The sequence below is a fragment of the Eutrigla gurnardus genome (genome assembly GCF_963514095.1).
Source record: "Eutrigla gurnardus genome assembly, chromosome: 14".
In the NCBI taxonomy this organism is placed as follows: domain Eukaryota; kingdom Metazoa; phylum Chordata; class Actinopteri; order Perciformes; family Triglidae; genus Eutrigla; species Eutrigla gurnardus.
This window is the reverse complement of record NC_139937.1, coordinates 26038386-26174290: the sequence shown is the minus strand read 5'-3', so window position 1 is coordinate 26174290 and position 135905 is coordinate 26038386. Positions and strand designations below refer to the sequence as shown.

The 135905-nt window shown below is 44.7% G+C and overlaps 8 protein-coding genes and 2 long non-coding RNA genes across 20 annotated transcripts; 5 read left to right on the top strand and 5 right to left on the bottom strand.

The window, feature by feature from the left end:
- Window positions 1-29: 29 nt before the first annotated feature.
- On the top strand, window positions 30-4909 carry LOC311024490 (tyrosine-protein phosphatase non-receptor type substrate 1-like). Of its 2 annotated transcripts, none has more exons than XM_084026913.1 (6): window positions 30-110; window positions 739-1053; window positions 2516-2935; window positions 3941-4027; window positions 4104-4142; window positions 4286-4909. In XM_084026913.1, exons 1-5 carry the CDS (start codon window positions 56-58, stop codon window positions 4130-4132), a joined length of 906 nt encoding a protein of 301 aa, XP_083883039.1. In that variant the 5' UTR covers window positions 30-55; the 3' UTR covers window positions 4133-4142; window positions 4286-4909. The 2 variants fall into 2 exon arrangements, with proteins under 2 accessions (XP_083883039.1, XP_083883038.1); XM_084026912.1 differs by having other exon boundaries at window positions 4101-4142.
- Window positions 4910-5277: 368 nt separating this feature from the next.
- LOC311024061 (free fatty acid receptor 2-like) lies at window positions 5278-7895 on the bottom strand. The gene is made up of 2 exons (XM_084026253.1): window positions 7844-7895; window positions 5278-7336 (listed from the first exon to the last, which is right to left on the bottom strand). The coding sequence occupies exon 2, from the start codon at window positions 7121-7123 to the stop codon at window positions 6125-6127; it is 999 nt and encodes a 332-aa protein (XP_083882379.1). The 5' UTR covers window positions 7124-7336; window positions 7844-7895; the 3' UTR covers window positions 5278-6124.
- Window positions 7896-21612: 13717 nt separating this feature from the next.
- LOC311025205 (uncharacterized protein) lies at window positions 21613-31932 on the bottom strand. 3 transcript variants are annotated; one of them, XM_084027994.1, is made up of 9 exons: window positions 31839-31932; window positions 31630-31688; window positions 28556-28906; window positions 26603-26869; window positions 25421-25708; window positions 24980-25093; window positions 24751-24809; window positions 22827-24590; window positions 21613-22536 (listed from the first exon to the last, which is right to left on the bottom strand). In XM_084027994.1, exons 2-9 carry the CDS (start codon window positions 31667-31669, stop codon window positions 22507-22509), a joined length of 2913 nt encoding a protein of 970 aa, XP_083884120.1. In that variant the 5' UTR covers window positions 31670-31688; window positions 31839-31932; the 3' UTR covers window positions 21613-22506. The 3 variants fall into 3 exon arrangements, with proteins under 3 accessions (XP_083884120.1, XP_083884122.1, XP_083884121.1); XM_084027996.1 differs by having other exon boundaries at window positions 24751-24806; XM_084027995.1 differs by lacking the exon at window positions 31839-31932 and having other exon boundaries at window positions 31630-31822.
- Window positions 31933-33493: 1561 nt separating this feature from the next.
- On the top strand, window positions 33494-38229 carry LOC311024250 (uncharacterized protein). 2 transcript variants are annotated; one of them, XM_084026571.1, is made up of 6 exons: window positions 33494-33750; window positions 34205-34261; window positions 34749-35114; window positions 36342-36581; window positions 37517-37619; window positions 37852-38229. In XM_084026571.1, exons 2-6 carry the CDS (start codon window positions 34210-34212, stop codon window positions 37910-37912), a joined length of 822 nt encoding a protein of 273 aa, XP_083882697.1. In that variant the 5' UTR covers window positions 33494-33750; window positions 34205-34209; the 3' UTR covers window positions 37913-38229. The 2 variants fall into 2 exon arrangements, with proteins under 2 accessions (XP_083882697.1, XP_083882698.1); XM_084026572.1 differs by having other exon boundaries at window positions 34202-34261.
- A 9264-nt stretch (window positions 38230-47493) lies between these two features.
- Window positions 47494-51363, bottom strand: LOC311024398. The gene is made up of 2 exons (XR_014598304.1): window positions 49745-51363; window positions 47494-49641 (listed from the first exon to the last, which is right to left on the bottom strand). It is a non-coding gene; the product is annotated as an uncharacterized lncRNA (long non-coding RNA).
- Window positions 51364-51376: 13 nt separating this feature from the next.
- Window positions 51377-76407, bottom strand: ago3a (argonaute RISC catalytic component 3a). Of its 4 annotated transcripts, none has more exons than XM_084026774.1 (19): window positions 75993-76407; window positions 67357-67528; window positions 66902-67022; window positions 66455-66663; window positions 65511-65647; window positions 62922-63056; window positions 62611-62716; window positions 61464-61611; window positions 61259-61378; window positions 59828-59971; window positions 58866-58999; window positions 58103-58287; window positions 57683-57842; window positions 57310-57400; window positions 57014-57208; window positions 56559-56693; window positions 55882-55983; window positions 54789-54988; window positions 51377-54666 (listed from the first exon to the last, which is right to left on the bottom strand). In XM_084026774.1, the coding sequence occupies exons 1-19, from the start codon at window positions 76009-76011 to the stop codon at window positions 54558-54560; spliced, it is 2622 nt and encodes an 873-aa protein (XP_083882900.1). In that variant the 5' UTR covers window positions 76012-76407; the 3' UTR covers window positions 51377-54557. The 4 variants fall into 4 exon arrangements, with proteins under 4 accessions (XP_083882900.1, XP_083882902.1, XP_083882901.1 ...); XM_084026776.1 differs by having other exon boundaries at window positions 59849-59971; XM_084026775.1 differs by having other exon boundaries at window positions 62611-62698.
- A 7211-nt stretch (window positions 76408-83618) lies between these two features.
- ago1 (argonaute RISC component 1) lies at window positions 83619-101991 on the bottom strand. 2 transcript variants are annotated; one of them, XM_084026778.1, is made up of 19 exons: window positions 101514-101991; window positions 98417-98603; window positions 95315-95435; window positions 93897-94078; window positions 93278-93414; window positions 92806-92952; window positions 92609-92696; window positions 91597-91744; window positions 91338-91457; window positions 91090-91212; window positions 90823-90956; window positions 90410-90594; window positions 90145-90304; window positions 89735-89825; window positions 87707-87901; window positions 87424-87558; window positions 87218-87319; window positions 86926-87125; window positions 83619-86286 (listed from the first exon to the last, which is right to left on the bottom strand). In XM_084026778.1, exons 1-19 carry the CDS (start codon window positions 101536-101538, stop codon window positions 86178-86180), a joined length of 2589 nt encoding a protein of 862 aa, XP_083882904.1. In that variant the 5' UTR covers window positions 101539-101991; the 3' UTR covers window positions 83619-86177. The 2 variants fall into 2 exon arrangements, with proteins under 2 accessions (XP_083882904.1, XP_083882905.1); XM_084026779.1 differs by having other exon boundaries at window positions 92818-92952.
- A 753-nt stretch (window positions 101992-102744) lies between these two features.
- Window positions 102745-108543, top strand: dhdds (dehydrodolichyl diphosphate synthase). Of its 2 annotated transcripts, XM_084026586.1 has the most exons (9): window positions 102745-102769; window positions 102930-103157; window positions 103990-104106; window positions 104196-104338; window positions 105419-105535; window positions 105662-105763; window positions 105871-105985; window positions 106914-107021; window positions 107739-108543. In XM_084026586.1, exons 2-9 carry the CDS (start codon window positions 103095-103097, stop codon window positions 107979-107981), a joined length of 1008 nt encoding a protein of 335 aa, XP_083882712.1. In that variant the 5' UTR covers window positions 102745-102769; window positions 102930-103094; the 3' UTR covers window positions 107982-108543. The 2 variants fall into 2 exon arrangements, with proteins under 2 accessions (XP_083882712.1, XP_083882711.1); XM_084026585.1 differs by having other exon boundaries at window positions 102751-103157.
- A 1078-nt stretch (window positions 108544-109621) lies between these two features.
- LOC311024154 lies at window positions 109622-112849 on the top strand. Its single transcript, XR_014598278.1, has 6 exons — window positions 109622-109799; window positions 110913-110930; window positions 111047-111079; window positions 111390-111437; window positions 111655-111711; window positions 112179-112849. It is a non-coding gene; the product is annotated as an uncharacterized lncRNA (long non-coding RNA).
- An 18608-nt stretch (window positions 112850-131457) lies between these two features.
- On the top strand, window positions 131458-134806 carry LOC311024256 (uncharacterized protein C1orf232). 2 transcript variants are annotated; one of them, XR_014598287.1, is made up of 5 exons: window positions 131458-131817; window positions 132870-132947; window positions 133039-133145; window positions 133439-134576; window positions 134611-134806. XR_014598287.1 is itself a non-coding variant. In XM_084026579.1 (4 exons), exons 1-4 carry the CDS (start codon window positions 131488-131490, stop codon window positions 133779-133781), a joined length of 858 nt encoding a protein of 285 aa, XP_083882705.1. In that variant the 5' UTR covers window positions 131458-131487; the 3' UTR covers window positions 133782-134806. The 2 variants fall into 2 exon arrangements, 1 of the variants encoding a protein (XP_083882705.1); XM_084026579.1 differs by having other exon boundaries at window positions 133439-134806.
- The last annotated feature ends 1099 nt before the right edge of the window (window positions 134807-135905 follow it).

Here is a 135905-nt window from a genome sequence, read left to right as displayed (position 1 = left end):
CAAGAGTCTGAGAAATAAAACATTTCAGCCCTCGAGCGTGGAGAACACCTGCAGCATGGCGACACGACCTCACCTGTGTTTGCTTCTGTTACTGGCCGGCCAGGGACCAGGTCAGTGTGATAGCAGTCCAAATGTGTTGAACTGCAAGTTTCACTCTCTGTTCAGATTGTTGTTTTCTAAATTCTGTATCCATTCTAACAGATTGATGTGACATTTGGCATTAAATGCCATTTATTTGCATGATAAAAAATACTGAATTGTTGTGGAAATGTTGCTTCTGCTCTTCGTTTAATGAATAGAAGTCGCTGTTTTTGTGTTTGCTGCTCTTCTTTGTCATCTGTAGTTCAATTTGTGCATCGGAGTGTTTTGCTTATCTTATCTGCAGTATTTCATCATCACACTTTATAATCACTTCATCACACTTAGCAAGACAAGTGCTCGCCACAATCACAATCACAGATACTCCAAAGAAACGCTTTGTTGTTCAGAGTGTCTGCATTCGAGAAGAAGAAAAAATAGGATTTTGAAGAGTTAAGCATTTGTTGTTTGTGGATTGTATCACGCTGGGAGCTATTCAATAAGTGTTTGCATTATAAAATTGTACTAAATTGACTTCCAGTGTTTGTTCTTTGAGTTTCTGTCTGACTGTCAGCCGTTACCTCGGCAAACACACGTATCTGTACTTGGCTTTTTGAAAGTTCCTTGTATGACACATTGCATTAATGGCTGTGTCTTTAGCCCTGACAGCAGCACCAGAGGGACTGAGGGTTCGACAGCACCCCCCCTCCCTCCGTGTGATGCGGGGTGAAACAGCAACCCTGTCCTGTCATTTCAAAGTGGACTCCCTCAAGTACGGGGTTCAGTGGTTCAGACTGAAGTCGGAGAAGCAGCCCATCCCAAGGTCATGGAGGAGGGCCGTCGTGGAGAAGGATCAAACTTCCTCCATGGTGATCGCCGACGTCGCCCTGGAGGATTCTGGGTGGTATTACTGCGAGGTGAACGTCCTGCAGAAAGAGCCGGAGTGGGGCAACGGCACCGAGCTGCTCGTCTTGGGTGAGGAGGAGCCAGAAATCGCTGGCTTCGTTAATTCATTCGGGTGCACTCGGGCGATGCTGCCACGCTGGTAATCACGTCTCATTTGTAGAAAGCCACGGCATTTAGCGTGAGGCGGCTCGATGCGAGGCGTAGATCGGCCCATGAGTCGCCGGAACAGGATCTCCATCTATAAAAATTCAAGCCATGTGAAATTCTCCCAGAGTTCATCTTTTTGCCTGAGCGGTTTCATGACAGATGTAGAAATAATCACCCCGGCACCATGTGCAGGGCCTCGGATCGATCCCGCCCAGGGAATTAAACTCACCAGAAAACAAGGCAGGGAGGGATGGCCACATTATTATGTGGAAATCATTCATGGAGAAGAAAAGCCTCCTCTTGATTTTCTCTGGATGCCTCGTTACCAAATAACCATCAATAGTGCATGTTTGTATCCAGTTTATTCTTCTTTAATTGGTTATTTTTCACTACATATTTATTCTCAACTATTTTAAATTTTCCCTGAATTCACTTTTTTTTCATTGTAGGCAAAACATTTTGTAATCTTTGCCTCAAAATGATATACAGAGCAAATGGTAATTACAGCTATTTGTCATTTTAAGTGTTTTTTTATTTGTGTAATATATAGCCGACTATTTCACACATTTGTCTTTGACTGAGGAGGCTGCTAACGCCACCTCATTCACGGGTTTCTGCTGCATATTATGATTTGCTGCTGCAAGGACACGATTTAACAGTCTGAATGATATCAACTCCATTTTGATGGATATCAACCCCAAAAATCACAAAACAGACAAATGAGATCGTCAGCACTCACAAAGTAATAAAAACACGTTTAATGATGACGTTTGTGGGCGGGACCTGTTCACAGGAAAGAGTTACCACTGCAGAATATTAAACACGTTTGTCCACGCAGCGTGAAAAAGACAGAAGCAGCCTTTTAGCACCAAACCCACCCTTTAATGTCCTTTTTTAAACGGTGTGTAAAGACACAAACGAACCATTCCCATACACTATTTAACATGCAGGACCAACCATGTCGTCTGCTTGACATGTCCTGGTGGGTTTGGCTATGTGGGCGGGACAAAAAGGGAATTAGGATCCAGAAGACGGGATGAGAGGTGTCTTTAATTCTGCTGCTCGTGGTGCTGGTGGGTGTTGAGGCTGTTAGTCCATTGTTAAGTGGAGAGATAGGGAGAGGCCTATTGGATACACCACTTAGTGTCCTGTGGGCTTAAATGAGGAATTACTGCAGCCTTGTTTTTTATATGAATGCAGATGTTATTAATGCACATTCATGTGCATGCTTGCATTCTGTTAATGTGTCATATTTTGACTCCTTCGCCTTTGATGATGTTGTGTTATGTACTGATATTTACTGGTTGTGCACATGATGAGTTTTCATAGTGTATCCATTGGAATATGACGGGTTCTTATAATTCAGTTTCTTCTCCACTGCTAGCACCACCTTCTCCTCCCAGGATTTACCTCCAGATCCCCCCGGACCCAAACACCGGGCGGTGGGCTCTGGTCTGCCTCACCGGGGGATTCCAGCCCAGCGAGCTCAGCCTCACCTGGACTCTGCAGAGTGCAGCCGATATCGATCACCTGTCAGTCACCAACTGCACCCTCCCTGCGTTGAACCCTCAGGATGACCTGTCTGAAGGGCCGGCAGACGGAGCCCTGCTGTCCTCGGACGCCATGACTGCTGCGAGCTCCCCCAAGTGTTTCCAGGCGACGGACAACCACAGCGGGGAAGTGTACCTGTTCAGTGTGTTTGTCCTCCCACAGAGGGATTCTCTGGAATCAGGGATCACCTTCACCTGTGGGCTGCAGGACCACCCGGCCATGACCACGGCGCTCACTGCCTCCTTCACGTGGGGTAAATTAATAATAGTAATAATAATAATAAGATCATAATAATAAAAATAATCTTACTCATGTCTCCAAGACAAATTTCAAAGTTTGTGGGATTATTTCTTCACCACTTTAAAATGTCCATGATGGAAGTTTCCTTTTCATGATATTCTGAATGTTCTTATATAATACAGGACTGTTTTATTTAACTTTGTCTGAGAGAAATAAAGTTATTTTTTCTTTTTGTTGTGACAGATGAAATATAAAATCACTGCAACCTAGTTTTATCTAACATTATTTAAACTGCTGAATGCTGGATTGGGTCTACACACAGTATAAACTCTAGTCTGCACAACAAAAATACATTTAAAATTCATTTGGAGTCCAATCACTTCTTTAGTTTTAGCTCTGATTTGGTCTCCACCAACTCCTCAGGGGATCATGTGACTGTCTGTTGCTGGTACGATTGGTTTAAACAACAGTGATGAGAGCAATGAACCAAAACAGGGGGTTGGGAGGGAAATTGCTGAATTCTGTGTGGTTTTATCGTGACAGAAGACTACTTTTGCAGTCATTTGATCTATTTTTGTAGAATATTGATAGAGCAGCTTTTGGATTTGATGTGCACATGCTTATTTCTACAACTGCTGTTCATCTGAACCTTGAAGAACATGAACAGGAATGTTCTTTCCACTGTGCTAGTCTACAGGCGGCTTCCTTCCAAATAACAGTGTGTACTGACACGAGTTCAGCCTCCATACCACAAGTCGCTTGTTTCAGTGTTTGCCCTACTTCACTGTTAATGTGGGTCAGACATCGATCTTTCCAAGGCAACAGATTGCCTGCAATACTGCATACTTGAACAAATTAATGATTTTTCCAATCAATGTTTAAACACCTCTCTCCTCCCAGCGAGGAGGCGAATGTCCATCAAGCGAAGCCAGTTCAGCCTCCCTGTTTAATCCTGAATATCAGTCCGTTAGACGAGTCGCTGCTAATCACTGTTGCTCTTTCCTTTTGTTTTTTCCAGACGCCTCCCCGAACAAGCTGATCGGACACCTGAACATCATCAAGCTGTGTTTCCTCTCCGCGGTGACCGCCGTCTTTTTATTGGAAGGTAAACGTGAGAAAACATCTGAGCGAGCAAAAATAAAAACAGTGATATTAAATGAATGTGATGTTCTCAACAGCAGTCAAACATTTCTGCATGCGGGGGAAATGATGTCGGCCATGTGAGTACAATATTGTCCTCTGCCTTTGGCAAACACGTCATGTACACACACACACACACACAGGGCTGTGTTATCCCTGTAACCTATCACACATTGTTAGGAAAATGTCAACACTGACGCAATAACTAATTATTGTCTTCCAGGAAATAGAAAATGAAAAAGAGAAGACTGAAGGGCTGCCGGGTGTTGGGCTCGTCTCAGCAGACCAACCTTTGACAAACAACATCACACACATCAGGTCCGGAGTCAGCGCTGCAAAATGGGAATGAAGTGACTGAACACTTCCTGTATAATCTCTGTCTCTCACATTTGATGTTTGAATTCCCTTTTTAAACCTGCTGCTGTATATTCTATATTCTGCTTGGCTTTCACACACTCTATATCCCCGAAACATTGATGCTGTTTTTTAATTATTTGATTCCTGAGCATCAAAGCTGTTTATCTCAGGAACTCTGTATCGCCGCCGTGTGCTGACTCGCACCTTTTATTGGATCTGCTCAATTGTGCCGCTGGTTGGTTCGCACATCTTAGTCATTCAGTCGGATCTGTGTGTCAGAATGAATACTTCATGCATGATCCAGCTGTCAAACACACACACTGATCAGCTCAAAGCTAATCCTCACCAGGCGGGATTACGCTCCATGCCAGCACTCGCTTGTGTGGTGGCATTGTTTACATGCACGGTGTGTGTGTGTGTGTGTGTGTGTGTGTGTGTGTGTGTGTGTGTGTGTGTGGCTCACGTGTTGGGGAAGTTTGCTTTTTAAAGTAAGGCCTTCACTATGGAATGATGACCTTTTCATTTGAGTCAATAAACTTGCTTGTTCACAATGAATCAGTATCTTTTTATTTGAACCTACTTATATCTATATTTACAGTATATATATATATATATATATATATATATATACACACACACACACACATATATATACAGGGTCGCCCATGAAGTTGGAATCATTTGCAAATGTCGTGTCTTTTAAAGCGCCAAACAAAATGTTCTGCATGAATTACCTTCACCTGGTCATTGGGACACATCATGTATTCATCTGCTCAAAAGTGAAGACTGATGCATTTAAATAGAATAAACGGAGGAGTGTGCCTGAAAACAAATTATTCTAACATCAGAGTATTAAAACATGTTATGCATGGCTGCTCTGGTGATCACATCTTCATTCACGTCCATCATGCATTCCTTCAAAGAACATATAATTGGCATCATTACATGATTTTTTTCAGTGAAATGGTGTCATTTTTTCACTATTTTTCTGCTCACGTACGCTCATACATGCATCACCTGTTATCTGACTACTACATTATGCAAAATACATGTTGACATGACTCGTGCATGAAAACGGCTGCGTTTCTCCTCGTGTAATTACATCTGACATACAATTATTTCCCACCCGTGTGCTTTACGTTGTGATCAAATCCTGTAAGAATGCAAATGATGTGAACTCAAAATCTGCATGAGAATGGCCATATAAAAATAACAACCTGCATATTCATGCGTTGTCTCTGTGAGGCCGTGAAAAATCATCTCCTTCCATGCGACTGGTCGTGAAGACCTCACACAGCAACGCGTGATGTTACAAACAGAAAGCGTTTCCTGTTCGTGGTCGTTATCTCCTCGCCGAGCGGCGGCGGCGGCGGCCCTGTTGCTTAGATATTCATTCTGTTGGTGCAGCGCTCCACAACACCGGCTGCATTGATGTAGATCTTATGAAATCCTGCTGTTACGTAAGAAATGTGTCTCATTTGAATGCTGCGGCTCAAAAGTAGTCTCTGTGGCTTTGCACTGCTTTGCTCAGGCAGGTTTCCTCCATGTTGGGAAGCTCATCAGGGAGTCACACGGTGTATCGTTGACGGCGTGCCAAGTCAGTTCCTCACGTGTGAAAACAAACATGGCATTCATTTCCTGCTTCCAGGGATGAAGAAATAACAAATTAGTGAAGGTAGCAGCTCGCAGCTTTCTTTCAGTCAGCTCAGATAGCATTGATCTCCTCTTGCTTGTGTTCCTTATCTTTGGCAGGCTTGTTAATCCTCCCCCATAAGGCCCAGAGCATGTGACAGCACCTGCACCTGTTCAGGCGACTCTTCACCCCTTCCATCATTCTCCCCACGGTCTTCCTCACCGCCGCCGAGGAGAAGTAGAAGATGAGAGGGTCCAGGCAGGCGTTGAAGGTGCTGCACAGCAGGGCTTTGTCTCTCCAGTCGGGGCTCCTCCATGTGATGTAACCCACGATGTGCGACACGTTGTAGGGCCCGAAGCACAGAGCGAACACCAGCAGCGTTCCCAGCGCCATGCCGATGGCCCGGAGGCGCCGCCGCCGGCCGATGTGCTGCAGTCTGGATAGGATCCTGATGAAGTTGATGTAGCAGAAGCTGCTGATCAGGAAGGGGATGCAGAAGAGCACCACACACAGCTCCAGGCGCACCGGCAGGAGGACCCTCAGCTGGGAATTGGTGAAGTTCTCGTAGCACACCTCCTCCTTGACGTCACCGGCGGCGGCGGTGGCGTTGGCCGTGTGCGCCGGGCTGATGAAGGGCACAATGAACACGATGCTGAGGTTGATGAAGGAGAAGATCCAGAAGAAGATGCTGGCGGCGACGGCGTACACCGGCCGGCGCTTCAGGTTGTGCTGGATGGGGAAGGCCACGCCGAGGTAGCGCTCCACGCTGACGGCGGTGAGGAAGAAGGTGCTGGTGTAGATGGTCATGTAGAAGATGAAGCCGGAGAGCGGGCAGAGCGGGTAGGGCATGTCCCACAGCATGTTGTTCATCACTTCCTGCATCTTGAAGGGCAGGAAGAGGAGGAAGAGCAGGTCGGAGATGGTCAGGTTGAGGAGCAGGATGTCGATCGGCGTGGGCTTCTGCCTGACCTTCTTGCAGAAGGTGTAGAAGGCGAGGAGGTTGGCGGGGAAGCCCAGCACGAAGGTGATGATGTAGACGGACAGACACAGTCCCGTGTGGCACTGCTGCATGGCGGCTCGGTGCACGTCGGTCAGCCTATCAGGGATCGGACGTGTCACATCATGTCCTTGACTCTAGGGAGGGGGTGTCGGGCAGCAGGACCGCAGGAGACGAAGGCTTCTGATTGGGTCAGTGGCCTGGAACAAACCCAGCGAGACGGCGTGGTCTTCCTGTCCCCGCCGATAAACCAACGCTCATCGTTTCCTCGAGGGCTTGGAGCTCCGCTGATAAGAGAGAATGGAAAGAGATTACCACTCTGCACAGTATTTCTACTGTCGACTGTCCAGCTGACACTCGCTTAAAAGACTGCTTTTTACAAGGAGGAATAAAACACTTTGCCTCTTCATTTGTTTCCATATCCCTCCTTCAGAGTTTATTGTGAATTATCTTCTTAATGAGGAGCCTGTTATTGTGGTTTGTATATAAACCATAATGCAGTGTTATTGCTTCCTCGTGTCATAAATACAGTATAACGATGCTTTTATCATTAAGTCCCAGCTCCTGTTTTTTTCACTATATGCACAAATAGTGTCCGTGTTGTGGAAATGATGACCGTCATAAACGTAATGACTTAACTACGCCGGGGGATGAGTGTCTCAACACTTTAGCTGGCCGAGCATCACGACACGCTTTCAATCAGAAACATACCTGCATCTTATTCCTTATTATAGAGGAAACAGAAGAAGGGAACAATAACATTTTAAGGTATGATAGAGAAGCTGGTTTCTTACCCTCCGTGTAATGAGCTGCAGCACATTAAAGTGAACAGTGTGTGACAGAAGCTCAACTCTTATAGTCCAGTAAACCAGAGGGACTTTTTCTTTTTGGATACTCTACAGAGGAATGTGAAGAAACAAAAGAAGTGCCACTTATTTCAGGAACTTGAAGACTTCCTTCTCGTCTGCGGTGGAGGTTTGTCACTTCACACTTATTCTGACAAAAGAAAACCACATCAAAAGGGGAGTAATTGTGGCTTACCTTATTCCGTGTTTTCTGGGCACACCCACGCGCGGTGATTGCTCAACTGTTTGATTTGATCTCCTCTGCTCACCAGCCTCTGGGCTCCTGCCTGCCTGCCGCCGGCTGGCACGTCCCCCTATTTGCATGATAATCTAAACACCCAGTGCAGAGAATGGAACATTATTATTAGGGAGATACTGCCACGATTTATCTCCCACGCTCGCCAAACACGGTTTCTGTGGCAACAAGTGGCCCTTTTCTGCAACATCACTGGTTATTAAATCACATTTAGTTACCCGCGCCCCGCGGCATTACACGGACGCCCTCTTTATGACGAGGAGGAGGGAAAACAGGCGTTTGACACCAAAGCCATGGCCTGCTGACGGCCCCTCCTTACACAACATGTGGCGGGGGCAGCTATATGGTTATCCAAACAGAGGCCGGCTGTTTGAAGAGCCATATAGAGTACACAATAAAAAAATGTCCTGTGGAAGGCTGATGAAACATCCCATCAGGAGATGATGACGCAGCAGGAAGAAACACCCAGTGTTGTCAGAGATCAGCGGCCTTTTTTAATATTTACCGCCTAAAATCACAGCAGGGTCAAGTTTCTATTCAGTCGCCTGAAGCGGGTGAAAGAGCGGATAGTTCACGTTTAATTCCACAAAGTGAGGAAAGCGAGCTTTTGAAGACGCGCACAAAGAGTCCCTTTGATGTCGGTTAATGTATGTAAATCACTCGGAGGCACCTTGAGCCGAAACACGTGTGACTTCTGTTACTTTGTTACGTCCTGATGAGGGATCCGTTTCACCGCCGTCACTTCCTGCTCACCTTCTTATTCAACGTTTATCAGACGTTTGAGTTTCAGGCCATTTCAATTCACCACATTTGTATTCCACACGGGAATGTTCCTAAATCACATTGTATTATGCAAACGGGCTGTTCCACTGTAACGCTGGTTTCTACAGAGTGACATCAGAGGGGTTTTTTCAGAGATGCTGTTTCAAGCTCCAACTTTCCCGTGACTATTTCATCACCGCAGGACAACCTTCTCCAGCCGGAGTCTAGACGGCCTCCTGGCTACAAACACAGCCAGACAGGGTCCCGTTTTAAACTTTCACATTACAGATTTGTGCTTCTTCTAATCTTCTAAAAAATGATACCAGAGGCGGAATATCATTTCCCCACATTTTCAGTCGACTAAAGCTTCGCGGTCAAAGGGAGACACGTGCATGCAGCTGAGAGTGTAATATATAAAGCAAGAGGCCGGATCAGTAAACATTAACTCAATTAGATTTCAACTGAAGCTACCATTTATTATTTATAGCTTCATAATTATTATTGTCGGAGCAAGCAGGAAGAGGTAGATAGAAATAATGAAACTCCAAAAATAGCTTGGAATATAAATAGATTTTTAATTAAGTTACATGTTGTTATGTAAGTTATTTGCTGTAAATGTTTTTAGCCGACATGGCGTTTGAGGAGGGCACGTGCGAGGCACAACAAACATGGCCGGGTCCTTCTTCCTCACGTGTGTGATTATAAACTTAGCAGGTAAACAAAGATGGAGGTTCCCCAGCAGATGCTGCAGGGCCGTAGGTACGGCAGAGCAGGCAGGGCCGTTGTCCTCGACAGGGCAAACTCATCTCTACCATCTTTTTTTAAATTTGTAACAAAATGAATTATAAAAGCTACAAAAATGTCCTCAATAATTTCTTATTTTCTTTGGTATTTTGTATCATATACAAATATACAATGATGATTGCTGATTGATGGTTTTATTCATACACAATATATATAGTAGCTAGTGTCAAGAACCAGACAAAAGATGGGAGAGCACACAGAGAGATCAATTCATTAACAAAATAATAAACTAAGTACAAGTAAATGGAGATGAGTCAGATCAGTGTGAGTGTATGAGTGTGAACATGTGGTGAAGTGTATCAAAGTAACACAACAGAAGCTCTGCTTGCTGGTAGGAAAGAGAGCGAGCGCTGATTAGCAGCCATCTTATATATAGGGAGGAGGAGCCTGAGACAGACTCGACTCAGGTGTGTTCTTCAGACACGCCTCCTCAATCACCTGCAGGAATGACAAGCACAACACACACTGGGCGGGTCGTCCCAGTCGTCCCAGTGTTTGCTGGAGCTGCTCTCTGCTCGTCTTTACTAAACTGAAGTATTACATATGAGGGACGTTCCCAAAGCTGACCCTTGACCCCGAGGTAACGTTTCAGACTTCTGGAAACGCAGTCAGACAAAGCTGATGATATAAATCAGAATGATATAAAAACGGCTCAGACGTGAGAGAAAAGCGTTGACTGAAGCAGCAGGAATAGAATCACACCATAAACACGATTTATCGTATCAGCTCCCAAATATCAGAAACAATCCCTCCACGTCGGAACCATGCATAAAACATTTCTTTTCTTCTGACATTTTTTATTTTACCATAATAGATACACTTTATTGCCCTCACAGTTTTTTCCCTCTTAAGTATCCTAGAGGTTAAATAGAGAGAGTGGGCAATTATGCATAATGGAGCTGCTAGCCATGAATGAATTACATTAGCGAGTATTTTAAAAAGGATTGTTTCAGTGTCCCGTGGAGTCTCTGAATTTTTCATCAATGAGTGCGTTGGAAAACGCTAATTGTTTTTGGTATTAATTAACAAACTGACTCGTAGAAATTGTTCATTGAAAAATAGAAGAATAAAAGTGTCGGCCTTCAGAAAACCTGCTTGGACCTTTTATGTGATTTTGTGATTTTGCTCAGAAAATAAACCGGCACCGCGTCACTTTGCAGCCATGCAACGTGAACTTAAAGCGTGCACGAGAGCGGCTCTGGACGAGGTCTGAAGAGACGAAGCTCGGTCGGAGATCAAGTGTAGAAGCAGAGTACGTGGTCGTGTGCTTCCTCCTCGGTTTACTGGAAACACACTAAATACCAAGAAACATGAAAAAAAGAAAAAGAGGAAGGAAGTTAAAAAACGAAGAAAAGTCTCTGTTGAGGTAACATGCAACTCTATATTAAGAAAACACAGAAGTCCACACCTTTTCATCATCTTCTACTACGTTCTGCTGCTGTTTGAGAAACTAAATCTATGCAACATAGGAGGAAATATATTGCAATATTATTTGCAATTAATAAAAAGATATTTAAGTGTACTGAGTTCTGTTAATGCCTGTTGAATAATATGAAATAATAATTATTCCTAATATACTTTTATTGAACTACCTGAATACAAACGGCATGAATACAAATAAAATGATTGTTACATTTTAAAGTACTTTTCTGCAGATACTGTTTCAACTATCGCAGCCTTTCATGGTGTGTTTGTTAATAAAAAGGATACATATAGGATACAAATAAAAAATACTCTATTAAAACACAAAAATCTGATTTGACTGAAGAACAGAAGTTTTATCAGTCAAATATTCTTCGACAGGATTCATAGCATTAATAAGCAGTTAACACTGATGGAGGTAATTTCATTTGCTTCTCCAGTATCATTTAAAAAGGTGCTCACTGTGACTCATGTTACTGATATATTGTCGTGTATTACATTATTACATCGGGATATTAGTTGGGTACAAGCTCGAGGTCTCTAAAAAGGGACATGATATTAATCTGAGGGATGGTGAGATGATTTATGGGAGAGGAACAATAAAACAAAAACTTCTGCAGCACAAATATGTTGAATATTCACTTTTTTTGGGTGGAGAGTGTAGTTTAGATATTCTCTTTTGGTTCATCCAAAAGGTTGGAAACCATAAGTTTACCCTTTAAAAATGCTTCGTCAATTCTAAGATCATTGGTTTTAGTCAAAAAATAACCTAATAAAATAATATGTTTTTCCCCCACGGCGGGGAAATGTAACGTTTTACAGCTGCAAAGAGGAAAGTGCAACAAAAAGAGATTCAATAATAAATAATAAGTGAGTGAGTGGTTGAGTTCACATTATTGCATGAATGATTGTACGGTGGCCCTGAAGTGCAAAACACAATTTGCTGTTGTGTTGTGTGGTTTGCTCCTCAGGGCCACCGTAATGTTGCACAGAACATCAAAGTGTAATATTCAAGTACTACGTAGGTACTATGTACTTCTATTCAGTAGTAGAACACGTTCGCTCGCCCACTCATACAGCTGATCGTCCCGTTTCCCAGTTTATCTGAGCGGCTTTGACAGCGGCAGCCTCTTATCAGCAGATGTGTTTCGGTCCACATCAGAGTCTCATTGTCTCAGCCGGGCCGCGTGCAGAGCCTCGGCGGGTCAGATGCCACACGCCATCGCCCGCTTTCCACCTCGCCGCTCCGTGACACGTCGGTGCGTTTGGAAATAGATGGCAAACTGCGTTACGCATCAAGCAGATATCTCAACAATGAAGAGATTGTGCTTCATGGACTTGAGCCTCCTTTGCTAATCCCTCAGTTAATACCCAGAGCATGAACCCATAAGCTTCCTTATAGTGGTGGCGGAGGGGGAATACAAAAAATAAAAAAATAACAATGCCTTCCATCCCGACAGAAGAGTTCAGTGGCCGCTAAGCCGCCATATTGCTATTTGGAGGCTTTGCTTCCCGACATTACAGCAGCCTCATTTTATTCTAAGTGATACATTCATCCAATAAAGCTTGCTATGTTAAAACGCTAATCTGGTACATTTGGCTGCCGGCCTTATCTGAGTCCAACGAACAACTTTAGAGGAAAAACAGATGACAATGTGAATAAAAATAGATGTTCAGTTTTATAATGACCCCATCGGTTCCCTTAAGAGAAACACCCAGAAAGGGAACTGTTGTGTTCACACTCATCAGCGTGCAACGCATCACGTGCGACGCCGTGCTTTTGTTGCGAGTCTTGTAAACACGGACAGCCAGATTAGTTTCTCAGCGGAGCTCGTGACCAATGTGCAGGTTTTTTTGCAAACTTCTCCGGGCGACTGGGAAAAGGGCCAAGTCACACACCTGTACAATGAGCCCAGTCGTGGGCGTTTATCGGGTTATCGGCCGTTGCTGGGAACTCAAAGTGGTTGTAAAAGCGGAGCTGATATCGAGGCACACGGATGCTTTGAAAGCAGCCAGAGATCACAGCCGTCGATGTTTGAGGTTCCTAAGCAATCAGGCTCCCGCGTCATCGTTTATGGAGCCTGAACATGATGCATGATCACAACAGGAAGCAGGCTTGTTGGTTGTTTAGAAGGCTTGTTAGGAACTGTGCTCATTTATTACGCAGCTTTTATTTGTCGTTTTTATTTACGACACAATTACATCCGTGAGTACCAAAAATTATTTGGCCTGGCTTTCACACAAAACCTGTCTCAGTTAATCAGCAGCGATCCGGCGACTTGAAAACAAAATGCTTTTACTCGGTTTCCGTCGCACAACCGCGGATAAATACTCTGATGTGATCCCAGAGATCATGTCACTTAGAATGCATGTCATCATCACGGGAGCCAAAAGAGAGTCCAATCAATGGTTTTTGTGAAACGGCGCGTGATTGGGCGGGATAAAAGGAGGCCCTCCGTTTGGCCCGGAGACCCCGAGACGCAGCGTCGCACTCATTCCTGGAGGTTGATGAAACCTGAAAGTCACCACGCTTCTGATTCGAGTGTAATGCTCAATAATAGATGTACAAAATACATCTCTTTAATATCTTAGCGGCGTGATGGGGAAACAGCCGAGCCTCTGTGTTCAGGTGAGATGAATCTTTTAATGATCGCCGTGGGGAACATTTGCTAACATTTGAGAGCATTTAGATGAGAAGTCAGCGGATGATGACTTCACCCCAACACTGTTTAAAAATAAAAAGGATCTCTAATACCAATAATTGCTCTCACTGAATTCCTTCTTACAAGAAATTGCTCGTTGAAATAAAGCTTAATTTGTATCGAAGAATTCTACGTCGGTGTCTCTAATTGAAGAAGCTCCACATTAAAAACCAATCCGATGGGAGAAAACAATCGACATCAGAAAATGTGTTTTTGTTTATTGGAATGTAAATTTAAAGACATAACACTTTCAAAAATACATTTAAAAAAGGTCAAAGCAAGGAGAGAGTAGAGAGAGAGTACTCTCACTGATGATAGCCTCAAACCAATGTTAGCATTAAGCTTGTTGTTCTAATTAAGAATTCATTTTCCTGTAATTAAACTCTGTTCAGTATCTTAAGGTTTAACCATTTAGGATTTACCTCTAAGATGTAATTACTCCTTCAACCTGTCATTATGAAAGAAGGTACTCATTAGACAAAACTACAAACTGTAACACTGGACTACACATGCAGAACATGAAGGCGTTTGGAAAGGGAGGGGTTTATTCAGCGCTACGGTAGACCGGACCAATCAGTGAGTATAAACCAGAGACTGTCATCAGTCCAAACGACGCGATGGATGCCGTCTTTAAGGTTCTTTGAAGTGTCGATGGAGCGGCTACAGTGTTAGCATTTCATACCTCCGAAATTCAGAAAACAGGCATTTTAAAAGTTGTTTTCTTATCGTCCTGTGGACAGTCCTAAAAAAAACTGTAGTAAACCAGCCGATGTGTGGCTTGCTGATCACAGTGAACACAGCTCAGTGAAGTTCACGAGCACCTCTGGGTGATGGAGTCAGACGTCTGATGGACTGATAACCACAACATGTACATTTCACACAGATGACACATTGTTGGAAATAATAATAATAATAATAATAATAATAATAATAATACATCTGAAACAGTTCACTGTGGAGCTCACCGTTCCTAAACTCTGATTGGTGCATGGAATATGTGACTCAGCTCAAAATGGTGAGAAGAGCACCGACATAAATAAATACAGAAATCTCAAAACTGTCCGATGCTCATAGCAAGAATCTGTGTTGAACATTCACAATAAAGATCAGCTTTAAGTAAATGCACTGAAGGCTCCAAATCAAAGTAGCTTTAACTGCCGTTAGGTTTTATATCCCCGCCACTGCAGAATCCAAAGAGTCCTTATAATACAAATATAAGTATTACAGTGTTTCTTTGAAGTGCATTTGCTTACTCAGGCTGATAGAAGCACTTTTTAAGGTCAGCAAAAAATGTCATTTCCTAAAGACCTTCAACATACAAAATGTTGTCCTTATCAAAAGCTGTTCAAAAATATAAGATAGTGAGCAATTTTATACCGGTGAACCGTGCCAAAACATTTTGTAAATGTCACCGTTAACTCCCCCAAAGGCTTAACATGAGGTCACATGACGCTGGCATTTCCAATGGTAGACATATTCCAGGCTCTCTGGGCCACATTTTTGCAACATAAGGTCAAGCAAAAAAATAAATAAAGCAGGAACATGTTGGTTCCCACGAGGACTGCAAGCAATATTTGTTTTCATTATTGATTATAGTTTTGGGATTTATCATGTGGCCTTAGCGATAATCACAAGTTAGCAGAGCCGGGAGCGATGTTCGTAGATGACTTAGTCTGGAGATAAACCAATTAATGGTTTTACAAATTAATAGAAAAAACAAAAGGTTTCGTTCAAGCAATGAATGGATTCTGAAAATGAATGTTGTAATGTAAATGTAATTAAAGGAGAAGTTTAAGGCCAGCCTTTTATCGTTTCCTGTATATCGAGATAATTATAATATTCAGATAGTTTCTCCTGAAAAGTGAAGTCGCGTCCACACGGCTGACCGATGACAGCGAGACGTGTGAATGATCATCAACCGTCAAAGTTTCCGTTTAACAAGCTGCCCTTGTTACGGCCACCAAGTCAAAATGCCACAAAGGCCAATAACATAAGAACAAAACCAGGTTTTATCGTTTCCTAACAGAAAGAACTAAACCTGGACCAGAACAGAAGGGTCAGACGGGCTGGTGAAAATAAGAATAACGGGTGCTCTGGCCAGCCACGCAATGGGCCGTCGGACCGGAGACTCTGAACTACCGAAACGATGAACTAAACTTGAAACAAAGCCACGAAAACAGGAATGCCGGCCCATCCGTCCCAAGCAAAGCAAGATTAAATGAAAACCACATGACCTATGTAACAACCCAAACCACACTAAAACAGCAGTCTGAGAGGGAGAGAGAACCAGACTGGGGGGGCACAGCTCTCTTTATCAGCCGAGGCCTCAGGGCCGGCTCTTGGCATAGGCGATATAGGCGGTCGCCTAGAGCGCCATCTGCTGGAGGGGCGCCGCGAGGCGCCCCTCCAGCAAAAAAAATAAATAAAAAAAAATTTAAAACAATGAAAATAAAAATGAAGTGAAAGACACGCTGGAAAGAGTTACCTGAAAGTTTGTTGTTGTTCAAATGAAACTGTTGTGATTGTTCTTGTGGTTGCTGTAATTCAATACTTGAAAGTTGTGATTTTTTGCTGTTTGCTGTTGTTGTTCAAATTAAACATGTGTGATTGTTCATTTGGCTGGTGTAATTCGTGTGTGTGTGTGTGTGTGTGTGGGGGGGGGGGCCGGCTCTACCTAACAAAATTAGGTAGAGCCGGCCCTGCGAGGCCTCATTAGGCCAACATGGTGCAGCTTGGGCCAGGAGCCTTCAATCAGCCAATCAGGCTTCAGAAGCTCAGCGGCAGCTTCAGGCCTTCCACGTTTATACGTCTTCATCTGGTTCGTTGGCAGAGGAACCAACAACCGCATCGTTACTTATAACTCAAGTAGAAGTAAAGAAGTACTCGGAATCCAAATAGAGTAATGAAGTATCTAGTAAAAAAACTACTCAAGTACCTGCTGAGTAACTTCTGATTCACTGTTTGAATAATCAGAGCATGAACCTAAAATAGACAAAATCTAAAATATCAATGTGCAAATTCAGATATTCACTTTAACTAAAACAATAATAAAAAAATCTTTAAAAATAACATACATTCACTTTCCTTTAATTTCCTTATGTTGCATACAAAAGCAGCATATATTTTTAAACAGACTATAATGCAGATGCAGATGCAGATAAAGGGACATATACGTGTTTATTAATGAAATGTAACTTCAGTAACTTTGAAGCATCTGTCATGTTGAAAAAGAAATGACATGCTGGACTCACATCCCATGACTGTAGTGTTGTAAAAGCCGACATGTCTGTGGATGTAATAAAGGATATATTTGGAGTTTTAGAAAACGTAGTCCGTCTGAGCTTCGTCTGATAGCAGGTTAGTGATCAGTGTGATGGCAGCTGACAGACAGTTTATAGGAGCTGTAAAAACAAAAACCTGCCTTCAGTACACACACACACACACACACACACACACACACACACACACACACACACTCTGGTTGTGATGAGGATTGTTGTGTGAGCTGCTTTACAGTGTCAAGAAAGTAGGCCAGTGGAATAAAGCAGTCAAAGAGTGAGAGAGTTCAGCCTCCGTCCTGCGGGGCAGGAAGAGTTCCACCGACGGCCTCCCGATGAAAGGTTTAGATTTAGTTTAATGGGGCTCCTATGCTGCATACAGCACCATTACCCAGCATGCAGTGGGGCTTCTCATACTGGCCTCTGACCTCTGTCACCTCTGGTTGGTATCTCTTCTCCACCTTTAGGAGTGATGTTGATGATGATGAGTCTGGAAAAGGAGCGTCCTGTGAACGCATCGCAGCAGAACTGGGACAGTTTTGATGGAAGAAAATGACGGCAGTGGAAAAATAATCTATTGCTCAAGTCAGCGGAGCCTAATAGCTATGCTGTAATTGTGCTGGTGCTACACTGTGCTGTAGCATTTGCATTGGCCTGTAAATGTCACTGTGGTGAGGTCACCTTTCACAAAGTCTGACTTTAAATGAGGAGGTTCGACTTGTTTTTGGACGGGAACCCTCCATGTAAATCCTCCAATGATAAGATCATTCAGCTACTTTCTTCACGTGCACACAGACACTCAGAACCAGAGTGCATTCACATGGAACATGAAGAACCCCCCATAAACAGAAAGCCATGAACTTAGTGAATTATCTCGTCTCCCTTCCGCTCTGTTCTTGGCTTCCGTACAGAGTCGTGCATCTGCTCCGTTCTCTGCGCTCATCTTTCTTTCTGTCTTTCTGCTGACTTTGGATTTTCTGCAGCACATGGCTTGATTATGAGAAGAACTATCTGCGCTGCAATTCAAAGAAAGCTGCTGTTCCTTTGAACCTCGTAGCAGAAGCTGTCGGTGCACTGAGCATCCTCTGGCTGCTTCTGTTTCCTTTCAAACCGCGCCGTTCATTCTCATTATAGGTGAGTGTGATGTCTATCCTCGGCTTAATTTACCTTACGTTCACTGCTGTCGTTTCCTTAAACATCTGCTTTATAACAATGGGGAAACATCTGTAAATGTGTATCCACGACAAATTGATTTTTCATTGTTGTATTTAAACTTGCAGAGGCGATAAAAGATCAGTTAGAGGCTTTAAAGAGCTGCATTTCCAACAACAACTCCCCGGGTGTGTTTTACTGAGAACCAGCAGTAAATAAGCCTGGCGTGGTTTAAAAGAGACGCCATGGTGACAACATGAAACACAACATGACACGCTCCACAAAAGATTACGATAAAACACACAGTCTTTGAAGTTCCTGTGTTTGATATGGATCCCTGAAGGCAACGTTCACCTTTAGGCATTTATAACGAGCCAAGTGACAACTGAGGATTTCCTTGTTGCAACACCACTGTAATTTTCTTTTTCCCTTGTGCTGGACTGAAGACAAGAATAACTTTGCCTGTGGCTTGATATTTTTAATGTCAGCACTCAGCATCAGTGTCGAACAGATGGCGGAGGCCTTGAAGAGGGATAAAAAAAATCTAAAAAAAAGGGTAGAAATTGATCAATTGATAACCTGAAAACTCCTTTCACATGGCTCCCCCTTGTGGGACGATGAGGCATGGAGTCCCTGGCTGCAGTTTTTACACTCCCCATCCAGAGGGATTTACAGTCAATGAACTGTTGGGGATTCACTGCCCTGCTCAAGGACACTTGGACCGGATAGATGACTGAGGCACAGACTGAAGCTATAAACTCAGGGTCATGCTGACACAAAATGTGTTTTTTTTTCTCTCCCATTCTGCTGCCCTGGCGTGTAAAGTTTAATCATAAATGTGTTTCATTTCATATTCTTCTGAGACTCATGTGGCGTTTCACTAAAAAGGGGGGTCAGTGCACAGAGTGTCTTGCTCAAGGACACTTTGACAGGGATGGAAACGGTGCTCTCCAAGGACTTGCCAGTTCATTTCAACGATGATGACATGAACTTCTGGAGGACCATTGTGCTCTGCTCCCTGGTGGTGGAGAATACTCACGCCGTGGCTATAAAGCCTGTCTTGGTCTCATGCACTTCCTATGCTGTTTCAAACAATAAAACGCCATCAAATCCCCCAAAAAACATGTTCCTGCTGGGCTGCACTGAATTTAAATTAAAACTGGATTAAGATTATATTGCCATCCTGTTGTATTAAGTTTTCCTGTGCAAATAGTCTCCCGAGTCGAATCAACGCCGGCTCTCTGCACTCGAGGCAGCAGAGCTCTCCGCCGCTGAGGTTTGACACACCAAAACAAGCATTCATCAATACAACAACAAAAAAACGCCCTATTTGCACACCGCGCACTTGAGTTATGTTTGCCTTTAATTTATGCCTCCAAAGGGATGCGTAAACAATTACAATTACTTGCGGCAGTCACAGTAAATCACAGCAAATCAGTATAATAAAACAACACCAGCAGATTTGCATGCAAATTGGTCCTGGGAAGGAGACGCATCAGGTTCACCGTGTAGAGACAGACAGGTAACCAGTCTATCACAGGGAGACATGTAGAGACAGACAGGTAACCAGTCTATCACAGGGAGACATGTAGAGACAGACAGGTAACCAGTCTATCACAGGGAGACATGTAGAGACAGACAGGTAACCAGTCTATCACATGTAGAGACAGACAGGTAACCAGTCTATCACAGGGAGACATGTAGAGACAGACAGGTAACCAGTCTATCACAGGGAGACATGTAGAGACAGACAGGTAACCGGTCTATCACAGGGAGACATGTAGAGACAGACAGGTAACCAGTCTATCACAGGGAGACATGTAGAGACAGACAGGTAACCGGTCTATCACAGGGCTGACATGTAGAGACAGACAGGTAACCGGTCTATCACAGGGAGACATGTAGAGACAGACAGGTAACCAGTCTATCACAGGGCTGACATGTAGAGACAGACAGGTAACCAGTCTATCACAGGGAGACATGTAGAGACAGACAGGTAACCAGTCTATCCCAGGGAGACATGTAGAGACAGACAGGTAACCAGTCTATCCCAGGGAGACATGTAGAGACAGACAGGTAACCAGTCTATCCCAGGGAGACATGTAGAGACAGACAGGTAACCAGTCTATCACAGGGAGACATGTAGAGACAGACAGGTCTTTGGACTGTGGGAGGAACCCGGAGAACCCACGCTCACACAGGGAGAACATGCAACCTCCACACAGAAGGAACCCGACCCGGGAATGGAACCCGGGACCTCTCGCTGGGACCTCTCGCTCCACCAACAACACACTGAAACAGTAAACACTGTTTGGTAAAATGCTCCAGAACGTTCCATAAATCCCAGCGTTCATGTGGAACGTAGGTGACGCCAACCTTTTCCTGCACCGCGGCACTCCAACACACTCCAACACACTCCAACACACTCCAACACACTCCAACACACTCCATCTCCTCTCATTACGGCGCTGCACCGCCGGGAAGTGTCTCTGAAAGGAGCAGCAGGACCGTTCATCAGGGTGGCGTAGAAGTGGGAGCAGGCTGATGGAGCTGTGATCCAAACACCTCCAACAAGTTAGATTCATCTGAGAACCAACGACACCATGCATAATTAGACCTGGAGACACCGAGATGCAGGAATACACTCAGACTGCAAACAAATAGGTGGCATCGTGACTCACTGTCAGTATGTATGAGGAGGCGTTCAGGTTTGGAAGGAGAGGTGAAATAAAGTTGAGTTGTGTTGTGAGAATTTGAAGGTCCTTAACTTAAATTAGATCAGTCGTGGAAAGCTCAAAACGGTTCCTAAGGAGCAAGCATGCTGAACCACAGTGATCGTAGCATCTCGTATGAATATTCAACATCTGCGTTAACTACATACAAGCATGCAGAGCTCTTTTTTTAAAGTCAATCTCGTGCTCCAGATGCTTGGTTGGAGCAGCCAGATGTCCATTTTCAAATTGGGAGGTTGAGTTGATGTCTTTTTACAGGACGAGACGTTCTTATTGTCCAGAAGTCCCCAAAAAGATGAAAAAACGTTTCCGTCTCCAGGTTTTCCCATTTTGTTGCTCCTGAAGTTGTAACTCTTTAAAAAAAAAAAAAGAACAGGTTGCAAATATGTTTGGTTTTTAAAGAAAAAAAAAGTAATTTCCCACAACAGCTGGACACCAACGGCAGTAAATCGTGCATAAATGGGGACTACTTTCAGCGGGGGATTAATACACATTTGGTGCTCCGGTGAGAATTTAAAGCAGTGTGTGTGTGTAATCTACTCCAATCAGATATGTGCTCATGTTTATGGTAATAATGGACCATTATGGCACAGAGGAATGAGACAGTAAACATAGAGAATATCACCTTTAAATTTCATACAAATTGAACATTTATTCAGAAATAAAAGCCTTGATATCAGCACCTAAATGATGAACAACAATAAACACCCGGATTATAACAGCAACGTTGCTCTCCGTGACCCGGCTAGACAGCAACATTCACATTCTGCCTTTTTTCAGCGTGAAAGTCTTTGTATCTCATTCATGCACTGGTGTGATTATTCCCCCCCACACGTCATTTAAAGCATTAATTAATAACCCATTTGTGGGATCCCCTTCATAGCCGAGCATTCCTCTGAACAGAAGGACCACACAAACAGCTCCATGTACGTTAAAGACCACTTTCTTTAATTGTCTAATTGTCCCTATCACCCCGCGGGTCACTTCCCTGTTCTCATTTACCCCATCAGAGATCAGATATTCAAGCAGGCGCCTCAAGTGCATTTTTTTTTTTTTTTTGTCAAGTAGTTAGTTTTGATGATGAATGGATGAGGGGAGGCGAGCCTGGTCAGGAGTTATGGATCACTGGAGCTGTCGACTGTGAGCAGGCTCTGGGCAGAGCTTGATGCATGACCGGTGCTCCAGAAGTCCAAACAGTATAATCCATGTGAGTCTGGGGAGAGGGCTTGTTGATGGGGAGCATTTCATCAAAACATCCTCCCATCATCACCAAGCTTATTTAATTACACTGTAAAAAACGGCCAAATCAAGACCATTCATTTCTGGGAAAGCAACAAAAACACACATTTTTAACATCCCCATGGGAGACATGTTTATTTCTTTCATTAAAATAAAAATATATGGCATGTTATTTGAGAGCAGCAGTCTTGCTCGGTGCTGTCTGTCTGTCAGCTGTGTGTTTGTGTGGCGGGATGGCCGTCGAGTCGTCTGCTGACATCTGTCATCATCTCGGTCTCCCTCTGTGAGCCGGATGCTGGGGAGACACAACAAGCCCTTCATTCAACATGGCATGCAGAAGAAGTGACACAAAAAAACAAAACGCTGCAGTCACAAACACTCAACACTAAATACATTTCATGGCACCGAGGGGAGAGCCAATAGTAAACCCCCCCACCCCAAAAAACACATGCATTTAAAGAAAGAAAGAAGAAGCCGTCACAGGAATGCAGACTAAACACAAACTAGGTAGAGACGGGGCTCTGACTCACACACAGTGATCGATGACATCACATGTCAGCTGTACATGCACATCTATAGTCTCACCTGCTGTGGGTGTGTGAAGTGGGGGTTGTGCCTGTGGCCGTGGGCGTGGCTGTTCCCCTGCAGGTGACCGTTCCCAGGATGCTGCTGGTGATGATGATGGTGATGGTTGGCGGGCCGCTGCTGTACCTGCTGGTGCCGCTGAGCCACCGGCATGTTGACGGGAGGCCTGGGGGGCTGAGGAGCCCTAGCTGGGGATCGGTGCTGGGTGTGCTTCCTGGGGAGGGTCTGGAACTCTGCGAGCGGGATGACGGGGGGAGGAGCCGGCGCCTGCGGACCGCGGGGGTCATGTGGTCCGGGGTGAAGCAGGGCGGCCTGCGTCTGCTGTCTCCGGTTCTGAAACGTCTGAGTCTGCTCGGTGTGGACCGAGAGTGCGTCCTGCGTGAGGTTGCTGGGATGACGCTGGGCAGCAGAGACCGGCACTGGAGCGCTGCCTCCTTGGCGAGCTTGATTGGCAGCGTGGATGACAGGCTGTGTCTGCCCGCCCGGGCCCTGCGGCGGCGTTTGGACCGGCGCCGCTCTGTGTTGCTGAGCCATGTGTGCCTGTGGAAGGTGATTAGGATCAGCCAAAGCTCTCGAGTCGGCTGCCCGCGGTGCAGCCGGTCCCTGTTGTGTCACGGGTCCTTGTGACAGAGCGCCGCGGCTCATGAGAGGCGGCGCCCGGGGGTTATTGTTGTGTGTGGCTTCCTGCCTGGAGGCGTTCTGGCTGCCGGGCGAGCCTCGCTGAGCGCTCCTCCTTTGTGTGTGGCCGCTTCCCTGCGAGCGGCGTTCAGCCTCCAGCTGCGTTACACCGCGAGCAGCCCCGAGATCAGCCGAGCGTGCCCGTCTCTCCTCCGACGCCGCTTCCTGTCTGGGTGGAGCCGCGCTCCGTGAAGTGCTCCGGCTCTGAGGTCTGTGCTGGGATCTGGTTGGCGTCCTGGCCTCCCGGATGGGGGGGTGGGTGGTGTAGCCCGTGGTGTCAGAGTTGACCTCGGGCTCAGGCGAACGCCGGCGTCCCGTGTGAAACGTGCCGCTGGGATACGCCGGCGTCCCTCTGAGGAGATCCCAGGAGTCCCTTTCAGGCCGGCGAGGACGCTCCGGCTCCCGCCGGTACGTCTGCGTGTTGGCGTTCCGCGTCGGCGTGTTGCTGACGTTGTAGTGCGTGTGTCCGGTGGCGACGAGTGCAGGCTGACCTCGGTGACCCCGGGGGTCGCTGTGGTAGGAGTGCTCACTTTGCATCCTGGGATGCGATCGCTGTGTTTCCGTCGTACTTTGCAAAGCGTGATGATTGGGGGTGTTGGGGACAGGAAACGCGTCGTCGTCCGGCGTCTGCTGGTTCGGGTACGAGTTGAGGTTGACGTGAATGGTGGGGAGTTGTGCGTTGTTGTTGCTTTGCTGGGCGGCGTTTGGCAGCGCGTTGAGGCTGACGTGGACCGTCGGCGTCTGGGCGCCGCCCCGGGCAGCGCCGGTCTGGATGACGATGTTGGGATTGTGCTGCTGCTGCGTGGTCGGGGGGGCGTTCTGGGCTTCGGCGTGCGTGAAAGCCCGGTTGTCGACGCCATCGTGAGGGTGTGAGTCGGCGTTCTGAGAGCCGTTGTGAAGCCGTCCATTCGTGTGAGCGTTGTTTTGGCGTGCGTCGGCGCTACGCAAGCCGTTCATAGGCAGCGTCTGCGGGCTTCCATGTGGCGCGGCGTACAGGCGGTCGGGGGGGAGCGTGCGGTTGTGATAGAGGGGGGGATGGGGACCTTGGCCCAAATCCCTTGGACCATTAGGTAGTGGATCTGGAGGCTTAATGGGAGCAGATGAAAAATGAGGGGAGGGAGAAAGGAGACAGCAGAAAGAAAGATGGAACGGGGAGTTAATCTGTGAAAAAGCCCTTTAGCACCATCACATGGACACGATAAAGACGGATCAATGGAGAATCCCACGGAAAGCAGACAACGCTTACCGCGGGGTTCGGGTTGGTCTTCGGCACGAGGGCGGCGTTGTCGCTGCGTCTCTGCTCTGCTGCGATAATAGAAATAAACACAAATATTAAAAAATCTCTTCAGTGCAATAAGAAACACGGCGGAGCTATTATGTTAAGCACCAATGGAAACAGATAATCAAAAGGCCTGTTGCGCAGTGTTGACTCAGCAGAAATGACAATAAAACAGAGGACAAACACGCTGACTCACCCCTCCTCCTTCGGGCGAGAAAGACAATGAGCACGATGAGGAGCACGATGATTATGATCAGCAGCAAACAGCCAATCACGATGCTCACCACTTCTCCAACGTTGAGACAAGTGTCTGAGATGGAAAGAGGGGGTCGAAGGGGAGAATTAATAACCATAATGAGTCTGCAGCTCAGACGGACTAAATATAACGACAGGAGAGGAGGGGACCATCCTAAAAGGAATGAGAGTAATAGCAGCGAGAGGGCGATAAAGAAAAGAAAAGAGGAGGAGAATGTGTGAAAGTCACTGAATGACTTTGACCACATTCTCCCCAGATCAATCTCCCAGGATGCCTTCTGTCCCTCTCCTGTCGCCAAGACAGATACAGGGACGCCGTCCAAACCCAACCGCCATCATTATCGGTCACAAGAAGGGGGTCGGCGTTCCCGCCATTACTCACCCACGACCGCCAGGTCGATGCCCTGGTCCGACGTGCCTCCGGTGACGGCGTTCCTGGCCGTGCAGACGTAGCGGCCGCTCTCGTCGGTGGAGAACGTCTGCAGGCTGAGCACGCCGCTGTCCGGCTGGCCGGCCGCCACCGCCTGCCCGTCGCGCTGCCACGTGAAGAGGGCCGGGGGCAGCGAGTCAGACAGACAGGTGAGACGCACCGTCTGTCCCACCAGCACGTCCCCTCCCCCGACGCACTCTTTGGGGGCGTCGTGGGTCAGAACCGGGGTGTCAGGGCCATCTGGTGGGCGGGTTGATCAGAGGACGCTGTTGTTAGCATCAGAAAAACACACACACACACACACACACACACACACACACACACACACACACACACACACACACACACACACACACACACACACACACACACACACACACACACACACACACACACACACACACACACACACACACACACACACACACACACACACACACACACACACACACCCTGAGGGTTTATCCGATAGTATTTTGGCTTTAAGTGATCTCCGCTGGCTTTAGCATTTTGATGAACTTGATGTGCGTTCTGGTTGGTTGTTGGTCTAACAGCCTAATCGCTGCCACCTCTCAGATAAACATGCAGCTCGACGGGTCACACTGAGAGCAGAACCGGCCTGGCAGGCTTGGACAGTGAGGAGACACTCCTTAGACTGTCTGAAGTCTGAAATATGCATGAAGTGCTTCCAGCTGTATCTGAAGCCTTTGAGGAAATGAAAAACACACTCGACTAAAAAGGGAGGAGTTCCACCTTTTGGAAATGATGCAACGTGTGGGTTTCCAAACAAAGAAATAATGTGATGCATAACGACAGGTGGATTTAGTTGCACCTTTAGCTTCGTGCACAGGAAGTGCATGCAGCAGGTCTAAACAACACCCTGAATGGGTTTTCCCATCTCGGGGAAGACGCCATGTTAGAGGACGATGATGTGGAGCCACTTCAGCGCGTCAGCGGGGTGATTGAGTGTGTTGGTTACTGCGGTCGCATCAAACATTTAAAGATGTGATCCAGACAACGCTGGAAGCACTACCATGAGCTTATGCAAAGAACGCCCCCCCGGCGGTCGATGGAGGGATAAGCCCGGTGTTTGCAGTGGCGACAGCAGCTTAGCTTTGATCAGTGCAAACTCACAGAAGACAGTGAGGCTCCGCGTGGCCGTCTGGGCGCTGACGGGGTTGCTGACGGTGCAGGTGTACTCGCCGGCGTCGGAGCGCCTGGCCGGGTCGGCGACCAGGGAGCCGCCGGAGACGGTGATCCTGCCGTCAGTGGTGACGGCCACGCCTCCTTTGCCCCACTGGACCGTGACGTCCGTCCCGCCGGTCCACGTACACCTCAGGGACACGTTCCTCCCCTCCACCGCCACGCCGGGGACGAACAGGCTGACCCCCGCCACGGCGTCTACACGGGAGTCAAGAAGAAATATGTAGCCAAGCATGGAGCATCAGAGAGCTTTCAAACATACAGGCAGCTTCATGAGTCGGTTCTCCACGCCAGCTGGAAAATCTGTGGTAATCAAAGAAAGTGAGCGATGAGAAGGGACAGGGTTCAGATAGGAGGTACAGATGGCCAGTGAGGGGGGGCAGACGGTGTGACTGTGGAGGAGATGCTTCTTGGCGGGCGGCCGGAGGTAAATAATTGGAGAGGGAGTGGGTGGGGGGGGGGGGGATGGGTTAGGATGGAGGAGGATGTGACTAAGAGATGAGCACGGCAGCAAAACAAAGAAAAACAGACGTTCTGTCTGCCTGTGAGTCAGACAGAGACAGACATTCAGATTCTAGGATGCTGCTCTTTTCAGGACTGAGGAGAGACAGGAGGAGGTGAGAGTGGGAGGAGGTGAGAGTGAGGAGGAGAGAGTGGGAGGAGGTGAGAGTGGAGGAGGAGGTGAGTGAGGGGAGGAGAGAGTGGGAGGAGGTTAGAGTGAGGAGGAGAGAGTGGGAGGAGGTGAGAGTGAGGAGGAGAGAGTGGGAGGAGGTTATAGTGAGGAGGTGAGAGTGAGGAGGAGGTGAGAGTTGGAGGAGTTTAGAGTGGAAAAGGTGAGAGTGAGGAGGAGGTGAGAGTGGAGGAGGTGAGAGTGAGGAGGAGGTGAGAGTGGCAGGAGGTGAGAGAGGAGGAGGAGGTGAGAGTGGAAGGAGGTGAGAGTGGGGAGGAGGTGAGAGTGGAGGAGGTGAGAGAGGAGGAGGAGGTGAGAGTGGAAGGAGGTGAGAGTGGGGAGGAGGTGAGAGTGGAGGAGGTGAGAGTGGCAGGAGGTGAGAGTGAGGAGGAGGTGAGTGAGGGGAGGAGAGAGGGAGGAGGTGAGAGTGGGAGGAGGTGAGAGTGGGAGGAGGTGAGAGTGGAGGAGGTGAGTGGGGAGGAGGTGAGAGTGGGAGGAGGTGAGAGTGGGGAGGAGGTGAGAGTGGCAGGAGGTGAGAGTGGGGAGGAGGTGAGAGTGGGGAGGAGGTGAGAGTGGCAGGAGGTGAGAGTGGGGAGGAGGTGAGAGTGGGAGGAGGTGAGAGTAGGGAGGAGAGAGTGAGGAGTAGGTGAATGAGGAGGAGGTGAGAGTGGGGAGGAGGTGAGAGTGAGGAGGAGGAGGTGAGTTAGGGGAGGAGAGAGTGGGGAGGTGAGAGTGAGGAGGAGGAGGAGGTGAGAATGAGGAGGAGGTGAGAGAGGGGAGGAGTGAGGAGGTGTGAGTGGGAGGAGGTGGAACCCTCCGGTGACGACACTATGCCGGTCAGCCATCATTATTAATATTATGAATTATTATTATTATTGTTATTATTGTTAATACTGCATGTAAATGCATAAACAGTATGAAATGTAACGCTACATATGCAGACGGCTGCTTGTCAAACATCTAAGAGCTGCGTATCAAAGGGATGTTATTAGCATAAAGCCCTGAGCCTCATCGCTCCTCCTCTTTCATTCATTACTCCTCCTACTACGGGTCACTCATTTCATTACACCTCCCAGACTAATTCTCTTACTCCCCAAATCCTCCCTCTTCGCTCTTTACTCCCTTCTGTTCCTCCTTAACATCATCGCTTCCCTCAAAGCCCGTCCACGACCACACACGTCACCCTCCTGCTCCTGCTCCTGCTCCTCTCTTACCAAACACCCTCAGCTGGATGGATCTGGAGTTGGGTGCGAGGCCCGTCGTGCCGTCGGGGGTCACCTCCACCGTGAAGTTCCCGGCATCGCGGAGCTGGGCGCCCCCGATCCGGAGCTGGGTGGCGGCGACGGTGACCCTGCCGGTGAACGGGGTTCCCTGGTTCACGGTCGGGTTTCCTCCGGACCACTGGGCCACGGTGACGCCGCCTTGGTACTTCCATATCATGGAAAACACCTGGGACACCGTCAGCACCGTGAACACGACCTCAGTGCCCGTTTGAATCAGCACCGGGTCCGTCTGGAACTGGATCTCGACCGGGTCCTGAGCCAGCACATCGGCCGAGAGGAGGACTAGAACCAAAAACACAAAACAAAGAAGGGAGAGAACCAGTGCATGTACATTTCTGAGCTACTAGTACTTTATATTTCATGTTACTTGATACCAAATATATATAAAGATGGACACATTCCCAAAAAGTGAAGCCATAGTGATCGCCCCCTGGTGGCTGGCTGCAGTATGAGTCCTGCTGCCTCCATGTTAACAGATTTTGAAAAGATCACATCAAGTTGTACATCAAATACATTTTCCCAAAAGAGTTTGTCATGTGATGAAGTTCCCCTGGAGAACTCGATATTGCAGAAGGAAGAGAAAGTGAAAGCTAATGAAGAGAGGGAAATATTATATGCAAATCAGAAATCAGTGTCTGGTTGGGGAGCAGGTTCACCACCACAAAGAGAGTCCCTCTAAACATATCCGATCATTTCATCCAGATAACTATTTCTGGTCGAAATAAGTCAAAAGATCAAATATTTCTATTCTATAACATTAAAAATCAGTAAAGATGAGAGAAAAGACGCCATTGATCAGATTAGGAACCTTGTTTAGAGGCTCCACATCCAACTAATGTATTGATCCCAGCTCCACACTACTGATGCATCAGTGTTAGTCTAATAACACCACATATAACAGACAACACTCTGCAGAACCAGTAGTCATTTCTGATGTATATTTCCGTACATTGACTGGCAACTTCCATGCGTGGCTTTGGAGAGTATTTTTAATTGATTTAAAGGTTGTTTACTTCAATAACACGAGGATGTGAATTCTTCTTTCACCACTGCAGAGAACAAATCTATAGATCCACAGACTCAGGGGGCAAAAACCCATTAGTAAGGTACACACCTTTTGGTTTTCCCCCGCATGGATTTCACACCATGTTTCTTGGATTGTAAGTGATCCCAGACTAAACATCTATTTTGTGTTTTTGTGAGGCTGACTTAGCATAAGCCCCTTTCCAAATCATATCTGCTGTGTCTCTCCTCAGGAAGCAGCAGTGGATGGCATTTCTTTTACAGGCGTTTAACTATTGGATGCTGTTTGTCTATTAGTAGTCTGCATGCGAGTGAAGATGGGAAGAGAATCTGTATGTTTGCTGCCGGTCTGCCCCTCGTTTGTGTTGATTTCACAGATTCAGGCTGGAAACGGTTTCACTGGCACAGAAGATGCAAGAATGCTCCGGCCAACGAATAGTGAATCTAATCAATAAAGTCCTGATCAGCCTCGCTGGACTGCCTTCACACGGGTCCACTACGAGCCCACAGCGAGATGGATGATGCATTCAGGGGCCACACACACATCAGAAGTGTTTCTCAGTGTGATTAAAATATCACTGACCTTGTTTTTTATCAGCAGACACAGAAAAGTAAAGAGACGGAGTCGGGAGGGAGGAAGTGACGCCTTCAAGTGCTGTTGGACAACTAAAAATCTATGTATTCCATTTTCTTTCTTTAACAAACGTACACGGATGTTTTTATAGCAGGCATTTAGATGGATGGAAGAAGAAAAAAGATAAGCTGTTGTGAATTGTGTAGGTTGACTTTTCACAGACAGACAGCAGCAAAATAAGTATTTAATCATATGTAAAATGTTGGTGATCATTACTTTAATTATTATCTTTCACGCGTGAGTGAACTACCCTTAGTTAATGAACAAATTAAAATATAATTTACATCCCCGGTGCTAATTCTCTCTGCTCATCCAGCAGCACAAATACCTGGAGTAGATCATTTTTATGCCTCCGACAGTGTTATGGCCGGGTAGGGAGGAACCATCTGTAATGTGGGATGGGACATCGACCACACAATACACACAGTTCCCCCATTTGCTTACACACATTATGCAAGATATTCAAACATAAATGCACTTAAAAAAAAAGGGGGAAGTCATTCTGTTCTGGTCAACTAAACACCATTGAAGAGAGCAAAACCAGTTAGTCTCAGACATCTCATCCACCCTGATGGTGAAGCTCCAGGGAATATGATGCATCAGTGGAGGGCTGATTTCATCGGTGGGATAACACACATTTGGCACTTTTGTGTTTTATTTACAGCAGGACGGCGTACGTTGATTCCAAATAAACTGCAAGGGGCTCCATGGTTTGTTGTCTGATTGTTTTTGGACACCGATGAATGTCTGACACACAACGTGGTTTTGGTCGACTTTTAGTGGGATTTGTTATATATATATATATATATATATATATATATATATATATATTGTTTGTGTATCGTGAATAGAATTCCCACCACTAATAGATTATTCTATTATATATTTCTATTATTCTGTAACAAAGGAGTAAAGGTGTGTGTGATTAAAAAGCAGGCTGACCGGTACTGCATGATCATAACACAAGTCATATTTTCATAAACAGCCGAGTATCGATTGATGACGTGTGGTGACGTCACGCATAGTGCAGCAGAGCCCGTCCCACTCGACAGTAATGACTACAGAGACGCTGACCTCCCCGTCACTCTGAATCCCCACACTAACACATGAGCGGCAGCAGCCTGGGAGCGGGCCCTGAAGGCATCACGTCACTCTGCGGGCGGGAATGCGGCGGCGCAGCTTTTAATGCTGGAAACGCAGCCGTGTGATTCTAACGTGCTCGGAATGTGCAGTTCCTCCCCCGGCCTGCAGGGGTTCGCTTGTTTGGTCCACAGAGGAGACAACTTGACCTGTGAACGTTCCTGTCGGAGCAGCAGAAACCAACTCTGTATGAAGTGAAATGTTTTACCTGCCAGCGACAGACTGAGGCTGAGGGAAGGGCGTCTCATTGTCTTCAGTCAGGCCGGTCTGCGGAGGGATCGGATGGTTTAATACCAGGGTTTATTATAACGTCTTCTCCCATGGAGCATGCGCACATGACAACGTCCCATACTGACGTTCAAAGGCTGATTAAATGAAGCGGATTCTCTCTGAGAGGACTCCGTGGATGAAACTCACCGAAGGAGTTCGCCTTCATGTTGGCGGTGAAATAAAGCTCCGTGTCCGTTCGTGTTCGCCAGCTAGTGACTTTCCTTCCTGTTTGTCCACCGTCACCTGTCAACGGCGCACCTGTCCTCTTAAAGGGACCGCAGCACCCGACAGGTGCGCAACGTGCTCAGCTACCCATCTATTGTCTTATTTTCAGACTTTCCAGACTTTATGGTTTAACATAAACACGCAATGATGTTCATTAAACCTGAAAAGTGAAGCCAAATGCACCCCATCAAACTGCCAGCAGGGGGCGACTCCTCTGGTTACAAAGAGAAGGTCATTTTACATAGAAGTCTGACTTCTCACACTGGACATCTCAAACATGAGTTTATGGTCTCGTTGCTGGTTTCAAGTCTTCTTCAATACAGCAGGATGTTCATTTAGTAAAAGTTATTACTTTAAGTTCATTTTGCTGATAATACTTCTGTGCTTTTACATTATTGTATTTGTACGATTTAAGGCCATTACTAACTGTATAAAGTCTTCTTCAGTAAAAGTGTGTCATATTTGAAAAGTTCAATGTTACTAAATTCCACTGATAGGCTAAAGTAAAAGTGCATTTCAGTGCAGTGAATAAATGTGCCTTTATTCTGTTCCGATACTGTATGTAATGACATACAGCCGAAGAAAAAGAGGCCAAAGCGGGGCAAAGCGTATATTTTTCAGCTGATGTATTAGTGCCACCCGCTGGTTAATTCCAGCTAACAGCTCTCCTCTGTAGTCAAAGAACTCAGTGGGAGCCACAGCTGTGACTTCCATATTCATAAAGCCTCACACACAATCCCACACATACAAATGGATTTCTAATCAGTTTGGAATCACTGGTTACATCTGTGCCCGGGGATGTGTTGCATGAAGTGAGAGACTGTGGAGCTCACCCCTGAATAAGTGATGTCGCCATGTTCCACTGCTCTGGTCTCATCTCAAAGTCTGTTTAGTCACTGATCTGGAGCTTTCAATCGTATTCAAATCTCATTCTGCACATTTTCTTGCAACCAGATGAGGTATAAATTCGGAAATCATAAAAAGGCCAGAACATGAATTTCATTTTAATGTGAGTCCAGTAAATCAGCAGCTCATTTACGAAGCAGGTTTTGTATTGAAGTGGTTTTTCCACCTGTTTCAGAGAATATTCCCAGTGAAACGAGAATATAATCATCTGCATTCTCACATTGTGAGCTTGAAAGTGTTCCTCAGTTGCATGCGAGAGACAATTATTGACAAAAACACACCAAAAAAGAGTAGAGTAATTCATGTTTTACTTCCTCTACAGTCCAATGGCGTGGCGACATGTCTGCGGGGTAAACTGGATAAGAAGCCTGCAGTACAAAGCCCGCTCCATAATGAGCTCCAACATTGTCACCGGTTTCCCCTTCACAAGAATACCACTGCATTTATCAGCGCTTACTAACAGTGGTGTGAAAAGTCCACATCCAACACGCTGCATTGTTGTGTGCGAGCATGTGTTTGGATCGGAGGCCAGGTCGGGAACAACGGGGGGATGCTTTCACAATGGAAAGTTCACTTATTATAGGCACAAAAGCAAGAAGGGGAGCCGTTACTGTACAGGAAGGGGGAGGCGGGGGAGGGGGGAGGAAATGGTTGGAAAACAAGGTGAAGCCTACGTGACTCGCTGACTAGACCTGACAGGCAGAGAAGCAGCAGAGCAGAGAGGGAAAGTCACTGAACATTCTGCTGTTTGCCGTTTCAGATGCAGATCTAACTGTCATCTTTAAGCAGCTTGTTTTTATTCTCACAATGCGATGGCAACGGCTTTGAAGATACTGTTTTATTTTGGGCCATAAATCCACACTCGCACCTTAACCTCTGAGGAAGTGAAGTGGAGGACTCGACGCTTGTTTGTCTCAAGTCTGCAGAGGTAGGTGAACTCCGTGAATACAGCAGGAAGGGGAATTCCAGGCTCTGTGTTTTAATGCATGCAGGTTGTGTCGTGTCCCTGCACCGTTATCTCTCTCTCGGTGTTTTGTCGTACAGCAGCTGTGCTTGAGGGGGCTCATTTTAGTTTTGGCAGCGCACCCGGCCCCCGTTTTTGTTCCAAGTTCTGTCTGCAATGCCAATACTTTTATTCTGTGGATATTTCACAAATAAATTAAGAGAACGCCCTAAACATTTGGATGTTTTTCTAACGGAGGGACATGTTGCCTTAATTGCTTTTTGCTCTCACTTTAATTTTTCCATGTTGTCTGGAGGTGCTGTTGTTATTCCCGTTGTGGGTGCACGGCTGCTGCAAGAGTACAGAGGAAGTAGTGTTCCTCTGCCGCCGAGGTCACGGATAAATTCCTCTCTCTCCCTCTCTCTATCTGCATCAGCAGGTGTTATGGATCTACGGTGTTTCCTGAGCTGGAAAGTTGCCCTGCTGCTGGTCTTGTGTAAGGCTTTTGTTTAAAAATCTGCTTAAAACCCACAACAACAGGAAGAAAAGAGTGTTTTTCCACCTAGCATCCTGACTTTAATGCCCACGCTCACATTGTTTACATGTCCTTTGACCTCCTGTGTATCAACTTAAGACGTGTGATTAATTCTCCGTGTGGTGAACGCTCAGAGGCTCGCCCCGGTCCACCGCTGGTTTTGACACAGATATTTAAACGATATTGACACAGTTTGATGGATATCACATTAGCCACGGCCGTAACGCGCTATAAATCATCGTTGTTTGACAGTTAGCAGCCATACATATTCATAAAGCGCATGCCGAGGACTGAGATGGAGTATTATGCCACTGTTTGCTTTATATATTTGCTCAGAAATGCATAGAAAAGGTCAAAATTGAAGCATATGAAATACTCATGTCATCTGCATAGAAACATACAATCTGTATGGAGGCATGTAATAACTTGGTTGCCTGCCTGTCTGCAGTGCCGTGTGGGCTTCACTGCATGTCAGTGCGCATCCTCAATGAGGAGCCGGTGCACGTGATCCCAGACTCCAGTCTGGTTCTGAAAGCTCGGATCGATCACGGACCCCTGGAAGAGGTCTCGGGGGTGACCTGGGAATGGGAGCCTGAAACCGGATTGAGCCTCGGGAAGACCACGCTGGCCACATGCTCCGGCGGGAAGCAGGAGTGTGACGGCACGAAGCCGGGCGTCCACGTGAACGTGGAGGGGCAGGAGACGACGCTGCAGTTCCAACGATACAGCGGAGCGCCAAACGTTGTGTTCACGGTGACCGTGACGGACCGCAAAGGGGCCCAAACCGACGCACAATGCATCGTCAGGCAATATGGTACGGTCCAATGACGCTGTCGCTACATATTACAGATATTTGCTGAAACAATGGATTATGGGGGAATTTAAACAATAATTTAACTTGAATTTGAGCCTGGTCCCACATTGTTGTGTTCATTCTTCCAGTAATTCTGTCCTCCTGACTCCTAAAAAATAACTATGTCCATCCGTCTCCAACAGACATGTTTGTTTAAATTTGTGAAAGCGGTAAATTCAAGCTAAAACTGAGTGTGATGTTGGCCTTTAATTCATCCATCAAATGAAACTCGCCAACATTTGAAGGTTACGGCTTCACCGGGAAGACGATTTGCAGGTTTTCTCATTTTATCAACCTTTGTGAACAAAGCCGTCTCACCTCAAGGTCCATTTAATAGCTTTCAATCATATTGCATTTTATTTATGGAGTTTGCTCTTCTGAGCACTTTAGTGTGGAGGATAAAACTATCTATTGACTCATTTTAGCTTCTTCAGACAATGTAAATAACTCAGGATTCTATTTCATAGCAATCACTGATAGATATGTGAATAATGAACTTCGTTGTTAATTGCGGCCCTTATTGTAGATGAGAGTGTCATCCACAAAGAAGGAGAAGGTCGTATGGATGGGAGGCCAACAAGCCAACAGATTATGTCTTTGTTTATGATTCCAGGAGGTAGTTTAGGTACAAATACGTACAGTGTATTCATCTTAGAGTAAAGACATGAGAGCAGAAATATTTTAAATGCTGATAATGTTTCCAGGCTTTCTGGTGTTACATCCAACAATTACCGACAGTGTAATGAATGTGTTTTAATTTCACGCCAGCAGGGATCGTTTCTTTCTGATTGAGGAGGTCTCATTTAATAATGAAACATTGGAAATGAAAAACTTTGCCTGTAGGCTTCGCTCGCCGGGTCTTCCTTCTTCTTTTTGTGCTCCTAAACGATGTTGCAGCTTTTCTACATTTCCGTCAAAGCGTCCGTGCTTTAACTCTCATCCGTCTGCTTTAACTGTATCCATCCATCAGCTGCACTCGTCTCTACATCTGCTCTCTCAGCTTCCAGGCTTTCCATCATCGCATTCTCCGACACTACGCTTCGCTCTCCGGCCTCATAATTGTCAACGAAACAGAGCGCCGCCTCTAATGATTCTTTGTCTTCGACCCCTCTTTCGACAGCCGTGTGCCATTATTCTTATTTTACAGCCCACGGCTCTGAGTTTTAACCTCCATCCTCATCATTCCAGAGGCGGTGCACCACGTCTCCGTCAGCATCAACGTGTCTCACTCCTCGCTGGTTTGTGGCGAGGCCTGGGGGACGGAGCCCCACTTCAGCTGGTTCCACGAGAGGGTCGCCATCACCACCACCGTGGGAAAGGTCTCCACCGACGGGACGACGCTGTTTGTGGCCAAGACGCCGATCTGTGGCCACTTCACCTGCACGGTCAGCAACAAGCTGGGCCACAGCTCGGCCACCTACACCGCCGGTACGCAGCATACCGTTTCTTTGACCGTGCTTGTGGGTATGTGGAGAGGCTCACAGCTTCATGTTTGTTTGGCAGTCGATAAAGTGGATAAAGAGCCAGATATCTCCCTTTAGGGTTGGTGGAGACCAAAACAGAGCTAAAATGTCAGAGCGGATATCGGATCTACACTTACCAGCTGGCTCCAAAGAAATAATGATGTTCGAATAATAATGATAATCAATGTTGTGTTTTACAGAAAGCTGATAAAATAGATGCAAGTATATTAAAAACAGTAAGTAGTAGGATTTACTCCATTTTGATGAGTGAAAAAATTCTAAATACTGCATACACCTTCACATAGCAGTAATAATGACCCAGGAATTCAAAATATATAATAAAACCCTTTGGAAGGAGCGGCAGTGATGCCTGATTACCGTAGATTAAGTATTTTCCTGATGATACCTTGACTTGTAAAGTCTTTTAAACTGCTGTATTGATACAGTACTTTACCACAGAAGATTATGCGATCATTATAATCTTTAATGCTTATTTGTCTGCTTCTGTTTGCCTAACATCTTATCTGAAGTCAGCTCGCTGCGTCGTGTCCCGGATATTCACTCCTTTTATACCGATGCTGGTGTCTATCTCCAGCCATATCCTCATCGCACAGACTCCGATGTTTCTGTATCGCTGCTGGCGTTTCAGTGATAAAGGATTTTCCAAGGTTCGATCAATAAATCTCCACCGCAACAACAACCGCTGCTACCACTTTCACTAAACAGGCGAGACAAAGTCCTCGTGTCTGCCGACAGGCGTGATGATCCAGGAAGTCGGGGTGTTTCTATTGGTTCCTGTTAGCTTTCGCTGGTCCGGTCACTTCAGAGACTTTTAACACGTCTCTTTTTTTGGCTTTAAGTGCTGCCGTGTCATGTGATTGTCTTTTACCTGACTGACAGCACCTTGTGACTCGGAGGGCAGAGGGACGACAGCAGCTGTCGTGTGTCTCGTCTTCCTGCTGCTGCTGCTGTCTGGAGGAGCGCTGGCACTTCTGCTGTGGAGGTACACACACACACACACACACACACACACACACACACACACGCTCAGAGAACAAACACACTTTAAAAAAGGATTCTAAAAAACCCTAAAATGCTGCACAGCTAGCATCCTAAGTGACACACACGAGGAATGACAGGCCGAGCTGCGTCTGCTGTCAAAACCGTTGTCGTGCTGACACGTGCCAGTTCTTCACGATGTCTGATCTAAAATAGGACACTTGGTGTCTTTTCAGGCGACGCAGGAACAGAAACAGAGGACAGATTCTGCACGAACATTTGGATGACACCATCTAAACACGACGGGAGCCGAGCTGCACGAGAGGAGAACAGGAAATGGACTTGGACGGCGTGGCTGTGTCTTCCTGTCCCGTGAGCAGTATGACCTTACGCCGCGTTGGAACAATGTGACGAGTGAACTGCTTACCGGCAAATTAAAAATGTGTCTAACAATGGATTTTCTAGCTTGGAGTGCCTGCAGCGTCTTTCCACTGACTCCCGCTGGGCCGCACCCGACACTGCTTTTAATAAACCTTATTCATGTCTCTAAGCTGTTATTGGTTGTGCATTGTATTGTAATGTTGCATGTTCATAATAAAAATCCCTTCACAGAATATGAATGTAATGAGTCGTCCGTTATTAGATGCTGACTTAGTTTGGAGCACTTGATGTTGATGTTGGAAGGTTGAAGGTGACCATTGTGAAGCTGTGAAAACAGGCCTGGATAACAAACCAATGAGATCCGAGAGAAAGACCGTATCCTGAACATGATTTGGTAAATTAATCTGGATGGACTTGGATAGACAAGCTGTCACATTGCTCCTCAAAAGCAAAGTATTAAAGGTTAAAGACGTCGTCTTGGTGACGTCACCGACCTACAATTTTGAAGCCTCAAGTTTGGCATTTTGGGAGTCGCCATCTTGGAATTTTTACAACCAGTGACCGTAAGTGACCATATTTGGACTGTGGAGGAGCGATGGGTGGATCTGACGAATATAAGCAGCAGAGCAGCAACCTGGATCTGGATCCATGTGGATTCTGGTGTGAGCTGCTGACAAAGTTAGCTTCATACTTCAAGATCAAGTGTTAAAGTAATCTTAGTAGCTAACTGCATTGCTATCGACCCGTCAATCACAAGGTAGCCCCGCCCTAAAGCATACCATGCTTTATGATCCATTTGACTCTACCATAACTCACTAAATCAAGACTAAACTCGTGTTTACAAATATAGTAAATCAAGTGAGAAGTCGGGTCATTTTTTAGGACCTTTCTTTTTTTTTCAACCAGAGGAGTCGCCCCCTGATGGTCAGTAGGGAGAGTGCAAGTTAAAGGCACTTCAGCTTGGCCTCACTCTTCAGAACCTGAGGTTGCCACTTTATCCAATCTAGTCATACACAAGCCCACAAGAGTAAAGATTGTTTTCTTTTTAAATAGTCTGTTGGTTTCATTTCTCTTCGGATTGAAATATAAAAACAAAATCTGATGACATATTGCAGAACGTTTGTTGGTGTTTGAGTCATTTTCTTTCTACTATAATGATACTTTTGGTGAATCTTTCCATTGATCAGTTGTTGCCTATTTCGTCTCAGAATACAGTTCGACATGTTCTGGTTTCAGCTCAATAAAACTTTAGTTCACTGTGGATTTAAACTTCAGTGATTCATCTTCTGGGATCCCTGTTCATTTCTGCCTCGCTGAGTGTTCATTGTTCAACCTGAAACTGTAAATTACGTGTGAAAGTTAACACGTCGGCTTCCACGGAGCATCCATCGCGCCGCATAGGTAATGAACTCTGTAACCTCCAGCAGTGTTACGGCTGCGCTGCGAGGATCTGCATCGGACCACGTGGAGGAAACGGGACCAGAGGAGCTGGAGGTGAAACGCAGGATGCGTTATAATCGGGCGTGGGAGGAAAATGCAATTGAACATCTGCCATGAAAGTTTAGGTGGGCCTCTGAGAGTTTTAACCGAAGATCGTTTCTGCCTTCTATGACGGTAATTTGAAATATATCAAAGAACAGACACTCCCGTTTGCGGCTACAAAAAATTTCAATATTGCCAGAACACAAGAATAGTAGATACAACTTATAGCTCCCCGAGGCTACATCCCAAGGTGAGAAGAACAATGATGAAACATTATGAAAATGGAATGAAAACTGAGAGTGAGTGGTGTGGAATACAGATCACTCATTACCGAAGGCAGCCTGTTCAAGTCTACACACCTTCATAACGCGTCTATATACGAGACAGATTCATGCGAGGCTGCAAAGGTGCAAATGTAGACATTACATAAAACATAACATGAGCAGAATATCTCTCTCTCAAGAGCACTTTTCAAAGTAGAACGCGTTAAAGAAGGGCAGAACATTTCTCAAATGGCTCCCTCGCCCAGATTTGTGCCAAACTCCCTCGCCGTGAGCCCATTAGCACTGCTTCCATTGTGTTGTTAGTCTACCCTGTGGCCCCCGTGCGTTCCCGAGCCTCCCATCAGACCATAGAGGAGATGGGAGCTGCATCCATCATGTGGAGCTGAACCTGCAAGCCTGCTTTGAATCTCGCACCACCCTGGATGTAGAGGGCCACGGCGAAAACTACGTCACATCGGATGTCATTCTAATCAGTCGGACAGCGTCGAGGGGTCGTATAACCAAATCCTTGGCTGAAAGTAGCCAACAGACAGTGTTAATCATGTTCATCCATCCATCAACACACCCATCCATCCATCATCTGTAAGCGCTTATCCTGTTCAGGATAGCGGGGGGCTGGAGGCGAAGGCAGGGTACAGCCTGGACAGTCGGCCACTCCATCACAGGGCTGACACATGGAGGCAATCCAAGAACACATGCACGGCTACAGGCAATCTAGAGTCATCAATTCACCCGACCCTGCATGCAGGCGCATGCAGAGGATGTGAGAGGGGGCAGGGACATGCGCCCGCTCTTACATGCAGTAGATGAGCTCATGTGATTCCCTTACTGGCAGAAGGAAGCTCAGATAGTTGGCACATTCCGGTTCAATCTGCAGGGCTCTCTGGGCTACGTGCCAAACGGTGTCACGGTCAAGCAATTCTTAAGTAAAGCACATTAATATTAACCAGGAATTAACTGTTTATAGGTTACTGTCTTTGGCCACACAGCTGATGACTGATGTTTGCTAACTGCACTGAATAACTGCGTATGCCTTAAATGTTGCATGCGTGCAACCATGCGTCCTTAAAACCCATGCAGAAAAGGAGTACTTTATCTCCTTTTGGTCTTTTCATGGGATCTGTCAACATTAACAACAGAAACCAAGGAATTCATTTAAAAAACAAAAGGAAAAGTCTACAATTGGACCATCTTTCTCACTAAAGTTGTGTCAGTAGGTCCCCAAAAAGATCTGAGTTATCAATACTCCTTGCCAAGACTGTCTGCAGAGAAAAGGTAAAAGAAATGATCAGAACAGGACTTTTACTCCACTATGGCTGCACTAAGAGTGGTGCTTTCAGGTCAATACAACAACAACTGACTTCCTGACGTTTCTTCACCATTTTAGTCTAGCATGTAAGCACACTAACATTTTAAAAGACGAATGAGGATGTCATCAGTTTGGCAGGTGCTTGGTCGTAAACCAAAAGCATCGGACGAGCTGAAAATGAGCAAACGATGGCGGGAGATAAAGAGTCAGGGGAGCACCAGAAATGATTAGATTCATCCTCTGGGCATCGTGGCAAACCGTCTAATTAGTCCGGTCTGGAGCAATAAGACGGGCCAGCGCTGCAATAATGTGGCATTAGCCAACTGTGAGAGAGAAAGGCTGGAGTGGGTGCTTTATTACAGTTTTTTGTTTTTTACATAGTTTCTCCATCAAAACGATCCATACATAATCTATTTCACCGTGGACACACTGCTGGACTCCGAGGCCCGACGATAACTGAAACCGTCATAATTCACACAGTCCATAAAACAGAAGACTGTCTGATGATCCCTGACAGCTCAATAATATCTTATCACCAATGCTCTCAGTCACACACACACACACACACACACACACACACACACACACACACACTAACACACACACACCAGCCCATCCATTGATTCGGAGCCTTGTTTGTGCGCTGCATTGTTCCCCGGAGCTGTATAACTGATTCACAACACATCCATGAGAAACGTCGGCGACCACTCTTCCCTCTGCTGACCCCCAATTATTCAACGTCTGTGCGTTCCTGCCATGCTGCTCTTATCATGACTGGGTTTCCTCCTCAGAACTATACATATTCATGTTGGTAGAGATAGGAAACAGTGAAGGGGCTAACAAAAGGAGAATGGGTGGTCTGGTGTGATTACAGACGTGACCGGCTGTTCATAAAGTCAGAGACTCTTAGCTCTGTAATCAATAGTGTGACATTTTGGGAAACTTGCATTCTTGTTCAGAGTTAAACACAAGTATGTATTTGTGAAGCTGAAATGGTTAGCTTAGCCTAGCGTAAAGGCTGCAAACATGGTTAACAGCTAACTTCATTTGCACATAAACTCCTGTAAAACCGCAACTTTGTGACGCTAACAAAGTTAGCTTCATAATTCAAGGTAAACTTCACAGCTAAGTGTTAAAGTCATCTTCAAAGCTCATTTCATTGGTAGCTACAGGTGGTAGCAACCCGTTATCACAAGGTAGCCCCGCCCCCTAAACCATAACCTGAGATTTATGGTCTGTTTGACTCTGAATGGACCATCATTTACAAAATTAACATCATGCTGTATTAAGGAAGACTTGAAACTAGTGATCGAGATGATAAAGTCACGTTTACAATCAGCTATCATTTTCTCATAGACGCCCGGGCAATCAGAGAAGGCGCCCCCTGATGGCAAGCAGAAATAATGCAAGTTTAAGGCACTTCTACTTTGGCTTCACTTCTCAGAATTGGAGGTGGCGGCCTGCTTCATGTTAACCTAAGCCAGCTAGCTGTAATGCATCAATGGTTGACTATGATGTCCCTTTAAATGTTGAAGCACACGGCTATGAAAACAAGCAGAGAGAAGGTCCGACTACAACACACACAGAGGGACAGGCACTTCATTCTCAGGTAGACATCACGACAATATCTTTACAGCAAATAGTAGTTTGCTGCTATATTAATGTTATGAATATCAAATTTAGCACCTTCAACAAAAAAAACCTTCAATCTCTGCCATTCGTTGCTGACAGTCAGTTATCAGCCGGTGCAGGCGGGCAGATTTATTGGAATGCAGCCCAAGTTTTTGTTGGCGGAAACAACCTTGATTGTACGAAGAGCATCGAGCTACAAATCAAAGCAAGACACTCCATTTTATTTTTTTTGTAAAAGACGGTGCCCTATTGGGCATAAATCTGCAACACGGCCATCTGTTTGCTGTTGACATATATTTTACTGGACAGACAGTAGTGGGTATAAATCTCACATCCATTTCTCAGCAAGAAAGCCAAAAAGCAAATATCCTGAAGTTTCTAAATGGCAGCAGTGATCGTCATTTTGGCTCAAATTTTAAGAAAAGTTCAGGTTTAAATGCATCAAAACAGATACCAGTTCCTTCACTTTACAGAAAGCTTTAAAAAGACAAAGTAGTGACTCAGCAGACAGTCAATCGCAAAATATGCTGACATCCACAAAGAGTGTGGCATCAGTAATTCAACGCGTGTTGCTGAGTGGACGTAGTGAACTTGGGCCCTGCTGCATGGCCTTCTGGGTGTTTTCCAGTCTGACATCTGTGATAATTCCCCGTGCTGCCGAGTCATTTGTCACGATGGGACCGAGGGATCGGGGTTGTGTTGCTTCCCCTCTGTACATCATCACCCACCCTTCTGACTAAAGCAACAGTGGAGGTTAGAGGTAAAACAAAACACACAAAAATGTCACGTACTCAAGATCCGCCTCTGAAATAAAGACTTCAACATCCTGTGATGTTTTGAGAATCGTGCCAAAGCATTTCCATAAGTTTTCTTACGAGCAAAAAACAGACACACCCTTTACATCCTATTGCACTATCACCGTGAACCCCTCATCTGAGGACACCTTCCTGAGCAGAACTATTTTCTCTTGGTGGAGTGCTCCCACTCCTGGCGAGAGGCAGAACTGCAGGGGATGTTCTTAATCCAGACCACAACTAGACATCATCTTTGATGAACTATCCTCATTTTAAAAGTGAGGCATCAAGACTCAGCTTTGCAAGATCCTCATATCATCTCTGAAGCAGTAAGAAGCTGCGAGGAATCTGCTAAACAGCAACAGTCATCCCTCCGAGACACTTTTTACTAGAACTTATATTTGCAATTAAAAACACCGTGTGTGATGTTTTTCTTTTACCAACTCATAAACCAATTTGTTCAAGCCTTTTCTTCCGAGACTAATCCCGATGTCAGACTTTCTGCGTAACACTAACTGTGTTTACGAGGCCCCTCGGGGCCACACTCTTCATGAAGCCTCTTCGCTGAATTCTGAACCCCTGATTTGATTGCGAAGCCACAGAAATGTCCCTCACAGTAGAGATGTGGGAGGCGGCAGCATGTTTGTGAATATAGAACGGCGCTGCAGTTTATCTGAGATCAACCAGTTTAGCACACGGCTGCATGTCGTGGTCAGGTTCCTAAACCTCAGCTCAGACGTTCAGATGTTAAGTGATGGAGTGGTGGCCTCTATCAGCTTCTCATTTCACACAAACATAACAGGTATTTTGTGCACAACACCACCAGCTGAGAGCGCTGCAGCACTGAACAGGGAGCATACACTCCTTTCACCCCAAATGCTTCCTTTTATAGCTGCAGGTCAAGGTGTTTCAGACCAGCTCATCATCGTTAGCTAATCCAGGAAACCTGCGGAGAAACGACGTGCAGGAGCAGGAAAGCAAAGACAAAGGGCATGAAACAGCGTCGGATTCAGTTTTCAGTTCAAAGAAGAAAAAGAAAAGAAAAGTGAATCTACAGCTGTCACCTAATCAGCTGCAGTTCATCAGCCCTGTTTGCACAACCGGTTGCCTTGTTAACTAATTCCTAAAAATAGTGATTCAGAGCCGAATTAAAGCCGACACATATTTTCAGTTGGTATTCATTTTAATTAGACCCATTTATGGTAATTATGATGAAACGTTGGCTGCCTGAATCACTGGTGCATCAATATTTGCCAAATGAATGTTGTGAGGGAGAATAAACATGACGGGAGCCCCTTCCTGATCTGGCTAACTCTTCAACACCTAACCTAACCTTCCGTCTCATCAGTGACTGACTGAACATGTCTGTCAGTCTGAGAACAACTCCAGGCCCAACTCAGCAGCGGGGTTTAGATTGTATTCTCCTCGTCCCCTGATGGCGGCGCTTGATAAACTCCAGCCTTGTGCTGTTTCACAAGAAAACTGTTTGATTAAGTTGTCAAAAGAATCTGCCGAGGTGCCGTGAGCGCTGACAAACTCATACTACTGGCATCTCACTTCATTTATAAAATCCCTAATGCTTAACAGGGATTTTCAGACTTTGTTTATAGGGGGGGGGGGTGACAATGTGAAAGGCTCGTAGTGACAAATCATAATGCAACCCCTCATCTTTGAGCTCATTGTTTTTGTTTTACCAACAAACTTAATGGTTTTGGTTCACTGCTCTCACAGCCGCGTTTTCAGCAAAGAAACCTGAAAAAACTAAACTAAAAAACACACACGTACAATATTTACCATGATGTGCAATAAGTAACGTATTTGTATGAGAATTTTGCACTTTGTACGATGAGTAATGCCAGAAGTACCAAAATGTACGATAATTAGCGTATGTGTATGAGAATTTTGCACTTCGTACGATCAGGAATGACAAAAGTACCAAAATGTACGATAATTGGACCATTTTGTGACGCACAGTTTGTTTGTTTTAGTCTTCGCCTTATGTCCAGATAGCAACACTTGGATGGTACATCTGTGTTCACTAAATCTATGATCATTTTCGGCCTCTTTTACGAAAGCAGTACGCGACCCATCCAGCACAAACCAGAACCATTGAAGAACATTTTTAATTTCCCGAATCACAGAATCAGCTCACGTTAACAAAACTAAAAGGAGAGAGTATTGACTTTAATTTGGCAGGTCGGCAGAAACACAAAGCCAAATGAATGCTGCAGGATGTGTATAGGCTAACGTTTGGCTAACCTGTTAGCCTTATCACATTTCTCAAACGTCTCTCTTCTAGGTTGTTGCTCTAGATTCAGGGCTGGAGCTGAACTCTAACCCTTCCATCAGAGGCCTTGATTGCGTTTTTAATTGGAGTTGAGAAACCTGATTTCACGTGTTTACGTGTTGATTTAACGGCGGCGTTGGCGGCGGCGTCGTACTGTACCGCCATCACGGCGACAGCTGCATTAAAGCTCCCCAGAGGGACGGCCGTTTGTCTAAACAGTGGCTCTGTCTTATTTAAATGATGTACAGAAATTACCGCCATAATTCTGCCAGACGGAGGTAGCCGAGTGGAGGGGGGGGGGGGCACCGCTGTTCCCGACAGTCAGGAAGTGAAGTAATCAGCGTTGAGCAGCAGCCTGCAGAGCATCTGCTGCTCACAGAGCATCCATCTCGCCGTGTTTTAATGATTAGGAAGTGTTGCTGCTCAGCGATGATCGTTGCTGTGGCTTATTATTCTCTCATTACGCTGCAGCTTCATGCTTCTTTGTTTCTTGCAAATTTTCCCTAAATTGTTACACACAAAACAATAAAGTAGATTAATCCTGATAAAAGATGACGGCTGGGAATTCTGCGGTTCAAGTCCAAACTTCAATAAAACAATGCAATTTACACTTTTTGACAGAGCATCCGTTTTAGAATAAAACAGGTTTAGAAAATAAATAAATAAATGTTAAACATCTACAAAATACAGGTATGACCCTCTCACTATGAATTTTAGAATCAGCATGGAACTCTTCCACCTTGATGGGAAACTGTGAAATGAGGGAAAAGACCTGTTTTATTTGTATCATTTGAAAAAATACATATTTTTAAAAATTATCAAATTCAAATAATAAAAACCTGTGCACATGTTTAATTATTAAAACATGACTACCATCGTTTCCTTTCAAGGCCCAACAGAAGGTGTTTTCACTTATTGGCTGATTAAATGAGACATAATGTGGAGCTATGTTGGGAATTATATGAAATTCATGTGCTAACAAGATTAGTTTTAATATATAAAATAACAGCAGCGTCAAGGTGTCTAATCAGCACAATGAGAGGAAACACCTGAGCCGGCCCAAACACACCTGTGAACATCCTCGTTAGGATGAAGCTCGAGTGTCGTCTGAGGTGAAACTTCCACGAACATAAAGACTGTTGCTGTAAAAAAAAATGCCTTTTTAACACTTTTGGATCATATTTAATGATATATGGCAAAATGTCTTCTTTTTCTTTTCTATTACTCTATTAGCAGCCAGTTTGCAGGATTGTTAGAAATATAATGAATAAAGTAGACACACTACTTTACACACTCCATCCATGTTGCCACAATAAATGTTTGTTCGTCTTCTGCTCAGTTATTCAAGGTTTTATAGACAAATGCCAAACAAAAACAGTGTTGTTCATATTTTGATCACATTACTCTTCATGTTGCCACGATTTAAGAAGGTACAAGTTAATTTAGGCATTTCATTGATGTGAATCCGATCAGATCCAAGTCACCATGACGACGTCCCCCTTTTATACACAATCTGCAAATTGAACATAAACTCAAATAAACAGGAAACCCAAGAGACAGCTGTGATTGTGACAGGCCTTCATGTCTGCTGCTGCTGAGTGTATTCCCCAAATATTTAGGTTCACTTATTTCTCATAACTTGAAACATTTCATGCAATTTCACTTTACAGCTGCGAAACAAACCATTTGCAGTCACCAAGACAACCAAGGGAAAGCAAAGCATTTTATTGCAAGTATTAGTCAAAGATACACTTCAAACTGAAGCAAAGCAACACTAAAAGGACAACAACCTATAAGAGTTACAAAGGAAAGAGACACTGAAAAACTGAGAGAATAGAGCTGTTGGTACAACAGAGCCTTTGCAACATACGGAGGGTCTGAGACATAGATCACATGGTGGTGAAGGCTCACCGTTGGTACGTCCGTTTGCTGGTGCGTCACTCAGAGAGTCCAACATCGGTAGTTTGAAATCAGACTGACACAAAGAGTGATGCTACGTTGAGAAAAACAACCAAGAAATCGGAACAATGAGCGTCTTCGTTGGCCAGCGTCAGATATCCGTCTTTAAAACCACGAGGTGTACGAGGGCAAACGGCACCCGGAGCTGAATCTCTTGTGCAATATTTGGTTGGAAGTCGTTATTGGAATGGTGATGGTTGAAAACCGTTAACCGTGTGATCGCCGCGGAGTTAAACGTTACAGGAAACACGCATCAAACCGAGGTGACTGGCTTCTAAGGACCGAGTTATTGACAGCACTCAAACGCTCCATGTCTCTGATCCTCCAATGGGGTGAGGGGGGGGGGGGCAAAAAATATAGAGAAAAAAAAGCAATTAATCACAACGGTTCGTTATACAGGCACAGGTCTCTGTAATCCAGCAGTCTGGGAACCCTCCTGGTTCCCGTCAGGCCCGGGTCAAACTGGATCTGAAAACATGGTTCGATGGAGAATAACTAATGAAAAGGGTAGTGTATGAATGTATAAATGTGTTCATGTGTTCATAAAACTAATGTTTCCAAACGGCGTTTGACCCGGACCTCCGTCTCTGACATCATACGGAGCCCATCTTAGAAGCTCCACATCAGTTCAGTGTTCGGTAAAGTTCTGCTTAGTGGTTTTACATGAGGAATGAGAAGAGATGAGGAACGCTGGTCGGAGGGGAATCGGGGGCCGACCGAGTACAAAGGCTTGTTTTCTCGGTGGGCCCCGCCCCCAACGCAGACATCGCAAAGTCACACGCAAATCTGACCATGACGTAAGAATGCACTTCGGCCTGAGCGGCTGAGGCATGTCTTTCTGGAACAAGACCGGTTCCTGCTGGGAAATGTTCTGGCACGAGAAAAAAAGAAAAAAAAGAAGTGACGCTAAGGCCTTTCAAACATCGTTCCTTCCTTTGCTGCTTTTTTCTATCTTACGCTTTCCCGCCCTTTTTTTACCGGCTCTGGGAAGTCACATGGCTAACGTACCAATTAGCAGCTTGGGATGAAAATGAAATAAAAATAATAATAAGAGTCAGCTCAGGTCAGTGTGATTCAGAAATGGCTCCCTTCGTCAGAGATTTGCTGCACCATGTGGGCCGTTGTGGCCTTCTAAGAGTGGGGGAATATTAGAATAGGACATAATAGGACATAATGGGAGAGTTGACTTGTAGATGTCACCGGTTCAAATCCCCTCCCCCCACCTCGCCCCCTCCTCCCCCCCTCCATATTGTTGTGCTTGCGTGTCTCGGAGAATAAGGCGTCAACATGGAGGGGGAGGGCCTAAAGGCCTCATCCTCCTGGCTCCGCCCCCACCATGCTGCAATATGATGCGGAGACTCCAGCCGCTTGAATGCACTCTCAATAAATACACCATAAAATATTCCGCATATATAATATTTCATATATAAATTTAAAGAACGACACATTTAAATAGGACAACAAAATAAAAGTCGGCTCAAGAACAATTTCTCAAAAATTGGATAAGTGTTAAGACAAAAAACAGAGAATAATTTTCTTTTCAACAGTTATACTTATCGACTCTAAAATAGTTACCGTATAAGAATATCGCAATCAGGCATTACTCAAGCATTATACGTCATATTAAAAGCAATTTGCAGTTTTTCTTTCATGTAGTATAACATATGCAGCATACCAAGGTAAGTGAGGTGCAGTGTTTTTTTGAGATCTCTTGTAATAGAAACATTTCACTCCCTGGACTGAAGCGGTACCCACAAACCGCGGACCGCCCTTGGTTTTTAGTCAACAAACGCCCCTACCGGCTCAAGACTGGGCACCGTTCCCTCCATCAGGGCACCCGCAGGGCACCGTTCCCTCCATCAGGGCACCCGCAGGGCACTGTTCCCTCCATCAGGGCACTGTTCCCTCCATCAGGACACCCGCAGGGCACTGTTCCCTCCATCAGGGCACTGTTCCCTCCATCAGGACACCCGCAGGGCACTGTTCCCTCCATCAGGGCACTGTTCCCTCCATCAGGACACCCGCAGGGCACCGTTCCCTCCATCAGGGCACCCGCAGGGCACTGTTCCCTCCATCAGGACACCCGCAGGGCACTGTTCCCTCCATCAGGGCACTGTTCCCTCCATCAGGGCACCCGTTCCCTCCATGAGGGACAGGACACACAGCAGGGCATCGCACTACGATGATGGAACGCCACGAGGCTGCTTCAGGGCTGGGCATCGCCAGAAAGGTCTCAATACTGACACTGGTTCTGTTCATTTCAGTGAAATGACACGAGAATGCAAGCATACTTCACTATGCAATGACTATTTTCAGTCATGCTTTTTCTTTTTACTCTCACCTATGTTGCTTTTCTATGTAAGAATGCCCTTCAAGAAGAAAACCTTGATTTCTCAGTGCAAGAATCGACAAAAAACAAACAAAAAACCCTCTGGATTTGCTTTCTTTTCACGTTTTGAGACGTTTCAAACTAATGTGGATGCCAGAATGCAGGCGGTGCCGATCACCCGTTTGGACGCCCAGCCCGAGCTGTAGCTGTAGCAACAGAGGGAGGGAACAAACCAGAGCAGGCCGGCCCGACTCCACCGAGCCGGCAAACCAAAGTCACGAGAGGATGAGGCACACTTTTACAAACCAGCGACTGCTTTGTTTGGTAACACACATCCCTTGGAAGTCCTCGTTCACACTGAGGTCTGGAATCTCTTCCTCCTCGGGGGGGGAGGAGGAGGAGGAGGAGGGGTAGAGATTGAATTGGCTATGTGTCCGAGTGAGAGCGGCAGTCTCTAAAGTGCTGTGCTGTTTGTCATACGTGGGCTGGCTGTGTCACCCCCCCCCCCCCCCCCCCACTGTACCAACGACACCATTGGTCCGAGACACTGAATGCACGAGGAAGCGAAAGCTCAACCACAACCATATACTTGGCATATCTTCTATTTCTACGAAGGCGTCTAAAGACGTCAAACACCAGTTTGCATTGCCATCTCTAAAAACATCAACCAACGTGTGTGTGTGTGTGTGTGTGTGTGTGTTCTTGAAAAGGAGATTCTACTTCTTTGATTTTACACTTTATCTCTCAGTTGACAGCACCATCAAGAGGAAAGGCACTTTCTGTGGACTTTTTCTCTCACTGCGTTGCTTCCTTCCAGCAAACAGAGCAGCCAATCGTCCGGGGTATTGATCGATTACTCCAGATGGAACACACCTTCACTTCTGTTTTAAAAAAAGGGAGGCGATGACCTTTATGGGAGCTAATTTAGCTATTTCTCTTCATGGGACAGGTGTCCCCTTGTGTGAGTGTTCCTCCATGAAAGGCTTTCTCTATTGTTGGCGAGCTGTGTTCATTTCAATCACGTCTTAACAAGTCATTTTAATAGAAGGCGAGGACAGGCGAGTCTATTACCCCCGCTGTGTAACACAGATGTCGTTGAGGGCAAATTGACCAACTAAATAGTGTCTTCCCTCCGAGTTCACGTTCAAACCCAAACGGTCTCTCTCGTGTCACTCCTCCACCGGCTGATATTTGCAAAGCGGAGCTGATGACATTTCAGTTGTGAGCGAGGCAAACACATCTGCTATGTAAACATGTGTTCAACTGCCCCCGAGAGCTGATTTACACACACCCACCCCCACAGCCACCCCACCCCCACCCACCCGGCCGGCCGACAGCAGAGATAAGAAAGTTATAAATGGATTCTCATTCACGCAATTAACCTCCGAGACGTTTTCAACTTCCAACATAACCTTCGTTTCCCGTCCAGATCTCACACACACACACACACACTATTAACACTATGTCTCACTGACCAGACCCCACCACGGTCCTCCAGGTCTAGTCTAGACCTCCCGGGGGATCTGATGGGATTGTACAGCTGTGGAATGTCGTCCTCTGGCACAGGGGAGTAAATGTTCGGCAGCAAAGCAGCAACAATAAGATTACAGGCTTTGTCACGCCGCAGATTCACCGGGAGGCGACTCTTTGTGTTTGTGAAGCGGCTCGGAGAAGGAGACCCCCCCCCCCCCCCCCAGGCTTCAATGCTATGTAATGGAGGACAACTATCCCCCCTTCTTTACGACATTCTACCATCACACGCCCCGACATGGACCAACGCTTTCTAAAACCACTTGCCCAGATTCTTTCAGGCATCAGCACCAGTTGAAGAAAAACAACAAAAGAACATTCATTACATCATGGTTCTTCTATTCTACCATCTGTCGTCACCATGGCGATGCCACGTCTTCATACGACATGCTGAGATTCTCTCCTCGACAACAAACCTCGCTGTACGGGCGTTTCACAACAAAGATTAAAAAAGGAGAGAGATAAGCATTGGCCTCGAGGCGCTTTGAGTCCACATCCCTATGAATAACAGTATGACAGTCCAAACACATGTCACTAGTTTCAACAAACCACCACTGTTCACACACAACGACGCGTCGTACGGCGACACAGGAACAAGTCAACAGTCTATTGCAATAAGAAAACTTTGTTATTATACCTTTAACAGTTACTTATCATGATACACCCATTACTAAGATTAATAATTACTACTTTTTTTCTGTTAGCAAAAATAAGTGGTGTGCATTACATAATTTAAATGTACAAATATACTTTTGATCTGGCTTTTTAAAAAGGCTTTTCAGACACTAGTGAAATCGTGAAGGCTCAAACCCACCGGCCCCTGAAAGCAGGAGCCCACGTTAGAACCTCTCCATTGTACCGTTTACAGGTTCTCCTTCAGGATCTCCTTCAGACCAGAGCAGTGGGACCTTCACCTGTCCTTAAGTGGCTGAGGTTAAGTTTTTTTCTTCTACTTCCCTCCCCACCTGCTCACCCAGAGTCTCACATAGAGGTTCAGCTTCTAATCCAGACAGAGTAGCACCACGCCTGTGTTCAGTCCCCAAACTGAGCTTCTTTTAGTGCAGATAACTTTAAAAACGCCCCTTCAGCTGCACAGAGGAGCCGTTGTCATGACGACGATCAAGTCAGCTGTACTTCTGATGCAAACATCCATCACCAACCAACTTAACTCCTCTGCAAGTCACAACGTTTGAGCCGGTTACACGGACCGGAATCAAACCCAGTCCTGGACTTGTTGGCCTCGGCCGTTTAGGTGCAAACTCAATGTAACCGGATCACGTCTGGTGAAGATGAAGCAAAGAGACGACTGCTCCGAAGCAAAGCCGGCAGTACAGACAAACACAATCAACATATTGATCTTGGGATGATTTGAATGAGAGGTCTAGAAAAGTCAGGAGGATAAGAGGCATCGGTGAAAGTTTCTAGCTTTGAACCATCTCATGCTGTCCTTTCTGTTGGAATATGCTTTTTTGATTATTTAACCCACGGAAATAGGATCCCACTAACGAGTTCTGCAGCTTTTGACCATTTAACACTTGTAACTTCCACCAGGCACTTAAATACAACTCCTTTTTGGCCTTTACGCTCCACTTTGCTGCCTTTGTTTCTTAGGAATGAAGAAAATCAGCCTCATGAGCAAACTACCACGATTTCTGATGCCAGTTGATGGTAAAGTATTTTCAAACCACAGAGGCTCACGAAATCCTTCAATTCAAGTAATAACATGAAAACCACCAAAGCTGCAGTTGCACCATTTTTGCCCAACATCAAGGGGCAAATTCATAAAACATGCCGATCAATGATCTCAGAGGAGCAATACGTGAAAGTGCCGGACGAGCGGCACTTTGCTTCTCCTCTGGAGGAAACTCACTTTGAAAAGAAATGTGTAACCCTAACTTCTGAATCATTTAAGTCCCCCTAAAATCAGATTCCCTTCGTTCAACTGATTATTGCACTCGAGGAAAGCATCGACGTGATCTCCGTTTACCACCGTCTCGTACTCAGGAGAGGGAAATGAGATAAAGCACTGAGGGAAATGAATGCATGACGACTACTAAGATTAAAAACATAAGCTCACATGATTCAAATGATTAAAAAAATGTCACATAATGTAGAAGAAAAATAACAACCAGAATGAAATAACAGTGTAATACTTTAAATAAAATCCATAGATGGCTGCAGTGATATATCAGCCAAACAAACTGCCCGTTTAAATGTGACAGCTGAAAGATAAAACTGATCTGAAACCTTAGAAGACAACAACTTGTTGTTGTGACTTTAAAGGGGCATTTATACCTCGTCGCCAACAGGTGGCAGTGTGCTCAAAAGAACATGTTGCTCCATACAAGGAGCTTGTGATTCCACACTAGTGAAGAGACAGAAAGGAGGAAACAAGAGGGGAAAGGGTAAAAACGGAGAGGACCTCCCAACATTAAAAATCAAACACCAGCAGATGCTCCCGAGTCGGACCGTTCTTCGTCTGAAACGCTGGGGCAAGTCAACAGAACGGAAAAGTGCTGCTGCTCAAAGTGACTTGAGGTACTGCAGATAGCAAGGGAGCAGATTAGTGGACTGTGCCGAGGGAAAGGAAAGGTAAAGACAGCCACTGGGCTCCAGTAAAATGACAGATAGGAGATGGAAAACACGGGGGCTGATAGGGGTGGAAATAAACGAGTTGGCTGGTAATATTGCATAATAGTGCGAGTTTCTCTCTTGTTTGTTTTTAAAGCAGCGTTTGCATCCTCAGTCCAGTGTGGGGTTGCCTCCCCCCCTCCCCTCCCCCCTCCTCCAGGCTTTCCTCTGCACAGTGTCAGGTCCCGATTGACTAGGCGTGTGCAGGGGTGGGGGGGCGGGACTTGCCCATGTGAGGACTCCTTGACTGGCAAGCCGGGTGTGCATGGTTGTGTGTTCATGTGTGTGTGAAGGTCGGCGATGGTTGGGGAGGGTCGGTGGAGCTCAGGCGAAGTACATGGTCCTCAGGGTGTCGTGGTGGATCTGAACAGCTTTGGCCAGCGCCTGGGGGTCCCGGCCGTTACTCTGACCGGACACATGGCTGCCCTCAGCGCTGCCGAGGAGGAGGAGGAGACGGTTAATAATAATACAGCAAGTAATATGAGACAGCCGCTATCTAAACACTTCTCACAGTTCAGAGTAAAACCAAGCAGAAGATCCTCTCTCCGTTCTCACCTGTCATGCTCTTTATCCACCAGGTGGTAGCGGGCTCGGAAGGCCACCAGGTGGGCGTAGTAGGCTGGCGCCGGGATGGAGACGGAGCGGGTGCAGCGCACGTAGGTGTGGCACAACTGGTAGGTTAGAAGCTGGAACTCGTCAGCCGTGAAACAGTTGTCGTCCCACAGTACGTGGTAGTGGGAGGGCCGGCTGGTACCCTGAAGAGAGGAGACGCACATTTAACATACAATATGACATTTACATTCACGGAATATTAAAATGAAGATGAATACCAATATTCCAGTTAACATTCAGCCGTGCAAACTCTGGTTTATGTAAAAGGCCCATGTATGGCCCATTAAATAACTTTAATTTCATGTCACGATCATCCGGACCAAAATAACATTCAGGATATTTCCAGATAATAACCAAAATTAACACGTAAAACTCTTAAAATACCGTGTAAACAGACTGGTACCACTTCATATTTTGTTGAGAAACTTATGTTTTTATTGCATCACAGATGGGACTATATTTCTTTAAATCAGGTGCATATTTTCACTTCTCTATCACGACGAGAGCGAGCGAGACAGCTTTTTCAAGTCACTAATGATTAAGTACTAATGATATCCTGATCATGGAAATTGGAAAATGTGAGCGTGTACATGTCCAAAGAATGCTCCTAAAAACCAAATGGTAGCACCATGTCCCACTGAATAGGCCTCATTTGGAATATCTGAACAAATATGTAATTCAAACGAAGAATATCACGAGCACAATGGTGATTTGTGTGGAGTAAAAGACAGGAGCAGAACCTCATTCTAATAATCTTCAGTCTTTTAATAAAAGGGAGGAAGTTAAAAAAAGAACAAGCTGGAAGTAAGACTTTGGATTCACCACTTTGTGGTAATAAGTTAGATCATCAGGAACTGACAAATTATTACAGGAAAGAAAGAAAAAAAGATGAGGGGTATTTCCTCTTTTTGCTATTTTATTCCTGAATCCTGTTGACTGTTTGCCAGAATGCGTAGCTCTGCAAAAAGCATGCGGTGATGGAGATGATGAAATAGTGCTGAAAAGGGCTGGAACGGAGACAGGAGGCTGGTCTGACCTGTATTCCAGCGTGACTGCAGAGGTAAAAGTCAAACTCGTAGGGATGCGTGATGTCCGTGTCCACAGTCGTACCAGCGGGAATGTTTCCACTACGTCCAACCTGGAGAGCAACAATAAGGTCAGTTTGACCCAACTAATGCATTTCATTTTTTATTCCATGTTTCACCATGAAAACAAAAACACCTCCACCAGAAAATGGAAGATGACATAAAAAGAGGAACAGAGAAAGCTTTTAAAGCACTGATGTGAGGAAGTGAATATTCTTTATCATTGGAATAAAAAGAACTAGTTGATGGATCGAGCCGGGCAAAGATTTACCAAATGTTTCCCGATCAACCAATTAAAAGCCTCGTTCCCTAGAGAGCCTAATGCTCTGCACTGTAAATACGGCTGTTACCAGCCCGGTCTTACTCTGGGGCCTTGAGTGCCACTCCAGAGCTCTCCGGCTGCACTGGGCCCTAATGCTTTAATCGAATGTAATTACACAGGTTAGGAGGGTGAACAGACCAATTGACAACAAAAGGTAATTAAGCAGACCCATTTCCAGTACTTAACGTGCTCGTACAGAGCATAAAAACACATAACACTGTGCTGACTTCCATGGGTAACATCACTGTCGTCCTGAAAGAGAGTGTGAGTGTGCGACTGTGTTGTGTGTGAGTGTGGAGGACGCACTCTCTCGTTGCGGTCGGCACAGAAGAGGCGTGTGTGGTGGCGTTTCTGCACAACGATGTAGGTGATGCCGGGCTGGTAGTCCTTCTCCAGGCTGATACAGGCCTCACGGATGGCCAGCAGCTCGTAATACAGCACCTGGGGGAAGGAGAAGAACTACGGTATACTAATATGTCTTATTGATGTGTATCATTTTAGTTTCATGGGGTCTTCCATGGATCATTAGCTGTGTTTTTCTACAGGCCTACTGTGAAACCAATCATAAAATTAACTTTATAGTTTAAATGAAGGGCCCTTTGAAAGCATCCATTGTAATACTGTTGCTCATTAAATCATGTGTGATTAAAGAAGAATATTTGGAATATGCTTGTAAATTTTAAGTGAACTACCAAGACCGAGCCATGGGGGTCTAAGTTAAATCCTGTTAAACGGATCAAAACTCGTTGGTGGAAGCTGACCTGTCTGAACTGGCCTTCTGAAACTCCATCCCTGTAGAAAATGATCCTGGTGGGTTTGTAGCGGGTTGACTTGTAGAACTGGATGAGCAACTCCCGCACCATGGAGGCCAGGTCCTGGATGACCTCCTGCCTGGGCCTCTGGACCCGCACAGTGGCACAGTACCTGCTGGGGTGGGCGTCCATGCTGCCGACCACCTGCAAGAGAGAAGGAGGGATGGGTGAATGTTAGAAACCGGGCAAACAATCATGAGTTCATACATTTAACTAATAGACCAATAAGTAAAGCTACAACTCACTGCTGCAATGGAAGGCTTCTTCCCATCTCCAGCAGGTGGGTGTGTAACATCTGCTCCCAAGAAGATAACTGGCTGCTGAAACACTGATGGGCTATTGATTGGGAGAACACAGTAAAGTCATTAATTAGACTGAGTTAACAAGACCATATATAGACCGTTTCCTCACATGGTGCCATGTTTGTCTGTACGAATGTCAAACAAACTCATTTGTTATGGGATTATTGCAGAAGCCACTTCCATAAATCCTGCATAAATATAAAATAACCTTTTCCCGTATGGTTAAACAGTGATGTATCTATGGAAACATTGCAGTCCCAGGTCTCGTCTGGACAGCAGAGACGTCTGGCAGAAGTCTAATCTCACAAAAGCTCACCGTTGGTGAGGCACCAGGATGTTGTTGATGCCTCCCAGCTTCACGTTGATCTTGAGGCAGAGGTTGGAGAGGGTCTGAGGCGACGTCTTCACCACGTTCTTCACCTGGACGCACTGCGTGGCCATGCCCAACAGGGTGTCGCCCACGCGCTTTACCTCGGCTATGGGCGGGGACAGAAATGAGCATCAGAAAAAGTCAATCTTATTAGATACATTTTTTTTCATTATGATCCGTTTATAAAAAGATATAAGACAACGTAGGAGCCTGAGAAAAATATCCCAAGATTGAAAATACACTGTTTTTAAAGAGTGTGGTTTCTTTCAATTATTTGAGAATATTGCACAAGCAGCCGGTCCCAGAATAGCACAAAGCACACACATGGGGCTCCAATATGGTATTCATTTGAAGAAGTTTTCTAACCGTAGACGGGAGTCTTTCCCGGCAGGATGACGATGATGAGCTGCAGTCCGGAGTAGGTGTTCTTCAGGTGTCTGAACATGGGCTCCACGCTGTCCGCTCCCTGGGCGTATTTACAGAAACATGGCTGACCCTGGATGGGCATCCCAGCATCCTTGGAGATCTTACGCAGCTGGTCAGTGAAACCCCTACACACGGACGGAGCGGGAGGTCAGGGTGGAGATTCAAAAGAATGGGGACGTCAACTACGATCAAAGCTGCAAGCTTGTGCCCGTTTGCTTGGGGAAAATAAATAACAAGTAGAAACACTTGTTGGAAATGATAAAGCAATGAGGTTTGACATTGCTCGGTTGTCTTAAGTAGAAATGTTGGCACTTTGTATGTTTGAACATCTGGTCAGGGACTAAATGGCCTTTATACAGCAGGGTTCAAACCGGTGACCTTCTGATTGGAGGTCAACTCGCACTACCCATGTGCCACAGTAACCCTACTACATGTCTCAGTCTCTGTGAGAACTGTATTTGTGATTTTTATGTATTATTTATACAGATTAATGAGAAAGGGATACCAGATAAGTCTTTATAATGTTCATCAGTATACTTAAGTGAGCATCAGCACTGCACACTCACTGAAAGAAAGGGACTTGTGAAATCTGTACAGGTTCTTACATTTAGGACATTTAGCAGACGCTTTTATCCAAAGCGACTTAGAATAACTAACTTTGTTGGAAGTATATCGCCATAAGTACAGTGACAAATGCGCCTACTTGAGTATTTCTTCGCGACACTGCCTCTGTGTGGCGAAGCAGGCGATGGCCCACATCTTGATCTCCACGCCGGTGTGGAACTGCTTCCCCCTCATGTCCCACACGCCGTGGCTGGGCGTGGCCACCGTGCGGTTCTGAAACAACATGGCAGTCTCACCACATGTACTCGTGATTATGAGGGCAAACACTCACATTCATACAGTCCATACAGACTTACACTGGAACAGGCAGGAAGACAAGCGTCCACTCACTGGCACACGGAAAAAACCCACGCAACACACACACACACACACACACACACTTTTCATCCATACCAAAATGTATTAACACTCATTTTCATGTGGAAATGCACAAAAACAGAACATGTCAGGAGCATGCACGAGCAAAACAAGATGAGTCGAAACGTTTAACTTTCAAATGAAATAAATGTCAAGTTGAATTTCATTGCAAAGCCAGTGTGATATTAGCAGTGTGTGCTATTTAGTGTACAACGTTGTGTCATAGTCCTCACTAATACACACATCCACATGTATTACAGTACTGTAAATGTGTCCTCAGAGACAGATGTTAATGAACACTGTGGCTCAGTCTCCGTACGTTGCTTCTTTATTCATTCACTTCCTTGAACTTCCCAAGGAAAATGTACTTATTAGGCTATGCTGTTTGCTTTAGAAGCTACCCAATCAGGATTAGCATATATATATAAAAACATTCCTATCCTGTTTGTCCCTCTCCAAAAATGCATCAAATTCATAAGGGATTGCCTTTTCTTTTTAAGGTCGACTCAAACGTTGCACTACTGAGACTCAGCCACAAGAAGAAAGAAATCCCAAAAGACCAGCCACCATGAAGAACAGACAGAAGCCGGTGAGTTAGTTCCCCTGAGAGACAGTGGGATGAAGCAGGGAGGGGGAGCGTGTCAGACAAACGGAGAGAATGGGCGTGATTTAAAGGAAGGGTACCATAAAGTGCTCTGTGCTCACCCTGCCGCCGTATTGCAGCATGGGGGCGGGTAGCACTCGCCCCGTCACGTGGGCCATCTCGTCGCGCACCTTGAACTGGAATTCCTGCACGAAAGGGTCCGCCTCGTAGTTGGCACTGCGCACCTGCATGGAGGGGGAGCAGAACGTGGGTCAGCGGATGACAGTTAAAGACCTGCGGTACTGGAAGGTTATACATCATAACCATGTGTGTGAGAAGGAGAACCGAATATTCACCTAACATTATTAGATTAGGTTGAACTTCTCAGCAAAACACTCGGCCAGAAGGCAAATAAGAGAAATCCCAAAAGGCGACCTATTCCCCTACATTTAGAACAGGCTTGTTATGAATTGCCAGTGTAGACAATTATTGCTTGTATGTTGCACAACAGGACACAAATAGCTTATTGTGACACAGTTCTGATTCCTCTGATAAACAAATCCAAAGTGGGGCAATCGTTCAGTACTTCACAAGATGTGATGTCTCCAAAGCATCTTCTGTGCCAAGTGCTTGTGACGGTATTGTTGAGCCTATGCTCATAACTCTAATGAGGCTTTTCTGATTCTGCCGTTAGCATTTTTATTATTTTCATAATTGTATTAGATGTTGGTGGAGAGGAAAAAGGAAACGGTAAATTGGTGACTTGCCACAAAATGTCCGGTGGCACATGATCAGCCATCCAAATGTATTATCGAATTCATTATGTAACTCTGACAGCGCCCAACCAGGTTCAAGCTCCTGTGCATCTAAATGAAAACACCACCACAGTGCTGTCTGCAATGATTTCCTGGAAGCAAACCCAGTCATGCTGTTCCCCAGAGAAGAGATAGGGAGACGCGGTTTAATAAGGTAACAGCAGATACTAAATGTGCGTTGCTAATCTGATGGAGGCCAGAGGCAGCGTCCAGCCCGTTAATCTTTCCATAAACAACACGCTGCAGACGCTGCAACAGCCTCGTGCACATTAAAGCCATTACCACTCCGGTATTTTGTTGACCGTAGGTAGCTCGGCCTTGTAATTGCCAAATGCAACTGGCAAGCATGCAGTCGTGCCTCCGTTAACGTGATAAAATGAGAATCTGGGACAGGTGATTACAAAACAAGCAATTTGATATCAAAATGAGAAGCATGGCAACCAAGCCTTGACGAGCTTAGCAACGTGGCAGCCAGCCAGGCAGCGATCTGTCGTTGGCTGTGTCCACACCGTCCTCCTTCAAGGTGGAGCCCAAGAATGGTTTTAACTTCAACCATGCATGGTGTAACCCCAAACCTAACCACTGGGAGGACGGTTCATTGTACTACATCCCTACAACACAACATCCTGCCTGCTAGACACAGTCCAGTGGGAAAATGATTTACACGTGATTTATTTATGCCAGGTCTCTGGAGTGAGAGAGGAGATCCGGACTCACCAGCCTGCTGATCTCCTCCTGCCTGTCGGGTGCAGAGCGGGCGGTGGCTTTGATCATAGTGGAGGTCTGATTATCTGTCAGCTTCTTGATGCACCGTTGACCAGCTACAATGTTACACACCTGGAAGGAAGTGAATACACACGTTGAAGCGTTTTAGTTATGATTTAGCCACGCTGCTCTGCCTCTCGTCCATACACTCCCTCACCTCCAGAGGCAGGTAGGTGTGCTTCTGCTCCTGCCCCACTTGTAGGCAGGGCAGGTGTGGGTACTTCAGCTGCAGGTTGTACTTCTCCCTGAAGTACTGGGCTACTGTGCGCTCTACAGTCTGACCGTTCTCCAGCTGTAGAGGGAACCTGCAGAGAAAAGAGCATCTAGTGTCATATCTAGACCTACTGAGGGCGACTGAAGGGCATTGATTTTACAGTAGCATTAGGATGTCCATATCTGATGAAGCGATATTTTAATACCACGTTAGGAAAGCAGTGATGGCCATTGTTTTGCTATAAATCCAAGAAAGGTATTAAATTGTCCAGCTAGATATGTTTTACGAGCTTTAATGTACTTTTAAGTGTTGGCTGTGTGGCAGAGACATCGTGGAGTCAGATTGGGGACAAAACCACTATGATTGGAACAAGAGAATATGATTTGTAGCTCATGGCGTAGGAACATATTTCAGCCAGCTACCATATTTATATCAGTGACAGCAGAGCAGAAACGGACTATCCCATAATCATGGGGGGAAGGACAATACAGGGAGGAATTCTTTGTACACAACAGCCCCTTTTTAGACGGCAGACAACCGACAACAAACGTATTAACACCTGAAGTTGCCAGTTTGTTAAAACTAATGCACCCTGTAATAAAACCTGCCTTCACAAAGGTTATAGTGTTAGATTATTGTTGAACTAAACTAAACCTAATAACCTTCTTTAGGCTAGGCTTCATTGCTACTGTTGTATTATACTGCATTTGTTTTAACTGGATGTGCCTATTAAACCTAGCAACTGAATATAGGTTGACTACCATTCATAATATAGCTATAGCACAAACTAACAACAATATTAAAGTCTATAACTATATACTGTTAAACCTTACCGTGACTATTTAAATGTCATTCAGTATAATTTACATAGGCGATGTATGTAGTTGATGTATCATAGAAAAGTAGTAAAAACCACATGATGGGCCGATGACTATACTTTACTATGGCGTATCCACCGTTGAATGACTAATATTGCCCACATGGTTGTAAGATGAGTCAGTTATTATCTGGTTTGCCTTGTGGTGAATTGGTGATCACAGCCCCCCCCATCACTTCCACGCCGCCCCGCCCAGGATGGAGTCTGACTCACGTTTGATGGCTGGCAGGCCGCCGGGTCACATTGCAGACGCGGTACTTCCTCCGCATGGTTCCACAGTGTGTCACCTCCACCTTCAAACCTGGGGAAGAACAGAAACCTGTTGGAAGAACGTGTCTGTGACGGGGGTTTGCCATGTTCAAACTGCTTCCCTCCTCCCACACACGCTCACACACACACGCTCTCACACACGCTCTCACACACGCTCTCACACACGCTCTCACACACACACACACACACACACACACACACACACACGGGATTTCAGTCTTTCTCACACACTTCTTGCATCCCCATGTCCTCACCTTTGATTTCTTTGGTGAATTTGACCCGGTGTGAGTCCGTGAGCGGGCGAGGCTGCTCGTCTATGTTGTGGATGTCCAGCACTTCACACATGAACTGGATGACTGGCTGAGCCTTGTAGAAGGCGGTGGCAGACACTGCAAGAAGAAGCCAGGACAAGAGTCATTGAAGGCTAACATATAATGTGATAATACAACACTGAATGACTACAACTTGATCATAAACACATCCGTGTGAACTCATTGGCTGCAGTGGCATCACAGTTTAAATCAGATGATATACATGTTTTGTGTCTGAACAGAAATGTAAAACTTAACGGGCACTTTGTTTGGAATTGTGCAAGATTCAGATTGTGAGGGGAAATTAAAAGCTCTCCTAACAAATGCAGTAACAGTTTAGAACTCCTTCGAGACCCAAAAATTCAAATCCGTATCTGCATTGAAATGTTCACAAACAAACTGACACACAGCTTCAAGTAACAAAGGCCATGCATGAATACCAAGTTCAATGTAACACAGGGATTTGAAGGGATTTGAGCTCTTATGGAGGCTTATCTCATAATGTTTGTGCATTCAGCCCACCGTGCTAAAGAAAAGTAGCAGGAACACTCATTGAACACGAGAAGAGCACGTCATGCAAGTCTGTGTGGAGAACTTCTGATACAGTACTTTCTCTTAATAGATGCAAAGAGGCACTGAGAAATGTAAATATAGACGACGGCAGAGCAAGACATGCAACATCATGGTGAAAATGTAAAACTAGGGGAGAAAACATCACGCAAGATGAAAAGAATTCTGTCAAATGAGAGCTGAAGTGGGTGTGGTGTTGAGGAAGCTGGCTCTGTATTTCGTGATGTAAGAAATATCTCTCTGACAGCGTAGTTGGATGAAAGCGTTGCGAAGGCATTTCCGTGAGGCGGACGACTGCATCGTCTCTCTTACACCTCTGGTTTTGCATCCTTTCACCACCAACACAAAGTGACATCACCCTGTATTGCCCTCTCCACGCAGTGTCATTTCATTCCCATGTGTTTGGAAGTGTTTGAGTCATACTTGCAAATGTGAAATTGAAAGGTCTCATTTCTTTGTAATTACAATCATTGCTGCTTTTGATCAGCCATGATAGCAAGCGTGGGAAGCAGTGTTTGTTCATGCAAAATGTATTCAAATGGGCTTAATAGTTCGCCTCGCTATACAGAAGATAACAAATGCTTTGCAAACACTTGAACTAGTTTGTTGCTGGAGAGCAGACAAGAGACTGGAGCCGGCCAATCATTTCGAAGGATGAGAGGGCGGGAAAACGGGACAAAGAGATAATCAGAGGGCAGAGAGGGAAAGATTTAAATAGAGACAGAGGTTTCAAAGACTTGGAGCACAACAAAAGCTGTCTCAAGGAAATGCTACAGACAGCGACCCTCCTGACCCAGGCAACACCCACCACACGCACGCACACGCACACGCACACACACTAACACACGCACACGCACGCGCACGCGCACGCGCACGCGCACGTGCACGCGCACGCACACGCGCACGCACACGCGCGCACACACACACACACACACACACACACACACACACACACACACACACACACACACACACACACACACACACACACACACACGCGCACGCACGCACGCACGCACGCACGCACGCACGCACATGCCGCCCTCCATCTCCACAGCAACCGACCAGTCAGTTCCCATCCAACCACCAAGTCCGTCTCACACGTTCTCTCTCGACTAGCAGGCTTGGTCTCCAACGACCTCCTGCAGTCTGTATATGGCAAAGCATGTTCTCCTTCACCCGTTCTGCACTTATTTTCCACAAATAAAATGACAAATTGAAATTGTAGCGAGGCCGTCAAACTGATTCTTTTCTTCTGAAAATAGGCCAGTGCTAGAGGCAATTACCAAACTACATCTTGGACTTTTCTGTTAATTTCCCCGAGACCGTCTCTCAGCCAGCAGGACTGGCTCTGTTCTGACAAATCAGTCAAAAAAACAAAATGATGTGTGATGTCCGGGAAGGAGCAATGCTATCACCATCTAAAGCTGAAGCTGAGGAGAATCTCCCAAAGTGATGGAAAAATAAATATGAAAAGGAGTCGTTTGCATCCAGGATAAAACCATGGGTTCCCACTTCTGTCTCCAGGCCTTTGAATAGCTTTCTAACGAGTGTGATATTTTCACATTCAATTTATGTTAAATACAGCAATTCAATTCCTCCATCGATGCTGTACAAATCTCTAAAAATAGCCTGCATCATAGAGGCTCCACGTCGGTTAAATCTATCCGTTTAATTATTAAAATCTCATTTCCACAGCTGTGGAAGGGGGGCAGAAAAACCATGTGTGAGACTGTACAAGAGAAGACATCTTTTTTTTAACAAGGATTCCATTACAAAGAGATATTGTGAATCTTATGTCCGTATTTCACCATTTTTAATGTGAACAGCTACATTAGAACACACAGTTCTTACTGTGTCTGAGGCAGTAGGCAATAAAAGCAGCTTTCTAGTTAGTATTTTGTAGCATTTCTGTGTGCGATGTTGAAGCCCTGAATAAAGCAAAATGAATGTGGTTCTCACCATCAATGTTCAGCATCATCTTCCACATGGCAGGACGCACGGACTGATGGAAACCAAACCAAACTTCCCTCCCGCCTCCCAGGGGATGGTCGTAGCCCTCAGGAGCCGAGAAGAAGGATCGACCCACCGGAGTGTACCTGGATGGAGAGGAAGAGGTTATGAGGAGGTTAAGACAATCAAAGGTTGTGAAAAACATGACAAGATGAAAATGAGGAGAACATGGGGCAAGTAGGAGAGGGCGGATGAAAGGACACAGGAAATGTAACATTAATTCAAACACCCTCAGTTGTGAATGGAGGTCAATATTTGTTTAAACGGTGTCACGTCAGCTGCTCTTCAATAAGGCCTGAAGCTCCATCCGTGAAATGAGAGGTGGTGACACCGACCTGGACCACCTCTTCCATCACTCTGCCCAGGAGACACATTCATACTTGTACATGGGGGTGACATTTTTCTTGGTGAATCCTGGACTGACAACGTGTCACAATGTCATCGCAGTGCAATAATGGGACCCTCGTGGGTTAAATAAAAAGGTGTGGATATATGACCACTTTTTAATAATGCTTTGAAAGAGATTTTCATTAAAGAGCACGAGTGATATTGTGGTGGACTGAGCTCTTGCCGAGGCTGAGGAAAGTGATATCGAGTGGTACGAGGTCAAGTACGGCGCATCGTGAAAGCCGTGTTTGATTTCCGTTGGGATCAGAGCGCTGATATCAGTGCCATTATGACAAAGCAAATATGGAGTAGTAAATATGAGTGGTGGGCTCATCTTTCACATTTATGTGTTCTCTTTCTTTTTACTTAAAAATGAAGGAGGGAATCAAGGAAGAGGCTTTTCAAGATCCTTTAACATTGTCTCCCAATTATATAAGAATAGCAATAAATGAAGGCCTCTAGCGGTCATTGAAATAGTGAAGTAGTATACATCAGCAGCAGCTCACTTCATGGAGGGCAGGTGTCGCAGCACCACGTCCACCGCGTGCACAGGGTTGGTGCTGATGGGCTTGTCCAGCTCCAGGGGCTCGGGCATGCTGCGGCCCGTTAGCACCTCGTGGAGCATGTGCCAGCTCACCAGAGACACGAACTTGATGGACACTTTGAAGGGGCGATCTTTCCCTCCCTCACCCGGGAGAGTGACATCCAGGTCCACCTGAGAGGCGGGGAGGAAGAAACAGGACCAGACTTCAGATCAAGGCGGAGTGCATTTAGTGAGCGTGTGTTTCGTGGTCTTATGTGTATTTGGGTTTTGTGTTGTGTGATATACAGGTGTGTTCTGGTTCAGATAATGGTGTGTCTGTACACCGGACATCACACGTGGTTTACATTCAGCTGGTGCTGCAGAGACGTGTTCGTGTGCTGTTATGTCTGAGTCTGTTTTCCCAGCTCACCCCTGCGGGTGCCACAGGCAGGGGGTTGGCGGTGTACAGGCTCCTCTTTCCATCGTAGACCGGCCTGCGATCCCCAAAGATCGTCACCTTAAAGTGCTGCACCATTGAGTCAACCACCTCCCTGCAACACACACACACACACACACACACGTTATACTCTGTCTGGGTCATAGGATGCTGACATGACAAGACTTCATAAAGAGTGCTTAAATTGTGAAATCATCAACTATCAAATAAATCACTAGTGAGACCACCTCTGGGTCAAAGGTCACAGATTCACCACAAACAATATCAAGTGTCAACAGGCATTTTTCTTTTGGCAAAAACCCGTTTATTCACTCACTACATCATGCACTATATCGGAGATCAGTTAAATGCAGTTGTTTATGAATGTAAACACATCTGTGGAGGTGGAGGAGAAGCTTCACAGATACTAATCAGAGGGATCAGCCTACCTGTTGACGCGCCGGGGGCACTTGTCAGGCTTGATGTCCACCTCGTAGAGGTAGACATCCATCTTGGGGATCTCCACCTGGAAGCAGTTGGCCAGCAGCTTGATGGGCTTCCCCATCGTGCCATAGCCAGGCCGCCGAGGCATGGCGAACAGGGACTGGGCCCCAACGGCTCCTGAGAGGACAGCAAAGGAAAAGTACACTTAGTGTTGGTCTGACTCGGTCATAAAGGTCAACTGCAGCCATCATTATGAATGATAATGGCAGATTAAAAAAAAACAAAAAACAAGGGCTGAATAATGTGACTTCAGACGTCAAAAGGATTCCCACTGAAAGTATGTGATTTCACTGTGGTGGCAGTAAAACAGTGGCCCTCTAAAATGACACAGTCCAGATGCTGTAAGCGCTAATATTGTGTTTTTACCACTTGAGGAGCTGCAGTCAGAATGAATGCAGAAGAAGAGCGCTACAATAGAGCATATTAATGACTACAAACAGTGCTACTCACAACAGAAATCTGTTTGATAATCCACTCGCTGGGTTTCTCAGCTCTCACATTTGTGCAAGTAAAAGTGTATTACTGTGCATGCACACACATACACTCAAGTTCACAAGATGTCTTACACATGAGTCACTTTGATGCAGAGACAGTAAGTTCTGTTCAACTTCATCTATTTTTGGGTCTGCTGAGGCTTGCTTTCCACATCACGCATAACAAAATGGTTTGCCGACGTGCCAAAACAATGATATCCTAAGTTTTGCCATGGTTATGCAATCGCCATCTTAACACAAAAACCCAGATGTGACTCATCCATTTGCCTGACAAAAGTTACTTTATATGTGACCCCTTCCAACTCTCACAGCCTTCCCCCCCACAGTTTTACTCAACCATCTCCTTCCGACTAAAAACCTGCCCCAAATGTGTCAACGATAAATGAGAGTCATGGCTGAGTGTGATTCATCACCGCTTTGAGTCATAGGCTCACATGTGTGGGTGATGTTGGGGTTGTGGGCCCGGCTGAGGGGGAAGTTCATAGAAACGTCTCCACAACTGAACAGAAACCCTCTGTTTGTTTACAGTCAGACTCTGGAAGCGTGGACTTTCTGCCCAGCTCTCTTTTTTCCCTCCGTTCTCTCCTCTGGTGGGCTCGCGACTTGGAGGCTAACGGGGTTGACGGAGGGTGAAGGCCTCATGTTTGAAATCGCCTGCTGGGATTAAACGGGGAAAAGAGAGGAAAGTCTGGAATTCCTGCCACGGCTGTCCCTCTCACACTAAACTAAGTGCACACAAACTTTTGTAATGCTAATTCCAATGGGGCCCTCAGTGGAACTTTGTGAGGTCGGCCTCATTGCACACACACACACACACACACACACACGCACACTCTAAATAATAAACTTGTCTACCACAGACTGTGTGCTGCCCATTTTCTGTCCCCCTGAGCTCAGACTTCAAGGGTCCTCCGTTAGTGAGAGCATGTTTTTGGTGGTCGTGGTGAAGTTGGCAGTAGGAGGAGGGTAGCAGGGAGTGGCAGGACGAGAGAGAGGGCAGGGTTGGTGTTTTCCAGCTTCCATCTGCCTCTCAGAACGAGCTTCCGTTCAGCATGAGTCACAGAGCCACCGCGGGCGGAGAAGTCGGAGCATCCTTGAGTCTACATTCTGGTTTCTGGATGTACTACGGTAGCAAAAAACGTATCAAACTTACAAAAAGTAAACAAAAAACCCACCACTCACATTTAAGGTTTGGTATTCCACACACACAAATGCACGCAGCCAGTTGGTTTGGTTTCAGAATGAAAACACAGAGGATTACAGATTTGTTTTAGCTTCACTATTGCAGACACACTGATTGAATTATAGAACAGAATGAAAAATATAATAGAATTATATTTCCCGGACATATTTCAGCAGGCCAACCCTGAAATAAAGCATCGCACTGTCTCCCCCGTCAAAAAAATAATTTTAGAATATTGCAGAAAATAAATTCTGTGGCAAACAGAAGTTTATTTTGTTGAGCAAGATTATTTCCAATCAGTTTTTTTTGTGATTTTTGAAGTGTGAATGCAATCGTTAAAAATGTTAACATTGGGCTGTATACAAACAACACCAACGTCCCATGAGTGAGAACATGCGCAAAAAGATTGTAAAGGCAGACTACGCAACGTTTTATAGTCTCATTTAGCCACTTGTTAGCAGTAAATATCATAGCACACAGCGTTTAAATCTCGTGTGCTTAGGATAACCACAGACTCACGGTGCAGCAGAGGTGACGGCTCGCGGCGAGCGACCTCAGGTGACACTCACCTGCCAGGCTGGTCACACAGACGTGTTCTGGTCCTGGTCATGCAGCAAGTCAACACATGGGTTACCCCCCTCTTATCTGCCCTTCTGGGAAAGTCTCTGTCTCCCTTTACAAACAGACGTAATAGACATGCTTGTCCACAGGCAGGAGGGACGAGAGCAGAGCTTCCACAGATTTAAGGAGGCCCGACAGTTACCTACCGCCACCAGCAATCTAAGGGATTCAAAGGCAACTCGTGTAGTAATTATGTTTTTATGTTTATTATGTTATGTTGAGCGTATAATCAATGCTTTTTGTCCTCGACGGTCCAAACGGGCATTCTCTGGGCTTGTTCAGTGCGTTGGAGGCCCTGACACAAAATAAAGATAATTACACAAGTTACCGGGCACATCCGAATTCTGCAAGACTAAACACAGAATACACGAGCAGACCTCAGGGGATACGATGACCTCAGGTGCTCAGATGGTGACGTGTTACAGGTGTGGATGAGAAAACTCAACCACAGATCTGCACAGACACACCAAAGGCTTATTGACTCTTTGCACAGTGAGTCGAGTTGAAAAATGCCACACCGTGTGTGCGTACACTTTCAGATAATTACAGGAAGGACATCATTTAACAAACAGACAGGGAGAGGATTAAATCTACTCTCTTCTATCAGCATATTTATCATTTCCTGAGCCTCTACATGCAGAGGGCCAGAGATGAGAAAGGAGGGCAAACCCTTATTCTCCATGAATAGAACTTAGACCATGAGTGTATTGCAGTAAAATTGCATAAAATCATGGTGTGGATGGAAACTGCCTCTCCAGCCTTGGGCCTACTGCTGAAAGAGTAGCATGAGTGTCCTTCCTTGGTGCCCTTTATTGTGCAGTCAGCCATTCATTCTATAACCTGGCTGGCATGCTGTTGTTTAATGGAGGTATGCAATAGCATCCTGGGATATATACTGTATATACAAATTATACTTCTTTCAAGTAAAGAAGATATTTAGTAGTGCCAATAATCTTAAATTAACAGAGATATGCCAACTAATATCATGTATTAATATGCTTAACCCCTGTGTGCTTGAAAGATGGCTGTTATCTGCTGGTAGTTTCCTCTTTCAGAGAACAGCTTGAATTTATATCACATACACTGTACTCCAATAGTAACATGGTTACATGGCAGACAATATCAAAACATCCATAGAAACAGCTCAACCCACTCCTACGAGTCCTGCAGATAACCCACCTCCCCGCTGGCCGACAGCATGCCCAATATGCTCCCATTTTTGCCAATTTTTGTTGTTGTTGCTGAAAACACAGCTTGACTTCATGCTTGTCAAGCTGTGACAGACGAGGTGCACAGTTTAAACCACTAAAACATACTAATTAAGGTTAGACATGTTCTTTCTGTGCCGTTGTCTGGCAGATTATTAATGTTTAGTATAAGATTAATTATTATTATTAATTCTGAATTAATCAAATGAATCAAAGTACATCTCTGGTATGATGGTTTATTTAACAGTAACTATGCCTGGTTGTCTTCTCCATTATCCATTCGTCATATCAGGCACAAATGCATCAAAATTCACTTGATAATATAAGGTATGCAGAGACGACATTAAATAGATTGTGTTAGTGGTTTCTTTGTATTTGGCAAGCACAAGAGTTGTGAACAAAGCTGAACTCTACCATTCAGTAAGTGAGGCATGGAATAAAGAAATCAAATACATATTATGTAAACACCCCAATTACTGCGATGCCTTTCTTAGCATATGAATATTTGGCAGAAACATCTCAGCAATGTGAACTCTTTCCACTCTGCAGCTTTGCAACACAACACACTGCACACAGCGGGCCGAGAGCCAGACAAACTGCATAGTGAGAAGCTCGGCTGCCGTCCAGAGCCTGCGACCCCGTCAGCCACCCCCCCTCCAGTACACAAACGTCCACGCTGCTAACGAGTGCTCAGGCCCCCCCACACACACACACAATACAGCTGTTGTGTAGGAACAGGGCGAGTGCTCAGCGGCACAATGGCGTCTAGTCACAGCGAGCAGGACGTAGAAACGCACACTCGGACGTCGAAGAAGGACGGATAGCTGGCGAGGAAAGCGTGACGCACGTCACACACAGACTCCTCCCTACTGGTTCTCCTCATCAACGTCAAAGAGTGTTTCATCTGGCGGTCCATGCCACTCTCAGGTAAACACAGGTAATCACAGGCAAGCAGCCACATGTTGACGGGCTGACGAGGGCCTGGTCAATCACAACAACATGCAGGAAATGTTCAAAATCCCCCCGAAGCTGAGTGATAGAGCGCATGTGTGTGAGCAGGAAGCCAGCGAAGGAGAGTACATGACAGAGAGGTGAATGGATAGATGGATGGATGTGCATATATATATATATACATATATATATACACACACAGACAAAGATCTACTCAGGCAGGTTAAATAGAGCCTTCTGTCCTCACAGTGTGGCATGAGTGGAACAGAGTACGACCGGCCCACGGGTTGTTGGGGATGACTGCTCTGTCACTCTGGGAGTTGATATGCAGTCTAATGGATTCATTAAAACTAACACGAGGAAATACTCACATTATTGCAACTGTCATGTCAACAATTAGCTAGAACTGGAAATTAGCGGCGAGGATCTGCTCCTGGCACTGCAGTCACCACCCTGATATATAGTGGAGGCGTTAAATGTTAAATTTGTCAAACTCATAACACTGAAAATGAGCATCGGCACGTCTTTCCAGGCACAATGCCCCTTATTTTCCATTTTTCCCCAGGACATTGGCACAAAAATGGTTCATTTCGATGGTCCGGTTGATATTTCAAAGCTTCTATCTACTGTTTATAAAATGAACATACAAAAGGGTCTACAATCTGATTGGAGGAGTCACAAACAGGACTTCTCCATCTTATAATGTGGTGGTAATGATAAAATCAAGTATCCCGCTCATTACACTTGTTTTGGCAGACTGATGAAAAGCAGACAATCACAAGCTTCTCAAAGGTTTCCCTGTGGATGTGGTTCTCCCAAACACCGGAGTAAAAACAGGGCTGAATGTCTAATTACAAACAGTCAGAAGCATTTCAGTCCAAGTGTTTGGAATAATGAGATATTTGGAATCTTTCTCTCCACCAGGGACAAACAGACAGACTTCTGTCTGCCCCACAAGAAAACACACTTCCCCTTCAAAGTCCCTCTCTTCCTGTCCATAACCTCCCCCTAAAAAGAGCCCCTTCTTGCCGTTCCCCCCAAAAACAGGAGGAGGAGGTGGAAAAGGAGCGTGGTGTGGCTGTTCTGGCTTCTAATCTCGATGACACATAAAACAACATCCAGCCATCCACTCCTCTGCATCCCCCTCACCTCCCACTAACTCACCCATCCCTGGGCTTTTCCCTTCGTGGACCAAGCCCACTTGTACTAGTTGTGCCACCGTCTGAGCCAGAGTAGCCCCAACACATGTTTTAGTGTGTAGTTATGTCTGCTGTGTAGTTTTAACATGGGTGTCCCTTGAGATTGACTTGCTTTTGGAGCCATCCTGTTCCGTGTGGGCTTCGTCCTTCAGCCACGGAGGCTGCTGCTTGCTCATTAAGTACAAAAAGCCAGAATGATGATGCATCAGTGGACGTTCAATGTCAAGCAGCACATGCCCAAGTTAAGTTCTGGTGCTGGCATTATGTTGGATCACAAAATGTAAATTAAAAATCGATGCTTGATTATCTAAACTATATGTATTTACTGTCAAGTCATTTTTTGCAGAAAGTAAAAGTGGTCAACCTGTTACTTTACCAGCCCAAGAAACAGTCCGGAAACACTAATAATAATAAATATTTCAGTATCAATGACAGCTAACACATTCATTTAAAAAGAAGTCTAAGACAGGTTAAAAGATAGCGTATTTCATTTTCTTCAGTACAATTAAGGCGACGGGTAAATTGCTCTTTAGAACAACGAGCCTTAAGAGCAACAGCAAACTGAATTCTCCATAGAAACCTACAACAATTATGCCAGCGGTTATGCTAAGCCTCGGGTTGAGGACGGGGGGGTTTCTATTGTCAGCGGGCTGCTTGAATGAAGTGAGTAATATGGGGACAGACTGCAAATCAAGTGCCAAGCCCTCCCCTCAAAGTCCACCCCACTGTCTGCACAAAACCCACAGAGAACCAGCCTACAAGGAGCATGACAGGGAGTTCCCACCCAGGCACAAGAAAGGGAGATAGAGGCAGTAACCAAGGGTGGGGGGGCAACTCTGTGAATCAAAAAAAGAGCGGGAATCATGGTAGTGTGAGAAAGAAGGAGGTGGGGGGGTGAACAACCATGCCTATATGCAAGAAAATACTGATCTGTCTTTTTATGGTTATGTTTCACTATGAAGCCTCCAGTGACAGTCTGTCTGACCAGTTCTGATGTTGGAATATGAATGTGTAACAACACATTCATATCAAGTGGGCATACCGTGGGGTTAGCACATGAAAATGGATCTGATTTGCTGAAGGCTGGAAAGCCTTGCACTCGTTATATCCCCTGCTAATCTCTCCAGAGCCTTCGATGCCACACGGCTGCTGCTGGGAGAACTACCGGGGAGAAGACTGGGAGTTCCTGAGTTTCTCACGCTAATGACTGATTGATGGAGGGTCCCCTTTAATCATTCACCAAGGCATTTGACTCACTGGTTGGCCTGTGGTGGGTTAGTGAGATGCGATTGTGAACCGACATCAACGCACACAATATCAAGGCACTGAGGGCACACGTGGACAAGCCGCAAAATTATACAGTAAACATGCCTGTGTCCGACTGCATTAATGCACTAATGTCTTCTAAAGTAAAAGCATCAACCACCACACTCCGTAATACATTTAACGTAAGACTGGCTAATAGCTTATAGTATAATTGCATTCAATGTGCTTTCAGCCTGCTGTGGAATACACCCACAGACTCACGGACAGTCCCAAGGTCTGGTCTTACGCCGATTAAGAAACTTGAAAGGTAACTCAAGTTATCATGGCAATAACCATCAAACTAGAATCCTCTAGCTACAGGAGTATAATGAAAATATTTGATTAAACTCATGTTATACTATAATATGTTATAACACAACATAGCATTTGTTGAGGACATCCTTTTCCACACTTGGAAGAGTGACATCAAACATGGTTCGTGTCATTTCATGTCATTTTGCCTGTGAAAGTACACACCAGTTCAGATTATAGTATAAGCTTACTTCACACTACTCCCCCCCCAAAATAATAACTGACACATAACTGTTATGGTCCGTTTGGCTTCACTGCAGGTGCTTGGTTACGGAGAAAAACACCTTTTGTTCCCGACATTGGGACGCGTCCCGACTGAGAGGAGAGACGTTAATGAGACAGTCGGCAGCAGAGAGGGATCTCCTCTTGATGAAGAGGAGGAGGAGGAGGGTTAAGAACCAACTTCTGTATCACATGTCACTGGCCGATCGAGAGTACCTGGCATTCACTCTGGGGTCACTTAAGTGGAAAGCTTCCGTTACAGCCGAGACAAAGCCAGGCGGTTTGAACTGTTTAACTGCCACTGTGACCGAGACAGAAGAGAGTTTACTGGCCTAGGTTGACATTTGATTTATTTCTTTTAATCCCCTGAACTCGACATGAAAAGGTTTACGAGGTCTGTGCTGTAGATGAACATCTTCGAATAACAGGATTTTGTAGCTTTATACTCAGGCTGGTGTGTATAAGCTAAACTCACAGCTTAAATGTACATCTTATTTGTTCCAAAACAGTCAAGGATCATCAATGTTGGATGGAAAACACCGCCCCGGCGAGCTAAATGCATAGGGAGGTAGGAAGCAGGTGAAACCTCAGGTCTGTGTGTGCTGTGGGAGAAATGATAGACTAATATGTTGAGGTGAGCCGGGGGTCAGTGGGTGACCAAGCATCCAGGGGGGTTGGAGTATCCAACAAAAATGTCAAAATGTCTAGACACCTTCATTCTGCACAATCATGACTAAAACCATGAAATGACCCAGTAGAGTGGGAGTCTTGCTGGTAATGCTGGGGGGATACCGGGCTTAACATCAGCACCCACAGGGACTCACAGTCGCTTCGGGGATGATTCAGACATTTTACTTTTCAGTTTAATTGAGTTTAATTACGCGTTATTCACTGATTTCAACGTTGTCAAAAAAACACCTTGAAGCTTCAGGGATGTCAAGCACCGCGGAAACAGCCTCCATCAGCCCGGCGTTTCATCCCGCTAGCTAACGCCATCCCCGGTAAAAAAATAAATAAAAACTCCCCCTGGTTCCTCTAAAAATACTCAGCAACACCGTAGTAAAGAGACGTTACGGAATCATTTACCTGTAGTTCCGATTTCCATTCATGAGGTCTCTGTCCGGATCACTCCCCGGATCGCCGTAGTAAAAACGTCCGGGACTATTCCTCCGTTCGACCCGGTGCCTCCTTCGGCAGCGCACCGCCTCCGCCGCGCTGAACGGCCGACTGTTAGCTCCTCTTCTCCCGCAGACCGGACCGGGGGTCTTCGGTCCGGTAGCCGGGGGTCTTCGGCGTCCCCCCCGGGGGGGCACACAAGCGGGTCACACACGGGTCACCGTGGGGGTTTCACTGCCACGGCGAAAGCTACCGGTTGCTCAACGCGACGCCGTGAAAAGTGAAAACCCTGCTAGTTAGCCAAGTTAGCTCGCTAGCCAGCCGCTGGGAAGTGGCAGTAACGGACCGGGGAGGGGGGGGGGCTGTCAGGATAGCATCGTACCGGTGTTCGAGATTAACTGGTGGCTGAATTAACTGGTGATATTCTTTATACTAGGCAGATGTTTGGGAGGCGTGTCCTTCTGAGGACCCCTTGTTGACTATCCAGGAAATAAACATTTGATCGCTTCTTGTCTTTATCACGTTCATGTGTCGGTGTGTTTGGAAACATTACGGTCCGCTGTAACATTATAACCGTTCGCCAGCCCGTCGGTGAGCTGCCGCTGTCAGGACTCTCCTAGCAGGACTAGCGAATGAGACAGTAGGTGACTGTCCCGATGCCTGTTCAATACACTGCTAACGTTAATAAATCTGTTGAAATGTGTTCTTGTCGTCAGTCTCATATGTTTAATCACACATGGTTAGTAAACTGCTGTCCAGACGGCCCGATAGCTGGTTCTGCTTTAACCCACCCTGCAGGAGAAGCAGTTTCCAGCCCGCTCAGAGCGGTGAGGAGACTGTGGTCAACTGTGGTCTGCTCAGATTAACCTGTGATACAACATCTGCTACCTACCTGAGCGCTCTGCTCAGCTTTCTGCTCAGCTTTCTGCTCGGTCTAGACAGAACCGCTTGGTACCATCAGACATCTGGGCTGTGGAAATATGTTGTGTGGCGACAGAAAAGAAACAAAGACATGTTTGGCGGAGTTCAACGCGGCACATGTGAACACGACTTGGCTGTCAAGTAGCGTCAAGACCCGCAGATACCAGCGCACTGACCTGTGTGGACCTGCTCTGTCATATAAACACTTCCAAATAAAACATGATGCAGCTAAATGTGAGTTTACACACTGTAGTCATGCAGCACACTGCCAGAACTACAATCAGTCATTACTGTAGCAGAAGGAGACACAATGGATCAGTAACAATTCAGAATCACTTTTATTGTCCAAGTATATGTAGACATACACTAAAAATACAAGGCAGTAGCATGTCCTTAATGTACAGAAATGTGACAGACATATCTCATCTGCCAGTTGAGGTGTGTTCCTGTCCTGTTTGAATCCAAACCAGACTGAATTAGTCTGTATGTGGAGTCTGTTCTAATGTTCTTCCAGCGGTTCCAGTGCCCTCCAAAAGTGCAGAGACATGCAAGTTAAGTGAATTAAACTAGACATTTTCAATATCTGTTCAATTGTGACTGTTCACCCGGTGATGTTGAGGTGACCCATCCAAAGTGCATCCCAGTCTTCCAATCAAACTCTGGGCAGGAGTTAATCAGGAGTTACAGTTAATCAGTGTTATTAAATTAACCTGTGGGTGGTTGGGAGCAGGTTTCATTGGTACATGGTACAGACTATATAAACCCAACTGACATGCCCCAACTTTGTGGGTTTGTGAGGAGACGGAGATAGTGAGAGATAGAGAGAGATAAAACATATAAGTCAGACATAGTTAGGTGATTGGTTAGTAGCTGAGTGAGTGAGTAGTCGATAGTTGAGTGGTTGCTGTGAGTAGTAGAGTGTGGCTGTGTGTGTTTGAGAGGTTTATTTGTCTTTATTGTGGTTGTCCTGTTTGTATCTTGTTGTGTATCTGTTTGTGTGTGAAGGGGTGAGTAGGTAGGTTGGAGCAGGTGAGACAGGTGGAGGTAGGAGCTAGGGACAGATAGGGGTGATGGATCCCAAAATTGTGCAGGAGGTGCTCAATTTCAAGCTCCACAACCAGTATCCTGAGGGGTTAACGGCCAAACAAAAATATGTTATCAAAAGGAGAGCGGACACCTCCCGGATTAAAGGTAAGAATGCTTGCCATCTGAAGTTCAGAACACAGTGATCATCTGCCATGGTAAAACTAACAAATGTAGCATTATGTTATTTAAACACCAGATGGAGATCTGCACTACATCTGCAGGCGCAGAAAAAATAAAGCTGAGCACCTTGCTAAGGTTGTATTAAGTGCAGAGGAAGCAAATGATATATTTGAAGAATTCCACTGCAGCCATTTTGGAGGACACTGTGGCGTGGAAAAAACCCACAGTGCCATCATCAGCCGGTATTACTGGCCTGGCATGGAGGAGGACATTCGCAAGTGGGTAAGTTTGTATCTTTAAAATGAGGTGGAACACTCATTCAGCTTGTACAGTAGAGTGTGATGTGTTTGTTCATATACTGCTAGTATGTTTTATTAGTTTTCAATATAATGTATCATGAAATCATTTGTGTGAACACATTCATCATGCTGTTGGAACTCATGTTATGTTTAGATTGCTCAGTGTCCACAGTGCCAGGCCAAGAGAGCGAACGTGAAAGAGAAGAGGGAATACAACCCGATAGAGGTAAGGGAATCAATGGCACATTTTGTCAGCTTTCAATCACAACACTGAAATAGAAATACTATAATGTGTTTTTTTTTTTCCTCCCAGGTAACTGAGCCTCTGGAGCTCGTAGGGATGGATCTAGTGGGTAAACTCACAGTAACCAATGGTGGCAACCAGTACATATGTGTCATGGTTGATTATTTCACTAAATGGGCAGAGGCTTACCCACTAAAGAGCAAAACAGCAGATGAGGTGACCAGTTGTATTCTTGATTTCTTTTACAAATTTGGTGCACCTAAACGACTGCTAACAGACCAGGGCTCAGAATTCCGCAACAAGGTACCATGATGAAGCATTATGACTGCCCGATATGTAACTGCTGCTGTGCTCACCTATTTAATGTTAGTCCAACTGATCATTTCAAGGTCAACTACGGCCTGTGCAAGAAGCTGGGCATAAAAAGGAGCCTCTGTTGCCCCTACCATCCCCAGACCAACGGCCTAGTGGAGAAGCTTAATGGCACCATACAGAGGTATATTTGTGTTCAATAACTTAAGCTCTTCATGAAATATTGAGCTAAACTAATATGTGTTTTGTCATACTGTGCATGAGTATCTAAATTCTTTCCTGTCTCCTTTTTGAGGTCCCTGAACAAACTGGTGGGTGAGAAACCACAATCCTGGGACCAGTTTCTGCAGTCAACTATGTTTGGTCTGCGGACAAAGAAACAGTTGACGACAAAGTATAGCCCATATTTTTTGATGTTTGGGAGGGAGGCCAGGTATCCTTCAGAGGTACCAAAGGAGTATGAAGTAAGTTGCTCTAATGTTCTCATCCTTAAAAAAGGGGCTCATCTATGTCCTCTACATACTAACTGTGATTTGTGCCAGGTAACCGAAGAGAAAGTAGAAAGGCTGGTCACAAAAGAGGAGCTTCCAGAAGGACTAAAAATGCAGCAGGACACGTACAGAGAGGTCAGGACCAACATCGCAAAAAGCCAGGAAATGGTGAGAAGGAGAAAGCGCGAAAGGGGCCAAGATGACCAGTTCAAAATTGGAGATGTAGTTCTTAAAAAGAACATCAGACGGGAGCAACGGAAAGGGGGCAAGATGGAGAGTGACATGATGGGTCCATACCGGATCATGGAACTCGAGGGGAAAAATGTGGTCCTGGCCTCTGAAAAGGGGAAGGCCAAACTTATGTCGAATATAGACCTCCTGACACATTACTTCCAGCCAGAGGAGAGGATCCCTGCCAAATTAAAAAAGGTGTTGGATCCTTCTCCTCTGGCTGGTCCACAAGACCGTGAGATGCCAACCACATCCAGTGCCCTGCCAGCAAGACCACCTTCATCCAGCAAGGCACAGGATGACTGTAATCCTGCAGAAACTTGTCAGTAACCTGACAAAGTACATATAAAATATGAATTTCACAAATGACTGGTATTGCTATGTTTACAGTGATCAGAGACATATGGAGTGGGAGGAAGAGGAAGACGCTGTGGTCCAAGATCGGCCCATACAAATTGTTCTCTGAAGATCTGCTGGTCTTGGCCCCAGGAAAGCTGCTGGAGGGAGAGGTACATTTATATTGGCCTGATATTTGTCTTTCACATTGTCACGACTAATTATTATTCTCATAGATCATAAATGCGTATTTGATGATGGTGGGCCAGAGAGCTGGGGCACTCATCATCGATTCGTATCTCATGACCTCACTCTGGCAAGGAAGAAATACAGGCAGTTTAAGATCGGTGAGTCTCTTTGTCTGTCAGTTTCCCTCCACAGTACATGCATAATGTTTGTTTTTATGTACTTTTTTGGTAAGCTGGACCTCTTAAAGTATGCTGTGGCAGCTGGAGCGGTTTGTCACGGTGGACACTGGACACTCATTGTAAGTAATCTTAAAGTTAACAGATGTAGATGAAACTATGAGACCATCTGATGTATGAAGGCTTGGCTGTCATCTTGTTTGCCTCTCCATAGATCATGTATCTGAAGGAGATGAGGTCCTTGTACCTGGACCCATTTGGGGCCTCTGCAGAACACATAAATCACTGCAAAGATGTAACAAGGTGAATTAAATGCCAACTGGCTGGTCTTTAGGTAGCAACACGAAGCCTTTTCACCATTCAGCTGATCTTTAATTGGAAATGATCTCTTTGGGGCTCATGATACACTTGCCAAACTGTAATCGTTCTGTGTGCAGGGCACTGGTTCGCAAAAAACGACCCGCTGTAGGAAGGTGGACATGCTCGACCATAGAGCATCCAAGACAGACTGATGGGTCCTCATGTGGAGTCTTTGTGTGCAAGGTAACAATTTGATCATGCATGTTCTGACATAATTGGAACCCCTTCAGAATTGTACTCCCTGTTATCACTTTAGCTTGCAGAGCAGATACTTCTAAATGAAACTGTGCAGTATCGTGTGGACCAGGAGGGGGTGGCGACACTACGGCTTAACATGGCACAGGCTCTGGTGGAAAATTCAGGTATTCAGGATTGTACCAGCTACACTGAAATGTGTCCATACTGGCACTGCACTACATTAATGGCTTTTCCCCCCTTAACAGATGACCTATCCCAGCTGTGCCGAGCTTGTGGGGAGCTCAGCTCGGGAGCTGACATTGACGACTGGGTAAGAAGTTTAATTCATATCCTGCCCAGAGTTTGGCTGGAAGACTGGGATGCACTTTGGATGGGTCACCTCAACATCACCGGGTGAACAGTCACAATTGAACAGATATTGAAAATGTCTACTTTAATTCACCTAACTTGCATGTCTGCACTTTTTGGAGGCACTGGAACTGCTGGAAGAACATAAGAACAGACTCCACATACAGGCCCACAGCTAAGAATTAACCCTAGTATCAGGATAAATGTTTGTCGATATTTAAACATCTATCTCTTTCCCTTTCAGATTGAGTGTACCACATGCAGTCTGTGGTACCACACAAGTTGCGTTGGAAGTCCCCCAGCAGACCTTAACTATTTTTGTCCTGCGTGTGTACTTTGATTGAAAATTATAAGGAAGCTACAGACCCGTGTTGGCTACTTCTGGAGGTCCAACCTGCCTCCGGAGCTGCTGATCCCATTCCACACTGCAATAGTCCAGTCTGGAAGAACATTAGAACAGACTCCACATACAGACTAATTCAGTCTGGTTTGGATTCAAACAGGACAGGAACACACCTCAACTGGCAGATGAGATATGTCTGTCACATTTCTGTACATTAAGGACATGCTACTGCCTTGTATTTTTAGTGTATGTCTACATATACTTGGACAATAAAAGTGATTCTGAATTGTTACTGATCCATTGTGTCTCCTTCTGCTACAGTAATGACTGATTGTAGTTCTGGCAGTGTGCTGCATGACTACAGTGTGTAAACTCACATTTAGCTGCATCATGTTTTATTTGGAAGTGTTTATATGACAGAGCAGGTCCACACAGGTCAGTGCGCTGGTATCTGCGGGTCTTGACGCTACTTGACAGCCAAGTCGTGTTCACATGTGCCGCGTTGAACTCCGCCAAACATGTCTTTGTTTCTTTTCTGTCGCCACACAACATATTTCCACAGCCCAGATGTCTGATGGTACCAAGCGGTTCTGTCTAGACCGAGCAGAAAGCTGAGCAGAAAGCTGAGCAGAGCGCTCAGGTAGGTAGCAGATGTTGTATCACAGGTTAATCTGAGCAGACCACAGTTGACCACAGTCTCCTCACCGCTCTGAGCGGGCTGGAAACTGCTTCTCCTGCAGGGTGGGTTAAAGCAGAACCAGCTATCGGGCCGTCTGGACAGCAGTTTACTAACCATGTGTGATTAAACATATGAGACTGACGACAAGAACACATTTCAACAGATTTATTAACGTTAGCAGTGTATTGAACAGGCATCGGGACAGTCACCTACTGTCTCATTCGCTAGTCCTGCTAGGAGAGTCCTGACAGCGGCAGCTCACCGACGGGCTGGCGAACGGTTATAATGTTACAGCGGACCGTAATGTTTCCAAACACACCGACACATGAACGTGATAAAGACAAGAAGCGATCAAATGTTTATTTCCTGGATAGTCAACAAGGGGTCCTCAGAAGGACACGCCTCCCAAACATCTGCCTAGTATAAAGAATATCACCAGTTAATTCAGCCACCAGTTAATCTCGAACACCGGAGGTCGCCGAGTCCAAATTAATTCACACCGAACGATGACCCACCAGAGAGTTTACGTGAATCCGTGTCGGGGAGGCTTTAGCTCCAGTAAGTTAGCTAAGACGTCTCGCTGGGTTGGATAGTTGGGATTCTGGGCGGACGACGGCTACTTTTATCGCGTTAGAAAAACGGCCCCTTGTTGCCCCGGCAACGTCGTCTTCCGCAGCGGCTGTCCCGGTGGCTAAGCAGAGCTGTCAACGCCGGGGAAGCGTCCGCCGATGAGTGCCTGGTTCGGGGCTCCGGCGAGCCAGCAGCTAAATATGGAGAAGTTTTCTGACACCGACAGGAAGAGGTGGGCTCGGTGTCAACACACGTCACAGGCTCCAGCCCCGCCCCCACCCAAAGGTAACCCTACGTCAGAGGCTCCAGCCCCGCCCTCACCCAAAGGTAACGTTTTCACTACTATGGATGGACTTAATATGGTTTAATTAAATACACCATAAATTAGACATTAATGGGTTCGTAATAAGACAGTGTAGGACTTCATCTCCTCTACTATAATGTAAAAAAAAATCATCTGATTTTACGTTACGACTTGATCATTACTTTGAGTTTAGATTTAGTTTTTAGCTGTTAATTTGTTTTATACTGTGTACATAGTCTATTATTGTATTTTGCATCTGCTATTGATGCTTGTGTTATTTGCATGATCTTTTGCTGCTGTAAACCACTGTGGGACCAATACATGTCTGTCTGTCTATCTATAACAAAACCAGGCAAACAATACAGTAACACATAAGTAAAAGAACCAGAGCTAATAAAAAACAATTTTATTTTCTTTAAAAAATAACCCACCCCAACAGAGTTCCCATTACTATCACATACAGAGCCAAAGGAATATGCGTTCATGTCCTTTCATTCAAATCTATGGGAAGTGCTATGACAAGGACTGTTCTTGATCAGTGGCTTCAATATTGCTTCGTCAGACAGTGAGGCTGTGTGAGAGGAGTGGACGCTCCCGTGTGTCCGCATGATGTTTTCCAGGGTGATTTCCATTTCCACTTCGTCGCTGTCCCCCCTCCTCTTTGCAAGGTGCTTTGTGGCTTCAGTGAGTGAAGAACTGCATCTGGTTTCAGTGATACTGGGAAATGCCCCAAGACTGATTTTTCTTTTCTTTTCATTTTTTCCCCCATTTCAGCACAGAATGAGGGGTACAACACTGGCCCCAACTGTGAAAGGCCTGGCAACTGGTGAGCCAAAATACATAACAGGTTAATATTATATATGTATATATACAAATCACCTTGGACACATTGACGGATCAGTAAAACGGTGTACAAATGCATTTTGACTATGCAACTTGATAAACTGATAATTCAAAAACTCGTAACTTTTGATCCCTTTCAGCTCAAAGGGACTCTGACCATCAGACAAGAGTTGAGGCGCTTTAAGGGCAACTGAGGTGGAATTTCGAGACCGTCTCCACAGTGCCCTCTTGAGGATACACTCTGACTCTAGTCACAATATCAATAATAATAATGACAAATAAAATACTAGTCTTTATAACCATTACACAATCGAGGCAAAATGACTGACAGGCAGCGGAAAGCGCAAAGGCTCCTACCTCTAAGGAAAACAAAATAAGGTGGCTCAGAATATCCAGTCATAAAAAATAATTACATGCATTTTTTTTTCAGAAATCTAAAAAGTGACTAGATGTAAAGGCAGGGCATTTTAAGTAGAAGAAATAGGGGCCCACCCTGTCCAACGAAGCATCCCCTATCTGTGCCGCCCATGCACACAGAGCACCAATGGGGATTGGCTAACACAAGCTAGGGGATTTGGGGCAGGGGATGCTGCAGGTGTGTGGTGGTAAAAGTGAGACCGTGATGATGGAGAGGGTGGCTTGGAGGGGAAATAAGGGGACAAGTGCATTTGAAGAGGTTGGTCTCTACATGCCAAGAAAGAGACGGAGGGTGGATATGTGTGTGTGCTTCTTTAGGCTATGAGTTGTAAATGCCTGCAGAGGGAAGAGCTTCGTGTAAAAATGTGTGTGTGTACAGGTACGCAAAGAAGTGTGCGTGTGGGGAAAGTTCAGAGTGCATCTCCACTGATGCATATTGGAATGTGCAGAATGATCGGAGCAAGGTCAATTGCTGACGCAAGTTCAGCTTTGCAGCACTTAAGTGATCGCAGATATTTGTCTGCGTTCAAATCTACAGAGGAGAGTCGACCTCACCTATTGCCTTTGTTACCTATTTGTTCTGAAAGTTATGCAGGCATGAAACCTTCAAACGAGCCTGTGTCAAGCCTCAGGACAGACGAGTCTCACCGTTTTTTGAAGTAAAACAATAAGTAAATTAAAAAAGTGCCTCATAAATACTAAAAGAGCAACGCATACAGGAACGAAAGGTTCTCTTCCGGTTTAAGTGCCCCTTTTCCATTGGTTGGCATCACTTTTGGCTGGTTAATAATGCTGGTTTAGGTGCATGGGGTGCAAGTATATTTGATACACACTATGCAAATGGTCCCGCTATGGTTACGCTAAACTTGCCTCTATAGGCTAAATCTCTAAGGGACTCAGCAACCAGCAGAGAGCGGCAGGACTTCTCTCCTGGATCTAGGATATGCTACACCTGCTCTTTCTGTCTCTGCTAATAGAAAGACCAGAGGCTGGTCTCACGTGGACTAACAAACTCTTATGTGCAGGACTGGTGGCACCTACATGCTAACACTAAGTGCTAATGTACCATACCTCAGACTCCTCAAGGCAGTTTAAAAAATAGAACATTATTCAAAAACATCAAAAACATGAATGTAGTTCATGACAAGAATAAAACGATACATGTAAGTGTGCGTGCCCAGTACCACCCTCTGGAGGATCCCCATACTACGGGGCTAGGAACACTGGTATCCGGCATTCGGATGGGTGAAGAGGCAGCATCGTGGTGGCAGTTAAAAAAACATTTGTTGTGATTTCTTTTTGTTTTTTTCCTCCCCTCCGTTTTGCATACTCACATGCACAGGAGTGTGAAGGTGGCGTACAATACAACGACATAATGATACCCACGTTTTTAAAAGAAATTCAACATAAAAAGAGCAACAGTCCTGGTAAAGTAAAAACAAACAATGATAATAATAATAATAATATTCATAACCGTTTGAGTGCATGAGGCTGTAGAGTCTGCCTGTGTGTTACAGGTGAGTTACTTGTGTTTGCAGGGTTTGGGTGAATGACTGGCAGGTCTGTGGAGGATGTGGTGGGCAGTCATTGGGAATAAGGGATGGGGATGAGGTGGTGGTGGTGGGCTGTTACCCACTCAGGTAGAAATGAGGCGGGAGGGGTCGATGGTTGGCGATGGTGGGTGGAGCTCAGGCGAAGTACATGGTCCTCAGAGTGTCGTGGTGGATCTGAACAGCCTTGGCCAACGCCTGAGGGTCCCGGCCGTTACTCTGACCGGACACATGGCTGCCCTCGCCGCTGCAGAGACGTGACGGGGAGAGACGGTGCAGAACAAAGATCAGTGACACTTCATATGGGATTACCGGAATTAATTACACGGCTTGGCTGAATGCTTGAATCTGATTGGTCAATTACGGCATTATGGGGTTCTGTGATTTATTTATAGCAGACCGCTGCTGTGAATATACAGGGCATGGTTCTGATCCCTGGGCATGGATGAAAGCAATAAAAACATTTAAAAATGAATAACATTATTTTCAAATCAATATTTTGAGTCAAATGATTGATCTCCTTAGTAAGTAGCTGTGTAATTAGCGTTATAATGTGCATCAAGTGGATCAATATTGCCAAATGAACCCAGACAGAGTGAGTCGTTTAACTTCACCCTGAGCTGAACCTCATCCCTTACAGTCACCGTGATTCACGATAGTATCCAGATAATCATCCAAATATACTTAAAACATACGGTTTTGTTCAGAAACTAATATTGTTATTGCATCACAGATTCAACCAATAATATCATTATTCATCTTATACATCTATTCATCATTCAATCTGCAACTTTTAGCGGCATCTAGAGAAGGTGGCGAGCTAATCTTCTGAAGATGTTCCAATGTCAACCAATCACAAGCTATCATGTTCCAGAACCACACCAACCTGTCATGCTCTTTGTCCACCAGATGGTAGCGGGCACGGAAGGCCACGAGACGGGCGTAGTAGGCTGGCGCGGGGATGGAGACGGAGCGGGTACAGCGCACGTACGTGTGGCACAACTGGTAGGTTAGAATCTGCAACTCGTCAGCCGTGAAGCGATTGTCATCCCATAAGACGTAGTAATGAGACGGCCGGCTGGTACCCTGCAGACGGAGAGAAGGCAATAACAATGAGATGAACATATAAAACACCTTGAAAAAGCCGATATAATGGTTTAAAACATCTGTCAAATCACCTGTATGCCTGCGTGGCTGCACAGGTAGAAGTCAAACTCAAAAGGATGAGTGATGCTGGTGTCCACTGTAGTCCCTGCAGGAATATTCCCACTCTTCCCAATCTATAAAAAAAACACACACACAACATATTTATGATTAACAAATGAAAACAAGTAACTGTGAACAGAGAGCAGATTTAGTTTGTCCAAGAAAATAGAAAGTGCACCCTTTCAGACTTGTCGGCACAGAAGAGGCGTGTGTGGTGGCGTTTCTGCACCACGATGTAGGTGATGCCGGGCTGGTAGTCCTTCTCCAACTTGATGCACGCGTCTCGAATGGCCAGGAGCTCGTAGTGGAGGATCTGCAACATTTATAAGCACAATCAATCTCTAGAAAAATGCAAAGACAGCCTGACAAAAATCTATTTCAGCAATATCAAATAATATATGACTATTTAATGTTGCAGTCTAGTATGTTAGGCATCAGTTTCAACTATAACGCTATATTACCTGAGGCAACTGTCCCTCAGGAACCCCATCTCTGTAGAAGATGATCCTGGTGGGCTTGAACCGGGTCGACTTGTAGAACTGGATCAACAGTTCACGCACCATGTAAGACAGGTCTTCGATGATCTCCTGCCTGGGCCTCTGGACTCTCACTGTGGCACAGTATCTGCTGGGATGAGCATCCATACTGCCTACCACCTGGAGGAGACGGGATCAGGAAGTGACAGCGTTGGTCGTGATTATTATAAAGGTGCTTTGCATGAAGGCATCCATCAAATGTATGATGAAGAAACAAAACCAAACAATCGTACGTTAGCATCCCCTAGAGGTCGCCAGTGGGAAGTGTTAGAGGCTCTTCACCAATCTTTTATTTGTCTTCCCTCAGAATTCATCCGCCGCACTACAATCACCATTTCTAACCAATGTTCTCCACAGTCGGGAGGAACGAGACGGACCCCTCTCCTCTCCCTGTGTGACTCCAGCGTTTCTCATAATTGCTAGGCAACACCGCAGCCAACCAGAGCTGAGCTGAGGTCAGGGGGAGCGATCAAGGCTTGACGTCATTTCCTGTTTGAACGTGAGTCAGAGATGAGCCATTTGTTTCCCCGTTATCCCTCACTTACGATTCCTCTCTTCCTTCTTTGCTTTCCTACGTTGCGCCTCATTTATCGTGTGTCCCGGTTCAGACTAAAAGTCAGATGGGCTGCAGACAGCACTCAAAGCAGGGCATTTACCGCTAATTTGATGAATCAGAAAAGGGACAAAAACAAAGCACTGAGACAGTTCTTCGGGCTAAAGCGCTGGTTAATTGTAATGAACTGCCTGAGAGTGCACAATGCTTATTAAAGCTGTAAATTAGAGCTGTAACTAATGATATGTTAATGAAAATCCCCAAATGAATGACAAATCCCCATCCCAAGTGACCAGAGCTAAAGGTGATGACTTCATCCACCTATCCAACACACAAACAAAACATAATAGCATTTGCCCATTTCTACTGTGCATTTATGTAACTCCCCAGTCAAATGTATAGTAACTCAATCCCAATATGAGCTGGACGTAAAGTGTGATTGGCCGTTTGTCTGTGTCAACGATTAAAAAGGTGATAAAGCTCTTCTGCTTCAAATAAACCTTTTATGTGGGATCCTTCTTCTACCAGCATCGCCGTGCACCAGGGTCACCCGGTGCCGCTGTCACCTAGCAACCAACGACCGTGTGCGTTTGCTTTTCTATGACATCTTGAGGTCATTTGCATTATTTACATAATCTTGTTATTTTTTTATATTTGCCTATAAAAAGGTCCCTGCCAACTTCACCGTCAGGAAACCACTAAACTGTGGCAATTATTTTGATTATTTCACTTTATATAGCTTATAAATAGATACCAAAAAAGCTTGTATGCATTGAAAAGGATTTAAAAAATATGTTGGCAACCATCCATGATGCTTAAATACTATTTACTACACCAGATATAGTTCCTTATGTCCGATCTGAGCACAACAGCAGCGGCGGACAGAGCCTGCCAGACATTCATGCATATCCGTTCTGTGAAATGTAGACATAAATTACTTTGACTCGTTGGAATCTATAACAAGTAGCAGCCAACTGCCATTTTCTCTTATAATGGCCACTATTCTACTTAAAACAACCCATGACTGTGTTGAAGTTAGAGAAATAGGCTTCTCTTAAACTAGAAAGTCGAGATGTTTCTCCAACAAGAAATCAGGATCTAAAGGCGTTTTCTCTTCCTCTTATTCCTCTTTGTGGCAGCTTTAGGGTTGTATTCAAACAGAACAAGAAGTATGCATCTTTTGTGTTGATTAATCAAGTAACCATTACTTTTCTGAATAACATGTATTAATGAAAACATGCCCATCAGAAGTCACCAGAGCCGAAAGCACAACCGGTCCGCCCCCACATGAGCGGCCTGCCTTTGCGTGACCTGCAGCCGCTCATTCCCTTCCCTTTTCCTGAGATTGTGTTCGAGGTCAACGAGTGTGGTTGAATGGAGGCGTTCCATCTGAGACTTACAGCAGTAATGGAGGGCTTCTTGCCATCTCCAGCAGGGGGGTGCGTCACGTCTGCTCCCAGGAAGATAACCGGCTGCTGAAACACCGCTGACCTGCGAGTGCAAACGGAGGAGGAGATGCAAATTACACCAGCTTAATACTTAAATCATAATGTCTAAATTGTTGATAGAGGAGACCAAAACAGTACAAAACATGTAGGTGTGAATATCGCAGGAGGGCTAGGTTTTCCTATGTTTTAATACTAATTTATCTATGGAAATATTACAGTCCTGGGTCTTGTATGGACCTGGTGGCAATAGTCTGGTATGAATGATCTACACAAGGGTCAAACACCTGTTTATTTAAGTTACAGAAGACAGTCCTCTTGTCCTCCTACAGCTAATTGAGAAGCAGCCCTCACAAAAGGCTCACCGTTGGTGAGGCACCAGGATGTTGTTGATGCCTCCCAGCTTCACGTTGATCTTGAGGCAGAGGTTGGAGAGGGTCTGAGGCGACGTCTTCACCACGTTCTTCACCTGGACGCACTGCGTGGCCATGCCCAACAGGGTGTCGCCCACGCGCTTTACCTCGGCTGAAAGGGTTTTTATAAACGGGACAAGAAGAACACGGTGATGCGAACGGACGGAGGTAACAGCTTTTGTTCCGTCTCAACAGATTGTGCTTCCACACAGCCTACCGTAGACGGGAGTCTTTCCCGGCAGGATGACGATGATGAGCTGCAGTCCGGAGTAGGTGTTCTTCAGGTGTCTGAACATGGGCTCCACGCTGTCCGCTCCCTGGGCGTATTTACAGAAACATGGCTGACCCTGGATGGGCATCCCAGCATCCTTGGAGATCTTACGTAGCTGGTCGGTGAAGTTCCTGAAAGGAAACCAGAGCGATTGAGACAAAGTTCAGCAAGGTTTTTCATACTTTACTGTTGCTTTGCGTCGTACTGTATTGTTTATATACCATAAAGGAATAAATGACTGTTTGAGATATCACACAGGGGAAGTATGGGGGTGGTGGTGCACATTTGTTCTGGTGCAGGGATCTAAAGACGTACCACTATTAAATGTAAAACAGAATGTGTTTCCACTGTTCACTTACTTGAGCACCTCTTCTCTGCACTGTTTCTGGGGGGCAAAGCAGGCGATCGCCCACACTTTGATCTCGATGCCGTTATAAAACTGCTTCCCCCTCATGTCCCACACTCCCTGGTTGGGGGTTGCTATGGCACGGTTCTGCAGACGACCCGAGGAGGAAAACGTTTACACCAAATCAGGTCAGACCTACTGCATGATTATGTGAAGCAGTGCCTCTGACTTCCAGCCTCTCTCATCATCACGTATTTCAGATAGATGAACCATGCGTTACCCGTCCTCCGTACTGCAGGATAGGAGCTGGAAGCACCCTGCCCGTCACCTCAGCCATGTCATCCTTCACCTTGATCCCAAACTCCTGGATGTACGGGTCCAGGTTGAAGTTAGCATTCTTCATCTGTGGAGAGTAAAAGCACATCTTATGTCTCAGTCTGCTGCGCTATAAATCAGAGTCATACATTCACATAAACTCTTTTTTCTCGGTTTTGTGGCCTCCACCCACCAGATGTGTCTACAACTCACCAGCCTGCTGATCTCCTCCTGCCTGTCCGGGGCAGAGCGAGCTGTGGCTTTGATCATAGTGGAGGTCTGATTATCGGTCAGCTTCTTGATGCATCGTTGACCGGCTACAATGTTACACACCTGGAAGGAGTGGAACCAGAGTGGAAATATTGGTGACTCACATCCACTAATCCTGGAATGTTTTTAAGTGTTGCTTCATATGAAAACTCTTTATCATTTCACAGGTTGAGCCAATAAACTCAGTGTCACACTTCCTCACCTCCAGAGGCAGGTAGGTGTGCTTCTGCTCCTGCCCCACCTGTAGACAGGGTAGGTGGGGGTATTTTAGCTGCAGGTTGTACTTCTGCTTGAAGTACTGGGCCACTGTACATTCTACTGTCTGCCCACTTTCGAGCTGGAGGGGGAAACTGATTGAAAAGACAAGAAACATGAAGTGCTGTATGAGCCGGTTCAACAGATGAAGAAGTTGCCTTTGCTTGTAATGAGTGTTCACAACTAAGTGTGGCTCATCGGTGACGAATGTCACCGTCATCGTAACGCTTCACTGGCCAGCTGCTGATTGGCTGACTCATAATAACAATCACATCTAATGGAACTCCAAAGGGACATATTAAAGTTGTTCATTTTGATCAACAGCCTTAAAATGTTGGGATTAGCAATTACTTTCCGTTCCACTTTACCGAATATGATTTCACCACTCAACACACTTGTTTATAAAGAGTCACGTTTGCTGCTATATAGCGAGGGGTTTCCAATGAAGCAACATCCCATGGGCATCAGGAACCTTCTGAGGAAATCAGACCGTTGGGACAGGGGCTCAAGATAAATATAGTTCCTCTAAGAGAGTTCCAGATGCCAAAAACTGAGTCAGACAAAGAGAGACAGAGGGCCAGGGAATGACAAAGGGTGAACAAAGACACCACATAAGCAAAAAGATCCACCGTTTTAACCATAAAACACTCTTTATTAGACTCCGTTCATTCATTCGTTACGACCATCAGAATCATGCAACAGTCGACAACAACAGGATGCCTTTGTGTTGTTGTTTCTACATGTGTTAAAAATGCATTTCAAACCTTCTCATCATCTGCTGCCCTACTTTGCCTTATGTTCATGGTTCCTCACAAGTAAACAAACAGGAATGTGTGATGGGGAATTCATAGTTCCTGAGATGCGTTCCTTAGAAAATGTCACCATTTGGTGGGAAATAATGTGCTGGTATGCGTGTGTGTCGGGATGAGCAGTGGGAGGTTTTGGTGATGCGTACTCACGTTTGGTGGCTGGCAGGTCGTCGGGTGACGTTGCATACGCGATACTTCCTCTTCATTTGGCCACAGTGAGTCACCTCCACCTTCAGGCCTGGGCAGGAGAACAATAACGTGGTGTGAAGGACAGGCATGATAATTCAAAGTGAACTATTAAAAAGAATGTCCATTAAAGGTGCGTGGGTGAGTTTGGGTGGTACTACCTTGTAACCCACCTTTAATCTCCTTGGTGAAGCGGACCCTTTGGGAGTCGGTGAGTGTCTTCGGCTGCTCGTCGATATTGCGGATGTCCAAAACTTCACACATGAACTCGATTACAGGCTGGGCTTTGTAGAAGGCCGTGGCGGACACTAGAGGGAGACAGAGAGCAGCAAAAAGCCATGCAGGTCAGAGAAGAGGAACTTTACAAAAGGTGCATGGATGCAGGTAACTTTACGTCACCATTTAAGACATATATAGAGCCGCATTAATGTTCAAGCAGCCAATAGAAACCTTTATTTATGATATCATAGAGATCGTATAACGATTGGTAGTGCAAATTCACTCTGCTCTCAGAGTAAATGTTACTTTTCACCATTTATGACGCACTGTTTCTGCATGTCATGTCATGCAATGTCAGTAAAAACTATGAGTTCACCGACTGCCTGGACACACTCAGTCACATCAGTGACTCACCATCGATGTTCAGCATCATCTTCCACATGGCGGGGCGCACAGACTGGTGGAAGCCAAACCAGACTTCCCTCCCCCCGCCCAGTGGGTGGTAGTATCCTTCAGGTGGGGAGAAAAATGAACGACCAACTGGCGTGTACCTAAGTGGAGGGGGGGGAAAGAGTCAAAGCATGACCTCAGCAAGAATCCATATGCATTAAAACTGTTGTCTCATGTAGGAAGTTGGAGAACTTGTGGAATCATTAAAAAATAACAAGAAATCTGCATGTATGTCTATGTAAAAACACCAAAATTGCAGCTACAAGGAAAAGTATATTCATCTGAAACGGACAAAGAAACATGATCACTAAACCGACAGCTTTTTCTCAAACTGTGACTTGAAGATGATTGTTATTCCCTGCATTGTTCAGTGGACACATTCACACAGGTCTCAGCTAACAGCCTTTGTTTAGTGACTCTGACCCCTGCAGCTATGATGGGAACAACAACCCACTTCATCTTGCTTGGCTGAACAGTAATTCTGTCAACTTGGCAAAACGGTTCAACTTTTAAGAGGTGCAAATATAATAATAATTTCCCCTGTCTGGGTGGAACTAGCAGAGAAAGGGCTCCAGCTGTGTACCTCATAGAGGCCAGGTGGCGCATGGCCACATCCAGAGCTTGAACCGAGTCCAGGGGGACCTGCAGCCGACCGCTGACCAGAGTCTCCTGCAGCAGGCGCCATGACACTTTGGCCAGCCAACGGATGGACACCTTGAAGATTCGGTCTTTGCCCTCACCTGGGATGGTAACCTCAAAATCCACCTGGAGAAATAGAGGACGGAGAGAGCAGAGGTCAAAACAGGCTATTAGCAAGAAATGACCAGGATGTAGACGATACAGAGGGTTCAAAAACACTTTGCTTACTAGAAGCCAGTTTACAGCCTGTTTTTGTTTCCGTTCCTAATGACTTGCCTCTATGACACAGCTGTATGTCATAGTTCAGGACGGGACGATGTAAGGGTTTATTGCAGATCTGGATTTAAAAAAACACTCACAATAAGTAAATCAAGATGTATTTTAATTAGTGGGATAATCGTAAATATCATCATTTAAAGAGTTGTATAGCTTGCCGTTACGGTACAGCTTGTAAAAATTAGAGTCCAGTTTAAAAAATACAGGTAGCATCATGTAATAATAAAACTATTTTTAAAATGTATTTACTGTTTATTTATGCTGACCTTAAGATTCATAATTACCTTATTTAAGATTGTTTGATTATTTGTTTTTCAATAAAAAGGATGCTCACTGAAAAAAAGATGCGTGTTCTAAGTGAAATAAATATGAGGTAAATATAAAGATTTAGAGCCACTTAAAGCATATTTCGAGGATTATGGGGATAATATCGTGAATCTCAGTTATTTTGGCCACGATCATCGTGACATGAAGTTTTCATATCACCATAAAAGTCTGAATCATGAAAGAAATCGTTACAGCTGACGTACATTTATTTGCTTTCTTGCCGGGAGTTGGATGAGAAAATCAATACAGCTCTTTGTGTGTAAATATTAAGCTACAGCCTGTTAGCTTAGCATAAAGACTGGGAGCTGGGGGATCTTGGTGGTTGTAGAAGGGGTTGTGTGCTGATGGACTATTTCTTGGGCAGGAGCAGTGATTTCCCACAGACTTGGCATCGCTGTGACGTTGCCAGGCAACCAGTGGAGACTTGCTATTTCCCCGTTTCCAGTGTTTCTGCTGAGCTACACTAACTGGCTGTGGGCTTATTTTCACCAGACATGCCAGAATGCTATCGATCTTCTTAGCAGCACACGATGTCTTCACGTTCACATTCAAACTAGAAACCTACAACCAGATAGTGTTCATCGTTATGAACACTGGGGTGGACAGAAAACAGTGATTTTACAGAACCCTTGGGCCCCTGGAGAAATAGCCTCTGTTCAAAGCAGGCCTTCAGATGGACTTTGTTGATCCCTGAGGAGAAATTAGTCAGCGATAATAGCATTGGGTAACCGCAAAAGCAAAGCCACTGCAAACATCTACCTTCTCACTCCCAATAGGAAGCGCTAGCACCGTGTAGATGTTCTTCTTGCCGTCGTACACTGGCTTCCTGTCGCCAAAGAGCTGGGGCTTGAAGTGTTGCACCATGTATTCCACCACCTCCCTGCAGGACACAAACACAGTGTGGGATTAACACACCAGCAACAAGAAAGAGAACCTGCTCCGCCAATCCAAGCAGCCTGATCAGGATGCTCTATGGTGATCGGCGGGGGAGGGGCACCTTTCAAGATGATAGAATATTGATCAAGCAGGATGCAGCTGTTGGGCTGCAATATCTCATGGTCACAGGGGGAGAGGCGAGGACAAAAAGAGTGAGGGAGTGGACGGGGGCCACCTTTCAATGCACGGTGCCTTGGCCTTCATACAAGTGTGGGGGACGAGGAGCAGCTCTGAAAAGAAGGAAGGTCAAAGGGCTTGACCTTTGCATGCCTTCTGAGAACCTTTGTCCCGAAACCGTGAAACTAAAAGAGACACTCTCTGGAAGTTGGAGAAGCAACACTTTTGAGGGATTCTTCTTTAGAATATCTGAGTTTCTCAGCAAACAATTGCTCAATTACAAAGTTATTGATCTGATGTGTTTGTTTCTGTTCACATCGCTGATGCAAACAAAGCTTGAGGACTTCCCTAAAGTGCTCTCACCTTTCAGCTGAGGATTTGAACAAATCAGTGCTCCTATATGAGGCTGCTAGTGTTAAAACGGGGCTGTTTTAATAGAGAAAAATAAATGAGGTCAAGTTCTCCTTTTTTCAAGTTGTAAGGAAAATAATGAATTGACCTTGAGGGAAATATGCAAATTCGTAGTTATTATTCAAGTTGTCAAAATAACAGCTACCCCACATTTGAATAATAACTTTTTGCTTCAAATACCAAAAAAACCTTCTATCAAGGTTTCCTTAGATCTCCATTTCACAGCCCATCTCTTGAAATGACCATTGATGATTCCTCCAAAGGGCCACGGCTATCAGTCAGCCACACCGGGCCAGTAAACCTGAGAGCCAAAGGACTGGACGAGTGCCAAGAAAGCTAGCCTAGCCTGTCCCCGATACCCGACTCTAACTCTGGAACATGACAGCCAATCAGATCCGCTGACAGCTACCTCACAGTGTGACACTGCGATGTTAGTCTGTGAGTCGGAGGGGAAATGGCATTTGTGACTTCACAGAGGGGTAAATTCTTTGGATCTAACGGAGCTATGATGATGAAACATATGCATTGTGTGGCGTGATGCCATTCCCCCTCAAAGGCAGACAAGCCTCTCTTTTTCCCTCTCTGAAGAGCCATGACAAACATCATCCAGCACATTCCCCTCGGAATTGTGTCATTTATATTCATGTTCTGTTTGTTGCTTGGATTAAAGTCATAAATGTGACAAATGATGACCACGGCAGGTTGCGAGCATGTAGCAAGTAACACAGCAATCTGTGCTGCCCTGAGAAGGCTGTCTCTTCACCATAAATGTAATATATATGAATTGATGTGTTTGTTGTAATAATCCATTCTAACTTCATGTTAACTGCAAGATGCCTGTTGTGTTCCTTTATCTAATCATGCAGTTGATTGGAAAGCCTCTTACAGAATGTTTACTCTACCTGATAAAATATTTGGAGCCTGTCACATATCAGTGACTTCATCTAGATTTTGACACATTTTGATTTAACCTGCACCCGACAGCAAACGATGGGATGCCTGCAGCATAAACACCAGCCAAGGTGAAAGGTTCAGTGAAGTTAGACTCCACCATCTGCCCGGTCCAGTGGCTCGGACACAGCTACTGCAGGAGGAGCCGGCTTCCTACGTGATGCTACAGCCATGCATACTGAGAGCCATGCATGCATTAATGATTTCCTGACGCTGCACAGATGCATGGACATATGGACCTGCATCTCCTGCCACGCTTTGCTCTTCAAGGTGATGAGGAGTCACACTATTCAGGATTTTATCAGACACTATAATGTAATCTGATGTTTCGAAAATATGTCTGGAAATATAAAAAGCAGGTACCTAGGTTCAGGTTTTTGGCCTCCAATTTGAATCATTTATGACTAAATATCCACTTAGGCCAAAACATTTTTGTTTTCCTGCATAACAGAGCTGCATGGTGCAAACATAATGCTCATTGAAGCGTGGATGTCAGGCAGGGGTCGCCAACCTTTTACAGTAAAATATACATTCACAGGCCAAACCATAGTAAATGCATGACTTTTAACCAGTTACAGGAAATCAGTGTTTCTAGAGCAAAAAAACCCAATGGGCATTGACAAATTGTTTCCTATCCAAAAATAACTACATTCCAGTACAACTATACCGTTTGACATTACAGTTGTTTACTGGTGTGTCCACAAATTAGCAAGTATTTCTATGTATAAGTACCCAGTTAAAATCAGATGTTATATGTCAAACAGTAAAGTGAAATATAAATGGCCCACTTAAGATTACAGTGCAAATAAAAATGAATGTTTAACTGTTAGATGTAAATTTATAAGTCTAATATTATGATCGGGCAAAAATGGTAAAATGTCAGTTTCTGTGCCAAGAGGTCAAGAGGTCAAGACATCGACATCTCGTGTTTAAAGTGGACATACAGTTTACCTTAATTTGAAGTTGTAGTTTATTTTTCAAAGACGGGCCATCCTAAAACATGCACTTGTTCAGCAGTTTGGCCTCCCCAGATAAAAGGCTCATTTGAGTGTAAAAGCTCCATTTAAGCTGCAACAGGTTTATTTCTCTTTTTATTTCCCCAGACAGAAACATGGCACTCAACCTGTAAACATGATTGAATCACAAATACTGACATTTCAATCCCAGTTGCATTGTTCAAGTTGAAAGTAGCTGTTGATGCTGCCTGTGAAAGACTGGCAACACAGTCATTAAAATGGACCGTTGGGCTTTCGTTATCCAATTTTCAAACTGTTCCACCCTGCAGACGTTTCGGCTGCTTGTCGACTTCCCAGCCTTGCTGCCACAAGGTAAGAAATAACTGCTTATACGTGTGGGTCTTCCAGTTTAATGTGGGACGTCCCAAACAAGACGTAGAAGAGACAGAAAAGACTGATCAGATTGGAGGTGTGGCCACGTCCGTTTTACCTGTTGACTCTCCGCGGGCACTTGTCGGGCTTAATGTCCACCTCATAGTGGTAGACGTCCATCTTTGGGATCTCCACCTCAAAGTAGTTGGCCAGCAGCTTGATGGGCTTGCCCACGGTACCCATGCCTGGCCGGCGGGGGGCATGGAACACCTGCTGCAGGGGTGGGGGAAAGGCCCCCATGGGCACTGGGAGACGGGGGAGGAATGGAGCCAACCACGAGGACAGGTGGGGAGGGGGGAGGAAGGGGAGGAATGAGGAAAGTGGAAGCGCGCAGAGCAACGGCACCAACGGAACAAGAACAAGCCAAGATAAAGAATGATGAAGGTGGCAAAGGAAGGGGGGAAATGTGGCATCGGTCGGGAAGGAAGCGTAGGCAGGGGCCAAGAGGACACGATAGGTGGGCGTCAGGGTGGCAGGAAGACAGAGGGGGAAGAGGGAAACAATGAGAGTGGAACAGTTAAACAGTAAAATGTGGATTTGGAGCCAAGGAAAGGGATAAAGGTATGTTACATAAGTGGTCAAATTAAGGGTGGTGGAGGAGGATGTTTTACATGGAATAAGGAGGAGGAACAACCAGAGTAGGTCAAATGAGGTTGGACAAGGGAGGGAAAGGGATGATAGAAAGATGATGGCAGGGAAGGAAAAGGAATACATTATTATTTAGGTAGCAATTAGATTTTTGATGATTATAACATGCACTTGTTACACACTTAGCATTTCACTGGTAGAACAAGTAACAGGTACTGATTGGTGACCATCAGTCTCAGCATCACATCTCAAAAACAAGTCTGAGCCAGTCAGGAGGTCTCAAACCGAGGGGAGGGGTTCTGTACGGGGTGCTGGATGCGGGGCTAGCTGTGACTCCTGCCTGAGAGGGCCCCAGTGCTTTAACCTCTGGGTCCCCAGAGAACAGCCCTCCTCCACCACAACAAAGACCCCAGCTGCCCCACACACACACACACACACACACACACACACACACGCACACACACACACGCACACACAGGTCCCCTGATATCCATGACAATGCTGTGTTGCCGTGGTGTCTCCATGGTGAGGCTGGGAATGTAGAGGGGGCCCCGTGTGTGTGTGTGTGTGTGTGTGTGTGTGTGTGTGTGTGTGTGTGTGTGTGTGTGTGTGTGTGTGTGTGTGTCGGAGGCGATGGGAGGAGGCAGGGTGTCGCCGTGGTCATGATGAAGAGACCGTGGCCTTTTTGGTCCTGCACTGTGCTGCATGTGTATCCCAAAACTAGAAAAGCCCGTCTTTAAATAGCTCCCCTGGAAATCCTCTGGTGGAACCTCTCAATCATATTCACAGTGAGCCTTCAGGAATATGACAAACTGACAGCAAGCCCAACATTAGCCATAAAAGACAGAAGGATGCTCCACGTCTGTAATCCACTTCACTAAAACACATCTGACAAACAGCAACAGACACCAGACATGTGTTGACCGTGCACACTCCTGTGTGTGTGTGTGTGTGTGTGTGTGTGTGTGTGTGTGTGTGTGTGTGTGTCTGGGGTGAGTTGTGATGGTTTGCGCGCTCACACAATGACACACACTTCGCCCCCTTCGTGCCAGTGAAGGCAGATGGTGAGAAGCGAAGCCGGCGCTTTCACATATCCCAAGACAATAGCAGCCTTTCCCGGGCGGTGGGGCTTTTGGTGCTGCATCACAACACCAAGACGCTCTCAACTTACCGTCTGCGATGACGTAACACGCAATAAGCCCACGTCTCGTGGGAAACGACGACTTTAAAGTCATATCTAGGGCAATGTGTACATTGGTTTGCATCCTTTGGAGTAATTTTTTAGGCACATCTTCCGAGCATGTTGGATTACTTTTCTTTTTTACATTCTGAGTTCAGTACGTAGCTTTGAGATAATTCAATTTGAGTTTGTCAATAAACATAAACATAATCGAAAAAATCCATCATAAACGAAATGAGCCTTTAAAAATGTAAAAATTGGGAACAGCATTTGGATTTTTTTACGAGGAGACCCCCTTTCTCTCATCGGGGGGGGGGGGCGAACAGCCAATTATGCATCAATTGTTTTGGCCAAAGAATTTGGCTCTCTGAATAATTGGCTGATGACCACAAGCTAAACATGGCAATCAGCTCAATCTTGGAAAACAGCACATTGAATAATCACACTTCAAACACAATAGCAGACTCCCCGGGGACCCTTCCCCCCCACCCATCCGAAAAAAATAAAAACAAGCCTATTCAACTGAATTTGCGGGTTCAGCGTCCGGATTGACAACGTAATCTCAATCCCTGGCCTACTTTTCCCAAATAAAGAATCCTAAAGACGGTTCAGATCTCCTTAAATAAAAGAGACAGCATTCAGTGTATAAACCATGCCTTCTGAAAGTACCAGACAGAGTCAAGGCTGGATTATAGATGCCAGGGTTCAGGATTTTCAACAATACGTGGACTTCAGACCTTGGCATTAACACAAACACTACCTAGTTTGTGCTTTAGTAGGCTGCCTCCAGCCATCCGAGGTACTAAATACAGATGATCACCGTCACTGATAAGCAAGTGAAGAATCCCTCACACAGCTGCATCCCTCACTGCACACGCCTCCCAGTCTAGACTCGGGTTCAGTTCACTAAAACCAGCCCAGATCTCACAATCCAGGATTCATTTCTGTTGGTTCAACGTAAATAAGTGATGCATCTGTGTCGTGCAGATGTGAGTCCCTGAGTGTGTGATGTGTAGAAAGGTGTTAAACACATCCTTGGACACCCCTGGACGGTGTGAGCAACCAGACCCTGTCAGGGGGGGGGGGGGGGGGGGGGGGTCGGTGCAGCCAGATGCTGCTGCTGCTTGAAGGCGGGCTTCACCTCATCTCCTCACCCAGATTCCCACGACCTCCATGCCCCCCCAGGATACTACCAGGGGCTCGTCCATAGCTATAAATCTGGAGAAATACTAGCAAGAGACCCCCTCCATCTCCCCCTCCATCTCCCACTCTTGTGATAAACGTTGATGGGTTCACACCAAGCCTCCTTCTTACACCCCCTTCGCTAAGGCCATAACTCGGCTATCCGAACTGATAACAGCGATAAAAACAAAGTAAATGATCCTACCAGCGCCAGACGGTCCCGGCTCCATCCCATTCACTTAGCTGCGCGGGTACAAGCTAGCTTGTCCGGGGTGCTGTGGCCAAAGCGCCGGCCCCTTCAGGCTGGACGCGTCGCAGACTTCCAGCCCCCTCCTCTCGGCGTGTAGGCTCCTTACTTTCTCGGTGTGCCCCCCCACCCCACGGCCCCTACCACCAGAACACTCCAGACCCCGCAGAGGAGTGGAGGCTAACGGCGGGTAGCTGCCTTGTGTGTCCGTTGACCCTGCGGAGGTAGTGATGGGAGAGCCGGAGGGCTACACCGTCCACGTCCGGAGATCTGACCGGCCGGTGTGGCTCCTTCGCTGCGCCGCGGTTCGGCCCGGTTGTTCGCGGCGTCGGGATGTCTTGTCTTGCGTGTTGTGCTCCTGCTCCACCGCTCAAGCAGGATTCTCCAGCGGAACACACACACAAAAAGAGGGCCAGCCCCTCACCCCCCAAAAATCTGAAACTTCTTCTTTGCCACTGGAAAGTGCAAAGGAACTGTTGATGAACTTGCTGTCACACCCCAGTGGCCGAAGGCGGAACTACACTGCAGATATGCATATGGCCACTTGTGTACGGTTCATTGATCACAGCGTCTTTAAAATATAAAGAAAATATATGTTTTTGTTCTGCTAATGACATGGACATGCTTATTATTCCCCTATATGTAATAATCATAAAACGATAATACTTAAAGGAAACAGTCGCTAGAAATAACATAGAAATAAACTCTGATATTGTAAGAAGAAGTAGAATTAGATGGAAATTATTAAAAACTAATTCAAACGTCAGCTGATTGTTTTGCTTGAGTAATCGATTGTCTGTAAAATGTCAGGGGAAAAAGGAGGAATCTGTCCATCACAATTTCCCTAAAGCTGAAGATTATATATTCAAATTGTTTGATTTTTCTCACGATCCAAAACTATTATTAATATTATTGATTTTACTATCATCTGAGAAGCTGAAACTGGGAAACGTGTATTATTACTTGAAAAATGACTTCAATGTAACTGATAATAATATAAGCGGCTCGTATGCATTGTGATTTATTTATTTATTTATTTTTTTCTGATATTACGTTTGTACTTTAAGTTAACTTGTAATGTATAGACTATTATACTTTATGGACGTCCAATTCATCCACATATTTTGAAAATCTACGACCGTCTGACAGGAAGTCGTCACCGCGTCGCCACGTCACTTCACTCCAATGCGGAAGAAGTCGTCATCGTAAAAGCTGTGAGTTGGAAGCTCGCTGAGATGTGATCAAATAATACATATATCGTGATTTTGTGAGAAGAAGAACGCGCGGTTGAAGAGTTTGAATGAATGAAGCTGTTTCCGGTTGTATCGTGTTGTTTACTGGACGTCACGTGACTCGGGTTGTGCTTTTTCCCAGCGGCGAGCCTGGCTGTTAACGGATAAATCGTTTACAAGGTGTTTCCTTGAATGAAACGTTAACGAGGCGTCCAGATAATATACACGGTTACCTGCCCTCAGCTATAAGGAGGCCGCTCCGTCCTGAAACCTCTCATCGCCCGTTCCAGACCCGTTAAACCCGAACATGTCTTGGATAAGGGAAGGGGAATTAAACCTGCTTGAAAAGATTTCGGCCAATATCTTGAAGGTAAGCCCACATGTGGATATTCTCATGTAACTCTCTATATGTACAAACGATGAATACATGTTTAAATACAGAGGCCCATTCAACAACACGAACCGCAGAACCAGAGAAGACTCTTCTAACAAACGACCGATTCACTGCAGAGTAGAAAACAAGATGCTTAACTAATGTCTAAGCAGAACCACTGTTTTCTCAATCTGTACAGCTTTTCTTTATTCATGTTGCGTTCTGCTGTTTTCTGATATTAATTCTTGTTTTGCATTAAAACTAATGTTCAGAAAGTCTTTGATAGCTCCTGAACAGTATTGGTGAGGTTGTTTTTATAAGATCCTCAGTTATTTAGTTGTTAATATTGATGCTCAGCTCTCTGTGACTTGAATGTGATGGTTATACATGAGTTAAAATACTACTTTGCTATCGGCTCCACTTGAAAGCTGCAAGTATTATTTCCAACAACCGTTAATCTGCTGTTCAGATTCTCATCTAATCGGTTAATAATTTGGTCCATAATATGCCAGAGAATATTGCAAAATGCTCATAGCGTTGTCATCTTTAAATTGCTTTTTTTGTTGCTTTCTACTGCATCTCACACTCTTCATTAGCCAATAGGAGCTGCTCCTACATCAGTTGTTGATGAAGACCATGAAATGCAGTTGAAAGCACAGAAAAAAGCTTGCAAGTTGTCCTTGCCTTAAGATTGATTTGTTTGTTTGTTATTCCCAGGTTATGAATGGAACTTAAAGACACATTTATGAAGCTGGAACCAGCGAATATATTTGCCATATTTGATCATTTCATACAGCTGTGCTCCCCTAACTCTGCATTGTGTCTCCAGGCTGGACCCATGCCCAAACACGTGGCCTTCATTATGGATGGGAACCGCCGCTTTGCACGTAAGAAAAACATGGAGCGCCAGGAAGGGCATATGCAGGGCTTCAACAAGTTGGCAGAGGTGAAGTCTCCTCACACACACACGTCACCTCGGCCTGAAATAGGTTGCTCGTTTGTGTGTGTGTAACCCGTTTGTTCCTTCCACGGCAGACGTTACGTTGGTGTAAGCATCTGAACATCCAAGAGGTCACGGTGTACGCCTTCAGTATCGAGAACTTCAAGCGTGCTAAGAACGAGGTGGATGGGCTGATGGAGCTGGCCCGGCTGAAGTTTGAAAAGCTGTTGGAGGAACGGTGAGTTTCAAGTTCGGGATTCAAGAGAGCTTTGCTGTTGCTTGTGGGACGAGTCACCGTTCATGCATCATATGATTCACCGTTTCCTCAAAGGAAAGCCGAGAGGAACTGAATGCTGTGACTGTAGTTGAAGTAATTTAGGTGTCATAACGAGACTGAAATTCACTGTTGCATTTAAAATCCCGGACTGAGGAAATATTAGATTTTTTTATGTTGTTGTTGGTGCACTCTGCCTTTAGCTCAGCTGGGATCGGCTCCAGAGTCTGATGGCCAAGAGGCTGACTTAGAAATAGTGTACAATATCAGTTATTTCCATTTGCTATTTGGGCTGGTACTGACTTATTCCCTGCAATACACCACAGATCTAGTTTGCCGATTTAGCCTCTAATTATACCGTAACCATATTCCTAAATGCAATCATATTCCTCTTTTAATCCAATCAATTACTGCCACGATGAAAGTTTAGGTGCGTTAATCCTCACTTCCACTGATGACCATTAGATGTTGGCCCAAGAAAAACCTTGGATCAAATCTCATCTTGGATGTTTTTCTGCATCATGGAATCTGCAAATGCTTTCCAAAAGTCATTGTGTCATCAATGTTTGTCTCAATGTTGGAAATGCTATTTAGTTTTTTAAAGCATAATTGCTTGAATAACAGGAGTGACCTGTCACACTGCTTTGGTGGTTGCCACTTGTTCGCCCGCCTCACCTCTAAATGACATTATTCCCAGAGCAGTGACGCTGCAACATATCATATAGTTGTGACACATTGGTTTTCTTGATTATTCAACTCTTCCACATTTTCAATCCATGTGTCAAGTTGTCTTGCAACCTTGGTTCATCACTACCATGCTGCTGCCCCCCCGATGTCTTATGGTGGGTGGCGGTTAGTGCAAACACGCTTCACACAGGAGAATCGACCGCTTCAAGGGCACTCACTGAAGACTCCCTTGAATTCCTACGTGTAGGCATCTTGTGTGTCTCTGGTCTGCTTGTTCTTCCTGTTCATCTTCATGCTTTTCTTGATTTATTTTGTTCTTCTCCCTCACACACCTCCCTCGTCTCTCTCCTTCTGCAGGGACAATCTGGAGAAGCATGGTGTGTGTATCCGGGTGCTGGGCGACTTGAACATGCTGCCACTCGACCTACAGAAGCTCATTGCCAAAGCTGTGGTCACAACCAAGGAGCACAATAAGTATGTTTTGTTGATTTGTAGCTCTGCTTCTACGACCCTCATCGTTATAGTGACTCACCACACATATGGCATGAACAGATTTTATACAGCGTATTATAAATGACCATAGACATGCTGGTTTTGCAGATGTTTCCTGAATGTGTGCTTCGCCTACACTTCGAGATATGAAATCACCAACGCAGTCAGAGAGATGGCTTGGGGGGTGGAGCAGGGCTTGATCAAAGCAAGGTAACGGTGGAAAGGTTGATCTTGTTTCCTGCCAACATCCACGATGTGACACAGAAGATAAAAAGATAAAAAGCTGGCGAGTTCTAACAAGCTTTGTTTGTGCTCAGTGATGTTTCAGAGCCGTTGCTAAGTAAGTGTTTGTACAGCAATAATTCTCCCAATCCTGATCTGCTCATCCGCACATCTGGAGAGGTGCGACTCAGTGACTTCCTTCTTTGGCAGGTGAGGATGAGACGGACTGATGGTTGTTATCATTATTAACCTTAAAACACACTCAAGTACCGTTGGAGATATTAGAGAAATATCCACTTTTGGTTGAGTGTTGGTTATCATTGCACATTAATCAGACGTAGCAGCTTCGACCCTGGTTCGACTTGTATTTCAGGTTTAACCTTCAGGCATTACTTTAACGAGGGCTTTCAGTTTAGTGCAAAACATATCTGAAAGAGCTGAAATATCAGCCTTTTCATCAAAGCAGACATGATGTTACATCCATGCAGACTTGGTGGGGATATTCAGCATTAGAGATGTTGGGTAGTCACATCCTGTGTCTGTCATCGCCTTCATCTGTAACCGTGGATGTTGGCATCGCACTGGTTTCCTCAACAAGAAGCCAATCGCATTTCCATGGTATTTGTGTTGACTGCAGAGCTATTTCAGGCATCTGACCTGAAAGCCCATTCAAAATACTTCCAGACAAACCAGAAGTGCTAAAATGTGAACTCATTTCCAGGTTTTAGGACTCATTTCTGCAGCGTTCTTTGTGGCGGCCATCAAATATGAGACTTTTAATAAAGTGTTATTCTGTAAGTCCAGGTGGTTTGAACGTCGTATCCAGGCCAGCTGTGGCAGACTCATTTGCCTTATCTCATTAAGACTATAACCAAATGCAGGAAATTATTTGCATTTCTCTTTGATATCAACCGTACCACGTTTGCATCAAATAAAAGCCTTTTTACAGTTTTATATTAGTTTTTTTTTATTTTATAAATTCATATACATCATCATCTATATTATTCACCAAATTAGTATCAATCTATGACAGACAGGTTAAATTATTTAATGTCATAGTCAACTACTTCACAGCTTCTCCGCTGAGACTTATATTGATTGATTATATATTGATTTTCTGGTGTCTTCCCCTCTGCAGACCTCCCACTCCTGTCTCGTCTTTCAGTCGGTTCTGTGGCCGGAGTACTCCTTCTGGAACCTGTGTGAAGCCATCCTCCAATATCAATTAAATCACAAGTCCATTCAGGTGAGGCCTTACTGGGTTTGTTTACCGTCACCGATATGGGATCGGCACTGGAGAGACGGAGTACCGGGAGGTTATAAGAAGGTCTCATAATACGACGGCCTGGCAGAGAATCTAGCTTTGGAGAGGGTCACACACAGATATCCTGATAGTTTCTTTTTAATCCGCGTAGGTGAGAATCTGTGTGTGACTTCCCCGAGCAGCTTTACTGTCTTTGCCGTATGCCAACATATAAACAAAGCACATTATTTTCTTTTCCATCAGCTCGCTCTTAAAACCTCAACCATACTCCTGATTGGTATTTAAGCTACTGGTCATTATTACAATGATAGCTACACAAATCTGTGTGGCTGCTTGGTTTATCGTGAGAAACACAATGGAGAATAATGAATTAATTTATTTATATTATTGAAATAAATTCAATTGATATTTGCGAGATCCAAGTATAAGTTATGACTCATCAATCTCAACAAATGCAAAACATTGTAAGATGTTTATATTACACCACAGAATGTCAATCTGTCAGTTATTCTGGCAAAATGTGATTTAAAATAAAAAAATAAATGTTTTATAGACGAGGTACATATCTTTAGTGAGAATGAGTTAGTAAAAGGATTTGCGTTGCCTGCCATCTGTCACAGAACGTGTAGTGTTTGCCGTATTGCGTTTTCAACTACATTGTTGTGGCCAAAACAAACAGGTTTGTGTGTTTGTGTTCAGAAAGCCAGAGACCTCCATCGAGACCACCAGGCCTTACAGCAGCTCGAGGCGGATCACGCCTGCGTGGCAGAGCATCTGCAGCGTCATGGGAACGGGAAGCCTGCCGACGCCCAGAGGAGGCAGGAGGCCGTCCAACACTACACCACCTGCAGGGAAGAACGGATCCAGGACTTCCTCGATGCACTGAAGCACAAGAGAGACTCTTTCATTCAGGACTTATGGGGCGACGCCGTCCCGGCCTAGGACGGATCCGAGGAGCACGCCGCATGTTGAAGGGAGGATGAATCCTCTTCCCAAAAAGGGCTTCTGCAGGAAAAGAGTGAACAATAACTGTTACTGATTTGTACAAAACGAGAGGGTAATTTTACCCCTATGGGGCTGTAAAATAATTGATATATATGATTGAAGATTAAAAAAATTAAATAAGTCTAATATGTGGAAATGTCTGGTCAAGATGTAGTTGTGTGAATTGTCTGTCAGATGCATGCCATTGACTGGACGGTCAGATTATGAGTGAAAGCCTGTGTTTTGGTTCCCAAAGAAGCCGTACAGATTATTATGAGTCGGTACAGTTTTGCTTTTTTGTTGTGGCCTAATGAACGTCTTGTTGTTGATGACATAACTAGATTCTGACCAGCTTTCTAACACAATAAAGAGATTACTGTATGTCAGATGTGATTACATGAAGTACAAGTTAATTTTACCAGTGTTGGATGAGTATTGGATCTCTCCACTCATTAACATGGTGTGTATATACAGTTTACATTTAGAAATGCATTGCATATATTAAATCGATATGATTGTATACAGTTGTTATTTTGTTCAAAGCAAATATTCAGCTCGTAGTTGTAATGAAGTACGTGTAACGATGGGGAAACTATGACTTTTTCAGTTTTACCTCCTGTCTGTCTAAATATATCACCTTATTACAATTAGCTATTGTAATGCCCTTTCATAAGGAATATTAATATTAACAAAAGTAATTTATCTTTTCAGAGAGTAACTGATGTCACTTTTATACGACGAGAGAAGATGTTTTGAGAGTTTACTTAAGCAAAAGTAGCAATATAGGAATACTACGTTGCAAGTAAAAGAACAAAAGTATAGCAGCAAAATGTACTTGTACGACAAGTCAGGGGGGAAATGAGATGGGTCCCATTTAGAGTATTTTATTTATCATATATATTGATTGGAATATTAATAATGCATTGACATATTTACTGTTCACCTGTTTTACATGAAAAATGTGATTTGAAACTAGTATATATTGTGATACATGGGAGTATGTATACATTGTGGCATTGTGACTTTTACTTAAGTAAAAGAACTTCTGCCACCACTGAAGCACATGCTGTGAAACAGAGGTGGGAAGTAATGAAGTACAAATACTTCATCACTGTAGTAGAATTCTCAGGTATCTGTACTTTTATTTGAGTATTCATTTTGCTGACAACTTTTTTTATTGTTTTACTAATTTTAAAACAAATATATGTACTTGCTACTCCTTACATTTTAAAAACAGACGTGTTACTTTAGTTTAATGCATTTAGAGGAATTGTCTTATTTGTTTAAAAAACAGCCTGTTGAAATGTCTTTCACAGTAATGTACTTTTATGTTATACTTTAAGTACATTTCACTTTTACTTGAGTCAAGAAGTTGAATCAGTACAAGTATCTGTACTTCTACTGGAGTGTAGTAGCAGACAAAAGTAGTAGACGTCTACTTTTGACGTCATCATATCTAATCAGAAACGTTCGACACAGCGCCCCCCGCGGCACTGATCGGTATTTTCTTGGCTGGCTCCTGCCTCTTTAACAAAGGGGTGGCGCCTGGAAGCACATGACCCGTCACCGTCCAATGACAGACATCGAAACAAAAAACTGGTTCCAACCGGTCTCGTTCTTATATTTCAGCATATAAACTACAAAAACATTCGTTTGCGTTATACATTCGCCATTTTACACAGCGACTGGTCAGTTGTTGTGTGTTAAATCTCCGAGAGAGGAAAAAAACGTTTCTGCTTTTTAAGTTCACTTCCGATCAACATGGGCAAACGGAAGGTAAGCTGATTTTATTTTTATTTTTTATTTAACTCGGTGCACACGGTTCGCGTTAACGTGAAAGTTAGTGGTCGGGCTTGCGTTTTTATCTAACGTTATCCGCATCAGAAGCACGTCATCATCCCCACCGAACGGCGCAGACATGGCGGACCGTCAGGAGGAGAGAGCGGGGCGGCATCCTCCCGCTCGCCGAGAAACGGAAAGTTTGGACGGAAGCTAGCGACGTAAAAGAATGTACGCTAATCGGCGGAACACGACCGTGAACGTAGCCGGCGATGTCGTTTCCCTCCTGCGTGTTCGAGTGCGGCCGTGGACGTTGCGCTATCTGTCATTGCGCTGTTCGGCGGCGGGTTGTGGGGGAGGGGCGCAGCTCCACGGGCTAACAGCGTTACAGGCGGGGAGCTGTCAGGTCGACGGGATGGCGAACCCGTGATCTTTTAAAACATAACGAATGTGAGCCGTTATTCAGCCATCACATAAGTTCAAGCACAACTTGCACATCCGAGGAAGGAGTTTAGGGGAGGGGGCGTTTATTTATTTATTTGTACACTGCAAAAGGAAAAGTCAAGCCTTGGCTCGTGTTTTTCCTTTTTTCCTTTGAATACGATCGACATATTTTAATGTATAAAGGTCGGCTGGCTTTACTACTACATCACACGAGTAAAATATCAGTAAATAAACAAAATACATGTGATTATTTTTTTTCCCTCTCCCGCTCGATTTTGTAAATTTTGCGCATAACGATAATAAAAGAATACATTTTAAATAAAAGATAATTGTTGGCTGTGTTGGTAATCTCTGCAGGCGTTCGTCCCGCGGATTATTAAAGTAGTACTTATCAGTTTCCCCCCCAACAGCTGTGTGTCGGCGCGCATTGACACAAAACAAAGGAAGCTGTCAGGGCGCCAAGGCGTTGTCATGGTGACGGACAGCTCAATTTTGAATTCAAATATGCGCGGGAAGTCCTTTTGTCGCGTCCAAAATGTGTTTTTTTGTTGTTGTTGTTTTTGTTTGATACTTGGTGATTTCATGACGACGCTGTTGCTATGAGTTGTCATGCATATGTGGTATTCAAACATTTTAATATTGTATTTTTCTATCTTTGTCTTTCAGATAGTTGCCAGCTCTACGGTTTGTATAATTACTTGTTTGTTTATATTGTATACATTATTGTAAGAGTATTGCACAAGGTTTTAGTAGATTGATTACAAAGATTTTTTGTGTAAAAAAATATTTTCTTTCAACAGGAAAAGAGATTCTCCAAGCGGCTTGCTGCTTTGGTAAGTTGCTCAGAAACTCAATAAATCATTAAAAAATAACAGACTCTTTATTATCAGATTATTTTTCATCCAGAAGTTGGGTTACACCTAACAGCAGTCCTTAAACTTGACATTTAAACAATCGGTAAACCCTCAACCCTAAACATGCCACACTTAATATCAATTTGTCAAAATATAATTTCTTCTTCTGTGGTCCTTTTTGTAATTACAATACTAAACCGAGGGATGAATTTGAAATGATAACATGCTCAGTTTCACTTCTGCATGATCTACTGTTGCATACAATTTGAAATGTCTTCTTGTGTTGCAGAACCCTCCTCGAGCTGCAGTGGAGGCGAAGAAGAAGCCGGCTACAAAAGTATGAAACCGATAAAACCGTCTCACAAGAACGTGTCTGTGTGTCGCATGTGAAACTGATTCACAGCCTTCGCTTCCTCGGAGAGAAATGAAGTGTGCGGGGGGGCATCATTTAGATTTCTTTTGAAACGCTTGTTTTTTTTCCTTCTTTGATCTGAAACATGTGATAGCTGGAGAGCTCTAATCTGTTCACTCATCAATCGTCTTGTCGTTTGCAGAAGGCACTCAAAGCGAAGAAGACCAAACTAGCTGAAAATGGGAACCCCAAGGCTGAGGTTGGTTTGTTTGTATAATAAAGACCTTTTCACATCTTTTTTTTATGTTTTTTTTATTAAAAAATAATAATATAATATAATTTAGATTATTATTGTTCACTAATAATAATTATACTAATTAAGGTGAGCAAATTAACAGAACACACTGTTTGTAATCTATGTATGAGGGAGAGACAACATGATTTTTATCAAAAGTATGTCAACCTATTCCAAGATTGTCCAAGAACAAATGTTATGAATGCGATGAGCTTCCAATATTAGTTTCTTCTACCACAAAACATGCAGCTTCAACTCGTTTTCTTATTTCACTTTAATTTGAGAACGCAAATGACTTATTCAAGCTTGTGAAGTACTAATCTGGGGGATTTTACACTTATTTCCCTAAGAGGTGTAGATGAATGCATGGACGAGATAGTGAATAATAAAGTTGGAGTGTATACCAATGCTTTCTTGTGTTCTGTCTGCAGGAGCCCAAGGCCGAAGCCACTGAAGCCAAATGAATAACAGTCAATGTGCTCACTCTGTGTACTTGGTGATTGTACAGTTTTAAATTAGTATTTTTTACCAAGTTTTATATTACAAATGTCATTTATATGTTTGTTTTGGGCTTTCACTTGATGTAACAAAAGTTTGTGGTCACACTCGTATCCATTTTATATCCATATTAAAATAATGGCCGTCCATATCTTTGTAGATGTGACATCTTTTTTGTTTGTCGAATCCTGGCTTTTTGTTTTGTTTTTTTTATTTTGTATTTTTAAACTGCTGAGTAATAGATATTTTTCCAACAAGTTGGAATTTGGATCTAATTATAAACATAAGGCAGCTAAAGCACATTGTTAACAATTTGAGGGTGAGTAAGAATTTTGCCTTTTATATTCTTGTATTTTAATGTTAAACTAATAAATTGCTTACCAAATGTTTTGAAACACTGTACGTCAATGTGAGTTCAAGTCAGTGAAAATACCAGAGAAGAATCCTGCTATTAGTTCAAAAAGATTGATACACCCCCAAAAAAAACACATGTATGATGTGAACCAGGTCGTCTGATGAGTCTCTTTAAGTTATCTCCTGACTGATACTTGTCTGACTTAAATGGTTGATCTAAATGTTCTTGAATAAAAATTGTCAAAATGTCCTCTTGGCGTTTCTTTTGTGACGTGAGACCGTCGTTGATGAAAACCGTCCAGGTGTCCCTCCAGGAATGTGCATTATGTTAAACAGGGATTTTAGGCTCATTAATCTTATCTAGGTGTCTTTATCTTCAGGATAATTAAGTATTTATTTTCGACCTGCGGATTTGTTGATGTATTTAGACAATATGGTTTGTCTTTAGTGTGAAAAGTCCAGAGTTTCTTGGATATAATGTGAAATATTTAAGAGAATAAAAGCAAAACGACAATTAAAAACTCCTGAAGCATTTGAAGAATCTTTGTTAAGACTACGTTTATGGGGGATTAGGCAGCAAGCTTTTCTATTATTTTTCCATTTTATTGTTGCATCAGTTGTATAGGTGCTGTTGGGTGCTTTATCTCTGGTTAAACTATGACGAGTCCTGAACTTCGATGTGAAACAAAATTAAAATGTGCAAATAAAATAATCAGTATTTGAGTTAAAATAACTTTCTCCGTGTCACCAGTAGAGGGCAGTGTCTGATCACTGCACACTGATGATGAGATACTTTCCTCCAGCTGGTGTCTCTCTCCTTTAACTTTTTTTCCCAGCCAATGAAAGTCGGTCAAATATGACGCGTTTTGTTTTGAAACCTGCTGCTGCTGTTTTACAGCTGCACACTGAGATAAGGAAGTAGGCTAGGTGAGCAAGGTAGGCTACAGGTGAGCAAGGTAGGCTACAGGTGAGCAAGGTAGGCTACAGGTGAGCAAAGTAGGCTACAGGTGAGCAAGGTAGGCTACAGGTGAGCAAAGTAGGCTACAGGTGAGCAAGGTAGGCTACAGGTGAGCAAGGTAGGCTACAGGTGAGCAAGGTAGGCTACAGGTGAGCAAAGTAGGCTACAGGTGAGCAAGGTAGGCTACAGGTGAGCAAAGTAGGCTACAGGTGAGCAAGGTAGGCCACAAGGCCTTATACCTTTGAGGACTTCTTCTCCTCTTCAGCACAATGTGAATAAAACATGAATTTGCTCAGATTGATGGGAAAGCTACATCACTGATCTGGTTTTAAGTTGAGTCAACTAATGCGTTTTTTTAATCTCACCTGAGGCAAATATAATATGATATATTATGACTCTGGAAAGTGATATTAGATGTGGAAAGTAAACACTGTATATCTGGAATTATAATGTCATTTTATTACTTTGCACATGACGTGTAACAGTCCAACCACCCGCAGAGACTACACGTACCAAACGTGAGAAAAACGTGGACGAGCCCATTTCTCCACAGGCGTGGGGGTCCATGTGTGTCTCATGAAGCATGCATTGTGTGTGCTGGTCTCGGAGTGCCCCACCCCCCTCGTCCGTATAGAACATGCCTCCTATAAAGCCTGTACATCGGCGGTACATGTTGTACTTTCCATCCCGACGCAGGCTCAACCTCCACGGAACCGTCCAGAAGGCCCGCTGCACCACCGGCAGGTAAGAATTAATCACACCTTTATTTCATCTGCACGACGGGAAGCAACCGGTGACAAACCGGCGACAAACCGGCGTCCGCAGCTGCTTTTTTCGGTTTAAAAAAAGAAAAAGTGTCCTTTTGTCTCCGTGAGGTCGCTACTCGCTCATGTGTGTGTGTTTGTGAGCTTCAGGGTCTCTTTAAACTTGTTTTTTAATAAAAACCTGCACCGAGGTTCAGAAGAAACTCCAGGATTTAAAGGACAAACACACCTAAAGTGAAGCGTCTAAAAGGTTAAAATGATTAACTGAATTTGCATTTTTTTTAATAGTAAAGAATATATTTGTGTGTTTTTGGGGCGTTTTATGCAGCTGATGTTAAATGCATTGCTTTCTTATATTTAAATTTAATTTAGTAATCACTGTGGTTTAAAATGTCCCCTTTATGTAGCATTTTTTGTGTAATGAAGATTTTTAATGGGAGATTTGCTAGTGTGAGCTAAATGTCTAGAACAAATATTTTTGAATGCATCCAAAGTAATCTTGCACATATTAAAACCTGATATGTGTATCTGTGGTCAGCTGATGTCCCTGTGAGCTGGTCTGTACATTCTGTGCCCTGGCAGCTCTGGGGAGCAGACAGTTTGAGTTTGGAGTGAAGACGTATCGTTGAAATGGAGGTTTTTATGCTTAAATGGCAAAGATGATGATTTTTTACATTTGCTTTCTTTTATTTAATGGTCCCCTTTTTCCTTATGCACTGCTGATTGGTCAGCTGTTACATTTCACACATCTGCACTTTTCTTGGTTCAGATTTACACCCGCATGTCGGCATATTGGGTGGCTTTTAACAGTGGGGGGGGGGGGGCAAACAAGTCGGGCTTAATGCTAATTCACAGGCTGAAGATCTGACTCCTTTCTAACTTGCAGAGATTCATTCTGCAATCTGGTTCTCTGACAAACTTTCTTTGTCAGCCATGTTTGCTCCTGCTCAGTGGAGGGGCCCCAACTGAAGGTCGCCTTAGGTCACATGGTCACGTCCACCTGGCGTACATGGGGGGCCCCGACAGGGAGGAAATGTGATCCAACCTTCCCTTTATTTGCAGTTTGTTACCTTTTTTCAAGCTGACAGCAGCCCGTGAGACTCTACACTAACCTCTGGGACCTTAAGGCAGTTAACTCTTTGCTGACATTTTTATAGACTAGATGATAAATGTCTAGAAATATTACAGATTCAATGAAATGGATTGTTTTGCGGTCTTCAGATCTCGATGGACGCGGTGCAAACTTCCAGCTGTTTGCAGCGTGTTGAGGTTTGCTTGGCAAGCAGATTTCCTGCAGCCTTTAATAGAACAAGATAAAAAGAAGCAAAAGGAGTTGGTATTTACATGACACTGTATTTATACACTGTATTTATACACTGTATATATCTTGTTTTTATATTATAGAGTGTTTATGTTGATACTAGGGTTGTCACGATACTAAAATGTTCAACTCGATACCGATACTCAGGAAAATATTCGATACCACAAGGATGGAAAAAAAGACCCCAAAATTTAAAAGAAATATTTTTATTAACAAAAAAAATGCAAAAATAACAAGTTTCAGGTCTGAGGTAGTGCAATAAATAAATAAAATAAACAATAACAATTGGAACAATATTTTGAGGTTGTAAATATTAGGCAAGCCTGATAAAAACTAAATTAACTTAAGTGTTAAGTGGGGGGGGGGTGGTATCGATACTTTTGAAAATGAGTATCATATCCGGATACAACATTTTAGTATCGATACTTTTTTGAGTTTCGATACTTTTCACAACCCTAGTTGATACGCTGCTGCTGTGTCAAAATAAGTTCCCAGTCTGGGGTTCATAAAGTTATTCTAGCCAGGGTCGAACTATGGATTTAATATCGGTTTTAATAGTGTTTTGGGGAAAGTGTTTGTTGAGTGTAATACATAGATGTCCGTTCTCTTTAGAAGGTGGGCTAAATTGCTACCTTGACACTTGCACAGCTAGCTGTTCAGAATCTAATACATATGTTTTACTGTCTTTGCTGTTGAACTATCGAACCGTGACTCTCACACCAGGTTAAAACCATGACTTCTGACTCCCGTTACTCTACTTTTTTAGCTACACGGTCACTGATTTAGCTTTAAAAGCCTCGCAGGCAGGAAGAGACTTCCCTCAGCCACAGCGTGTGTGTGCAGAGAAACCCCGGTAACCGGTGTACATGCCATAGTCATGAAGGTGACGGCTGCCCAGATGTTGAAGCGGAGCGTTTTGTTGGACTAGACAGCTGATGATGATGATGTAATCCTCAGCTGCTGTCGCCCGGCAGCAGCTTGTTGTGGATCGTTGTGCTGCAGCAGCTACCGTCCACATTCATTCACAGGAAGATTCCCCTCCTGCAGGCGGATGGGCAGCAGGGGCTTTAATAAGAAACATGGGGAGGCGGGGCCAAGGGAGGGCGCTGATATTTCATTGGTCGCTTGGAGTTAAGTACATAGTGTACTAATAAATGTTGGTCCGGTGCAGGCTGGTTGCAGCCCTCCAGGTTGTTGATTTCTGTCAGTGGGAGACATGAAGCAGATTGAATTTAAGCTCTTTGTGTTTTCACAGCCTCTCCTGATGGAAAGACTTGTTTCTGCCGTTCTGGTTTTGTTTCCCTGCAAATTGGCTTCAGACTGCTAAAATGAAGCCTTTTCGTTTGAGATGAAAAGCATGCGAGTCCTAAATCTCCTGTTGTTCCCTTGTCAGTCTGTCAGCAGCTGGTGTTATGAACTGTGTTTGAATATGACACATGTGGGGGAAACGCCCTCCTGCTTGTGTTTTTGGGCCTCAGGTAAACCCGACGGTTCACACGGACTCCTTCTGAAGAATTTAGTGAGCCACTCCTAAACACCGACGCAGCTAATCATTCAGCCGTCGGTGAGGATTTTCTGCATGACTGACGACGCTGGTGGAATGATGATGCAGATTCTCAACGTGACGAGCTCACTTTAAGTCCTGAAATCTGAACGCAGGATGAACTCAATTACGATGATAAAAAATTCCCAATATTTCCATAAAAATCTGTGTATTTTTACTGAAGTGATAATTTGGAGAAATTAATACACTTCGGATTCAGAAATGTTTTTCTGAATATTTTTCCTACAACTCCCATAATGCACCACAGTAGCATCTTCTATTACACCATCATACCCACTTCTTTTGAGGCGGCAACCTGCAGTTCTGAAAAGTGAAGCCAAAGCTAAAGTGCCTTAAACTTGCATTCTCTCCGCTGTCCATCAGGGGGCGACTCCTCTGGTTGTATCCTCTGGTCGGATTGTATTGAAGTCTGAGACAATCACCCTACTTCTCTCTTGATGTATTATCTCAGTAAACATGAGTTTATGGTCTCAATCTCTAGTTTCAAGTCTTTTTTAGTCCAGCATGATGTTCATTTAGTCCATTATGGTCCGTTTAGAGTCAAATAGACTATGAAGCAGAGTGTTCTGACCTGATCTGACATGCCGTGTTTATGCAGGACCGGAGCATTCAAACATGTCAAATGCAGATGTAAAGGTTAAATCCTTGACACCCGAAATCTACTAGCATCATATTGTAGAAGACAAAGTTTTGACTAAACCTCTTAAGAGACTTCCAATAGCCTCGTTGTCAAAGTGACTGATTTGGTTCTCGTTTGGCGGCGACACTAGAAGCCCAGGTGACTCCAGTTTGGATCCATTGATTTGCATTTTGTGCAAAATAGTGTATGAAAACTGAGGGTTGCGTGATCGTAAACACTGTCTCAGTCATTCAAAGATCTAATGGAGAGTTCAGTGATGTGGAAACAGATTATATAACACATGCAGTCATTGGAGCAATGAGAACATTCAGCTAAAATACACAACTGTTTAGAAAAGACCAGGTTTATGGTAGCTATCTGGATCTTTTATCGAGTTCCTGAGGTCTGTGACACTTTACATTTCTGCTCCAGTTGAGATTTGACTCATCAGGCTGCTTATGTAACTTCAACACGCATGCTGTTTTTTATTAAGGAGGCGCTCTCAGCGCTGTCATGTTTTCAGTTATTTATCATATCAAATTATATCCGACACTTCAAGTGTTTTTTCTTGTTTTGGAAGGAGGGGGAGAAGAGGGGCGTGTTTGGGGGAACAACCCACCGAGAGTAATGTGTTTCGACAGACAATGCGTTTTGGAAAGTGGGCGTGTGCTGAGGGCGATTCCTGCAGATCTGGTTGGGTGAGAGCGCCGCTGTGTGTATAAAAGGCGGAGACCGGCACAGAAGCTCTCTCAGTAGTTAAAGTTCGTCACTCTGTGTCGGCATGTTAGGGATTTTCAGCGTGGTCAGGAAGTAGAAGGTCTGTTCGAGCTCTTTTTTCCCCCTCTTCCTCGTTTCCTGCCGTCATAGCGGCCTCTGGAAGGTGAGGAGTCCCCAACCTGTCTGGTTTTCATGAGTCGGACTCGTCACACAAGGATTTTTTGGATTCCCATCCGTTTGTCGTTAGGAGTGTAACCCCAAACCAGGTGGGCGACTAATTGCTTCACATCCGTTTTTACCTGATCCTCCTCCTCCTCCTCACCTTCTCTGCAGCACTGATCACAATGCAGTTATCAATCCCAGCTGTTTTTATGAAGCCAACACACCGAGGGGTTGGAGTCTTGTCTCCGCTGCATCGTGTCTTTATGGGATGCAAAGCGAGACGACCCTTCCCCGGCCTTGGATCAGCAGAGAACATCTAGTTTGTACAGTTTTTCAAAATGCTAAAAGTCTCGGCATTTCCCTGTTGGACATCCCCCCCCCCCCTCCATGTGACATGTTGTCCAATTATTTAAAACTTTCTTCATCATTCACACGTGGGATTGTCCCCAGAATGAATGAAACTGTTTGGTTAATGGTGCAGACTTGATGGAGGCTCTGTTGACTTAATGATGGAGGGAGTCCTGTCGGAGCGGTCATGTCAGACATCATTTTATTTGTGCGTTCGTATATCGGATCTGACATGGAGGCTTCGTGCCGTGGCTGCAGGCGGAGATGTTCCTCCCTCACGCTCGGATCAGAGGGTTTTATTTGTTCACTTCCTCTTTTGGCAGCTGAACTCTAAAAGTTCAGAGGAAATTAGATTTCATCTTCAACTCCTGGAATGCTAGATTTACTTTTATAATTTTCATATGTTTGAGACTCGACTGGAAGTCTCTTCTTGGTGGATTTCATCCTTGCTTGGTGTTTTTCTGTCCGGTTGCTGCGTAGTTACTAAGCGAGTTCGCCATTTTCTTCTTTCTGCAGGTCTTGAGAGCCCCCCCCGCCCAGCTCTTCCCTCTGTTTTGAGTCCACCTCACACTACATCATGATCATCAGACTGGGCAGGCTGACCCCCGGATACTTCCGCCTCCTCCAGGTATGTGCTGCTTCATACATTCATTCAACTGTTTCTTGATGAGGAACTTAATTCTGGCACATTATTTCCAACCATAGTCGGTATATACAGGCATTAACAATGGCTCTAATCTGAACCCTGATCAGGCGAGGGCCCACCGCTGCTCTGCGACCCACAATCCCCTTTTAATCGCCATTATAATTATATAATTAGGGGTGACACTAATCATCGTGATATCATTTCCTCTTAAGTTCCTCTTTGTACCTCAGGCTGTCACTGTAATCCAATCATCGCCGCCGCTGACCCTTCATATGTCTCGACCACTGTGTGAAGTCTTTGTTCGCTTATTTACACTAATGTGTAGACAAAGACCGGTTTTACATCGACTCAGAAGCTCAACAGACCGGACAGAAGCGAGTGGCTCTTATATAAGAACTGGCGGTACAGTTTTCTTTTGTTCGCACCGACGAGCTGTTGTGGGGATTCTACTACAAATGACTGTTTCTAAAGTCGTCCTTTACGTTAACGCACGCGTTTAAGGTTGGTTTTAAATTTGGTATAAAAGGGAAGGTAACTATTGGGCCGACAGTTCAACATCCAGTACCCATGTGTTATCGTTCGTCTCACCTGAACAAGTTCTTATGAACAAAGTATTATGATAATAACTTTATTTATAGAGCACCTTTTTAAAACGGCAGTTTACAAAGTGCTTTTGACAGCAAAACAAGGCACATACAGGTCTATATATATATATATATATATATATATATATATATACATACATACATACTGTATATACATATACAGTATAGATGTATAGAGAGCAGGAGAAACGATGGTGGAGTTGGTAAGATGAGGTTAAAAGACGGTAGAAAGATGAGATATAAATAAGAGTACACTTTGAAATGGTCTAGAAAGCTGCCTGAGCCTGAAGGGAGGGTTGGTATGTGCATGTATACTTTCTTTAAATGGGGGAGGGGTTTTCTGAGTGGACAGTTGTCTGTGAGCTTTTAAAATGCTGACATTGCTATCTTCACTGCTCAGCAACAGGAGCCAGAAGGAGCTGTTGGCGTCTTCCACTACCAGCCAGCTGATCTGGGTGCAGGGTTTTGCAGGGTTTTTGGTCCTTATACTCTATTTTGTGTGCAGAACATTGTGTTCCCTGTTCTTTCTTTTGGCTGGAGTGGCTCCGCCTCCTCCTGAATGTTTAATAACTCTTCTTGCCAACGGGTCGGTCATGTGGAGCTGCAGATGTTTAGTTTTTAAGAGGACAAACATATTTAGTGACTGTTTGCTTTTCTACAGGTTTGGCCAATAAGGCTTCAGTACCTTTTGTTGACATTGTTTCCAGTGTTGGCTGACCTCTGACCTTTTTGTTTGTTTTGTGTGCAGAGGCAGGTCGCCGGCGAGGTGCAGACGCAGCCACAGGACCGCACCGTGAACCAGATCGCCATGATGCTGGCCATCATGGGCCTGAGTCTGTCCTACTACAGCGCCAAACAGATGACGGACAAGGTCCAGGCCCAGAGGCCTGCGCCCTGAAGACGGACCGCGGGGATCGTGGAGATGAGCCAATGAGAAGGAGGCGAGGGCGGGGTGGGGGAGGGGCAGACGCAGAGACACAGCAGTGTCATCATGGACGAACTTTCCTGACCTCAGTCGTACTGAATTTCTGGGATCCTTCACCACGGCAGACACTCGGACGCTGCTGCTGCGTGTTTTCTGTGCTTTCAGTTTCCCGGGTTTGTGGGGGGGGGGGGGGGCGGCTCACTCGGTCGTGGACTGGTTTTAGGGACTGGTTTGGGTGATCGGAACCAGCTGGGTCGGACCATTAGTCGTTACATAGGTACATGCTTGCAAGACGCTCTCAATACTGCTGTGAGCGAAAAAAGGGGAAAGTCTTTAATAACTGTGAATTCTGCTCGAAGCTCGTCAAACGGGCTTAAATAATGGAACGGTAACGTCTTGTTGAGGGAAACGCTGATTGTATTTGAGATGTACTTTGTAACGAAGTGATGGTCGGCCCAGAACGGGGTGAACGGGAAACATTAGCCCAGGTAGTTTTCTGTTTTTCCTTCACGAGGACCTGCAGAGCCTCGTGAACGGTTCACAAGCTGTCGATATAGAACTTGTGAAATGTATCCGTCAGGTGTCAGAAATTCAGTGCAGAAGCTAGTTTTAAAATGCTACATTAACTCTACGAAGGGACGTTTTTTCTGTGATTTCACTGTTTTAGCATAACTCGATGAAGTCCCGTTTAATAAGATGTGTGACGACCTTTAATAAGCACCCGGTTAACAACCCTTCCTGCAATATCTCAACATGTTAATGCAAACTTTCCTGAACATCGCGGTGGGTGTGCAGACTTTTACTGAAGAAAACTGATGAGTCTGTCTTGTTTTTATTCATGGATGAATGTAGTACTTTATTTTGTAATGATTTAATAAAGCTGTGAACATTTTGAATCAGATCTACAGCAAGTATTTTAGTGAAATATGAACTTTAAAAAACAAAAATAAAACGCTGCTCCTCGGCGTCTGCAGAGCGACGGCGTTTCCTGTATCGGACTCTGTCGTCATGCACGAAGCAGGAAGTGGTCGGCCTGCTGCACACGGTGGCTCTAAGTCTAACTGTCTGCCAGTGCAAGCCCAGATTTATAGTGAATTTGCAAAAATCGTGGCTGTGTAAGGATGTCGGAGCAGGAAGTCGGTGCAATAAAAGCATGTAAGGAATGAGAAGGTGTTCCTCAGGGCTTTCAGTTCCAAGTAGACTTTGAATTTCAGTGAATATTGAACTATTTCAGATGGAAGGTGTGTTAAAAACACTCCACATACTAGACCTTTAAGCATCCTGGTGCCATTGGTCCCTCCACAATAAGGGCTGATTATTAAAAACATTCTTCATGACTTCATATTTCCTCAGAAAGTAAATCACCTGATTCCCACGTTGCCCTGCAGAGGCAGATGGGTTCCTGCCTTCCTCTGGCAGGGCGTGGACTTTAGACCGTGCGCATGCCTGCTCGCGGTCTGATGTGATGCCGTGTGACAGCTGAGACCTCGTTGGGCGCCACGTGCCCCCTCTGCCCACCCCACAAGCCCCGCCCCTCCCCCATTGCACATCACTGGGCAAAAATCTCACTTTGCCGTCTCGGTGATGCGAGGCTCGGGACACGACCCTTAACGAAGGGCGCCCATTGGCTGGCCGGTGACGCGTCACCAACATGGCCTGGTTCTGAGCGCAGAGACAAAGGGATGGGGGATCCGGTCATTGGTGGGGAATGTGGCCGAGGAGGAGCAGTGTTTGGGATGGATTCCCCTCTTTGTTTAATTTAGTTTTCAAATCCAACCAATGTTCACAAACGGAGAGAGAGAGTTGGCCTCAAGAGGAAACTCCAGTGAAGTTCTGTAGCTGGGACGCTTCCGAACGCCTTTATTGTGAAAACCAAAGCATTATGGAGGAATGTTTGGAGCTGCAGGTGTGAACAAGAGGCTCGTTATCAGACGTCACCTTTGATTTTCACAATCACCCGCATGAGCAATCATGACAAATAATGAGTGTTGCTTGTGTTTGTCTCGGCTTTAGATACGACTTGTTCTTATGATTATATTGGAATATTGTAAACTCCATTAGAAGCATAAAAAGCTGTCAAACAGTTCTTTATGTTTCCCCCCGTTTCATTTGGGGATGAAACGTTTGTTGATGCTGCTTTTTGTTGAATAAATATATTAAAAATCATATTTGCTCTGTGTTTTTTATGAGCTTTTGTCTTGACATATAAATATATAAAACCAGGTTTAATCAGGTTAAGAAGTCTTGTGGCCCTTTTGAGGCCCCTTTTTGTTAAATTTCAGAACCATCTTTCTTCAAAACAGAAGTGTATGAGTTTCTCCCAGGAATGTCATTAAGGGAGATTTAAAGATACTTATTTATGGGGATAACTGCTCATTTTCAGGTTGCCTCTCCTGGTGGTATTCATGAACTTACACTGGTGGTCACAAGACAAAAGAAATAGGTGTAAAAAGAGAAAAGTCACGTTTTAGGATGCTTGTCTGAGGAGACGGCCGTGTGCACGTGTCTGGCTGGAGGTCGGCGGCGGGGGCGGAGTCTGCTCGGGCTGCTGTTGTGACTGGCGTCCAACGTGCCGAGTGCAGAAAACACAGTGACATCACAGACACGATCAACAGCATCTGCTTTTATCTGCTGCCACCTCACAAGCTCCAACCTGACTTTTATAAAAGCCCTTTTCATAAAAATCTGTTTTTCAGTGATATTTAAGATTTGTGTTTGAAACAAAGAAGGAAGATGCAGCGTGCTACTTTATTTACGGTACGTTACCCTGGTAACGTTAGTGCCTCTGTATCCCAGCCCTTCAGACTGCCCGGTCAGTGATGTAGGACGCCATGTTCTGTCTCCTAATCTCACTCTTTTTTTCTCCCTGTAGCTTCCTTTTCATTAGGATTTACAGGAAAGCGGCTTATCTCTGGTCTCTGAGGGATATTTGTTCCTCTTTATGGCCTCAAATGGGTTTTTCCTCACTGTGTTTGTGGTCATTTGTCCATTCAGAGCAAACAAACATGAAAATGTGCAGCAGTATCAGATAAAACCATCCAATTATTCTTTAACAAGTACTGAATACTAAACATCGTAACTGTTTAATGTGTGAACAATTTAGAGTCACTTATTGTCGTCTTCTTATGTTTCTTTCTTTTTCTTTCTAATTTCCTGAGGGATTAATAAAGTCGTCTGATATTGATTGTGATTCTGATCCATCTTTCATCACGCCACCAGGAAACACATGGAGGACGTTGCCACATTGCCAGACTTACTTGAAACACTGGAGGAAGTCGTGACTACAACTCATGCAAGTTCGTGCCGGCAGTGTCACGGAAAGAAATGTGATGCAACAACGTAAGCTATATATATATATCGGCCAAGGCTGAAGTGCCTCAAACTTGTATTCTCTCTGCTGGCCATCAGGGGGCGACTCCTCTGGATTGGGAAAGTCCAAAAGAATAGAAGTCTATGAAGGAATTACTTCTCATTTGATTTAGTAAATTATTGTCCATTTAGACTCAAATAGCTTTTGTTGATCATTGCTGAAGATTTCCAATAATAAATTAATAAAATAGTTATGCAACAAGCAATGCAGTGGTGGAAGAACGCACCCACCATATTTGATTAAACATGGCCTCAGTGTTTTCAGCAGTCATATATCCCTTTCTGCATGAAAGCCTGAGAATGTTTTTAGGTTTTGCTGAGCTGCTGCATGAGACAGTGAGCTGCTGATTTCCTGTCTATACTGGTGGGGAATGTTGGTAAGAATACCAGCGGCTGTGGAGCCAGAGCCGAGAATAGACGGTGGTTTGGGACTGATCGAGCCCGGGTAGAGTCGTGGAGCGTTCAGAAACCAGCTACATGCGAGGTGTTCCACAGATGGAGAGCTTCAGATGTTTGTAATGTTTTCATGTTGTCACTCTTCAAAGCTCTTTTTTTAAACGTCTGCTCAGTTTTGTCTCTCGTCTCTTTCCATATCAGTTGAACAGACTTTTGACCTAAATGTCACGCTGAGTGAAGGAGTGCCTCGTGAGCGATAGTTCACCTTTCCCAGCTACATACTGACTTCTATCCCTGCAAGGGTATACCTTCAGCCCATGTGACCTACTTTCCAGCTGTAAACAGGCTCTTATATGAGTTGTGACACGACACAGCGCTTATAGGCACGTCCTCTTCTACCTGTTGACTTCTAATGACTTTCATATCAATCTTTATGATCGACGAAAATGTTTTGTTTCATTTAGAAAGATTAATTTAGAGAGTTTGTGGATTACAGCGTTGAAGCCTCATTATTTCGTTTTTTAGTCGATCAGTGGTAACTTATTACCGTGGGTAATATTATGTGTTCATGGAGCCGTGTGTAAATGTTTTAATTACTTTAGTCCCTGTGTGTTTGCTGCCTCCGGCCAAAGACGTGCTTGTAACCACGCCACAGCCGGTTTGAACGGGTTTCAGGATGCTGAGCAGCACACAACGGCACACACTTGACAGAAGAGGGTTCGGATCGCTGTTCATCAGCCAGCACACCTGCCTTCTATCAGCCTCATCAGCCGGGCTATAAATCAGGGCTCATCACCGCCCGCCCTCAGGTTGAAGACTTCAGTGCTGAAGGACTGTCGTCATGAACCTTTTCTCCAAGCCCTCACCCTCCCTCCTGCTGCTCTGCCCAACCCAGCTTTCTACTTCTTATTTAAACCTTGTGTCTTTGTCTGCGTCTCGGTTCTGAACAGGAATTTGAAGGGTCCTCAGGGTACCTCATGAGTCTGTACAAACCAGGCAGCACTCCGGTTCTGAATCGTTATGTTGTAAACATGAGTTTATAATCTCAATATACAGTGTGTGATAGAAACGAGTGCACATAGAAGCACGCTCAATTAGCCGACGAGCACAAGCTGATTGGACTCAAACGTTGGCTTGAGGGTTTTGTTTGTGTGTCTTAGAAGTCAACGCGGAGGTCTTGACTTTGCCTCTGTGAACATAACAAAGCTTTCCACAGAAAGTGTCCCTGTATGCAGACGACCTCTAACTGTGTGCAGAACCCTTTGAATCGATTCCAGCTGCCTTTAATATGATCACGTCCTTTTGACACAGCTATTTAAAGATCTGCTTGAAAATAATTTACAACCGCACCGTGAATAACATGACCTCAAGCATTGGGCATCTCTTTCAATTTTACTGGCAATGTTATACTACTTTCAGTCAATTCCTGTTTTTCTCCCCAAATCTGTCGTCAAAGAAGTTGGAAAAACAGATTTCAACATTCATTTGGGACAAAAAAGTGCCGTGGCTTCGTCACCGTAGAAAAGATTAAGACATTAGCAAACGTCCTACATCATTACTGGGCTGCTTATATCCACTAACAGGCATCCTGGATGAACATTCATATGAGATGTTCTCCTCTGTAACTGAGGCTCATGGCAGCCTTTCCTGGACTGAACAAACAGCCCTGAGCCCGTCTGACTGAATAAAGCTTCATACTCCCTCCCGCCCCCCCTCCCGCCCCTCCCCCTGACCCCCCGCCCCTCCCCCTGACCCCTTTCCTGACCCCCTTTAATTGAATTTTTTTATTTCTATTTATTTATACTTCGTTGTTTGTTTTATTTACTTATTTACTTACTTATTTAATTATCATGTATTTCATTTTAAATTTACTTTTTATTGTGGGGTTAGTTGCTGCTGTATTTATGGGTATAAATGATATTAATATTAGTAGATTTGCTTGTATATCTTTGCTTGTCCACGCTGAAGTAAGAAACAGTTGAAATAAAAGGACTGTATTTAAACTAAGAGGATTTGTAGTCGGGCCTCCGGCTGTGGGAGAGGAAAGGTGTGACTGATAACTGAGGGTTCTTGTGTAAGAAGACCAGAGGCTCCTGTTTTTACTGCAGGGCGTCATAAAACATGAGGAGCACATAGACGGCCTGCTAGGTTTTAATGCAACGTGCTCTCGCATGGCCCAAACATGCATTTGGTGTCCACAAACATAAACACGCAGTCACGTGGACGAGTGTTTGCAAACACATGTGTGAACACGGACGTGTTCAAAAGTCACGTGTGCATTAATTATCTTTAATTAGGATGTATTTTCCATCACAAGTAGTTTATGGGGAAATAAATATTAAGGTTATGATCCTAATTCCACAGAGGGGAATATTTATCTGCAGCATTGCCCAATATTCCACTTATTTGTGAATATTGTCAGATAAATGCTTGATTAAGACTGAAAGAAAACATTCCTGAGACATCAAAACACAGTTAATAAAACACAAAAGAAGAAGATTATTGCTCTGATACATAAATTGTATTAGTTTATCTAATTTTTGTTTCATATTTCTCCTGAAATATTCCAGTTTTACGTCTTCAGAACAGTTAATTTGTGATTGAAGAGCTCATAGATAAACTGTAAACAGGAACTCTGATGTCTGTCCATTAAATATGAGCCAGTTAGCGTAGCTTAGCATAAAGACTGGAAACAGGTGGAAGCAGCTAGCCTTGCTCGGTCCAACACTCATTGATTAACTTCTCAAATTCTTAGACTTCGATGACCTCTCAGACCTTCCACCGCAGCGTTTTTGTTTTGTTTGTTTGTTCCGTGGGATTGTTTTGCATTTCAACATAATTTTTTTAAATATTTGTTTTTGTCACGAGTACACAGAAGGCAAATATTATACAGTGAAAAAGCAATATTGATTTTTCTGAGCTTTTGCAATGTTTTTCTGTGCGTTTGCATGCGAATAAAGGCAACCAATCACGTTGTTCAAAACGGACCGTAAACTACTGTGTACAACAACAACAACAACAACAACAACAACAACGCCTGCTCGGGCCGAACCGAGACAGCAGAGGGTCATTGCAGCGTTCCTGTACAACTTGACAGGAACATTTGATGAGTTTTGAAGCTTGAGGTTGCCAGAAGGAGAAAGATGACGTTCTGAATGAATTCACCACGGTCGCATCAGAGCGACAACAAGACGTAACAGTGGACAAGTCAGCACGATGACGTTTAGTAGGCTCATTTAGACACTTGTTAGCAACTTGTTTTCATATTTTAATTATATATTTAACAAAACCCTCAAATCTCCGAACCTCAGACTCGATTCGAGGCGTCTAACCAAAATATCTAAAAGACCTGTTGACCTTGAGACGAGAGAATCCAAAGTCGTCCATGGACAGTAAGCCAATCAGCTGTCCTCCAACCTGACCCTCTGACCTCTGACCCTCAACCCGAGCCACTTATAGGTGAAAGTGGATCTCAGATGATTTCAACTTTGAGCGATGCTGTAATATTTCACTCCTGAACACTCAGCTGAATAAATAGAGTTCAGCAGCCCGTTTACACGCGGCTCGAATGGTGTCTTTTACATTCAGGTCTAATCTGGGCGGAGCTTATACCCATGCATTCCTCATGAAGGCTCACACACACTATAGGTGGAAACGACATCGTGGACGTGAGCGGGGGAGTCGGGGGGACGAGATTCTGCAAACCAGAGTCGAAGAAGGACGAGCACAGATGTGAGGAGGTCCTCCAGTCTAAATTAGCGATGAGCGTGACGTGTTCTGGAGTCGGATCGCCTCCCCTGACGCACGGGTGCATGTACAAGTACATTTATGGACTACTTTGAACTCCATTGTATATGTATTACTGTAATTCACTACATTTCTAAGGCAAATATTGTACTTTTTTTACTCCTCTTCATGTATCTGACATCCACAGTTATTGGTTTCTTTGGAGAATAATATTTAAAAGCAACAATGAGATAATAAAGGTTCATAATTATAGATTAAATATACCCGAAGACAATTTAAAGAAGGTAGCTCTTCCTCAACCAACTGCATTGAAATGCTGCTTTCACTGTAGGTGAACAGTAATTATGAAAGCAATATTTTTACTGTATTCTTGCTGCTTTTTCAAAGGTTCTAAAATACAACTTAAGGAGTTCCCTCTGAGAATTAACTTTACAGCAAAGTTTCTGAGTCTGATTCAACATTTCATGTGGATAAAACCTGCTGATATCATCCCGATCACAGGAACTCGATGGGAACACACACAGAGCTCATGTGCTTTCACATTAAACGGTCTGACCTCCTAAAGGTCGCTGAGAGATCCTCGGAGGAGGAGGTTCACCAGCTGTCCAGGTGAACATGCTTCCATATAGACACCATAAACAGCATTTAGCACACCGTGTTCTGTACATTCTGTTCCCTCAGCAGGCTCCAGATTGTTTCACTGGCGCCCCCTGGTGGTCGAAGAAAGGAGGCAGGGCTGTTAACACCAAAGTAGGATGTATCACAATAGATGCATATATGGACTCCGACCGATGGACTTCAGTTCACATTCATGATTCATTTTCAATTCAACTGCATTCCAAACCATCATTCCTCACCTCTTATGGAGAGCCACGTTGATTTAAATATAAATAGTTTGGTGAGATGTTTGGACTGGAAAATATAAAAATCATGACTTTTATTTCACTTTTTCATTTTTACTGGATGCTAAAACACAGAGAAACCAAGAAAAACACTTCAGCGTTTACAAATGAAGTATATTTTCAAACTGCCATGAAATGATTCCGCTGCCTTCTTTCTCTCATCTTGATATTGTTTTATGACATTCATTGTTTTTTAATTATCACATATCTCTGTTACATGATAATAAAGTGATGTTTAACTGCTTCCTCACAACATCCACAACCAGATGTTCAACATTATAAAGACTCTTGAGCCCCCCTGTGGTCATCGGATGCTATGACATGTATAACAGTGTATAAGGTGTGTTTCTATTTCCTTTTATCTGAGCACATCCAGATCCTATCAGGGACTATTAGCAGAGAGTTTATGGCGTTTTCATTCTTCATTCAAATGAGCACATTAATTCATGTGTATGAAGTATATTTAAACTGAATATTTGTCCCAATGGAGAAGTTCCACTCTTTCAAAACTACAGTGTAACTTCTAAGTTTATGTAACAGCGGTTCTGTTATTATAGCACGACAGAAACATTTTTCTGATCACATAGATTCAAGATATTGATCGTCATGTACTTGGTAGCAATGAAAGCATTCATTAAAGGACTGATGTTCAACAAAAAGTCCACTACTTTTACTTAATACCAATAATATGAATCATATTTATTATAGTAATAATAATACTCATTATTATTATTTAACAGGCAAGGCAATAGGCATGCATTTGAAAAAGAAGCTTACATTTAAGCACATAGTGACCTCCAGTGAAGGTGAGGTGATATTATGCTGTTTGAACACAGAGAGACCGTGTTAACTGTTATCTTTGTGATGTAAAGACCTTTGTTTCCGTGTCGGCACTAACGAAGCCTCCACATCAACGCTGCGTTAACTCGTCCTTTCCACTCTGAAACACGAGCTGCTCTTCGGAGGACATCCATCAGTCTGTGTGCATCTGCATTCATAATTCATTTTCATGGTATGGATCTGCCCCACCTTATAGCTTGGTGACTGTGTGGGGATCAGAACCAGCAGGAGGACGAGTTAGATCCAACCCTGAAGAATCAACATGAAGGACGAGACGTGTTGAGTGGATTGTTCTTTTTATGTTAATTAAGGCCAATCAGCAGTGTGTTTGTGTTCTGGGCCGTACTGTTGCAGGTGGCTGGTGAAACCCAATCAGTCATCAAAACTTTATACATCTCTCTTTATCTACACGACCCTCTCGGGTTGCCAAGCAACCACAACAATACAACACAAACCTGAAACTGATTGGTGTTCGATTGGTATGCGACGGCGACCAATGAGGGCGGAGGACGAGGACTGGTAAGGAAGAAGTGACTGTGGGGGGTTTATATGGTGACCCCGATGTGTTCATTCACAGCAGAATTACAGGTCAGACGATAATGACATCATCTATTATAGTTATCTTCTGTCTGCTGTTAGAAGAATTCAGACTCAGCTTTAATTTGGAAGGAGGAGTTTTATCTTCAGGTATGAGAATACATCCCCATCCGTGTGTGTGTGTGTGTGTGTGTGTGTGTGTGTGTGTGTGTGTGTGTGTGTGTGTGTGTGTGTGTGTGTACATCATTGTTACTGGAGCCAGTCTACCAACACTGGCTGACAATGGACCTCTGGCTCTGGGAACGAGACCCTCTGAAATATGCATGAGGAAATCCACACCTGTTTCCAGGTAACCAAGGCAGGGATTCTGAACCGTGACGCTTGAATCTAGTGTGTGTGTGTGTGTGTGTGTGTGTGTGTGTGTGTGTGTGTGTGTGTGTGTGTGTGTGTGTGTGTGTGCGTTTGTACATGAACAGCACATCTTCCCAGCTTGACACTTTGTGGAGACGAAAGCAGCCCGTTGGCCCGACGAGACCGAATCCGAGCAGGAAGGAAGGCCATGAACCAGCGCGGGCCTCGGTGCTGAACCGGACCCCTTTGGGGAGCAGGTCCACGTCGGCCCCCGACCGAGACCAGCTGAAGCAGGAAGTGGAGACTTGGCGGAGGCTGGAGCACAGAGGCATCAACAGGTCTTCGCAGGTCTCTGCTGGTGCAAGCATGAATCCAGTGTGGAAAGTGTACAAGAGCAAAGTGCTGAAGACTCTCAACCCGGAGTACGAGGAGGAGACCCCCGAAGAGGTACCCTCTCACATTCACAGTCATACCTTAGAGCCACATGGAGGTCAGAAAGTCAGCAGGGTTTATTTGCTGATCATGCTTTATTCATCACAGCTGAGCTTGTCTTTGTTTTCCGTAGCAGAGGAACCTGAAGGCAGACGTTGGGCCTGCAGGAGACTTCCTCTTTTTACTTTAAAGTGCAATTTTCATATTCATCCACGGTTAATATCCACTCATCTTCTGCAATATCTTCTTCCCCCCCAAACCTTAGTATTTAATATGTATTATTTTCTCTTTTTCCACACTTATCAGACTTGTTGTACTTATATATTGTACACTGATCAGCCGAAGAACCCCGATGTTGTTTTTGAATCTAAATGCAGAGGAAATCCAGTTTTATGATGATGTAAGTAATGAAGTACAAGGAAACATTAAAGGTGATGCTGGAACGTAACTAGAATCACATTTCTTTTATACTAAAGTACAATTTGGAGGTAGTATTGTTACTTCTTATGATACCATTCAGAGTGAAATATTGTACTTCTTATTGTTCATTATAGTTAGATTTCAGATCAACATTTTGTAACCTTGTAAGGTTAAAGTTTGCAATATTTTCACAAAAAAAGCAAAAAAAAGAGAAATATCCAATAAATTAATACAAATTTGGTATTTTCTTGTAATTAAGTATTTTTCAGTGATGCACTTGTACTTTTCCTCCAGACTACTACACTTCTCCTACTAACACTGTGTTCGTGGTCTCATTGTGGTTTTGGTGTTGACCCAGATCTCTGGAGGACTCAGAAACTGGATCCTGAACAAACGGATGAGGTGGCATTCCACCTGGCCCATGTCAGGTGGGGATGATGGATGGTGGGGGGGGGAACTTCTGTGGAAAGACAGTTTCCATTCGGGATGCGCTGAGCTGCTATTTGAGGAGTCAGTGCTGCTTCGTGCTCACTGGGGAAATTTGAGACAGTGTTTCTGCATTCCCAACAGGGTTGTAGTACCCACATTCTGCACTAGATGGCGACTACATGTGACACAGCTGTGTCTTTGTTGTGCTGCTGTTGCAGGTCCCGGAGGTGGAGACTGATATGAGTCCAGTACAGGAGGATGAGGGACCCAACGCTGTCAGCCAGCTGGCCAAGAAGGTAACAAACTCTGCTATTAAGAAGAAGACCATTGTTCGACTGGAAGCATCTCAGTGTACCTACTTTGACCTTTGACCCCGTGTGTGTCCAGATGCAGGGGGCCGGGACTAAAAGCTGGAACAGGCTATCGACTCTCTTCAACAAAGACGATGAACACCAGCTTCTGGAGGAGACGGAGAGCCCGCCGGTCGCCGACCAGTGAGTGGAAATCTGACTTTAGGGATAACACAATGTAGCTCGTCTGTTTATCTGTACAAAGATTTGAATAGGCAAAATGATAAAAGAAAGAAAATAATAATATTTTTCGTCAAACTCACAGAAAAGTGAGAGTGTATCCCCTTAAATGTCAAACTGCAGTCAAACTTTATTTTCATGTAGTTCGTTGTTTGTCTGCAGAAGAGCCTTCAAGAAAGGTTTGATTATTATAATTTAGAGAATCAAATCGACCCGTCACCTAAAAGTAACCCCACTAATTCATCATCATTCCTCAGTCCACTTGCAGTAAAGCCGGAGGAGCCTCCTCGACCCACCAAGCGCTTGGCATTCTGGGATAGCTTCGCCACCAACTGGGCCGCCAAGAAGCAGGCGGAGGCCGCGGCTGCTGCCGAGGAGGAGGCGGCGGCAGCTCAGGGTGAGGAGGGGGTGACGGAGGCCGGAGGGGAGGAGAGGGGGGATGGGCAGATCCCTCAGGTGGAGGAGAGTGGAGGAGGAGGAGGAGGAGGACGGAACAGCTTCTCCAAATACGTCTCGCTGGGCGGAGGGAGTGAGGAGGCGTCCTTCAAGTGGAACTTTGTCACCAGCAAGCTGGCAGAGCTGAAGACGAAGAGCAACTAGCTGCTTGTGGTGAAGACAACCGAGAATATAAACAATGTGATGAAGGGTTTAGATGCAGGAGGAGGAGGAGGAGGAGGAGGAGGAGGAGGAGGAGGAGCAGGAGGAGGCTATATTTTACACAGGATGCCCTGTAAACTGTGCAGCTATTCTAGAAGTCCCTTCTTATTTGAACTATTGAATTTATGCCCCCATAAATGTTCTTTTACAACATCACTGGATGATAAACAACAAAATAAAGTTACAATAGATCAGATTTAAACCTCTTATTTAACGTTTGTTCGGTCCACATACTCTAAATATATAATAATTCTAAGAGCAAGGAGAGATTAAAGTACTTCATGTCCGATTCTCTCTGGAATATACTTTTATCTTTTAGAATAAAATGACAAAGGGAACTTCTAAAATGTATTAATTATTACTTCAACACGAGGCGGCTGGAGGATCAGAGCAGCTAAGCAGGTAAATCCAACTTCATCCAGGGTTGAACCTGCTCAACACAGCTGGCTTTTTGGAGGATGGTGATATCTGCTTTCAAACCACAAAGAGGGCCGACATACCTGTCAGCAAACTCCATCTAATCTGGAGTTTAGAAAAAACAGGATTAAGAGATTAAAGGCAGGGATAATGGGATTAGTGGAGGATTATCTCACTTAACCTGAGCAGAGGGATTTCACATAATATGAGCATTCACAAACCACTTTTTTCCTCTCCTCGGACATCAGGACAAGGGAAATCTGCTGAGTAATAATATGAAACGTGTGAAATATGAATGTGTGTGTGTGTGTGTGTGTGTGTGTGTGTGTGTGTGTGTGTGTGTGTGTGTGTCCAGTCCACTGACTTCACGATTTAACTGACTTTCATTCTCTCATTGTGACTGAAGCGGTGCAAAGTGTGAGTTTGTAACATTCATAAATTTGTGACATGAAAGAAACGAGGCTTTAAATAATATTTTATCTCATATTTTAAGTTGTATTCTGTCGTCTTGTTTTATTTTTTCTGGTTATGCTATAATAAAAATACTGACAAAGCACCAAGAAGCAAACGTGAGTTTCTTTCTTCTGCCAAACAGGATGAAAATCAAACGTAATTTAAATGAAATGCTTTTATTATGGCAGGAAAAGACAGTTTGTGGTATCTACACATGACACAGTATTAAGAGAAGATAAATACAGAAAGACAGGGAATGGATTTACTCTGTCATTCATTATTTTATTAAAAAGCAAAGATAGGAAATGAAATGATCGGTTGAATGAACGTCCTTAACGTGAGACAGACTAATGATGTTCAGCTGTTTGTTTTCAAAAGGTCTCTAAATTCACGAGCCACAAAAAGCTTGTTTGATTTTTTTATTTTATTTGAAATAAAGCACCTTTAAATGAATAACCCAGAAGAACACACAGAGTCAGGTCTATCTCCAGAGCCTCTGATGTATGGATCAGGTTCAGCTGTGCTGATTGACTCTCCGGCTATAAAAGAGGACGGCTGAAGCAGTGAAGCCACTCCTGCACACAGGAGTCACTCTGTTGGTCCTGTCAGGCTGCCTGGGTTTAGTTAGAGTGGTGGAAGCCTCATTTCTTTATGTTCTGGTTTCATTTGAGATTCATCGTTTTTTTTCTTGCTTTTAAATGTGCGAAACAACAGAAACGCCAAACTTGAATGTGCACGCCTCTGACCAGCAGGGGGCTCTCTTTACCTTCTGAATGCAAACACCTATTTTCTGTGTCTATCAAGTCATCCCCTCATAACAGCACAACAAATCATATCCACCATCAGCAATCTCTCTGTCCGTCTCCTTTATTCCTGTTTTGTTACTCTAATCACCCGTTTCCTGTCTTCACTGTCTCACGTTTCCATGTTTCCCACAAGAGCTAATTTCCATCATGAGAGGGTCCATGTTGGATTTTAATGAGACGGGGAGGGCAACGCTCGGTGGCGACGAAGCTCCGGGCACTGAACACTTTGTGGTGGACGAGAACTCGTGTCTTTGAAAAACATCCTGTTTTCCATCATTAAAGGTGTGCCGCTCCACACAGGTGTTTTCACTTCACCTGCCTGATTGGTCCTCAGCTCAGCACTGTGTGAAGCTGTGCTTGATCAGCATCTAATTATGGTGAAAACCAAAAA

Excerpts from the sequence above, each read along its gene's own strand:
- LOC311024490 (XM_084026912.1), top strand. The coding sequence starts at position 56 with ATGGCGACACGACCTCACCTGTGTTTGCTTCTGTTACTGGCCGGCCAG. Across the intron at positions 111-738 it reads ACTGGCCGGCCAGGGACCAG|CCCTGACAGCAGCACCAGAG; the intron begins GTCAGTGTGATA and ends CTGTGTCTTTAG. Across the intron at positions 1,054-2,515 it reads CACCGAGCTGCTCGTCTTGG|CACCACCTTCTCCTCCCAGG; the intron begins GTGAGGAGGAGC and ends CTCCACTGCTAG.
- LOC311024061 (XM_084026253.1), bottom strand. The coding sequence starts at position 7,123 with ATGCAGCAGTGCCACACGGGACTGTGTCTGTCCGTCTACATCATCACC.
- LOC311025205 (XM_084027994.1), bottom strand. The coding sequence starts at position 31,669 with ATGAGACGCCCTTCCCTCAGCCTCAGTCTGTCGCTGGCAG. Across the intron at positions 28,907-31,629 it reads CCTCAGTCTGTCGCTGGCAG|TCCTCCTCTCGGCCGATGTG; the intron begins GTAAAACATTTC and ends TTTTGGTTCTAG. Across the intron at positions 26,870-28,555 it reads CATCCAGCTGAGGGTGTTTG|ACGCCGTGGCGGGGGTCAGC; the intron begins GTAAGAGAGGAG and ends ACTCCCGTGTAG.
- LOC311024250 (XM_084026571.1), top strand. The coding sequence starts at position 34,210 with ATGGATCTACGGTGTTTCCTGAGCTGGAAAGTTGCCCTGCTGCTGGTC. Across the intron at positions 35,115-36,341 it reads ATGCATCGTCAGGCAATATG|AGGCGGTGCACCACGTCTCC; the intron begins GTACGGTCCAAT and ends TCATCATTCCAG. Across the intron at positions 37,620-37,851 it reads CTGGCACTTCTGCTGTGGAG|GCGACGCAGGAACAGAAACA; the intron begins GTACACACACAC and ends GTGTCTTTTCAG.
- ago3a (XM_084026774.1), bottom strand. Across the intron at positions 67,023-67,356 it reads TGCCCCCGGCGCGTCAACAG|GGAGGTGGTTGACTCAATGG; the intron begins GTAGGCTGATCC and ends TGTGTGTTGCAG. Across the intron at positions 66,664-66,901 it reads TGCCTGTGGCACCCGCAGGG|GTGGACCTGGATGTCACTCT; the intron begins GTGAGCTGGGAA and ends CCCGCCTCTCAG.
- ago1 (XM_084026778.1), bottom strand. The coding sequence starts at position 101,538 with ATGGAGCCGGGACCGTCTGGCGCTG. Across the intron at positions 92,953-93,277 it reads GATGATGCTGAACATCGATG|TGTCCGCCACGGCCTTCTAC; the intron begins GTGAGTCACTGA and ends GTCTCCCTCTAG. Across the intron at positions 87,320-87,423 it reads GTGCCGACAAGTCTGAAAGG|ATTGGGAAGAGTGGGAATAT; the intron begins GTGCACTTTCTA and ends TTTTTTTTATAG.
- dhdds (XM_084026586.1), top strand. The coding sequence starts at position 103,095 with ATGTCTTGGATAAGGGAAGGGGAATTAAACCTGCTTGAAAAGATTTCG. Across the intron at positions 103,158-103,989 it reads TTTCGGCCAATATCTTGAAG|GCTGGACCCATGCCCAAACA; the intron begins GTAAGCCCACAT and ends TTGTGTCTCCAG. Across the intron at positions 104,339-105,418 it reads GAAAAGCTGTTGGAGGAACG|GGACAATCTGGAGAAGCATG; the intron begins GTGAGTTTCAAG and ends CTCCTTCTGCAG.
- LOC311024256 (XM_084026579.1), top strand. The coding sequence starts at position 131,488 with ATGAACAGCACATCTTCCCAGCTTGACACTTTGTGGAGACGAAAGCAG. Across the intron at positions 132,948-133,038 it reads TCAGCCAGCTGGCCAAGAAG|ATGCAGGGGGCCGGGACTAA; the intron begins GTAACAAACTCT and ends GTGTGTGTCCAG. Across the intron at positions 133,146-133,438 it reads AGCCCGCCGGTCGCCGACCA|TCCACTTGCAGTAAAGCCGG; the intron begins GTGAGTGGAAAT and ends ATCATTCCTCAG.